A 144,179-nucleotide genomic window follows, 5' to 3' on the forward strand; every position below is an offset into this window, starting at 1 on the left:
GACTACGAATTACCAAGGATTTGGGAAGTGATTATATCACTTACCTTATCGAGGATGATCCTCCCACTTTTCGAGATGCAATGGCTTCACCTGAAGCAAGACATTAGAAAGAAGCCATAAAGAGTGAAATGGACTCCATTGTCTCTACTGGCACTTGGAAACTGGTTGACCTCCCTCGTGATAGCTCTACTATTGGGTGCAAATGGATCTTTAAGAATAAGTTAAAACAAGATGGATCCATTGATAAGTATATGGCTAGACTGGTTGCCAAAGGATTCAAACAAAAGGAATGAATAGATTATTTTGACACCTATTCTCCGGTTACACGGATGACCACAATTAGGGTGCTTATTGTACTGACTTCTATTTATGATCTCTCGGTTCATCAAATGGACATAAAGACTACCTTTTTGCATAACGATCTTAAAGAAGAGATCTATATTGACCAACCTGAGGGCTTTGTGGCTTCTGGTAATGAAAATAAAGTTTGTAGACTTGTTAAATCATTATATAGACTAAAACAAGCCCCCTAAACAATGGCATGAAAAATTTGATAAGGTTATTTTATTATTTAGCTTTGTTGTCAATGAATCTGATAAATGTATTTATTGCAAAGTTAAAAGTGATACATGTATCATTTTATGCTTGTATGTAGATGACATTCTATTGTTTGGTTCTAATATAAAAATTGTGAATAAGATAAAATTGTTTCTTAGTAGTAAATTTGAGATGAAGAATATGGGTATTGCAAATGTGATCTTAGGCCTAAAGCTGACTCGTTCAACTGATGGTATAACTATTTCTCAATCTCATTATGTTGAGAAAGTACTTGAAAATTTTGACTATAACAAAGGAAGATCTGTAGCAACTTCGTATGACAATTCTACTCCTCTTTATAAGAATATGACTGGTGTTCATGTGTTTCAATTAAGGTATTCCCAGATTATTGGAAATTTAATGTATCTTGCAAATTGCACGAGACCAGATATTACGTTATCTGTGACAAAATTAAGTAGATACACAAGTTATCCAAATCACACTCATTGGAAGGCATTGGACATGGTACTTAGGTACTGAAAGAAACTATTTTCTTGAGTTTGCATTACAAGAGATTTCCTGCCGTACTTGAAGGATATACTGATGCGAGCTGAATAGTCATGAACTCTGGGAGTTATAGCGTAATAGGGTATGTATTTAACTTTGGTGGCAGTGTAGTCGCCTGGAGGTCAATAAAGCAAACCATTTTGTCACGGTCTACTTTTGAGGCTGAGCTCTATGCTTTAGATATCACAGGAATGAAAGCTGAATGATTAAGGAACTTATAGAGAAACTTTCTTTAATGAGCAAACCAATTCATACGATATTTGTGCATTGTGATAATATGACTACAATTACAAAGATCAAAAATATAAAATATAATAAAAAATAGAGAAGACACATCCAAGTCAGAATAAAATTTGTAAGAAAACTGATGTCTCAGTTAGTGGTTGTTGTGGACTATGTTGAATCCAAAGAGAACATAGATGATCCATTAATAAAAGGACTAGATAATTCATTAGTCCTGAAATCCAGAGAGGGGATGAGACTGAAACCCATCAGTAGTTCATCTAAAGTGGCAACTCAACCTATTGGAGTGGAGATCCCACAAAGTAGGTTCAATGAGGTAATAACAAGTTGTAGGGTGAACTAGATAGCACATTCTTAATGTGATACTATGTATCTATGTTTTTTCTCATGATTACTCTGGAAAGGTGCTGCAGCTGCAAGTAAAGGAAGAGTGAAAACTCTGAATGGGTTCAAAGCCTTCTAGGCGAGATGTTAACAGTGCATCTCTGAAGAAGCCCACCTATGTGTGTGTGACTGTGTGACCGCAGTTTAAGGAATTGGGTTATTCCTGAAGTCACTCATGAAACAAGATTCGGGTGCATGACCATTAACGTGCCACCCCTAAAGATTACAACCAGAACATTTATCATGTTGTTGCTAATGGATACTCCTGCACCAAAGGTTCACATTTAAGACTTTAGTTCATTTCGTTCCTGTGGAGGTAAAGTTAGCCAACTAAGGTAGTGGTTCAAACTGGTACGATTATTGAAAGCATGATATGTCTTGCTTCAGATTACTCCATCTTGCATCTTTGTTTCCTTCTGTTTTCATTATTTGAATTTGTGGAAGAATGTTGGATGTAAGAAGAGATGAGAAAAAATAATTCAAAGAAGAAAATAATTTGGGGACCACTCCTCTTATGTAGTACCTTTATTTGGACTTTGATGATGTGGAATAGTCCCATATTGATGAATCACAAAATAGTGGTGGGGTTTATATCCTACATGGTGATTTAATCACTTGTTCCAAGAACAAGGGGATGAAATGGTAACCACACACACGCGCGCCCACTCGTCAAGCTGGGTTTGGGTTCAAGTTTGGGTAATTGGCCCTTTAGGGCCATATCCATTAATCTAAGTCTAATTTTTTTTCCGCATTAATTGTTTTATTTAGATTAAATAAAGGGAAAAGAAAAATGGATAACAGATTGTTCTGTTGCAGAGTCACATCTATTCGTAACGGATAACAAATCTCTTCCACATTTTTAGTAATCGTTCAAGAATTATAAAACGTGGTTAGAGGGTTACGGTTACGGGGAAGGAGAATTATCCTACGATAATCCTTCTTTTTCTTCTCTTGCTCTCTCTTGCTTTTCGGGTGTGGCATTTTCTGGAAATGAGAGTTCTACAACATTTGTTCCCAGAGGTTGGTTTTGGAAGGTGATCTACCATCGGAGTGCATCGATCTAGATTGTCAAGGTTATTGTATCCTTGGGGAAGGATACTGGACCCTTTTGGTATCGTATGTGGGGGCAAATCTTCTCTAAGGAAAGTATTTTTATATGTCTTAGCGTATTACAAAATATTAACATATTGTCCTTATTCTATTCTACGCATCTGTTTGATCTGTTGTTCACTTCTGGATTTTGGTATAAAATAGAACTTGACATGATTGAACCTTATTACAGTTTGAATCTATTGTTAAACATGCATATCATGTTGATTTATAATCTGATTTGCATCATGATATTGCAAATGAGTCTAACATTTGATGCTTTTTTTGCAATTCTGACTCTATAGATGATAGATGTGTTTAGCATGATCGATTTACTAGAAATTGACACAGATTATGTTTTCTTGAAGGAAAAAGGATATTTGGAGCTATAAACATTTATGAAGATTTTGGGCATTTTATTTTTTAAACCTTATAAAAACTTATACATGTGTTAGAATTAAACGCTCCAAGAGCTTATCACTATAAAATTAAGCACGTAGATCACAATTGTATGGCCAAATTTTAAAAATGAAACCCAAAAAACCCAAAAACCCATTTGGCATGTTTTTATTTAGCATATTTCATTGACCATGTTTTCATCACTATGTATATGCATGTATGTGTAAATTTAAAGTTAGGCCTTTCTTGTTGTACCAGTTCCTAACTGAAAGTATACCAACATATATAAGAGGCTTTGGTCACTTGAGTTGGAGAACTTATCTATACATTGGAAAGATGGCACAAGTACAACTACTATTGGCAATAAACTAATCAAAAGTATGAATGGCTATGTTCTTTACTTAAAGTTACATGTCCATTATCTACTTGTATATCATCTCTCTCCTTGCCTTTTTTACTTTTATGGGGTGTTTATGATTTGTTTTTTTTACCTGCTTGTTAATTATATCATACACTTAAAGTTGCAATTTTCTTTTTGCAGTTTTCCTTAGAAAAATTTCTGACCATGATAATTGGATATAAGCTGCTCTTTTTTGGTCTACAGGTCTAAGGTTTGAACTCCAAGGGGTTTAATTAATCCATCTTCTTGAATAGGAAAAAAAATGTACAAGTGTGATTGATTTTCCACTTTTTAAAGCATTGGATTACCTGTCATTAGATAAGATTATCTTCTCGTGTAGTCTGCATGGCAAAGTGTCAAGTCTCTCGCATATAGTTCACTTTAATCTTTTTCCTTTCTTGTTTTTGAATAGTAAGTTTTCCAGTGGCCATTTCTTTTGGCTTCAATACCAACTAATCACACAAGTCGTATATGTGGTATGAAGGTTTTAGTAACTATATATGTGTAACAAAATTGGCCTTTGCTTTCACAAATTTATTAAATATTGGAACAAACTAGAGGTTCAATCTTTTGCCCAATCAATGCAACAATGCACAATAAATTATCAGTACATTTTCACAACATATAATACTTGTTTAATGTAGACATTAGAGAAGCTAGATGCTCGCATTTTTTCCTTTTACACATTGTCATCATATGTTGTCAAGGAAAGAGAAAATTGAAAAAAAAAATCATTAGACATGATTGCAGGGCCTTTTAATTTGGGGTCACCAAAAATATGGGGAAGCCCTTTCAATCGGCTACTCGTTTCATCCTTTTATTTTATTGGATGAGTTATATACATATGGTTAATCGAACATCAGATGAATTCAACCATGTTAAATAACTAAAATACTTAAAAAAGAATGGCATTTTTACTTTTTGAGGTAAAAAAGGTAAATATGATAGATTCACAAAATCACTTTTTGAAAAAGGTGTTTTCACTTTTCAATTCCCTTCAGGTGCAAAAGATTTGTAATACCCAAAAAAGTAGCCATGAATTTCCAAAAATACCATTTGTTAAAAGTATTTTAGTTATTTTAATAAAATTAAATTCAACTAATAACAAGACAACTAATTTAATGTTAGATTTTATATATATATATATATATATATATATATATATATATATATATATATATATATAGAGAGAGAGAGAGAGAGAGAGAGAGAAAGGCTTCAATGTTTTGTTGATACAAGAATGCTAAGAAGGAAAAGTGCCGCCAAATCATTTGAAACAATACCCACGGTAGGAAACGTGCAATCGTGGGTTGCTCACTCGCAAGTTAAAAGAAATTCACTCGCGAGCTCATTGGTGTAAAAACGTGATACCCTTGTTGCTCACTAAAGAATATACTGAGCTTCGATCTTATGGTAAGAAACGTGCAATCGTGGGTTTCGGTTTGGAACTGATGACATCTTCAACATGGTGACTTTTTAAAAGGTATGCAAGCCAAGAACATTATAAGAACACAAAGTGCGGATCAGATGCAATCACATTGCACACTAAAGGGTATCCTGACGGGCCTCCATATGAGATGGAGGGTGGTCAGGTGCACCAGCATATTTTGGGTGAGCACATCAGCTGTAACAGTTAGATAGAGAGGGGGTGTAAGGGTGTCAACGGGTTGGCTTTACTCGGATGACCCAAACCAAAACCCTTAGGGTTCAGGTATGGTGATAAATAATAAGACTTGATTAAGACTTGGGTTCGGACTCAAAGGTCCAATTAATATATGGACCTAGGTATAGTTTATGAAATTTTATACCAAATCCCGACACGTCTCGAGTTCTGATTAAGACCCAAAAATTTTGATGTAAAAATGCTAAAAAAATGATTTTAGCAGGTATGGTCCTGGTCTGGTTCATGTTGTTCTTATCGGTTCTGGGTATGATTTTTTTTATAGTGGACCTGATTAAACTCGAGTATGGGCCGATACCATATCCAAAAACTAGGTCCAGGTCTGATTCCACCTAGGTTCTAACCAAACCCGACCCGTTGACAACCTCTAGTCAGGTGTGCAATGTGACTGCACCAGGGCAAAAGGGGAGAGTGCTGTTCAGGTGCAATGGCATTGCATACATTGAGTGTGCCGCTGCACCAAACCGCCCTCCATCTCTGGGGTGCGGCTGTGGGGCCCAACAGAAGATGAGGGCGGATCGGGTGAAGCGGCACATTAGTGCAATGTGATTGCACGTGATTCGCGTTCGTTGAGCATTGTACGAAATTGGCAGCGGAGCTGCTCAACTAGTGGTGACGTGCGAAAAGATCTAGTCCAATATGATTGCACAAATATATGTGCATTAAGCACCTGACTACCCTCCGTTCTTGGGGGACAGGGCTGTCGGTTGTGGGCTCAAGGCTTGATGGAGGGTGATGGTGCTTAATGCACAAATTTCGTTCCCTGTTATTGCACCCGATCCGGACTCGTGGTGACGTCGTCTACCTCAGTGGAGCCTCTCCCCTCGTCTCACCGCCTCGACCTTCCAGCAAGAGGACAGAAGGAGAGAGGTGAAGGAAAAAGAAGTCTCAAGAAGAAGAAGCAGGGAGGACTGATGCCGTGGTGAGGACTCCAATTTCTGTGGGCACGATTTCTTTGTAGTTTTATTATCTATAGAAAGATCAGTGATCTTGTGGGGGGTTTGTGGATGTTTTATTTGAAAAAAGCAAAAAAATCGGGAGAAAATTGCTCTTTTTTGTTGATTCTTGGGGGTATTGCTCCTGGAATACCGTGTTTAACTATCGTTTTCTTGGAAAACCTAATTTTGTTTAATCCAGCTTGCATGAGTGTACTGGCTTCTTCATATATCTTAATCAGAGTACAAGTGGAATCACTTTCGAGTTTCTTTTGGAAGTTTCAGTTTTTTTTTGGTGGATGGCCGATAAAAACTTTGAGGTTTGCATCTCGTTGGAGTTGCTGTCTGTTCTTGCTGAATTGATTCATTTTGACGCGGTAGATTGCTTACTGGAATCCAGTATTTGTAGCGGCTTGTGGTGTAGATGTTCTGTGCGTTTCGTTTTGATGTTTTGCTTCTAGTATTGAGAAAGTATCTTTGTAGACGTTGCATTCTTGTTTGGCTTGTACATCAATCTGCGTGTAGGTGTTCTGTTTTCTAATTTTATGCTAAATTGTACGGTTGGTACGTGGATGACTAGCTGGGCTTCAATAGCTTGGTTCGTTTTGATTGTTGGAATTATGGTGATATCTGATCAGTATCCTAATGATGAGTAGGAGGAAATTCGGGAAGAAGATGACTAGCAAGTGTGAAACTAAACTTTGGATCCGCTTCGACTTCCTATCATTTAGTGTTTATTACCTTTTTCAATTGAGTAATGGTTTTTCTCAAAATGAGAAAAAAAGGATATTGCTCAATTATCTCTTTCACTGTTGTGATTTTCTGATATTCATGTGCATAAAATACTGCGATTACATGCTTTAGAAATTTTCTTCTGTTTGTTGGTTTGAATGCGTATTCTTTTGACAGGTTTTGAATTTGGGGCCGTTTTTTGAAGCTTATGCAGTTTGAGCACATTGATGATCAAAAGGCTTAGATACTTCAAGGTCAGTCAAGCAGAGAAGTTCCCTTCTTAATTGCAGTTCTACTTGTTTCTTTTTCCACAAAATTTGTTATCCATCATATCATGATTAAATCTCAGAAAGGAAATCTTTTGGCACTCTTTTTCCTACCAAAATATGATATTAATAGGAATCTGAACGTATAATCATCGGACTTGTATTCCTTCAATTTTAGGTTCACGGATTATTAGACATCCAGGGGAGGCTACAAAAGTCAAGGACCTGCCTGTTTCTAACCTAAATGTGTAGGTTTATGAGCCAAAAAGGGTTTTGGGCTTAAAAAGAGACAGCGGGTTTTAAGAAGATTAGTTTGTCATTGTTAATATGCTAAATCAATGAATGAGGTACCACAAATTTTAACAGTATGCCAGATGCATGTATTCTTTGTTTTCTCTTTCTGTTACTCCAAACCTTGGTCAATCTATTCTTTTTTTTTTTTAAATAAATAGGATTTCTTATTTCCATGACTTCTGGTAATGCTAAACTTGTATTTATTTCCTTCTTATGGGAGTCATTTGTGGATGGTCCCTAATATTCTCATTGGTTGCATTTGTACATTTCCTCATTAGAATTCTTGTGGCAGGTGCTGGACTGCAGCTATTCATTAGTTCACTCGTTTTTATCCACTGAACTGGGGGAAAAACAGCTTCAAATTTCATGAACTCTCCAATAGCACAGTTTGCCACCTCAGGAAGGATGGGCTTATATGAAGTGAGGCACAACCAATGGGGAGAATCATTTAAAGCTGAAAGCAGCCTTAATTCCAGCACATCTATCATTACAGAACCAGATCCAAAGGTGGACATCAGTTGGGATGTAATAGAAATCCAATTTTCCTTGGTTATGCTAACTAATGTTGGTTTTCATTGTTTCTGCACTAAATGTTATTTATGTGGTTGATTTTCTAGGGGGAAGATGCACTACATGGGACACTGGAAACTTCAAAAGGTTCTGATCAAGAGGAAAATAAACCTAAAGAGAAGGTAAACTTATCCCTGTTGAAGATTTGTTCCTTTTTTCCAAAATAATTGTTTATGGGCCTCCTCCCATCATATGTAAACACTGATTAGCTTTTTTTCTTTAAAAGGTGACTTGTTCTTCCTGGTTTTAGCATGATACTGTTCCACACCTGATCCAACTTTCATTTGTCTAAACTGTATTGTTTTGAGAGTGCTATTCTTTGTACCTGATTACCTTGTGATTATGTTGCCACTTTTCTTTGTCAGCCTTTTTCTTTCTTCTCTGTTTTTTATTTAGGTTTTCTGTAAAGTAAGCCATAGTTCTTCCAGAACTAGAGTGGTTATACGAAATTGAAAATTTATGTTTTATATGGGCGAATTGTTTCCAGTCCAATACACGGGAAAGCACGTTTTAAAAGAAGGTGATGTGTTTGTTGTTCATTTAACATCATTTTAAATTCTTCATTTTTTTTTCTTTCCTGGAATCTGTACACCGTGTCAGTTTCTTTTCATCTAAATGTTTGTACATAATATATATATTTTCCATTTGGTGCTTGTTGGATGTGAATAGTTTTTATCTTTCTGTTCTATTTGTTGGACGCACTTGAGATGAATAATCAGTTACTAAATTCCTTTGTTGAAAGGACAGTGTCCCTCATTGTCTGTTTGTATTTGATCATATTTACTTGTTGCAAAGATGTTTCTATATGTTTGTATCAACTTTTTTACTTTTTTCTTACCAAAAAAGGACAAAGCTTTTCCCTTGGCATCAGATTTCCTGTCAAACTTCTCAGGTTCATGATATTTTGTTACAAAGATTTGTAATCGAAGTTGTTTAATGAGATCCATGAGGCATCATATGCCTACAGCAGTTTCTATAGTTTCTGCTAGAATAATTTGCAATGATGAGTTTGGTTCTGGGGTAGTCAAATTCTTGGCTAATGTTTCTTTTCTTATGTTACTTTATGCTGGAGGATTCTGACTTTACAATCAATCATTAAAGCTTTCAGAGAAATTGGGAGTAGCTATGCACCCCTAATCTTTGCTTTTCAAATGTGGAAGCTAAATGTGCAATGCTGAACAAGTTTTGTACTTCCAGTTCAACAGTTTTCAAATGCATGTTCAGGGGTAGTGTATTCTTTTATTAGATTGGTCCATGATTTTTGTTGACTTTCCATGGTCCATTTATTGTTATGCATTGCTAAGGATAAAGCGGATGGTAAATATTTCTCAGAATGTGGATACTTTTCAAAAAGGTGTCACTTTTTTAACCAAAAAGAAAAATCCTAAATCTTGATTCTTGAGTCAATTCCTGTTTCTTTTTCTTAACAAGTGAATGAATATCTTTTCAAAGTAAAAAAGATTATATGTTTTCTAGAGTTGCTAATGTACCCTTGCTGATGCCTCCTCAATGTAAGTGTCCATCATATTCCAATGATTTGTGGACAAGGGAACAAAGCAAATTGCTAAATTCTTGGTTGCATATGCACTTGTCAAGTGTCATTAATTTGAACTGTGTTTAGCTGGTAACATTTTGAATGAGTGATTCTTCACTTTATTTGTTCATTTAGGCATGAAGGCTTTGACATGCCATCCACTGCATTCATTGTGCATGTTATTCTTATTTTCATGGCCTTTGCATTGCAATTTGCAGTAGCTTTCCTTGCAAATCAAGCAAATTTGGCGTTTCATTGTATGTGAATTGAAGTTGTGATCCAATTTGATATTTAGGAATATAAACAAAGTTTTGTTTTGCAAAATACTTTGGTTGTTCATGCCATACTCTGTTAAAATGTAAAACTGTACATATATGTATATATAATAATATTATATTATTATATATATATATAAATACATTTTTCATTTCTTTCTTTTCTGTAATTTTTTTCCTTTATTTTTATTTTTTGTCTTTATGTCATCTAGTTCAGTTTGAACTAGAATGACTGTTGCTAGTCAAGTCCTGTCCAGACTTGACTAGCAATAGAGCTGTTGGACTGACACATTCCAACAGCTCTAAATAGAGCTGTTGGACTGTGCCCAACAGCTCTATTGAGTCCTCTTTCAGCTGTGTATATAAAGGGGTGCAGCCCCTCTTGTATTTTACTCCAATGCTTCTTAAGCAATTGGTTTTTCATATCAATAAAGAATACATTTTTATTTTTTATTTTGTTTCCAGTTATACCCTTTTTAAGGGTTATGCTTTAGTGTCATTCTTGACACTTGCTCTTGTTAATCTAAGCTCGTGTTTCGAAGATCCCCATTTCATTTCATGGTATCAGAGCCGCGGAAGTACTAAATCTTGAGGAAAAGCTGCCTCGGTTTTCGTGCCTGTTTGCAAAAGTGTTCGCCACTTGAAGAGAAGTGTTTTATCACTTCATTGGAGAAGATTTCACATCTTGTTGTATTGTTTTTTTTTCTTTCTTTCTCATTTTCCTTCTTGTTTCTCTTTTATCCCTATTCTTTCTCTCATTGTAATCGATGGATGACAATGATAAAGTCACCATCATGCCTATGAAACTAAGCGATACGAACTATGTAACATGGGCTTCAATCATGAAGCACCATATATGGGGAAAAGGCTTATGGGGGATTGTGGATGGTTCCGATTCGGAACCTAAGCTATCTCTTACTAAAAAGGAGGGAGATAAAGAGGTCCCTCTATCGGAAGAAGAGAAAATCAAGGCTATTGCCTCATACGAGAAGAAATGGAAAGAATGAAGAATATCTCATGCGAAGATAATGTCATGGCTTATCAATAGCGTTGACATTAAAAACTGCTCAAGTCTTGCCAAATTTGATCATGCCGATAAGGCATGGGAATACCTTAAGAATATGTATTCCCTTAAAGATATTGCACACGTGTGCAACCTCCAAGAAAAAGTTCGAATGATGACACAAGGAGACAAAACTATTCGTGAATATTACAATGGGTTGTTCGAACTTTGGGAAGAACTTTCCCTTTTAGAACCAAAGTGGCATTGTGCCGAAGACATCGAGCTTCGTTAGAAACAACTCGATGCTGAACATTTTTACCAGTTTATCACTGGATTAAGGCTGGAATTTGAAACCACTAAATCGGCCCTACTTCACCGGGGAAAAATTCCTTCTATTGTTGAAACTATTGAAGAGTTAACAATGGAAGAAAATCGTCTCCGGAAAGGTTCTTTAAAAATTGAAGATGATTCCGTTTTAGCCGTGTCTAGACCAGGGAATCATGTTCGATCATATAGGCCTCCTCACTTTAACCGACAAAATGGTGACTATGATAAGAAGAAAGTTATTTGTCATCACTGTCATGAACCGGGACACTACAGGCCACAATGTCCCAAACTTAAGGAGCTGAGAGAAAAAAGAGCTGCAATTGCTGGATCGGAGCCTGAAGATCAGGATGCACCAGTTTCCTTGGCCCAACTAATGGAGATTTTTCAGCCTCTCATCAAAGGTGCCTCTTCCTCATCTGAAGCTTCAACCGGCGTAGCAGCCTCATCTTTTTCTGATCTAGGTAAAATTTCTTGGCTTCTTGACTCTGGTGCATCTTTTCATATGACCCCAAATAATCAAAGTCTATCCAAATGTGTTAAAAATAAAACAAGTGTGTCAAAGGTCTTTACTGCTGATGGGACTTCTCTTGAAATAGAAGGAATAGGAAATTTTGAAAAAATTTATAAAACAAAATTTTTTTTTATTCCAGAAATTAGACATGTTCCCAAATTAAATTTAAATCTTTTATCTGTATCTCAAATTTCTGATTATGGGTGTAATATTTCTTTTTCTTCTCATGGTTGTTGGGTACAGGATCGCCAGTCAGGCAAGCTGATTGGGGAAGGCCATAGAGAAGGAGGACTCTATTACATGGATTTTTTGGAAATGCCGAAGAAAGCTTTTTGTTATAATATTCAAAAAATAGAGTTGGAACTGTGGCATAAGAGACTTGGTCACCCACATATAGCCAAAATCCAACATTTTCCAAATCTAGGGAAATTTTGTAACTCTGAATCATTTGATTGTAAAGATTGTATTCTCGGCAAAATGAAAAGATTACCATTTCAGAACAGAACCTTTTTCTTTTCAAGACCACTTGAATTAATACACTCGGATGTTTGGGGTCCTGCACCAGTAATTTCTAAAGGAGGATTTGTTTACTATGTTATTTTTGTCGATGATTTCTCCCGACATACGTGGATGTACTTTCTCAAACATAAGTCTGAAGTATTTTCATACTTTCAAACTTTTCATAATATGGTTAAAAACAAGTTTCAAAATGATATTACTATTTTTCGCACAGATTCAGGGGGAGAGTTTTTATTCACAGATTTTCAAAATTATCTTAAATTGCATGGCATCACACATCAAAGATCTTGTCCTTATACACCTCAACAAAATGGACTGGCAGAACGAAAACATCGCCATATTATAGAAACCACTAGGACTTTATTAATAGCAAATCAAGTCCCGAAAGACTTTTGGGCAGAAGCTGCCTTAACTGCCACCTATCTCATTAATAGGATGCCATCTTCTTCGTTACAAAATATCACTCCCATTGAAAAACTTATGAACATTTCTCCAGACTACTCTAGACTAAGAATATTTGGGTGCAAATGTTTCATATTTACTGACAAAAATGATAAACTTTCCCCTCGTGCGATTCCCTGTGCCTTTTTAGGATATGCTGAAAACCAGAAAGGTTATAGATGTTTTGACTTCAAAAATAATAAACTATATATGTCTAGAAATGTTTCCTTTCTTGAAAAGGAGAGCTTCTTTGATTTTAGAAAATTAAAAGACGTCACTGAGTACTCCTTTTTGTTAGATCTAACATCAACATCTGATGAATATGACCTTGACTGTAACTTTGATGATGATCAAAGAATTATTGATCTTAATGTTGAAAATGAAGAAGTTCATAGAGATACTAGTATTCAATATTCCAGGCGACAAGAGTCTAATCCTCCATGTGCACTTGAGAAATATTCTAACATTCCAACTAGACAATCAACCCGAATCTCGAGGCCTTCAGGAAAGTTTGTATCATACGAGTCTTTCTCACCCACATATAGGGCAGTTATTGCATTAATTCACTCATATGAAGAACCATCCACATATTTTCAAGCAAAAAATGATATCAAATGGATAGAAGCCATGAAAGCTGAATTAGATGCACTTGAAAAGGCTTCTACATGGAATATTCAAGATCTTCCTCCAGGGAAGAAAACTATAGGATGTCGATGGGTTTATAAAATTAAAACCAAGAGTGATGGTACTCTTGAAAGATATAAAGCCCGTTTAGTAGCCAAAGGTTATGCCCAAGAATATGGGATTGATTATGAAGAAACCTTTGCTCCGGTGGCTCGTATGACTACTGTCCGAACCTTAATTGCCTTAGCTTCTATCAAAAAATGGTCTATTTTTCAAATGGATGTCAAAAATGCTTTTTTAAATGGAAAGCTAGTTGAAGAAGTATATATGGAACCCTCTCCTGGTCTAAGTATTCCTAAGGGTAAAGTCCTTCGCTTAGAAAAAACTCTTTATGGACTTAAACAAGCACCAAAAGCTTGGTATGATAGGTTTAGTCGTGTTATGATTGATATTGGTTTTCAATTCTGTTTAACTGACACTGCTTTGTTTATTAAGAATTCTGATGCAGGGATCATTGTGCTTCTTCTCTATGTGGATGATATGATCATCACCGGAAGCGATAAACAGGGAGTTGAAACAATCAAAACACTTCTTAAATCTCATTTTGAAATGACTGATTTGAGCTTGTTGAGATATTTTTTAGGCATTGAAGTTGCTTATTCTCCTAGAGGATATTTATTATCTCAGACTAAATTTGCTTTTGATATTGTTTTCAGGTCTGGTATTATTGATGATAAGAAAGTCGACACTCCAGAAGTTGTTAATGTTAAAATGAAGATTGATGATGGAGAACTTCTTGCAGACCCTACTCCTTACAGACAGCTTGTCGGGGCACTTTCCTATCTATCTATTACTAGACCAGATATAGCACATGCTGTTCATACAGCAAGTCAATTTCAACATGCTCCTACTTCTGTTCATATGGGAGCAGCCATGCGTATTATCAGATACATCAAGTCCTCTCTTTCACGAGGACTTTTCTTATCTTCCTCCTCTTCTCTTGATTTAATTGCATATACTGATGCTGATTGGGGAGGTGATCCCAATAACAGACACTCAACCACTGGCTTTTGTGTCTTTTTAGGGGAATCATTAATCTCGTGGAGGTGTAAAAAGCAGCAGAATGTATCTCTCTCATCCACCGAAGCTGAATACAGAGCCATGGCAACCACGACCATGGAAGTAGTTTGGCTCCGACGACTGCTTGCTGACATGGGAGTTGAAGCAACAAAGGCTTCACAAATGTGTTGTGACAACAAAAGTGCGATCTACATTGTCAGTAACAGAACATTCCACGAACGCACCAAACACATCGAAATGGATTGTCACTACGTCAGAGAGGAATATCTACACAGGATAATTGATCTGCCATATGTCACTTCAGAATATCAGTTAGCAGACTTTTTTACAAAGCCTCTCGCTGCTCCCCGATTTCACTTTCTCTTAGACAAACTTTCGCTCATTGTACCGTAAGTTTGAGGGGGAGTGTTAAAATGTAAAACTGTACATATATGTATATATAATAATATTATATTATTATATATATATAAATACATTTTTCATTTCTTTCTTTTCTGTAATTTTTTTCCTTTATTTTTATTTTTTGTCTTTATGTCATCTAGTTCAGTTTGAACTAGAATGACTGTTGCTAGTCAAGTCCTGTCCAGACTTGACTAGCAATAGAGTTGTTGGACTGATAGAGCTGTTGGACTGTGTCCAACAGCTCTATTGAGTCCTCTTTCAGCTGTGTATATAAAGGGGTGCAGCCCCTCTTGTATTTTACTCCAATGCTTCTTAAGCAATTGGTTTTTCATATCAATAAAGAATACATTTTTATTTTTTATTTTGTTTCCAGTTATACCCTTTTTAAGGGTTATGCTTTAGTGTCATTCTTGACACTTGCTCTTGTTAATCTAAGCTCGTGTTTCGAAGATCCCCATTTCATTTCATACTCATGTCCATATCTGCAGGTTTTAAGGCGTTTGGCACAAAATCGAGAGGCTGCTCGAAAAAGCCGTTTGCGGAAAAAGTTAAGTGACATAAGAGTACCTTGGTAAAAAGTTACTGCTGCAAGATAGAATGGTATCATTATGATTTATGTCTAATTTGATACTCTTGTAATAGGCATATGTTCAGCTGCTAGAGTCGAGTCGTTTGAAGTTGACACAATTGGATCAAGGACTTGAACAAGTAAGACAACAGGTGTGTGGGGTCCTGTGCATGGCTCCGTTCTTGTTCTCTTTATCCTTTCAATATTTTGTCAACCTAGTTGATGTTGTACCTAATACAGGGTGCATACGTTGGTGGAAATTCAGGAGATCCCAATCATGGAGTCCATGGAGCTGTCAGTACAGGTTTGTTGCTTCCTATCCAGAAGAGGAAAGTATTTTTTCTAAGATAGTAAATAAATGAAAATAAAAATAATTTCTGGGAAACTTATCTACACATGTTTCAAATTGTATGATTTCAAGTTGAAGTAAAATGAATCTGAACATGATTATTTTCTTTTTACCCTCTATGAAACCAAATGAGCAGCCATGAAGACCATATCCTGGAACCAGTCTCATCTATGTATTAAGTAGTTGATTTTTTTTTGGCAGCTGTGATACCTAGTCTGGTCAGTGTAGTATGTTAAAAGGCTGCTAAAGTATTGCCTTGTTTTTTGGGGTTCAATATTTGATTTTCACAATTCATGGATAACATTTTTTATGTTATTGGAAACTATATGTATTTAAATAGATTTTGCATACAAGGTTGCAATCCTCCTTGGAAGACAGATAACTTATTTCTGCTGTGCTAGTTTTTCTGTTTGATGTTCTATGTCCATAAGTTCTATTTTTGGTGTTCTTGATGGAAAGGGTATCTTCCCTAGTATAATGAGATAGTTATGTCCTTCATATTTGCCAATTTAATGAGCAGACCTTTAAAATTCAATCAACAGAAAGCAACATGATACATCTCTGAAACTAGTTTCAGGGGTATATTGGTATTGTATTGTATGGTGCAGTACCATATTGTATAATACACCCTTCTGCTGATACTACTGAAGCTTAACCTTTTCTGGTAGTATTTTTGCAGTTTTTAAGAGTTTTGACCATTTTGGTTATATTTTTTTGCCTAAAGGTGTCATTTTCTCATCCTCAAACATACCCTAAGTCATTTTGGGAGCTCTGGGTGTGTGATATAGCGTTTTCAAAAATGGAGATTTTGGGTTTTTTTAGTTGCACTTCAGAGTTAGATTTTGCACCGTGGATTTTTGATGATTGAATCTGGAGAAGGAGATCTCTAGCATTCCTGTCCACTGTCCTCAAGTTTGAGATAAAAAATCTTTCCCTTTTGCTTATACCTACAAGATTTGGAGCAGCAATGAGTCTATGGCATTGAACGAGCTGACATTAGGGGCCATTGCCATGGGTTTGTTTTGACTAAAATATCATTTAAACAGAAAAACAACAATATTGTCCCGTCTATGTGTGGTGATTGTAAATTGGCATGTTCATCTGAATTACTCATTGTTTTTCCATGCTTATGTAAATATTCATTGTTTTCTAGAGTTTCTAATTTAGATTTATCAATAGAGGGAGGAAGAAACTGAAGAAACATAAAGGACTCGACATAGAAATAGTGGACTAATTGATTCTGGAAAGTTACCAAAGTGTCTGGCTTGTAGTATGATGCCTAATAGTGGGCTCTATGATTTTAAATGCCATGTTGCAAGGTGAGGCAACAGTATACAACAATGTTGCTCTCATTATATTTCAAATAGTGCTTGTTCTGAGATTATTGCTAGTTGAGGAGTAGATAGATAAAGGAAGGGCACAGCCTGCACAATCACTGCTGGAGGTTACTCCACATTTCAAGGATGAAGTATTAGATGAAAATGACCCATCACCACAACCACTCCACACCCAAAAAACCTTTGAAATCAGCGAAAGCTCCCAAGCTTGTGAAGAAATAATGGAGTGATATGCAAACTAAATATTGAAAATTTACGTTTCAAAATTTTGAAAGTAGTTTAGTCTTAGGATGTTTAGAGTTAGATTTAAAAGCTAGAATATTAGGATAGTAGATGAAGTGTTTCATGAACTGTGATTTTTCAGATTAATTTCAAATTGGCTTGAATGTGTAGTGAAGTATGCGGAAATACAAAACAAAGTGCACATGCACTATTACAAGCCCAATATGGGATACTACACAAAGCACTAAGGTACTACACAAGCACAAAGTGCATACAACACTTCAAAGAGTCAAGAGGATTAACACAATCAACATAAAAAATACTTCTTTTATTGCACTTAAATGCTTAAGAGAAGCATTAATAAATAGGGACAAGAAGTCCCATTTTTATAGAATACAAGAGAGAAGGGGGCTCCCAAATAGACGTTCAAAGGACCAAAGAGCCCCTTGCTTGATACAAAAAGACAAAAACATAAAAATTAAGAAAAAGTACAAAACTGTCTCTAGTGGACAGTACTTATTACAATGAAGGAAAAAGATGAAAATGCCCATGAAGGGCATTACTTATTACAAACAGTTTATAACATAATATATGTATATATGTACATATATTTTAACAGAATGTTACTTAAGATTGTGTTGGCTCCACTCTTCATATCATTATTTAGTTTCATTCACATTCACCAGTATGTAAATTTTTTTCCTATTTTTGAGTCTTGGACCTCTTGGTACATGCAAACCTAGGATAGGAGATGGCCTATGGTCTTTCAAGCTTGATGGATTACACAGTTACAGCAAAGTTCTTTCTTGTTATATGGGTCATTATGAACCAAAAGTGTAGAGCACTGATGTGATACATTCCATAAAACTGTAGCAATAATAAGAATCAAAAGAGAGGAAGAAGAGCTGAAGGGAAAAACAAATCAAGAAGTCTAATATTTTAGTGAGATGGACAGCATAATAATCCCTATATATATGTATATATATATAGATATATATAGAGAGAAAGGGAGGGAAATTGGTTCCTCCAAACTGTCCATACAGTGTGAACAGTTCTTATTTTTTATGTTTTAAGCCATGTTTGTCAAAACTGACCCCACAGATGTGTTCAGCATAATCCATTTGCTAGGAATCGGCTGTTGAATCATGTTTTTTTCTGGTGATCTGACCATATGGATGCATCCGACATGGTTCATTTGCTAGGAAATGACCCTTGGTTCATGCCTTTTTGATGAAAAAACACAAACTTATAACGTTTGAAATTGAAAAATTGTGGGTTGTTGATTTTCCAAAAGTCAATCCCTACTAATTCAACCATGTAGAACACATGTACTGTTAGAATTTTAAAAATGAAAAATATGGTGAAAATTGGAGTGCACGCCATACTCACAGATAAATCCATTGTACTGTATGTACGATGTAGTTGGAAAATCGTAGGTGCAAGTTGTATCCACTCAAACTGACTTTATAGATGTATTCAATATGATCTCTCTCTCTCTCTCTCTCTCTCTCTCTCTCTCTCTGCACACACACTCTAATGCATGATACTTTAATATCGTTTAATCACTTCTTTAGTTTCTGATTCTCAATGACATGGGAAACTATAGGTGTTGCAATGTTTGAGATGGAATACAGTCACTGGGTTGAAGAGCAAAATAGGCAAACTTGTGAACTTAGAGCTGCTTTGCAGGCACATGTAACTGACCTAGAGCTTCGGATGCTTGTCGAAAGTGGTCTTTCACATTATGATGATCTTTTCCATATGAAATCATTAGCTGCAAAATATGATGCCTTTCACCTATTATCGGGCATGTGGAAGACTGCTGCTGAGCGCTTCTTCCTTTGGATTGGTGGATTTCGCCCTTCAGAACTTCTTAAGGTCTTTTGTTTTGCTATTTTGATACATCAGTTTCATTGCTCATGTTCAGCTTTAGCTTAGTTAGTAAAGTTTTTGAACCTTATAATTATATCACTTCCAATATAGCATTTTGTTAATGCTTTATGTATTACTTGCAACTTGTATGCCCCCAGTATTGATTATGAAAGATTTTATATGCCTAATATCTAAGAATTTGTTGATCCGGATTATAATATGCTTCTGATTTTTAATTTTACCATATTGTCATATTTTTTCATAAGTAATACATAATATTTACTGGATACAGGTCAACCTGGTCTTGATGGTCCTTCTTTGTTCTCTCCTTTTCATAGGTGTTTGCTGTCTAGATAGTTCATAAAAAGCTTGTTTGAGTTGATAGATGTTCATAACCAAATATCCAACTGTGTTCTTCTGTGTCTTTCCTTATAATTGAGCCTTTTTAATAGGTATTAGGTAGCTAGGTAGTTCATAAAAAAGCTTGTGTGTGTGGATGAATTTTCACAACCAAATATGCAACTGCTGGGATTGAGGGCTATGTCACATGGGTGCGGGTGCGGCGATGCGGCGCTTTAAAAAAACTTAGGTGCGGGGGTGCGGGAGGGTATATATATAAAATTATATATTATATATATAATTTTTAAGTTTTAACAGTTAAAAACAGTAACACTAATGAAATAAAAAACATTATCATATATATAAGTGCAGGCTTTTTTTTCACTTAACTTGAACTGCAAATGTATTCTTCATAGTCTATTTAGTGGAAAGCATGCATTAAATTAGGTATCTTTTATGTTTAAATGGGTTTCTAAAGAGATCCAATTAAAATTAACAGTCTATATTGCAGCAAAACTTTGTGATAAAAAATCAAATGTTTTGGTTGAATTAATTCGATATCACAGCATATTTTCTAGTAACAACCCATGATAAACGCATCTACATGCATGTTCGGATTTAGGAAAAGCACCAACAACTATGCTTTCTTTTTTAACTGGTGTGTGATCACTGATCACCCACATTTTGAAAATATTGAGATAAATTAGTGATATTTTCAAATGACAATATTATAACAAAAAACACTATTTATTATTTTTAAAATACTGTCTATTTCTTGTTAAATTAATTCAGTCTAAAGCATGTTGCTTAGTGAGTAAGCAATTATAAACATATCTACAGGTTTGGATTAAGCATTAAACACATGTAAATAAGTGTTTTAAAGGAATCCGAAAATATATATATATATATATATATATATATATATATATATATAGAGAGAGAGAGAGAGAGAGAGAGAGAGAGAGAGAGAGAGAGAGAGAACTGAACATATTAGACCTCATTTCTTGTTTTTCCCCATAGTTTTGAAGTGTCTTATGATAGATCTGAACCGTTAGATGTGTTTAGCATGCTCAATTTAGTGAGAATCGACTCTTGGATCATGATTTTTTGATGAAAAAATATGTTTTTATGAGCAAGAAAAAACTGATACCTTCATAGCCATTGATTTTGAATCACCAGAAAAACCTGTATACAGGTCAGATTCCGGTGATCCAAAAGCTGGTTCCTACTAAGCAAAACCTATATATCACATCTATGGTATTGAATGTAAGAAAAAACACCAAAAAACTGTGATTTTTGAGCTCAACAGAATGGGACAGAACAAGAAAGTGGGCAGAACCAGCATGTGTGTATATATATATATATATATATATATATATATATATATATATATATATATATATATATACATGCCAAAACATTTCCTTCACTTTTTTGGGAAAACCCAAAAATTTTTAAATACCATAACTTTTCCGATATTTATCCAAGAAAACAGATTTTTGAAAACATCACAAGAAAATGAGATTTGTGATTATGGTTCTTAAACCTATAAACGGTTCAAAGTCTTGAGTTATGATTAAGGTTGGGTTTTTAGTGTTCTCAGAAGAGAGATTGTGATGCAGCGTGGAGGATCATGTTACACGTGACACAACGAAGATCGCTGGTAACAAGGCACTTCGGTGCTGAAGAAATGAGAATCACGACTGCTCCAGTCATGCGATATGCTGAAAATACTAATGAATATCATCGTAGAATGAACGGTGGTTGCTTTATTTTCAATAACAATTCAATCGAACAGTGAAATGAAATAACAAGTAGGAAACGAAAACAGTAAACAAAGGGATAAAGAGAGGCTGCTGCCGACTGTGCGTCAAAGGAAAACTCAGAATAAGAAAAAAAAATCAATCTTCTCTCCCCCACGCAACCCTAAAACAAGGTATTAATAGGGCGTGACTGGATCTGGGTCTCGGGTCCAGTCCTTGAATCCGAGGCAACTCGTCGCTGCTGATGGATCGGGGCACTGTCAATGTGCGGTGCTGCTTCCAGCCTTTGCTCGCCTTGAGTAAGTGCGCAGGAGCACCATGTCCTTGCATCGGGGCACCAGACTCACGATCGGATCCATTATCTAGTTCTGATCGTCCATCCCATTGGTGCCTGCTGAGAATAGGTGGTTCTTTGTTTAAGTTCTTTTATATTAGAGGTTTTCTGAAATTTTGTCCTCATAAGGACTTAGATGTAATTTCTCTTTTTGCCTCTCTCTATTTAATATAGAGAGAAGCCCTAATCACTTGAGTTAACGAGTTCTATTCTTGCAGCCGTCTCTCTCTCTCTCTCTCTCTCCCTCTCTCTCTCTCTCTACCTAGGGTTCGGGGCATCTCTTCTCTTCTTGAACATGGTATCAGAGCCAGCGATCCCAGGAGCGTGATCGATCTGCAACGATCTCAAGAGCGTGATCTACACCAAACATCAAGTACTCGAACCAGGTGTGGATTAATTTTTTTTGAGATCTGATGACAGATCTAGCCTAGACCTGTTATCAGACCTAAAGAGCATCGTGGGAGTGAGCCCTTAGGTATGGCAGTTGTAACCCTTTTCTCTTGAGTTTCACATGTCGTGACTTCTGGGTGTGGCAGCTGATAACAGATCCTAACTTCGTATGGCTATGTGTGATCGAGATATGCTGCCATGATGTGTTTATCGTGTCCCTGTCGTGATTGCTTTTGTCCTTTGAAGAAATGAACTTCCTGTTTGTGGCTGTCGTGATTTACAGCATCTGTCAATATGATTTCAGCCTCTGTCGTGATTTCAGCATCTGCCGTGATTCTTCATGCTGTCGTTATTTTTTTCTGTCATGATTGCAACTGTGGTCGTGACTTCAACATCTGTCGTGATTTCAGTATCTGTCGTGATTCTTCATGCTGTCGTTATTGGTTTTTTTTCATGTTGTCGTGATTAGTTTCAACATCAGAAGTTCTGTAGTGAAAACAACAAGCTTGTTTTCTCTGCTGTGTTGAAAATTATCATGTTTATGTGAAAGTTTTTTTTGTTGTCGAGGGAGTCTGTGTTGAGCATAGATGTTGGTCATTGGTTTTGGCTGATGCGTGATTGTCATGTGTGTGGGCTGCTGTTCAAGATTCATGTGTGTGGGCTGCTGTCTACTACTGTCGTGGAAATTGCAGGATTGATTCCTGCGGTGTTGGGAAAATATTTTTTTTTGTGGCCTGCTGTTCCTTACTGTCATGGTTTCTTTTTGTGAACAACTGCTGGGTTGCTTGAAATTTGTCCAAATTTTTTATCTCTGCTGAAACAGAAATATTTATTTTTAGTATGGCTGAAACTTCAAAATGTGATTCCAAATTGGAACATATTGGGGAGTATAAAGCTTTTGCCAACCCCTTCTCGTATGGTTCTTCCGTAAGGTTGAATGAAACCAACTATGCCAGGTGGTCCAGAACTTTTATGATGTCGGTATCTGGACATCGTCGCAAACATATTCTGTTGGAAGGCGAACCCACTGAGAAATTGGGAAAATATGTTACTTGGGATGAAGATAATGACATAGTTATGTCATGGATCATGAATAGTGTCGAACCCCATATTGCAGATGAATTGATTTACTATAATACAACCAAACTGATGTGGGACAATCTTCGTGATACATACTCACAAGAAACGAATGTAAGTCGTATCCTGCAAGTCGAACATGAAATATATAACTTGCAACAGGGAGATCAGACCTTGGCCCAATACTATGCCTCTGTAAAAGCTGCGTTTGAAAGACTTAATGCTCACAGGCCTCTTTGTTGCTCGAAGCAAAAGGATCATCAAGAACAAACCATGGTTGCTCGTTTTCTTACAGGTCTTTCTTCAGATTTTTCTGTTGCAAAAGTTCAAATGTTGATTGGATCAGATGTTCCCACTCTTGTTGATGCTTACAATCGTCTGAGTAGACTTGCGATCTCTCTACCACAATCTCAGCCTGTGACTCAGTCATCTGCTCTTGTTGTCCCATCTAGTTATGGGCGTGAAAATATTCAGAATATCAGAGGACGAGGACATGGACGTGGTATGGGAGGCAGAGGAAAGCTTCAATGTACATTCTGTGGAAAATCTGGACATTTAGAAGATCGTTGCTGGGATAAGCATGGTCGGCCAACCGCTTCTTCATCAAAGTCATATACTCCTAAAGCAAATGTTACTACTATCGAGGCAACAAATGTACAAGAGAATATCACTGCAAATGAAAGTAGTATCACCCTTAGTCGTGCGGAATATGATGAGTTGATCGCTCTTCGACCTTTGAGTTCCACCCCTCCTGTCGCTGGTGTTGCCTATTCAATCGGAAATCATCTTTATCCGATAGTAAGTGGGTTATTGACTCTGGTGCATCCAGACATTTGTGTGGAAATTCACGTGTTTTTTCAGGCAACTCTTGATAATCGCTGGAAGCTGGCTATGCAAGAAGAAATGACAACTTTAGTGTCTCAGCATACCTGGGATCTAGTTGATTCCCCAGCAGATGCTGACATTGTTGGATGTAAATGAGTATATACAATAAAGTACAAATCTGATGGTTCTATTGAAAGGTACAAGGCCAGATTAGTCGCCAAAGGATATACTCAGACATATGAAATTGACTTCTTTGAAACTTTTTCTCCTGTTGCACGGATGGGTACCATCCGTCTTGTTCTCTCAGTAGCTGTTCAACATGGTTGGAGCTTGTGCCAATTAGATGTGAAAAATGCATTTCTATATGGGGATCTATCTGAGACCGTTTACATGCAACAACCTCCAGGCTTCGAGGTTGAGGGGGAGTGTCAGAAGGTGTGGAGATTGAGAAAGGCGATTTATGGCTTGAAACAAAGTCCTCGTGCATGGTTTCAAAAGTTGTTTGAAGTAATGTCAAGCTTTGGCTTTAATAGATCAGCAGCAGATCATACTCTTTTTATAAAGAAAACTAGCTCTGACGTAGTTGTTATGGTGGTATATGTGGATGACATCATTCTTACAGGAGATGATGTGAAAGCTATTGAAGCCACAAAGGCTCATCTTCAAAAACACTTTGTTACAAAAGACCTTGGTTCACTCAGGTATTTTCTGGGTATAGAAGTTGCTAGGAGCCGTGAAGGGATGGTTTTGTCTCAACGGAAGTATGTTCTTGACTTATTAAAGGAAACAAGCATGTTGGGAGCTAAACCAGCAAATATTCCCATGGACCATAAAATTCAGTTGTTTGAAGAAGGGTCAAAACCAGTTGATAGCAAAAGCTATCGCTCCCTAGTAGGGAAGTTATTATATGTAACTGTGACCAGGCCGGATATTGCTTTAGCAGTAAGCAAAGTTAGCCAGTTTATGGACAAACCAACTGAGATACACTGGAATGCAGCCATAATGATTCTTAGACATCTAAAATCATCTCCTGGAAAAGGGTTATTGTTCAGGAAAGGTGGAACTCTGGAGATAGTAGCCTATTCTGATGCTGACTATGCTGGATCTGTAGTAGATAGAAAATCTACTACAAGATTCTGTGTGTTTTTGGGAGACAACTTGATTTCATGGAGAAGTAAAAAACAAAATGTGGTTTCCAGGTCGAGTGCAGAATCAGAATATCGGGCTATGGCCCAAACAGCTGCTGAATTGATGTGGGTTTGCACTGTTCTTCATGATCTCCAGGTGAAGGTTCCCTCTCCAATGACCATGATGTGCGATAACAAAGCGGCAACATATATAACAAACAATCCTGTCTTTCATGAGAGAACAAAGCACATTGAGGTTGATTGCCACTATGTAAGAGATATGATTCAAGCTGGTCATATCACTACCAAATACCTAAAGTCGGAAGACCAAGTTGCAGATATGTTTACAAAGCCTCTTGTTAGGCCAAATTTTTCAAAATGTTGTGACAAGTTGAGCATGATTGATATCTATGCTCCAGTTTGAGGGGGAGTGTTGAGAATAGGTGGTTCTTTGTTTAAGTTCTTTTATATTAGAGGTTTTCTGAAATTTTGTCCTCATAAGGACTTAGATGTAATTTCTATTTAATATAGAGAGAAGCCCTAATCACTTGAGTTAACGAGTTCTATTCTTGCAGCTGTCTCTCTCTCTCTCTCTCTCTTTTCTCTCTCTCTCTCTCTCTCTCCCTCTCTCTCTCTCTCTCTCTACCTAGGGTTTGGGGCATCTCTTCTCTTCTTGAACAGTGCCGAGATCCTTGGACACACCCGGGTCACTCTGTGTAGACTGGACTCGGTCTTGCTTTGCATCATTCTCCCCTGGTTGGGAAGAAGTTGGCTCTGACGACTTCTTGTCACCACAGTAAGCGTATAGATCAAACACATTGAAGATAGGCGAAATGTTCCAATCTTCGGGCAGTTCAAGGAGGTAGGCATTCAGACCCAATCGCCAGAGGAATCTTGAATGAGTCATATTTCTTATGACTCAATTTACTATAAGTACCCATTGGGAAACGTTCAGGACGCAGGTAAACCCATACTAACTGACCAACTTGAAACTGGACATCTCAACGACCTTGGTCTACGAAAGCTTTGTAAGCTTTGTAACTCTCAACAAGTTTGGCTCGAATTTGTCTATGTATATCACACATGTATTCAACGGCATCAAACGCGTCTGGGGCTGGGTCTGGGAGACTGGACACAGGTGCTAGATCTACTACATGGGTGGGTGACCGACCATAAACCACGTGAAAAGGAGACTTGCCCGTGGACCGGTTGATGAAACTGTTATATGCGAACTCGGCTTGCGGCAAGACTAGGTCCCATGTTTTGACATTTTCCCCAACTAAACTCCTTAGCAAGTTCCCTAGGGTGCGGTTCACGATTTCGGTTTGGCCATCGGTTTGTGGGTGGTATGCACTGCTGAACTGAAGCTTGGTTTTCAATAAGGCCCATAACGATTTCTAAAAATGGCTCATAAAGCGCGTGTCACGATTTGAGGTGATCGTGTGGGGCAACCCATGAAAGTGGGCCACGTCCTTGAAGTAGTACGAGGCTACTAACGAGGCGTCGGTGGTTCGCTTACACGGGACAAAGATAGCCATCTTGGAAAATCGGTCAACCGCAACTAGGATGGAATCAAAACGACGCGAAGTTCTGGGAAGACCCACAATAAAATCCATGAAAGCATGTTTCCAAGGCCGCTCAGGGATGAGCAATAGAGTATACAAACCACTATTCTGACGTCGACCCTTGGACACTTGACACACTCGACAACTTTGGACAAACTTGACAACATCTTTGCGCATTTTGGGCCAAAAGTATCGTTCATCTAACAGTGCGAACGTCTTATCATGTCCAAAATGCTCAGCTAATCCCCTTCATGTAACTCTGAAATCATTTGTAGCCTAAAAGAGAATGCTGACACACATAACTTATTACCTCGAAAGAGGTAACCGTTGTGTATACTAAATCGTGGGTCGGCTGTGCTATTAGAAGAGAGGCACCCTTCCCAGACTTGCTGAAAATCAGGGTCCGTCGGTTACAACTCCTTGCACTGCTCAAACCCAATGACCTCCACAAACATAGTCATCAAAAGGCTATTCTTTTTGCTAAGTGCATAAGATACCTTGTTCAGAGTACCTGATTGATGGCGAATAGTGAAGGTGTACTCTTGCAAGAAGCTGACCCACTTGGCATGTCTAGCACTCAACTTCTTTTGACTATTCAAATGCGTTAATGCCTCATGATCCGTGTACAAGACGAACTCCTTATAAATGAGATAATGCCTCCAATAACGAAGGGCTTGTACAATGGCATAGAACTCGACATCATAAGTGGAGTACTGACACCTTGACTGAGTCAGCTTTTCACTAAAGAATGCAATGGGTCTGCGGTTCTGACTCAAGACGGCACCAATCCCTACTTTAGAGGCATCACACTCAACCTCAAAGACTGCGTTAAAATTAAGAAGGGCTAGGACAGGGGCACTACTAGTCATTTTCTCTTTGATGAGTGTGAATGCTTTTCCCGCAGTAGACGTCCAATGGAAACTAGTACTATTTAGGCATTCCGTGATAGGGGCCATAAGGGTGCTAAAGTTTCTCACAAAACGGCGGTAGAAAGTGGCTAACCTGTGGAAACTACGGATTTCTCCTATAGTCCTTTGGGGTAGGCCATTCTACAATCGCACGAACTTTGGCGGGATCTGCCTTCACTCCATCAGACGACACGATAAAACCTAAAAAGACCACACTTGACGTCATAAACTCACACTTTTTGGCATTGACATACAACTTCTCCCTCCTTAAAATCTCTAAGACCTGACACAAATGACTCAAATGATCAGACAAAAATGTGCTATAAATCAAAATGTCATCAAAATATACGACAAACTTCCCTATACAAGGGCGCAATACTTGGGTCATCATGTTCATGAAAGTACTCGGGGTATTTGATAACCCAAATGACATGACTAACCACTTGTACAATCCATCACGTGTCTTGAATGCTGTCTTCCACTCATCCTCCTCTCGGATACGGATTTGGTGGTACCCACTTTTTAAATCAATTTTGGAGAAAATAGAGGCACCGACCAACATATCATCCAACCGAGGAATGGGAAAACGGTATTTGACAGTGATGCGATTGATCGCTCTACTGTTGACACACATGCGCATAGACTCATCTTTCTTAAGAGTGAGCAGGGCGGGTATTGGGCAAGGGCTCACACTTTCACGAATAAAACTCTTTTGCAGTAACTCTTGAACCTGCCTCAACAACTCGGTATGCTCGGAGGGGTTCATGTGATACGCGGGGAGGTTAGGTAGACTCGACCCCAGAACAAAATCAATGGCATGCTGCACCACCCTCATCGAAGGTAGACCATCAGGAAGGTTGTCTGGCATAATGTCGCGAAATTTCTCAACAAAGAGTGCGATGTCCGCGGGAACGGGCAATAACGTACTCATCGACGGCTTAGCCACCAAGACATAACAATGACCATCCTCTCGACAATGGCTCAAGAAAGACCGGTAAGATAGGCCCGCGAGCTGGGGAACTCGCTCAGGCTTATCCACAGTGGGAAAATCGGTCTCTTTGATAGGGAGAAGGACTATTTTATGACCCTTAAAAATAAAGGATTACGTGTTCCTACGACCATCGTGAATGGTCTTGCGATCAAACTGCCAGGGACGTTCTAAAAGAATGTGACATGCACTCATAGGGGCTACATCACACCATACCTCATCGTGGTAATGCTCCCCCATGGAGAACCAAACTAAATAACGCTAGGTTATAGGAACCTCGTTTCCTCTTTTGAACCATGTCATCTTGTATAGTTGGGACAATTTATCCGTTTTCAGGTTCAAGGTGGACACAACACTCTTGGACACCATATTCTCACACGCCCCAGTATCAATTATAACATCACATGCATGCCCCTCACAGTTGCACCGACTTCTAAAAATGTTATTCAGCAACCATTTTGTAGGGGTCGACTCTCAGGGTGCGGTCAAAACATGACGGATAAACAATAAATTTTTGACGTTGCCGTCAAACTCTACGACTTCCCTCTCGTCATCTCCTTCAACCAACGACTCACCCTCACTCTCACTATCAGACGCTGACTCAACAATACCCCTCGACGAAATGGGTGTTCTTGCTCATGGTGGGGCACTTGGATGCGACATGACCTAACTCTTGATACCTAAAACAACGAATGGTAGACTCACTAGGCTTGGCCTTGGATCTGATATGGTATGCGGGTTCGGACTAGTCGGGTTTGTTAGGATCTACTCTAGGGGTGGACTTTGAGTCTTCCTTCCTAGGGGAGCTCGCTCCCCTGGTTGGGAAACTCGACTTGGGTCAACTGGATGGGTCACTACGGGAGGTCCTATATTCCTGCCTCATTTTCAAATTTTCCTCCACATTCATGACATAACTGCTTGCCTGATCCAATGACTCGACTGTGACAATTGAAATCATCAGAAATAGCAGGACGGAGACCAGAAATATACCTTGTGACCTGCTGGCGGGCGGTCTCCTCGATCTGCACTTGCAGGGATAGATGATGGAACTCAGCAGTGTACTCTGCCACAGTACGAGTGCCTTGATGCAGGGTCAGGTACTCCTTGTAGGCTCGCTCAACGTGGTCTGAAGGCACGAACTTTGACTGCATCAATATCTGCATCTCCTCACATGTTTGTATGCGCTCTAGTCCCTGCCGCTCCCTCGACCTTTGCAGTTCGACCCACCATGTCTGCGCTAGGCCTCTCAACCGAGTGGACGCTAGAGAGACACGACGGTGCTCAGCTACAACATGGTAGTCAAAGAAAAACTGTACGACATAGGCCCAGTCAAAGAATTGCTCCGCATCGAATCGTTTTGCGAACTCCAGAAGGTCTAGCTTCACCCTGTAGGTGGAGGGGTGCTCTGGTGCTCTCTGCTGATGAGTTTTCATCATTCCTATAGGATACTCGTTCCAGAAAGCGTCGTCATCCAACACTGCTTCATCATCGTCTTCGCGGTACTGCTCGCCTTGATGCTGGTGCTGACGAACTCCAACGATGTGTGGTCGGCGCTTAGGTCGCGCTTGTACCTACTGAATCTGTATGGCGGCTGCTGGAAACTACCCCGGTCTGGCTCGCTCGTGGGTGGGAACCATCTGTGGTCGGCGTTGTGGCACCGGTATGACTTGATGCCCTACTAAAGGTGGAAGGGTTGCTCGGGTTATGGGTTGGTGGGAAATGGATAATGTGGGTTTGGGTTATGGGTCGGGTTAGGATAGGGGTAATGTGTTGGGTATGGCACTGGGTTCTGGATCGGGGGCGGGTTAACGGATTGGGTCTGGTATGAGTATTGGGTTTGATTGGTGTAGTATTGGGATGATTCACCTGATTGGATTTGGATCGGGTCAAGTCTTAAACTATTCGTTGGACCCAGAATGGGGTAGGTGGGATCATGGATCGAGTTGTGGTGTGAGAAGGCATGGTTTGAACTCGATCCTTGATCCGTAACAAGATGGGTCTGGTTTTGACCCGGCTCAAATTCAAGCTGGAGCTTCGGCCGGGTCCGCTATGAGTTTAGGTCGGTCTTGGTTCTATTTTGGGGTTCAAAAGTAGTGGGTTGGATATGATTCGGGGTGAACCGCGAACCGAACCCAACTGGGTAGGTTGGGTAGGGGGCTTCAAGACTCGGACCCGCTCCTTGGGACCCAAAGGATGGTCCCCGAGACCCGGGTCGGGGTCCCGTTGTCACAAAGTCCGGTCCAGACCCTATCGGGTTCGGACCCTATCGGGTTCGGACCCATCCACACGGACCCATTACCCCCTGCATGCTGGTGGGCTGCTGCAGCGCCCCCACGTGCAGGCTCGGGAAAGTGAGTCTGATCAGCCCCTGCTCGGGCTGACGTTGCTGTGCCAGCAGCCTGACCAAGGGCCATGCTCGGGCCCGACAGACCGTGCCTGGCCTGCGGACCCGTGATCGCTGTTCCCTGTGCATGCAGGCCAGTGTTGGAGGGACCGTCAACAACCATTTGGGTCGGCTGAATGATGCCACTAGCTGGATCTACAACGACACCCATGACGGTGTTCGAAAAAGGTACTGGTTGCAAAGAATGGATGCGACCTGCATTCCTGTGCAAGGTCACCTCGATGCCCTCACGTCGTGCAACACGTTGAGGGTTTAGTTGGTCTGGATCGATGGATGCGGCATCTACAGGATTGATTGCACCCTCGCCTAACTGGTTCACTTGCATCGTGTGTGCTTCTACCGGCGATTCAAGAATGCCAATCTGCTCCTCGATCCCATCCATGCATTTCGACATGCTGGTTACGTCTTTGCTTACGTGTAGCAGATTTTCTTGGATCTTGGTCATCATATCTATCATTCGCATCATCGGTTCTTCGTTGCCGGTTTCCTCCCGCTCGTTTCCTCTTGTAGGATCGTTCCTCGCTTCTTGCGCCATGCCGTTGACGACGGAGGAAGGCTAGTGCTCTGATACCACTTTGATGCAGCGTGGAGGATCGTGATACACGTGACGCAACAGAGATCATTGGTAACGAGGCACTTCGGTGCTGAAGAAATGAGAATCATGACTGCTCCAGTCATGCGATATGCTTAGAATACTAATGAAGATCATTGTAGAATGAACGGTGGCTGCTTTATTTTCAATAACAGTTCAATCGAACAGTGAAATGAAATAACAAGTAGGAAACGAAAACAGTAAACAAAGGGCTAAAGAGAGACTGTTGCCGACTATGCGTCAAAGAAAAACTCAGAATAAGAAAAAAAAATCAATCTTCTCTCTCCCACGCAACCCTAAAACAAGGTATTAATAGGGCGTGACTGGATCTGGGTCTCGGGTCCAGTCCTTGAACCCGAGGCAACTCGTCGCTGTTGATGGATCGAGGCGTTGTCAATGTGCGGTGTTGTTGCAGCCTTTGCTCGCCTTGAGTAAGTGCGTAGGGGCACTACGTCCTTGCATCGGGGCACCAGACTCGCAATTGGATCCATTATCTGGGTCCGATCGTCCATCCCATTGGTGTCGAGATCCTTGGACACGCCTGGGTCACTCTGTGTAGACCAGACCTGGTCCTGCTCTACATCAGATTGAGAGACTAGGGGAGAGAGAGAGGGAGAGATTGAGAGAGATATTGAAGGAGAGAATGAGAGAGAGAGAATGCGTACCTGGGTTGGAGATGGAGAGGAGGCATCGTCGGATGGTGGTAGCTCGTAGTCGTCGCCGGCATCGGGGTCGGGAGATGGGTCGTAGCGTCGGGGATGGGAGGAGAGGGCAATTTTTTTTTGCCCTAATCCTCCTCTCAGCCCATTTCATCGGACTCTTATTTTTTTTTAAAAGTTTAAAATTTAGACATTTATGACCCTGGGTGCATTGACCGCACCTAGGGTCGGGTTGACCGCACCGGGTGCCGCACCCGTGTCACGTCACGTCGACGGGGGTGCGGCACTTGGTTGGCCGAATCTCTGTGACATAGGTTGAGGGCTATCTTGCTATTGAAGATGGAAACTCGACATGTTTAATGATCATTTAATGCATTTTCCCTATTGAATCTTTATGCTGGTTTACTACTGATACTTTTGTGCTTAATGATCCTCCTAACTTCTCTATTTTACTGATTCAAGACTATATTCGGTACTTTTGCCATGATCAAGTTTGTTCCTAGAATTCTTTGAAACCTTTGTCTATCACCTTTTGTTTTAATAGTCAACCTGCAGGATAGCCCCTGATGGGATTTGAACCCAAGGCCCCTTGTTTAGGATAGTGTGATTTAATCAGTCCAGCTATCACTCCCCTTTTTCTCAGGATCTTTTTGTCCATGCCAACAATCCTTCTCCTTTTTGCTAGGTCTATTTTCATCTCCGTCTTGTTGTACACCTTAAACTGATTATGATAGTAGTGAAACTTGGTCCTTATTTAAGGGTGGTTTTATCAGTATCTGGTATTCCCAGGTTGAAATTGCAAGTTTGTCCCTAGTTAGAAAAATCAGAATAATTCATCAGCAAAAAACATAAACTCGAAAGCTGATATAAATTTGACAATTAATATTCTTTTATTTGTCTGCATGAGCAATCATACTGTCTTTTGGATGTTTTTAGTTGTCATGGCATCTTGCATTGTGTACCTTTAGTTCATCTCCAACCTCTTTTTGGGCATTTTGCCTCTCTGTTTATTCATTTGTGATCATGCTGCTTGTGTGCACCTTGCTCATCATTATATATGAGTATACACTAATTGGTTTGTGACCATCATTTTATGGGTGAAATCTTCATCATATCATGCTACTTCAGTAAGGCGGATAGTCGGTGTCTTGCTATTTCAGGTATAGCTGAAAACTTAACGATGTTATAATGATTAGAAATCTTGGACAACCCCATTTCATAGGCACACTGTGTACAGGTATTTATAACCTAAACACATACAAGGAACTGTTTTTAAAGTGCGAAATGAAAATCCAGGATACAAAGTAAAGCTATGTGATATTAATGACAAGGTTGACTTGGGGAGTTTTTATTTTCTTGTCTGTTATGTTTCCTGATTAGTTGACCTAGACATCAACATGCATAATTTGTTTTTTGTATTTGTCCATCACATGGATACGGATGTGGATATAGGGATACACTACAGCTATTTTTATGAAATTTCCAATATGACTAACATATAAGGGGGGTAGGGAACAGGAGTTGAAATGGAGTATCCATGTGACGTAGGATTAACTATTTAGTAGTTTGATGTTTTCACATGTGAATGTAAAGATTGGGCATAAACCAGGGTAGAGTTATTATATCTGGCTCCAACACATATCTAAGTACCTCTGATTTTAAATTTCTTATTGTGCATCTTTTGGTACAGTAGTTTTTAATCTTCAGATTCTTATGGATCTGCTGTCCTCTTTTTCTTATCTGCAGATTCTTACTCCACAACTTGAGCCTCTCACAGAGCAACAAGTAATGGCTGTCTATAATTTGCAGCAATCATCTCAGCAGGCTGAAGATGCTCTATCTCAGGGAATGGAAAAACTGCAGCAAACTCTGGCTGAGACATTGGTATCTACTCCTCTAGGTGCATCAAATGTTGCAGACTATATGGGACAAATGGCTACAGCACTGGATAAGTTGGGGGCACTTGCAAACTTTGTGCTGCAGGTGACTTTTCTTCATTTTGTTACGTGGAGTTGATTTTCTTTAAAGAGCTTTATTTTCTATGTTTTCCTTAAAGTCAGTTAGGCTTTTCTTATATGGCTTACCATGCAAATCCATATTAACTAGACCAAACTCTAAATGATAGAAATCCATTTTGCTTGTTTTTTTAAGGAAAGAAGGTAGGAATTTCGTTTTCCGACCTTATTGGAAGATGCATTGTCACAGCTGTATTATTGATATGATATGATACTGAGCTTATGCTTGGCAATAAGTATAAAAGATCAATTTAGATTTGCATCAGAAGTACAGCTTTGCCATGGTCCTAAGATGTTCATTTAAGCAAATCACCATCCGGTCTGATCAGACAGGCCTATTGAGATTACTAGGAAATATGGCTTGTCTACACATCCGTGTATTGAAAACATGCCCAGGCAACCCTGGTGCACTTTGCTAGTGTCTGCTGAATGCTAGGCCTAGACAAAGACGGGGTTCTTAGAAAGTAATAAGATTTTTTACTTAGAAATTTTTTACTTATTAGCATTAGAAGAAAAAAGAATATCATTTAACAATTGTTTGTACATTGAACAAATTGTCATTATTTTCAACTTTTATTTACAATCTAATGTATTTATTTGGGGTTTCTGGGCATTGTTTAAGCATTGAGAAGGGCTCACCATATGCTTCACCTAGTGCTTCTGGCTACATATATGTATGTGTTTGCCCGTGAGTTTGTCTGTCCATGCACACCTGCATGGTTCACATGTGCATATCCATGCCCATGCCTTAGGACCCGTTTCACATGTACTAACTTATCTTTGTCTAATGAATTATCTTGATCAAATCATGCAATGGTATATCCTAGATAAAGGGAATATCTCTCTCTATAATATCACAAGCACTTTTATCAAATTTATAAAGAAAAAACATTTTCCCGTATTTAGGGGGATTCAACTCTTACATAATATTGATAGAATCTGTTGTTAATACGATATACCCCCTAAATTGGAAAATGAATGTATCGAACCTTCTGGGGCTGTCTCATGCCATATTGTAAGATATGACTATGTTTCACATTTTTTGTTAAAAAATTTTAGGTAATTTATTTTGGATCCTTTTTCACTTTTAGTGATAACTTTGTTTTCATGAATAAGGCTTTAGTAGAGTCCTATTTACTAATTTCATAAGCTATAGGAACAAAAATAATATATTCTTAATTTATTGTGATTAATGAAGGCATGAAAGAAGTATTATAATCGAAAAACACACATTATTCAACTTTTTGTACTTATTGTAATTAGTGAAACTAATTAATGAAAGACATGATGAAACTTCTTTTTTTAATGATTACTAATGAAAATGAAATTACCTTTTTTTTTTCAAACTTTGATTTCGGACTCTTTTGATATATGTATGGACAGAGTCATATCATCATGATTGTAGCTTTTTTATTTAATAATTGTTACATATTTATTTATGCTCAATTTATTTCATAATTAAGTTTATTTAATATTGTAGTTTGACTACTTAAATGTGTTTTATTTCTCTTTATGGTCTTATGTTTAATTTTTATAGTTATTGTAAACTTTTTTTATTTTTGAATTATGTGATTGTTATAGTTTGTTGTCTACTGTGACTCTTTAATAGTAAATCTTTTGTTTTGTTGTTAGTTAGTTTGTTACAATATCATTTCACATGTTGTAGTAGTACATGTGTATGTTTGATTGTCCATACAACAACTACGCCTTCATCCCAAAATAATTGGGGTCGGCGATATGAACCAAATAAGAAAATCATTCTGGGTCTTCCACATGAATCCTTCTCCTCCAATCATTTCTATCCAAAGTCATGTCGTCGGTGAGGTTCAAAGCATTCATATCCTTTCTTATCATTTCCATCAAAGTCTTCTTAGGCCTACCCCGACCTCTTTTAACTAATATATTTTCCCACTTCTCCATCCTTCTAACTGGAGCATCATTAGGCCTTTGCCGAATATGTCCAAACCACCGTAAACGATTCTCTCTCATCTTATATTTGATTGTCCATAATGCTTAAATTTGATTTTATGATTTTTTTTCTAAATGTTTCTGATTTTTCATGTATTTTTTATTTATTGCAATTTTTAGAATGGGGTTTTTCCGTATCTTACTCTACGATACAATATGGTATGATAGATGTGATAATTACAACATTGGTATGTGTGTTGGAGCTGACTCATTCCGCCCTCTTTCTCCCAACAGGCAGACAACCTTCGGCAACAAACTTTGCAGTGCATGTATCAAATCCTGACAACCCGACAAGCTGCACGAGGCCTTCTCATTTTGGGTGATTATTTTCAGCGCCTCCGTGCTCTAAGTTCACTTTGGACAGCTCGTCCACGCGAACCTTCCTAAACCAACAACGTGGTCTGCTCTCATTTCTTGGGTATGCCTTACAGATAGAACTTCTATGAAGCATCGAATGAACTGAATAAGGCAAGAAGCGGCTATCTAATGGTTGTTAAATTGTTTTTATTCAAGGAAATTATATGAAACAGTGGCTGCCATTTTTCATGCGTCATCTTTATTTAAAGGAAGTTGTACATTTTTTAGATGCTCCATCTTTGTTGCATTGGTTCTCTGTATGGCATAAAATTGTAAATTATAATGTTACAGATGTGTCGATATTTTAAGTAGAATCATTGTAAAAAGCTCTGTATCAGTGTACACATGTGGACTGCACATTTGAACTTTTCATGGTTGCAAGTAAGCTTTCAGTTTTCATTCAATGGGATCATCTTGCAATACGGGCATGTTTGCAACGCCTTGTGAAAGTTGGATTTTCACTTCCTATAATTGCAAATCACAATTGCAGCACTTTCTCAAGTTTAGTGAAACGTGAGAAAATGCAAGTTATGATTGTGTTTCTCACTTAGATAATGCTCCTCCCTTGAAACTTGGGAAGTTGGTGGTGGCAAGATTGACCCTGTGTGACCCACAATCACAGCTTAAGCTTTATCAAGCGTGATGGCTTGTCCCACCTGTGACCAAAGTAAATGTGCCTGTTGATATTGATTCATCCATAGGCTACATAAATGTGTTTGGGTGTCCACTCTGTTCTTTGAGCTGAATCATGCAGCCGATGCCCAGCAACTGCTTCCTGATCTGAAGTGGATCCCATACAAGCAAACTACCACACACGCGCCTAGGGCCGTTCGTCTATCTTTACATTTTGCCTAAATGAAAAGGGTTTCAGTATAAGCTTGTTGCTGCTGCATAAGTCCTTAGATCGGCATTATTAAATCTCTGAGATGCCACTTGCAGTTTTTTTGGTTTGTATGATCCAAAGTTCATTCCATGACTTCGGCAATTTTGCTTGGTGAATTGCATGGAATATGGAATCCGTACTCTATACACACATGCATGCACACATGTTGGCAGACCAAGAGAATGCACTACCATCATCGCATCACAGTTCAGATCCACAATAAAACTTTGTTTTGGAGCCTTGCATTGAGATAGGAACATGGGTTCAGAGTTGCCAACTCCACAAGTGTTTGGGAGTTTCCCTACATTTTAGATGGTTTTGGTATTCCCACGGATTGGTGTAGCTCCCAAACAATTATAGTCTTTGGGAGCCAAAACCAGTCAAAAGTTTTAGCATTTGGGTTTTAAGAGAAAAAAAAAACAATGGAAATCCATATCTCGGCCAATCATAATGCTTAAATTTGATTCCTGTGAGCATCACTCCCTTGTGCAAGCTAACTTCCAGCATAGGCCCTGGGGTTGAGGGCCCTAGCCTTGAAGTTTTATGCCTCTGGGCCAACGACCTAGATATGGCAGGCTAAGACAGCATGGCCAGCTTTTTGAGAACAAACGCTGTTTCTTTGGGTGATATATATATATATATAAAGAGAGAGAGTAATGGATCTCTGCTAAACCAATTTGGTGTTAAACCATGTGCTAAATGGGTTTTTCAGGTTTCTTCAGAATTTTTGAGACTCCAAACATCATTTTTTTAATCGAAAACACATGATCCAGGTGTGGATTCTTAGTAAATCGACCATGCCCAACACATTTATGGGGTCGGAACCACATAAATGTGTTGGGCATGGTCGATTTACTAAGAATCCACACCTGGATCATGTGTTTTGATAAAAAAATAATGTTTAGAGCCTCAAAAGTTTACAAAGATTTTGAACCGTTGATTTTTGAACTTTATAAAAACCCACCAATGTGTTAGAATCAAACGCTTCAAATAAAATCATAGATCACATCTGTACGATCAGAATTTAAAAATAAAATTAAAAAAGCTTGAAAAACCCATTTAGCACGGACCCATTACTTATATATATATATATATTAAACGGTATGATTTAACTTGTGATTGTCCCTTTTCATTCCCTCTTAGCTCAGACGAAAACAGAACGCGGCAGCATCGAGTGCCAGATAATAATAAAAAAGAATTTTTAAAAAGTTGGCGTCGCCCGGGTTCGAACCGGAGACCTTCAGTGTGTTAGACTGACGTGATAACCAACTACACCACGACAACTGTTGCTATCAAAACTCATAAATAAAATTTAAGAATTTACAAGGGGATGAGCGGTTATGACACGTTACTCTTATGCAGACACGAACACAGAAATAAATGTGAGTGTTCCCTCTCTAGAAAGCTCTCCTCAAATCATGAAACTGCAGATCTTTGACACGTTAAACAGATACTTTCAAAAAAATTGTTAAAATCCCATCATTGTTGTTGATTTCATTAATGAAAAGGGCATTGGCTGAGCTATTTGATCAGAAACAGAACAAAATCACCATTTTACATTTCAGGCAGACATTTGAAATGCGTTTAAAATTTTAAACAAGGGAAGCAACCAAGTATAACAACGGAAATGTTGGCCAGCTTTCAGTAAATAGCTGACAAGTTAGGCAGGTTTTAGTAAATTACTCTACAACAACAACAACTACGCCTTCATCCCAAAACAATTGGGGTCGGCGATATGAACCAACAAAGAAAATCATTATGGGTCTTCCACATGAATCCTTCTCCTCCATTCATTTCTATCCAATGCCATGTCCTCGGTGAGGTTCAAAACATTCATATCCTTTCTTATCACCTCCATCCATGTCTTCCTAGGCCTACCCCGACCTCTTTTAATTAATATATTTTCCCATTTCTCCATCCTTCTAACTGGAGCATCATTAGGCTTTCGTCGAATATGTCCAAACCACCGTAAACAATTCTCTCTCATCTTATTTTCAATGGGTGCAACGCCTACCTTCTTACGTATCTCCTCTTTCCGAATTTTATCTTTTATTGTATTTTCACACATCCATCTCAGCATACGCATTTCAGCTACACTCATTTTTTGAATATGATGTCTCTTGGCAGCCCAACATTCCGTACTATATAATAAAGCGGGCCTAATAGTCGTCCTATAAAACTTTTCCTTCAACCGCAATGGCATTCTACGATCGCACAACACTCCAGTTGCACTCTTCTATTTCATTCACCTAACCTTTATCCTATGATTTACATCTCCATCAATTTCTCCATACTTTTGAATGATAAATCCCAAATATTAGAAAGAATCATCCACCGGTATTTCGTGCTCACCAAGCTTCACTACACTCCCATCACTACTTCGTTGCTTACTAAATCCACATTCCATGTATTATCTTACTCTTATTCAACTTAAAACCTCTTGCTTCCAATGTCTGTCTCCATAATTCTAACTTAGCATTAACCCCAGCTCTAGACTCATCAATCAAAACAATATCATCAACAAACAACATACACCACGGCACATTTTCTTGAATTGATCTCGTAAGCTCATCCATCACTATAGCAAATAGGAAAGGGCTTAAAGCAGATCCTTGATGTAACCCAACCGTTATAGAAAAATTGGTTGTCACCCCTTCACAAGTGCGAACATTGGTTACTACTCCTTCATACATATCTTTAATTATACTAATGTACTTGAGAGAAACACCTTTCTTCATCATTGTCCACTAGAGAACGTCTCTAGGTACTCTATCGTAAGCCTTCTCCAAATCAATAAAAACCATATGCAAATCTTTGTTTCTCTGTCTATTTCTCTCAATAAGTTGTCTAAGAAGATGTATAGCTTCCATAAAAAAAATGTATCAACTTATTTTTAGGTTTACCACCACGGTGGTCACCCACGTGGCCTGCTGGGTGATTGTGAGGGTGCTGAGATGAAGGCACCGGATCAAACCCCACTGGTGCATGGGTGTGTCCCTAGCTTTCAGTGGTGGCAATGTAAGGCAGGGTGGTCCCACCCAGGATTTATATATAGGTTTCAACCATGGTTTTGATCCCATTTCCTTCTCGTTCTCATTGTACTTATTTTATCTAATGCTTCTTTAGTGCTTTACGTTTCACGCATATGTTTTGCAAGCTTACACACTTGCCCCTTCCCTCTTCGGGCACTGCTTTTTGCACCAAAAAGAACACAAGGCATGCCATTTTTTTATGATTTTGCATTAAGATAGTATACAAGGACACAACATGAGTACATTGGACAGAGAGAAGCAATTGAAGAATAACAATATCAAGCTGGACAGTCGCATATAATTAGGGCTGGTAAATGAGCCGAACGAACCGAACAGGGCATATTCAGGCTCGGCTCATTTACTAGTGGATTGAGCCCGTGGCTTGGCTCATGTTCGTGTTCAGCTCATCCTTGAATGAGACGAGCCAAACATGAGCTGGCTCGTGTAAAAATATTTCATGTTATTTATACATAGTATATACATTTTTATATATTATACTTAAAAATGTATATCTTTTTATAAATTATATTTAATAATCCATATTTTATGTATATATTTTCCATTCATCCTTCATTTATATATATATTTTATGCACTCTTCTTTTTTATATTATATAAAATATATATTATCCATAAAAAATTTATTTTTTATCTATATGAGCACTATCGAGCTGAGCCAAGCTTAACACCTTGTGTTTGGGCTTGACTCGTTTAAGCTAAACAAGCTGCTCGTGGCTCAGCTCGCCAACTATAAGAACCGATCATGAACGAGTTCATGATGAGCCGAACCGAGCCGAGCCGAGTCACCAGCTGCTCTGTTCGTTTACCAGCCCTACATATAATCTAGATGGTAATCAAGCAAAATAGAGTCTAGTAATCCTAAGTTAGGTCCAAAAACTCAATGCCACCATTCCACTATTCCTGAACAACCCTGAGCCGGGCTTCTTTGGTAATAACTGAGTTAAACCAGAATGCTTACCAATTCAAACAGAAGATTATGTTGTATAGTCAACGTGCTAAATGATTTTGCTGGTAAACGAATCCCAAACGATGTTTACCAGCAATCCAAGCACAGGTTTATGGAAGGCTATAGAGAAAATTTTCCTTAGGTTACATCATTATGATGCCGCCATGGACTCCATATTCTAGAAAGAAATCGTAAAAAGAGAAAATTTATTGGTCTTGCCATCAACAGACATTTAAAATAACAAGAACTAAATGCGTTCCTTTCCAGCTTTTTCACAAAATTACAGAACTTCGACACATGCTATGGCAAGAGAAGAGGATACCAAAGGCTTCCTAAGTTCCCAGTGCTTTGGCACCCACTGCTCACTGATCTGAAGAATTCTCATTTTGTTCCGTGGAGCATAGAAAGGCTGAACTTGAATCAGTTTCTTCATCAAGATTCCATTTCAAATCCCTGAGATTGAGTAGTCCAAGGCATCTACAAGGAAATCTGCAAATAACAAAAAAAGAATCAAGATTTAACAATTCCTACGAGTGAAGACAAGTTCCAAACTACCAAGTGGTATGACCAAAAGGGAAAAACTAAATATATGAATAAAACAAAATCCACTTGAAGCAGCAGCGGTTGCTCCTTAACAATTAGAGCTTTTCTTTTAGAATTAGGCAGTATAGTAAGACATCACACACACACACAGACCTGCGTCATCCTTTGTGAAGCACATTGGTGGCTTTATTCTGAAGACATTGCCATGAAGTCCACCTTTTCCAACTAACACTCCCAAATCTAAGATACAGCCAGTTAGCCACAAACACTTTTAGAAGGAAAATAATCAGAAAAGATAATAGGTCCACCATATAGCTTTAGCTGTGTTCTTTCTTTTATAGGCATTGCACATATCACCTTTTAATTTTTCAAATATGACAGCAGTTTCTGTTTTGGCTGGTGTCTTCAGTTTTCTATCAGTCACAAGTTCGACCCCCACCATTAAGCCCCTTCCTCTCACATCTCCAATAACTGCAACAAATTTAATAATTTTAACTAGATTGTTAATGCTCATCACAATAAAAATCATGAAGTATTAGTGCAGCAGCTGCACATTGCAATAACCTCTTTACCATGCATGTAATTCCTTCTATTTAATCCATTTGTTAAACTAAACTAGGTGAACAATCATATAAAGGCAGGGAACCAAGAAACTAAAACCCATAAAAATAATACCGACTATCATAATCTCTTTGATCCCTTTGCCATATGGATGACATTGACAAATCCATTCATCATACAAATCCTACCAAATTTCATGATTATCTTGGTCCTTCCAACCTATTGCCAGTCAAAATGGTAATCAGTTTTCATTCATGAATGTCCAAATATGGGAAGGATGATCATCAGAAATAAATGATCAGACAAAAATTACCAGCTGAGATGGTAGAAAGGCCATCAAACAATTAACAATTTGCTATACAGAACATATGATAAAATATGACAAAATGAGTAACATTCATTATCACCTATTTATGTCATAGAGAAAAGATATCCCTACAAAACAACATCATTCATCGATAAAGATGGCATAGTATTTGAAAGATGAAATGGGTTCTTTGGTTTAAGACCCCATATGTTTGTCTGTATCATGTGAATAGAAGAGGTCATGTGCGCAATGAAAAAGAAAAAAACTTTCTGGTTTTGTTTGAACTGCCAACTGTCAAGCTGAACTGTCTTTTATATTAAAGCAACTAAAACCAACAATATCTCCATGATTGTAAAACTGAAATGTCCTAGGAGGCAATGTCATATGGTGGTACTTGCCTCTTCTGAGGACATGTAAAATTGAAATAAGGATAAGCAGATAAGCTCTAACGGTAGCAAGATGACAGACCATCTTTCCTTTCTCTCCTGGGGGTTGACAGTTGACCCCTACATAAAACAATCCTTAATAAGGATACAAAATAGAAGTGATTTTTTTGAAAATTTTAAGAGTTTTTGTGCCACATTTGAGAATCAATTTGCAGCTAAGATTAAAACTAAGCGTACTGACTCTGGTGGTGAATACATTAACTATGTGTTTGAAAGATTCTTGCAAGAGAGGTGTGATTAAACAAAAGTCTTGTCTGTACACAACTGAGTAGGATAGTGTAGCTGAGAGGAAAAACATACATATCTTAGAGATAGCAAGAGCTCTTCTGTTTGGTGGAGAAGTACCCAAAGTGTTTTGGGTAGATGCAGTTCAACTGAGCATCTATCAGATAAATCGTATACCTTCTAGAGTACTTAAAGACATATCTCTCTTTCAGAAATTGTATAGAAAAGTTTCAAATTATGATATGTTGAAGGTATTTGGTTGTGTATATTTTGTTTTGCTATCAGACAGATCCAGAGAAAAGTTATTCCCTAAAGTTGTAAAATGTTACTTTCTTGGTTTTATTGAGGGTAAAAAAGGATATAAGTGTTATGATCAGGTTGGAAAGAAAGTGCAGGTATCTAAACATGTTGGTTTTCAAGAGAATGTGCTATATTTTAGTCAGTACGGAGAAAAGACAAAATAAAACCGACTTGTCCTTCTTGGTTCCCTTTAAAGAAAGGAAAGGTGGGAGAGAGAGGATGGAGAGTCAAGAGGAGCAAGTTCTGGCTAGAGATGATAGGTTTGGTCAAACCTATGCAAGGAGACATAAAAGTGTAATTGAAATCTCATTTTTAGATAAAGTGGAAGAAGAGAGAAGTGAAGAGGCCAATCTTAATCTCATTTCTACGACAACAATAACAAAACTTAGAGTTATCATCTTCTTCTTTCGTGTCTTCTCAGGTACGTAAAAGTTCTTGACCCTATGTATTTTCGTCTCGTTTTGTGTCCTGAGTCTTCCGCACCTCATCATCATATTTTCTTAGCCTTAATCCATTTCTATGTTGAGCCTGAGTCTTATGCAGAGACAACAGGAAAGGAAGAGTGGCAAAGAGCCATGGATGATGAAATGAATGCACTTGAAAGAATGCAGGCATGAAAACTAGTAAAACCTCTTTCAAAGACAAATATTATTGGCAGCAAATGGATGTACAAGGTAAAGACAAAGGCAAATGGGTCAGTGAAGAGATATAAAATTAGATTGGTAGCTAACGGGTACAGTCAGCGTTTTGGAATTGATTTTACAAAAACTTTTGCTCTTGTGGCTCATATGACCAAAATTCATACGCTGCTAGCAGTAGCTGCCATGCAACACTGTGATCTTTGACATAGTTGGCAAACCCGGCGAGTCGACTCAAGAATCGCCCGAGTCGACCCGGATCAGACCCCAACTAGGTTACGATTCAGGACTTCCGATCCAACCCATTAAATAAATTTTTTTATCATGTATTTTATTATTTTAATGCCTATGTCACATAGGTACGAGTGTGTGTGTGTATATATATATATATAAATTTTAATAGTTAACAGTAACACTAATGAAATAAAAAACAATTATCATAATATCATCAAATCAATTCATCAAGCATGCAATAAATCAAATTAACAATCTACAATTTTATTCTTCATCATAAAAACTAACACCACAATTAAATCAACCTAAATATATTATGGAAACAATCACACAAGTAAAGCAGAAAAGAAGTAAATTATACAGTATACTAATAAAAGAAGCAAACAATGCATAATTACATACCAAAAGTACATCCTACACAATGTATATGACGATAAGGTAATGGATCCTAATAATTTTCAAATTCTTTATCAAATGCATCATAAGAAGTAAGACTAGACTCAGATAAATTCATGTTTGTAATGTTGAAATCATGTTCTTCCTCTAAGTCACACTCTTCTGGGTTTACATCGCAATCTTTAGATGATTCTTGTCTACATTAAAAACCCAATTTGAAAATGTTAAAATACAAGTATATTTAAATGAAGAAACTAAGAAATAGTGAAATAACTAATAAAGCAATTAGTACATACGTTCATCATTGGTTCGCGAAAGTAGTCGAAGATTAGAATGAACATATACTAAATCCTCTGCACGTTTATTGGTGAGTTTGTTTCTCTTCATGTTGTGGATTTGAGAATATGTGCTCCAATTTCTTTCACAACAGGATGAACTAGCAGGCTGAGATAGCAATCTCAATGCAAGACGTTGGAGAAGAGGTATTTCTGATCTATATGTTGACCACCATGTGATAGATGTAATGAAATGGACTCAATCCAATAGACATGCAAGAATACACTTCAATCAAGTAACACACTTGATTGAATGAACCACACTACCCTCACAAGGGTCAAAATATATATGTTATTGCATAGAGAAACTCTTACAAGAGTGAGAAATACAAAGGCCATGAAGGCCTATTTATAATACAAAGAAGCACTAAAGGGGGCAACTCCAAGTGGTTGCTGGAGCTACCCCCAATGGTCACAAATCAAGTCTGAAAAAGGTGACTTATTACAAAAATATAAAAGAAATAAAAATACAAAAAGTAAAATATGGTTAGCCCCTAATGGGTATTTCGGTTTATATATATATATATATATATATATATATATATATATATATATATATTAACAATAGGATCTATATTTTCCTCCTCTCTCGCTATTAATGCATGTCCATATAATCTCGAAGATGAAAATTTTTCAAACTCTTGTGTGACTTGATTTAGAATGTGATTCTCGATAAAGTTTTGTCATACACATATTTGTATGCCTTGATAGCTCTGGGTCTAAATTTAGATGGACACAACCAACACCACCTTCCTGTCAATTCTTTGCATAATATTTGAGATTGAGAGAATGTGGCATGCAATGCAAAGGAGTGTTGCCCTTATCCCATCTTCTGACTAAAATTGAATGAATATGATTAAAAAATTCTGATTAATCCAATACAAGATTTTTTCCCTCATGCTTGAAAACTACAACTTGTACTTTTTCAATCATATTATCCCACATTTTATAAACTTTGTAAAGCATGAGCTCATCCTTATCAACTTCTCTCAACATTTTCCAAATAGGTCGCGTAAACTGAAGGCAGTATACGACTATGCCAAAACTCATCATCAACAATGAATTTCTTAATTTCTTGAGGCTTGACAACATCATCAGCACGATAGAATGTCCAATTCTCATCAGTCGCCATGTTAACCAAAGCATTATTCACTTCCTTAATCATTTTCACCATCACAATGATGGACGCAAAACGTGTTTTAGCAACCTTAAACGATTTCAGATCAGAATGCCTATTAAATATAGCATTAACATGATGGTGGTTGACAACAAAATTCCTAATGCTTTTGACATTTTTATCTAATTCCTCAATCCATGAACATAAAACATATGCTGGTGAATTTTTTTCTTCTTTGAGGTTGCAGATGCTCTTGAGGACCAGATTTAAGTTGTGTGCTACACACAGTGTCCAAAAAATATGAAGATACTCGCTCTTCAAACTCAATGTTGCACTTTTACAAATTGAAACGTTGTCTGTGATGATTTGCACTACTTTCTGACCACCCACTTATTTTATTACTTCTATAAACAACCCCTTCAAATACTCAGCATTTTTATATTGCACAGATGTATCAACTGTTTTCAAGAATACTGGGCCACTACGCGAAGAAGCAATGAAATTAGTCAGTGGACGCCTTTGAATATTTGTCCACCCATAAAAAAACAATGGAAACTCCATTTTATTCTCATGAAATTTTTTTAATCTTTAGCAATCTCTCAATATTTGCCTTCTCTTCTGCAAGAATTGTCGTTTGTAGTTTTTCTGAGTTTGAAAGTACATAGCCACTCAAGTTAGAATTTGCCAATGAAGTAACTAAATCATTTCAATAAGGATTTCTAGCTGAATTAAATAGAAGTGAACTAGAATAAAAATTCCTCCCTACTTTTCTATCCATCTCCTTCATTCCATATGTATTGAATGATGTTTGTATTGTTCCTCTTCCTCTACCTCCTACATTCACTTTTCTTTTTTTTGAGCATCTTCTTGGTAGCTTAAAAAGGGTACACTAATTGCACAAGAATCACTCATTGTCTTCCTTTTTTCATATTCATCTTGTATTTTCTTGTATTGTCTTCACATTGCCTCATCAACTCTTTTGCATTCTGAAATGCCATGTCCTGATATCTTCAACAAATGAGCCTTAACTCTTATGTAAGACCCAACATAATCTCTCTCACAAAGCTTGCATCAAAATCTCTTGTTTTCACTACCTCCTACAGCTTTTTCAAGCTTATCCACATGTGCCCATAATAGCCCCCCATCATCACATGTTGTAGCTAACAAACTTGAATCAACACTCCCACTACCACTACTAGCAATACTAGCAGCAAAACTTATATGTGGGAATGAGGATGACAGAAAGTTCTTTCCATTTATCCGTCATTTTTGTCCTTAAAACAAAAAAAATATTATATTAAAATAAAATTCATAGAGAAAAACAAAAACAATAATCATCGATGAAAATAGAGAACTCATAAATAACAAAATCGGGAAAATAGAAAACTTATGGAATATTCAAGAAAGAAAGAAATCATCATAGATTTTATAATTAACACACAGAAAGGAAAGCCCAAAAAAGGAGGAAATTCTTCATGTAAACTCAACGATATTGCTTTCTTGTACTCAACATATATGCCCAAGAAAAGTGAACAGAAGCAAAGACCAATCTAGCACTAATGTGTTCCAAAATTAACAGGTTAAACCCCATTTGTCCAACTAGTTGTGTAAAACCCGCAAAATTTTGATAATTATCACAATAAATAAATGATACAATCTTTTGAAATAAATACGGTAAAGTAATATAGAGTCGATCCAAATGGATCTTGTACCCAAACTGGATCAAATGGATCCAGTATTTGGATTCAGATACAATGTATGGATTCGGATCTTGGATAGATCCGAAACCCAATAAAAACCCAATTGGATCTTAATGGATCCAAATATGGTCGAATTGCAATCAAGATCCAAAATTTGTTGAATCGCAATCGAGTTCCGAAAATGCAGTAAGTAAGAGTTCAAAAGTCCCAGGAAAATGACGTCGTAATCAAGTAAGAGGACGATGAGACACAACCTATGCTTAAAGGATAATGAGTTAAGAGGCAAGACAAGGAGAGACGTCTCAGGTTCGAAACCCCCGTCCGCAGAAAAAGTATGTGAAAACGTCCATTCTAGGGATTTAGCCGGATTGTCATAAGAGGATAAAATGATTTTAGTTGCAAGAAGGTGCAACTAAAGAGGATTAGGTGCAGTGGTCAGGATGGGGACTCTCAGGGAGGAGGACTCAGGTTCAAATCCCTTGGGCACCATAACATTTTTATTAAAGAATTTTATTTATAAAGGCCATTCCGCCATAACGAGGTTAAATACAATGGTGTTGCAAGAATTTGCAAACGAAACACATCCTGGCGCACTGGTGGGGCTCGTTACCCCTTAGGGAGGAGACCCCAGTTTGAATCCCCCTGTGCGCCAACAATGAAGACTATTTTTACAAAAATAAAATATATTTTTTTGGAATTTGAAAAGACAAAACGTTACACCTTCTCATTTAAGACGACTTAAATGAGGAATGGGGTGGTGCACAAGGAAGGTGAGCTGGGCGTTTTTCCCAAAATGGGAAGCCCAACCAAGAGCAAAAAAAAAAAAAATTGGTTTCGAAATTTCAATATTTGAACTATAATTAAGGTTAAAAATTTGTGGGGCGTTACAAATGGTATCAGAGCAGTTTGGTAACAGTGGCCACGAGATGCGAGTAAGGCGACCATCGCAAGTAAGGTATTCGTTTTTAAATCCTGTAGATGCACATATATGAAAGGTGTCAATATTAAATGTGAAAGACCTGTATGATTTGTAATGTTTGAAATGTTGTTGATGTTAACTTAAAAATATGCCTAAGACTCATATTTATTTTGTGATCTTTTCTTCGCCAAATGGTTTGGGTAAGAAGGGTCAATGACCTGATGAATACTCCCACCTATTTAAATACAACAACAACAACTACGCTTCATCCCAAAATAATTGGGGTCGGCGATATAAACCAAAAAAGAAAATCATATAAAACCTGTTTAAATGATTGTATAAATTTTGAGGACGAATTTTTTTTAAGGGGGGTAGGATGTAAAACCCGTAATTTTTAAGGATTATTAATAAATAAAGAATTCATTTTTTTATCTCCAAATTAGAAATGTGTTTTTAGCTTTTAAATTTCATTTATTTATTTATTACATATTCATTTGTTCATTCAAGTCAATCAAGGTATAATTTGCATTTATAGAACTATTTTGGACTATAAATCACTATTTATATATATTATATTTAAATATATTTTTTATAGAGTTTGTAAATTATTGGAGTGTATTTATGTGTTATTTGGCTCTCAGTAATGATTTATAAGGTAATTTGCTATTTTTGGCTAATCTTGTTATAATTGGTATTTTTTGAGTTTTTGGCATTTGCGATCGCACACGAAGGGTTCATTGTATTGCTTGGGTAGCGGTCTTTGCGGACTTCGAAACTCCTCGGTCTTTTGAGTTTCGATTCAATGTTTTTCACATTATTAAAGTAAGATACCTTAACTGAACTTGTAGAGAGCATATTTAGGCACTAATTGTGTAAGCATGATGTCGTTGCATTAAATATTTAAATGAATTACAAATATAAGTTATGCTCACACACTTCATTTAGCTATGGATATCTAGGACTCTTGTGATTGTAATTCGGAGATCATGCTTGTCATGATTGTAGTTAGCGGAATATGGAGTGTGTTTGCTGCAGGTACACCTGTGTGTGGGTTTGAATGCCCGTGCGCTTATGAATGTATAATATATACGCAATGTGTGTCATTATACTTTGGTCTGCGCATACTATGTTGCCTTGTGTGTTTGTATAAATTTGATACATGGTGCACATATAACTACTATGGATATGTATACGTCGTGTTCGATGCATAATGTGAATGTTATATATATATATATTGTCTTGTCATATGATGGACTCATTTATTCTTGTATGAAAGAATGCATTTGAATGTTATAAATTGTTTTGAACTTGTATGTCTTGTTTGCTTGAGAAATATGTGTGTATGATGTATAGTAGGATGGTCAATGAGATTTTGACCAACCCTTACACAATTATATCTAAGGTGATATATTGATTCATATGGTGAAAAATGCATGACCTTTATCGTGTGTGCGAATCTCGAACTACGTAGGAGTTATGTATGTTGAGGTTTAGTTGCTTCGTATTATGAAATGTGCATGTTCACATATACATGCATAGAACTCATGTTTTGTTTACACATGCTTCGAGGTTCAATTTACGAAGTGCAATGTTCTTTGTGTCGATGATATGATGTGTAGGATAATATGCTTCTTTATGATATGATTTAAATGCCACGCGAAATGAAATTATGAATGCATGCGATAAATGTTTAAGTTCTATAGTGAACTTTGGTTCATGAAGCCTTATTGGTTAAATATGTGATTTTATAATTTTAATGTCATATGAAATGGTGTATGATGTGATGCTTTGATTGTATACATGCTTATGCCTGTATTAATGGCTATCGACCCTGAGAGTGGTCAATTATATTGATGCATGTATCACAATAGTTTTCACTAGATATGGTACCCGTTAAGGAACTGTTCCCAGAAGATTCTCTATGAGGGTGTGCATGGCCAGATCAGGTAATCCGGCTAGAGCGGTAAGTCTCTATGAGGAAGTGCATTGTCCAAGAGCGGGTAGCCCGTAAAGACGATATATTCCTGTGAGGAAGTGCATTGTCCAAGACTAGGCAGACCATCCGTCTAGGGCGGTAACTCCTTGTGAGGTTGTACATTTCCCAGACCAGATGATCCGGTGCGGATTTTGTAAATCTTTATTATGAATAAATGAAATGTTATGATGATTTGTGATGATCTTCTGAGTTGATTAAGATAGCCAGTTATGAATCTATAGATTTGGCTTTTCTATTATAGCATGATTATATATTGAACTCAGATATGATAATCAGATCCTTATTGATTTTAGATCTGAGGTTATGATTGTGACGCTTATGTTAGCGTATAGGTGAATGCCACATCATGCCTACAAATGACTAGTTTTGACTTATTAGGTGAATGATACATCACACCTACATAGTTTCATTGCAAATGATTGCATTATGATTGTTTGAGTAAATATATCACACCTATGTATCATGATTGATGTGTATCATGAATATCTAACTAAATTACTTATAAGGTATGTGCGTGTGTTTCACGTTGGAATGGTCAAATGTGATTTGACTTATTGTTTATAAGAATTATGAATGCAGATGAAAATGATGCAATGATCTGAATGTCTTAGATGCATATAGATATTGCTCTATTACGTGAGTTAAGGTTGAATAGAATATTAAGTGATGAAATGCTTTTAAATGCTTTATGTTCGAATGCTTGAAATGAATTACTCATAGGACGTTGTTCTCTTGTCTATCACTTGATGATGGATGAATAATATATCTTTACCTTTAAATGCTTGATATGTTTTCTTTAAGTTTGAGTTTGGGTTGCTTTACCAAACTTTAGCGAGTCTGACCCCATTTTATGAGGGACAGGTAATGCAGGTAAAGTATGATGAGTAGTTGGAGCGAAGGGTTGGTCGAGCTGCATCATCGAGGGTCCACTCTTACCTTGCGATCTTGGTATTCATGATTTTTTCATTTTAAGTACTTGATCATGTAGAGACTGAAGTATTTTTTCATACTCTAATTTGAAATGAAATTAAAACTCTTCATATTTCAGTCTTATATTGTACGTGGTTTGAAATGTGTATATCTCGTACATTTTGATTTGATTGTTATCTTTAGTGTAACCGCGCCCAAAGTCTTAACCGTTTTTAAAAATCGTTTCTGCATTATAAGATCTGATTCACTTATACTTATAAAAAAAAATGGTCTCAAAATTTCAATATTTGAACTATAATTAAGGTTAAAATTTTTTGGGGAGTTACAAGTTGAAATAAAGATTGATGTATGCACAAACCCATGTCAGAAAAAATATGAAACAAAAGCAACTAAAAGACTCAACAAACCAATTTCAAGGCACCAACTTGCATAGAAATCCTAAAACAACCTCTGTAAGAATAGATGCAGAGACACAAAAGACAACATTTTGTTCACACATTTATGACAACACATATACGGAACACCGCCATGAAAAACAACACTTTGTTCTCAAGTTTCACGAAAACCAGACATTTTAACCATGGCAACGATTACAGAGAATTGAACAATCACATAAACTATGAATCAAAACAGCAAATTCAAACATGTCCAATGATAAAGCAAAACAACAAATTTCAACAAGAAAAAACCCCAACTTTGTTTTATTATAGTGTTTTCAAACCTTACTGGCTCAAGGTCATAGTTTTAATATGTAGTTTAGCTTCAAGATATAATTTTGTCGAAAACTATCATATAAATATAAAAACCACAGTTTTGGTTCCTCTATCTCCACAACGAGAGAGAGAGAGGTCATTTTTTATGCAGCAGCAATGCACGCTTAGGTACGCCCTTTTTTTTCAAAGAAAAACGTCAAAAGTATAACTCATGAGATGAGTGGTTGCCCACGTGGCCCAAAGGGTGCTCATGAGGGTACTGAAATGAGGCGCCATGGCTCACAAATGTAAGGCAGGGTGGTCGTTGGGCTCCACCTGGGGTTTTCCTAACTTCGGCAAGGGTTCTTCATCATCAAATAAAAAAAAAGTTGGTAGAAGCTACTCATCTAGCACCATCAAACAAATTATGACCACCTTTGAGTGAAAGAGATTGAAGGAGGTTAGGGAGAGAGAGATACACAAAGGGGGGAGAGAGAGAGAGAGGTACACACAGAGAGAGAGAGGTGAGTGTAATGAAGTGCCGGATGAAGTCTCCAAGAGCAAAACAAGAGAGCACGCACATACACAAATAGCCACTAATGGGCAAAAGAACAACACAACCACTTAAAGTGGTAAGGCACCCAAAAGAAGAGGAAAAATATATATTCCACTCAAAAGGCTTCAAAGAAGCATAGCTTACAATGGGGAGAAACCCCTTTATTTATAGACAAAAGAGGAGGCCTTGGAAGGGCTCCTAGAGGGACGTTGGAGCCCTTCCAACGGTCATAAATATGACCGTTGGAAGCTCCAACGTCTTCCTAGGTGGGGCCCATTCCAAGGTGGAAAAGAAAAAGAATAGAAAAAATAAAAAAGAAAGAAAAAAAGGAAATAAAAGAAAAGGAGAAAAATTACAATATGCGATAAGAAGTAAAAAGACTGTTTTACCCCTATATGGGTCTATTTACAAAAGATATAAATATATATATTTATATATGTAGATAGACACATAGTCATATATATAATTAATATATATATGTGTATGTGTCGTGATCTATATATATAAATATATATATGTACAACATATTTTAACACCCCCCCTCAAACACACGGTGAGATCACCGAGAGTTTGCTAAGGAGAAAGAAGAAACGAGGCGATGGCAAAGCTTTGGTGAAGAAGTCCGCCAACTGGTACTCGGTTGGAACATAAGGCAATTGAATGGTGCCGCGTAGGAACTCATCACGAACATAATGGCAATCCATCTCAATGTGCTTTGTTCTTTCATGAAAGGTGTGATTGCTGGCAATGTAGATAGAGCTCTTGTTGTCGCAGCACAGCTTTGAGGGAGTTGAGAATGAGACTCCCATATCTTTAAGCAAACTTCTTAACCATACGATCTCCGTGGTGGTAGTGGCCATCGCACGATACTCTGCTTCAGTAGAAGAGAGTGAAACTTTCTGTTGCTTCTTACACCTCCAAGAGATAAGTGACTCTCCAAGAAACACACAATACCCTGTGGTAGAAATACGATCATCGGGGTTACCACCCCAATCAGAGTCAGTATAAGCAAGTAAAGTAAGAGGTGAAGAAGAGGGTAAGAATAATCCTTTTGTTATGGTGCCTTTCAGATATCTGATAATTCTCATGACAGCAGCCATGTGAATGGTGGAGGGAGCAGTCTGAAATTGACTTGCACTATGAACTGCATGAGAAATATCGGGCCTAGTGATGGATAAGTATGTGAGCGACCCAATCAATTGACGATAAGGTGTGGGATCAGCTAAAGGAGTGCCATCACTAGCTCTCATCTTGGCATTGATTATTTCTGGCGTCTCCACCTTCTTGTCATCAGTCAGTCCAGATTTGTCAATAATGTCGGAGGCAAGCTTCATCTGAGAGAGGACATACCCTTTGGGAGAGTATGCAACTTCAATTCCTAAAAAATATCTTAGATAACCAAGATCAGACATATCAAAATTCTCTTTGAGAATATTCTTAATAAGGTTAATACCTTCCTTATCATTACCTGTGATAATCATGTCATCAACATATAATAACAGAATTGTAATGTGATCATTAGAATTTTTAACAAACAAAGCAGTATCAGTATAACATGAGGAGAAACCATTATCAAGAACTACTTTGCTAAAAAGATCATACCAAGCTTTAGGTGCTTGTTTAAGACCATAGAGAGCTTTATTTAACTTTAGAATATTTCCTTTACCAATTTCAAGACCTGGCGGAGGATCCATAAGCACTTCTTCATATAAATTTCCATTTAAAAAAGCATTTTTAACGTCAAGTTGATATATAGGCCATTGTTTAATGGAGGCTAAGGCAATTAAAGTTCTCACACTAGTCATCCTAGCTACGGAAGCAAAGGTTTCCTCATAATCAATTCCATATTCTTGGGCATAGCCTTTTGCAACCAAACGAGCCTTGTATCTCTCAAGAGATCCATCACACTTGGTTTTAACTTTATATACCCATCTACACCCAATTGCCTTTTTTCCTGATGGTTGGGGAATAATACTCCAAGTTTGAGCTTTGTTAAGAGCCTCTAATTCAACTTTCATTGCTTCAATCCAATGTGGATGATCTTTAGCTTCTTTAAAGGAAGTAGGCTCATGATATGAATGAATTAACATGAGACAAGCCCTATAATTAGGTGAGAAATATTCATAAGATACAAATTTTTGTGGAGGTCTACTATTACGAGAAGATCTCCTAGGTGCATTAATAGGTTCTTCTAATGAGAGATCTTGAGAGTATCTTTCAAAAGCAGGTTGATGTTCAATTCCTGACCGCCGGGGACAAAAGAGGAGGCCTTGGAAGGGCTCCTAGAGGGACGTTGGAGCCCTTCCAACGGTCATAAATATGACCGTTGGAAGCTCCAACGTCTTCCTAGGTGGGGCCCATTCCAAGGTGGAAAAGAAAAAGAATAGAAAAAATAAAAAAGAAAGAAAAAAAGGAAATAAAAGAAAAAGGAGAAAAATTACAATATGCGATAAGAAGTAAAAAGACTGTTTTACCCCTATATGGGTCTATTTACAAAAGATATAAATATATATATATTTATATATGTAGATAGACACATAGACATATATATAATTAATATATATGTGTATGTGTCGTGATCTATATATATAAATATATATATGTACAACATATTTTAACAGTGAGGTGGGGGTTTAGCCGAGAAGAGCAAGAGAGACGGGGGGAGAGATATTGAGAGAGAGAGAGAGACATACCTGGAGTCGTCGCGCCGAAGATGTGCTAGGTTGGAGACGGCTCAAAGGAGAAGAGGAGGTGTCGGGGTCAGGAAGGGGGGGGGGGGATTTTTTTGCCCTAATCCCCCACCCAGTCCCATTTCATCGATTTTTTTAAGTCCAGAATTGAACTGTTAAGACCCTGGGTGCATTGACCGCACAGGGTGTCACACCCGCACCCTCACCCGAGTCGCGTCATGTCGACGTGGGTGTGGCACCCTGCTAGCCGAATCCCTGTGACTTATTTTAATGCATAATTCTTATATAAAGTCACTTATTATGAAGAATCTAATATTGTTCAATGAAAAAAGTTAATAATCATATATAATTATATGTTTTTATAACTTAGTTATTGACATATTAGCTTGAAGTTTAGTTATTTTCATGTCTTATTCATGTGCTTACACTAAAAAAATATAGAGTCCTGACTTGTCCGAGTCAACTAGCTGACTCAGTAACCCAGTAGGGGTTTGATCCGAGCCCGAGTCACGAGTTTGCCAACTATGATCTTTGGCAGTTAGATGTCAAGAATGTATTCTTGAATAGAGATTTACAAGAGGAAGTGCATATGGAATTACCACAAGGATACTCATATCCAGAAGAGTGTGCAGGCTTCACAAAGCTCTATATAGTCTCAAACAAACTTGATTTGAGAAGTTCAGTTCAACAGTAAGGTCACTTGGTTTTGAGCAGAGTCATCATGATCCTGCTTTGTTTGTATCTTCCTATGCTCTTGGAAAGTTATATTGCTTCTTTATGTAGATGATATGATTCTCACTACATATGACATAAAGAATACTGAAGAGACCAAAAAGAAGCTAACTAATATGTTCAAGATGAAAGATTTAGGGCGTTTGAAATATTTTCTTGGGCTTAAGATAGCTTACTCTCAAAGGGGAATGTATTTGTCCCAACATAAGTATGCTACAGATTTGGTTGTGAAAACAAGATTAGCAGATGATTCAAAACAAGTAAATTCTCCCATGGAGGCAAATCTAAAGATGAGAGCAACTTAGCAACTTATGGTGTTGAGCTAAAGGATCCTATACAGACAGTTAGTTTGGAGCCTTATGTATTTGACTATATCCAGACCATATATAAGTCATGCAGTTCATGTAGTGAGTCAATTTATGAGTGCTCCCCAATCAATTTACTTGGCAGTCGTACTCAAAATCATCAGGTATGTCAAAGATTTTATGCACTATGGCATGTTTTTCTCGTGTTCGTCTGGCAAAGAGTTGAGAGCTTTCTGTGATGTTGATTTTGAAGGCTCCACTAGAGATAGACTTTCTACTGCAGGGTTTTGTGTTTTTCCTGAAAGCTGATCTCGTAGAAAAGCAAGAAGCAATAAAGGGTTGCTTTGTCCACTGAAGAAGCTGAATATAGAGCAATGGCTCAAGTTGTGGTTGAGATTATTTGGATACGATGGTTATTAAAGGAATTGGGAATTCCATGTGACAAAAAAACTTAGCTATATTGTGATAATATGAAGCACTATTCATATTGCCAAGAATCCAAAGTTTCATGAGCGCACCAAGCACATTGAAATAGATTAACATTATACAAGAAGGGCTTATGAAAACGGGATTATAGCTTTAGAGCATGTCAGCTCAAAGAATCAAATAGCAGATGTGTTTACAAAAAGTCTTCCTCCATTGTATTCCAGTTCTTTCCTTTCTAAACTTAGAATGATTACATTACATCCTTCCAAGTTTGAAGGGGAGTATTGAAAGTCTATGTAATATAGTGTAGTATAAGTATGTGTAAAATAATTTTATTAGACTATTATGTACATATCCTACAAAGAAGGGGTTATACTAGTCTTTTTTTAATTTTCTTTTTTATATACTCTAAGGGGATCGACCCTCTTACTTCGACACACACAATACTGCGATAATGAACATCTTTTGGTTCTATCCTCTCTTGAGTCTCCTCTAACCCTAACTTCTCTCCCTCTACTTTCTTTCTATATTCAATATTATGCATGTCATTCATAGCACACAATTATTTTGATATATAATATTATAGTTTTATCTTACGCAATTCATCATTGTTTGATGATGTCTTATGTAGCTCGTAGAGACATAAATGCTTCATATATGATTTTATGGTTGTATTTTGTGTAATTCATCATTGTTTCATGTGTTATGATTTTTTTTATATTTTTTGTTTTTATTTATTTTTCATGATTTTTTTATTAATAATTATGCTTTTTTAATATACAAATCTTATTTTGGGCCCGAACGATACGATACTTCACACACACACACACACACACACACACACACATATATATATATATATATATATATATATATATATATATATATATATATATATATGAGAACGACGATCATCCTGCCCCCTTTTTTGCTAGGCCACCGTTAGGACCCTCCAAAAATCATATTTTCAAGTGTTTTATCCTTGATCTAAATAGATAGATGTATTTATCATTATTTATTTATTAACAAACAGGCTTTGTTTCAAATTGATTTGATGTAAAAATGTGAACATTTTATCATGAAATTTTAGTATAATATCAACAATTGGTTTTTGAACTCTTTAAAATACACATCTGATAGACATAGGATAGATCCTAGAATTAAGTGGTGGGCACTGAAAGGAGCTAAACAAGGAATGTTTGTAGAGCAGGTAGTTAAGGAAGTTGATTGGTGTCTCGAGGAGGATTCAGAATCAATGTGGAATAAGATAGCGGGTGGTATGAGAAAAGTAGCTAAGGAGGTATTGGGTGAGTCTAAAGGCGGTGCACCACTAGGTAAGGATACATCATGGTGGAACGAGGATGTCAAATTAGCTATTAAGGTTAAAAGAGAGTGTTATAGAAATCTAAGTAAGAGTCGTGATAATGAGAATTTGGAGAAGTATATGATAGCAAAGAAGGAAGCTAAAAAAGTTGTTCGAAACGCGAGGGCTAAGGTATATAAGGAGGTTTATGACAAGTTGGATACCAAAGAAGGCGAGAAGGATATTTATAGGCTTGCAAAGATGAGAGATAGGAAATCGAAGGATTTGGGTATGGTTAGATGTATCAAAGATGAAACGCAAAGGGTTTTAGTCAAAGATGAGGAGATTAAGGAGAGATGGAAAGATTATTTTGATAAGCTATTTAATGATAGTCATGCTCAAGATCTTGGAGACTTCTCCATTCCTTTTCATGAGATAAATCGTGACTTCATGCGCAAGATTCAAAAGAAAGAAATTGCAGAGGCTTTGAAGAAAATGAAATCAAGAAGGGCAGTTGGCCCAGATGGTATACCTATCGAGGCTTGGAAATGCTTGGGAGAGAAAGGTTTAGAATGGTTGACAAATCTTTTTAACTTGATTTGGCGAACAAATAAGATGCCTAATGAGTGGAGGAAGAGTACTTTGGTGCCTTTATATAAGAATAAGGGTGATATACAAGATTGCACAAACTATCGTGGTATAAAACTCATGAGTCATACTATGAAACTTTGGGAGAGGGTGATTGAGTCTAGGTTGAGGAAGGTTGTCATGATATCGGAGAATCAATTTGGTTTTATGCCTGGAAGATCAACTATGGAAGCTATACATCTTCTTAGACAACTTATTGAAAGATATAGAGAGAGGAACAAAGATTTGCATATGGTTTTTATTGATTTAGAGAAGGCATACGATAGAGTACCTAGGGACGTTCTCTGGTGGACAATGATGAAGAAAGGTGTTTCTCTCAAGTACATTAGTATAATTAAAGATATGTATGAAGGAGTAGTAACCAATGTCCGCACTTGTGGAGGGGTGACAACCAATTTTCCGATAACGGTTGGGTTACATCAAGGATCTGCTTTAAGCCCTTTCCTATTTGCGATAGTGATGGATGAGCTTACGAGATCAATTCAAGAAAATGTACCGTGGTGTATGTTGTTTGCTGATGATATTGTTTTGATTGATGAGTCTAGAGCTGGGGTTAATGCTAAGTTAGAATTATGGAGACAGACATTGGAAGCTAGAGGTTTTAAGTTGAGTAAGAGTAAGACTGAATATATGGAATGTCGGTTTAGTAAGCAACGAAGTAGGGATGGGAGTGTAGTGAAGCTTGGTGAGCAAGATATACCGGTGAATGATTATTTCAAATATTTGGGATCCATCATTCAAAAGTATGGAGAAATTGATGGAGATGTAAATCATAGGATAAAGGTTGGGTGGATGAAATGGAAAAGTGCTACTGGAGTGCTGTGCGATCGTAGAATGCCATTGCGGTTGAAGGGAAAGTTTTATAGGACGACTATTAGACCCGCTTTACTATATGGTACGGAATGTTGGGCTGCCAAGAGACATCATATTCAAAAAATGAGTGTAGCTGAGATGCGGATGCTTAGATGGATGTGTGGAAATACAATAAAAGATAAGATTCGGAACGAAGAGATACGTCAGAAGGTAGGTGTTGCACCCATTGAAAATAAGATGCGAGAGAATCGTTTACGGTGGTTTGGACATATTCGGCGAAGGCCTAATGGTGCTCCAGTTAGAAGGTTGGAGAAATGGGAAAATATATTAGTTAAAAGAGGTCGGGGTAGGCCTAGGAAGACTTGGATGGAGATGATAGGAAAGGATATGAATGCTTTGAACCTCACCGAGGACATGGCGTTGGATAGAAATGATTGGAGGAAAATGATTCATGTGGAAGACCCAAAATGAATTTCTTTTTTGGTGCATATCGCTGACCCCAATTGTTTTGGGATGAAGGCGTAGTTGTTGTTGTTGTTGTTGTTGTTGTTAAAATACACATCTGAGCATAAAGATGCTTAATCAAATAATGTTCTCTATTGAGTAAACAATGATAAGCACATCTAATAGTTCAGATCGAGCATAAAACACCTAAAACTATGATTTTTGGAGGGTCTAAATGGTGACCTAACAAAAAAGGGGCAAGATAATCCCCCCCTCTTTCTCTCCCATATATATATAATGCATTTACAATTATATTTTTTTTAAGCTTTTTTGGTTAACTTCACCAAAGTTAACCAAGTCAAAACTTGGATAAAAGTGATGCTGTTGTTGGTGCGACCCTTTATATTCTAACAGGGAGGAAATGACAGATAAGGCAGAAGAAAGGTTTAACTGTTTAAGAGAACCTTGGTCCCAACTCAATGTTCTGCAACCTTTGGTCTTCAAACATAGGCCATTGTGGTCTAAGAATTGAAACACAAGATGAGGAGAGAAAACAAAAGAAAGGATAGAGAGAACCTTGGATCCCAAATTTGCAATCTCAGACCTCAGGTCTCACGTGCTACTATATTTGTATAAAGAGTGAGAAATGTGTTGACATTCCAACAAATTGTAGAAATTACATAAGGTATCCTAGGTAGGGTATGTAACTGGCATGTAAAACAGAGTATAATTGTAAATTAGCACTCGATAGCACATCTACAATATCAAAAGTGGCATCTTCTATACCCATCCAAGCTGTAACTTGACAACAAACATAAGGTGTGAATTGGTGCATGTAATGTAGATTTATAAAGTATCAAGAATATTAATTTTCAAACCATATCCATGTGAAAATCTCTATAAAGAAAGATTTTGTGTATGAACACAAAGCTAGAAACACGAAGTGTGCACAAAGGCACAAAGGAGAACTCTCACAAGTGCACAAAGGCATGGATACACATGCACAAAAGCATAAAAAATATCAACATCAATATATTGAGTCCCAAAAGGGGCTTTACAAAAACCATAAAAGGCTAAAGGGGATCACCCCTATTTATAAGTATTGGAGACATGGGGGGGCTCCAATACATACGTTGGAGCCCCTCCAACGGTTAGAAATGTAACCGTTGGAGGGGGCTCCAACATGTGTATTGAGGGCCCCCTCATGTCACATCAATCAAAAAGCAAAAAATAAAAATAAAAAGGAAAAAGAAAAATACAAAAAGGAAAATTGAAAATGAAAAAGTACAATCATATTCTCAAGTGAGAATATGCGTAAAATATGTGAATTTACATAAATACCCTTATCGGGTTTGATATATATATATATATATATATAAGAGACTACATTTTAACACTCTTCCTCAAACTTAGGGTGCCACAACTGAAAGTTTGTCAAGAAGGAAGTTAAATCTTGGAGAACACAACGCCTTGGTAAAAAAGTCTGTCAGTTGATATTCTGATGTAACATAAGGAAGGTCAATGGTTCTTCTTAAATATTCTTCACGAACATAGTGGCAGTCCATCTCAATATGCTCCGTGCGCTCATAAAATGTGTGATTTTTGGCAATGTAGATTGCACTTTTATTATCACAACATAATTTTGTGGGCCCTAGAACTTGAATATTCATGTCTTCCAACAAGCTGCAAATCCAAACAATCTCCATGGTGGTAGATGTCATGACTCTATACTCAGCTTCAGTGGATGAAAGAGATACTTTCTATTGCTTCTTGCATCTCCAAGAAATTAACGATTCCCCTAAAAAAATACAAAAACCAGTGGTGGATGAAAAGAAGTCATTACTATGTATGTGTCTGACTCGATCCATTTATATATTGGATCGGGTCCAGACCCAATTCGTGTATAGTGTAAATTAGCTTGTTATTAAAGGGGTATTTCTGTACCCTAGTTTTACACAGTTAATACATTAATAGAATGAGAGGTGCAGCCACGATGGACTGACACCCCTTTCTCCATAACCTCTCTCTCTCCTCTCTCTCTCTCTCTCTCAGTTACAGGTGCAGCGTGGAGGTCAAAGGCTCCTTTCTTTCATGGTATCAGAGCAGCGTGACGACTGGGAGTGAAGAGCTACCTCGGTTTCACGGTGATAGATCTCGATCTCCCTTTCACGGTGACAGACGACCCCTTGCTGGCTCGATTATTGTAGTTTCGTGATTCTGAAAATATTTCTGCTGGTTCGTGGGTTCTGGAAGTATTTCACGATGAGTTCGTGATTCTGAAAATGTTGTTTCGTGAGTTCTTGAAGTATTTCACAGTGAGTTCGTGATTCTGAATCTGGAAGTATTTCACGGTGATTTCGTGATTCTGAAAATGTTGTTTCGTGAGTTCTGAAAGTATTTCACGGTGAGTTCGTGATTCTGAAAAATATTTCTGAGTTCGTGATTCTGAAAATGTTGTTTCGTGGATTCTGGAAGTATTTCACGGTGAGTTCGTGATTCTGAAAAATATTTCTGTTGTTTCGTGGGTTCTGGAAGTATTTCAACGTGAGTTCTGGAAAATATTTCTTTCTTCAGAAAATATTTCTGCCTGTGATCCACTTTTCTTCCTGTGAGAAACTCGACCTCTGTGGAAACGCGTTATTTCCTTTGGTGCATCAGCAGAGTGCACCTGGAAACCACGTGAACCTAACAAGTATCACCTGTCGAGTATCTTTTGTCAGCCGAGTGTCCTGTTAGCCGAGTCCTCTGCTGTGATATACCTAAGTGTCAGTGCAGGTTTTCTCAAATGGATTTCACTCATGGGAAGTCATGTCTGTCCTCAAGCTTTCTCGGTCAACTAGTCTCTGAAAAACTGAATAACTCTAATTTCTTAACCTGGAAAAGACAGATCATCCCATTTATAAAGAGTCAAGACCTCTTTGGTCATCTGGATGGATCGGTTCCACCGCCTCCAGAATTCCTTTCGCAGGAAAAGGTGGACGATAAAGGAGAACAATCTATTGTTCTTCGCAAGAACCCAGAATATGTTGCTTGGATGAAGAGGGATCAATCGCTAGTGGCATACATCACTTCAACTCTCTCCCAGGAGGTTCTTATTGCTCTTCCTGATGACTGTTCGGCCAAGGAACTGTGGGATGAGTTAGTTCAAACGTATTCACAAATTTCTGAGGCAAGAATTATGTTTCTTAAGCGAGAGTTTCAAATGCTGAAGAAATATTCCATGTCTATTATGGAATACTTGAACAAAATGAAAAGCATCACAGACCAGCTGGTTGTTGTTGGGTGTCTTGTCAGTGAAAAAGATAAAGTACAACAAACCTTGAGTGGATTGGGGCCAGACTATCATGTTATGACGACTACCTTACTATGTTTACCAGAACTTCCAAAGTTTGAAGATCTTTGTGCGAAATTATTGCAATATGAGATGACTCTGAAAGGATCTTCTGAAGGTTCTCATGGGAATTCAGGAACACAAGATGTGCTGGCTATGGGAATGAGTTATGGTCGAGGATGAGGAAGTTCTTTTCGAGGAAACGGAGGCCAAGGGAGAAACACCTATGAAGGTCGTGGCATACTTCCGACACCCAATATACAAGGACAAAGACCCATTCCCACATGTTTTCTATGCAACAAGAAAGAGCACATTAAAGCAAATTGTTGGTTTAATCCTCAAAACAAAGGGAAAGCTCCACAAGCAGAGGCTAGGAAGGATGGAGAAGTAAAGGAGTTGTTGTTGGCAGCCTTGGCAGAATTGAATATGAAGCAAAATGACAAAGGAATTTGGTATGTCGACTCCGGAGCAGCTACTCGTGTCACAGGTGATGCAGGTAAACTCTTGACTCTTACTCCTTATGTTGGTAAGAATAGCATAGTCACAGGAGATGGATCTCATCACTCAATCTCACATACTGGAAATGCCATTATACCCATGTCAAAGTCCTCTCTTAAACTTCCAAGTGTCATCCATGCACCTAATATTCAAAAGAACATTGTTTCTGTCTCAAAACTCGTTGATGATGCTAATGCTTCAGTTGAATTTACTCCCTCTTCTGTTTATGTCAAGGATCTTCGCACGAGGAAGACATTCGCTGAAGGAAAACAATGGGGCAACATGTATATCTTTCAAGAAGATCCCTCCTCTATTCATTCCGACTATTCATCCTTGCAGCCTCACCAACGTCAATTTTTTTATCCTGATTTCATATTTAATATTTCTGAATGTAATAAGCCAAGACTTTGGCATAGTCGTCTTGGCCATTATGGTCGTCATTTTATTGAAAAACTTGTCTTGAATAATTTTATTCCTAAGTCCAGTCTGAGTTCAGTGGTTGTTGATACAAAGTGTTCTAGTTGTCATTTATGTAAGAGTCATGTTTTACCATTTGCCTCCATTAATAAAAGAGTTTCAAGGCCATTTGAGGTCATTTGTTCAGATGTCTGGGGTCATGCCCCAATTACTTCTCTTTCTGGCAGTAAATACTATCTTATTTTCATTGATAGTTACTCACGTTATACTTGGATATTTTTTATGAAGCACAAATTAGAAGTCTTTGAATTGTTCCAAAGATTTCATTCCTTTGTTCAAAATCATTTTTCTACCAACATTCTCAATTTCTCATGTGATGGAGGAGGTGAATTCTCCTCGAGTGACTTTGTTAGTTTCCTTCAACATAATGGGATAAAGAGAAGAGTGTATTGCCCGCATACACCTCAACAAAATGGGATTGCTGAGAAGAAGCATCGACATATTGTAGAGACTGCAATGAGCATGATGCACATGAGCAACATTCCTATATCATTATGGACTGAGGCTTTTCACTCCACAGTTCATGTGATAAATCGATTGCCCATGAGTATCTTAGAAAATAAGTCACCATATTTCTCTCTTTTTGGCATACAACCTGATTATCATGAATTACGTGTGTTTGGGTCTGTTTGCTATGTTCACATTGACAGCTCACTCAGGCACAAGTTCCAAGATAAAGCCTTGAAATGCAGGTTTATAGGATATGCAGAAGACTACAAAGGGTTACAGGTGCTATGATCCCCTGAGTAAGCATGTCAAAATTTCACGGAATGTAATTTTCGATGAAATGAATTTTGATGATCAGGATGCTAATTCAACCCTGATAACTCAAGTCCCAGCATTGAGGTATACTACCCATGGTTAAATTCAGAACTCTTTTCCAATGGTAAAGTAGACTGTCCAGAAAATTACAGTCAGAAGGAGACACGTGAGGAATCAACAAATAAAACTCAAACGGAAGAAACTGTTACACATGATTTGGAGCCAGCAAGGTATAAAGGTATTGTATACACCCGACGAGAGAAAGAACCCTCATTCGTCTCTTGTACGAGTACGGATCCAGCTTCACAGATAATGGATATCAGAAGATCCTCACGGATTCGACATTCGCTTGACAGGTGGGTAAGTTATAAAAACTTTTCATTGGATTTTCAGTTGTTCTTGACATCCATAAGTAAGAGGATGAGCCCCTCATGTTCTATCAAGCTGCGAGCTCTAGAAGATGGGTAGAAGCAATGAATGAAGAAATGGAGGCCTTACATGAATGTGGGACATGGGAGATTGTTCCTAGGCCACTAAACAAAAATGTTGTTGGGTCAAAATGGGTGTACAAGATAAAGTATAAACCAGACGAGAGCATTGAAAGGTACAAGGCTAGACTTGTAGCCAAGGGATTCACACAAGAGGAAGGCCAAGACTTTGATGAAGCTTTCAGTCCTGTAGTTAAAATGGGGACCATTCGCATTGTGTTGAGTCTAGCCATTAAATATGGATGGACATTGAGCCAGCTGGATGTCAAAAATGCATTTCTGCACGGGGATTTAAAAGAGGAAGTTTACATGGAACAACCCACTGGATATGCAGAACGAGACACCAAAAAATATGTATGCAAGTTAAAGAGAGCACTCTATGGTTTGAAACAAGCTTCTCGTTCCTGGTTCGACAGTTTTTCTCTAGAGATACAACGACATGGCTTCTCTCGGTCCCTTTTGGATCACTCATTATTTATTCACAATGAACAAGGATTCACTACTCTTCTATTAATATATGTAGATGACATCATCATCACAGGGAACTGCAAAAGTCACATTGAGCAGGTGAAGAAGTTATTAAATCAGAAATTTAAGATGAAAGATTTGGGAGAGCTGCGATATTTTCTTGGGGTAGAAGTTGATAAAAGAAATGATACACTCACCCTTACTCAACACAAATACACGTTGGACATTCTTAGCAGAGCAGGCATGACAGATTGTAAGTCGTTAACAACTCCAAGTGTCATTCATCAGAAACTAAGTTCAAAGGAAGGGGATATATATGGAGATCCCACTAAGTATCGCAACTTAGTTGGCATGTTGCAATACCTAACTTTTACTAGACCTGATATAGTATATTCGGTTAATCAGGTATCCCAGTTTATGTATGAACCTCGTATGTCACATATGGAAGCAGTCAAACGTATACTTCGTTACCTGAAGGGTACAATTGGTGATGGGCTGGTATACAAGAAAAGAGAATTAGATCCAGGCGGAGGCCATGAGATCGGCACTTATGCTGATGCTGATTGGGCGGGTGATCCAGACGAACGACGATCAGTATCCGGTTATTGCAGCTTCATTGGGCCAAACTTGGTATCCTGGAGCAGTAGAAAACAAAAGGCGGTTGCTAGATCAAGCACTGAGGCTGAATAAAGATCAATGGCCACTGCCACGGCCAAGGCTACATGAATAAGACATCTCCTAACAAAAATGGGAGAACCGATTGCTCGGTCACTGTTGTTGTGTGACAATCAAAGTGCCATCAACATGTCCTTCAATCCCATCCACCATAGTCGAGCAAAGCACATTGAAATAGATTAACATTTTATTAGAAAAAAAGGTTGAAGATAAAGAGATAGAGCCCATGTATGTGTCAATTGAAGAACAAGTTTCCGACATCCTCACTAAAGGGTTGACAAAGGACAGATTTTGGTTTCTAAAAAGCAAGTTGTTCATGGTTCAACACCATGCACAACTTGAGGGAGGCTGAAAAGAAGTCATTACTATGTATGTGTCTGACCCGATCCATTTATATATTGGATCGGGTCCAGACCCAATTCGTGTATAGTGTAAATTAGCTTGTTATTAAAGGGGTATTTCTGTACCCTAGTTTTACACAGTTAATACATTAATAGAATGAGAGGTGCAGCCACGATGGACTGACACCCCTTTCTCCAGAACCTCTCTCTCTCCTCTCTCTCTCTCTTCCCTCTTTCTCTCTCTATCTCTCGGTTACAGGTGCAACGTGGAGGTCAAAGGCTCCTTTCTTTCAGTGGAGTGACGATTATTTGAGTCACCTCCCCAATCAGAGTCAGTATAAGCAATTAAACTTAATTCAGAAGAAAAAAATAGAAATACTCCCTTGTTTATTGTACCCTTTATGTATATGATGATGCAAAGAATGACACTCATATGAACTGTAGTAGGTGCATGTTGAAATTGACTGGCAACATGAACTGCATGAGAAATATCAGGCCTAGTAATGTTGAGATACGTTAGAGATCCAACCAATTGCATGTAAGGTGTGAGATCTTTTAGAAGAATCCCATCATCAATCTTCATTTCCGAACCCACTATTTCAGGAGTTTCACAGACTTTGTCATCTATGATTCTTGATCTGTCAAGAATCTCACAAGCAAGTTTAGTTTGAGACAAAAAGTAACCTCTGTGAGAATAAGCAACCTCAATTCCCCAAAAATATGTCAAAAATCCTAAGTCTAACATTTCAAATTTTGAAGTCAAGATAGATTTAATACTTTTGATTCCTTTAGTATCATCTCATGTTATCAACATATAACAGTAATATAACAATTCTTGCATTAGATTTCTTATCAAACAATGCAGTGTCAGTATAGCACGAAGAGAAACCATTTTCAGTCATTACATTGTTGAACCTATCGTGCCAAGCTTTGGGAGTTTGTTTCAAGTCATAAAGAGCTTTACGAAGACAAAGAACTTTGTTTTTAGAGATTTTCATACCAGGTGAAGCATCCATGTAGACTTCTTCATTAAGATCACCATTTAAAAAGACATTTTTGACATCCATTTGATAAATATTTCATTTTCTAATTTAAGCAATGGTGATGAGACATCTGACAGTAACCATACGAGCTACTGGAGCAAATGTCTCTTCATAGTCAATCATGTATTCTTGACTATACCCTTTAGCTACTAGACGAGCTTTATACCTCTCAAGAGATCCATCACTCTTGGTTTTGACTTTGAACACCCAATGGCATCCTATAGTTTTCTTTCCACTGTGAAGCGTTTGAAATTCCCAAGTATTGGCTTTCCTAAGCTCTTTGAGTTTACTCTCCATGACTTCTCTTAATTCAATACAACATTTGGCATCTTCAAAAAAATTCGGTTCAAAATATGAATGAATGTCACTTAAAAAAGCCCAATATTTAGGAGAGAAAGAATCAAATGATACGAATCTAGACGGAGTTCTTCTAGTTCTTTCGGTTCTTCTAGGGTTTGAATTATGTGTAGAGATAGATTCACCAGGTTCACTATATTGCTCAATAGCACTTCTAAAGGTGCGTCTATCTCTATGAGTATAGGTGATAGAGTCTCTAGTTATATTTTCTTCTTGAGAGTAAGGTTAGGATTATTGTTGATTTCAATCACTTCATTGTCACTGTTATATGTTGATTCATCATCACTAGAGATATCATCTTTAGATAATAGATCAAAAAAAAAAAGAATAGTCGACATTTTCTAAATGAGATTCATTCTTTTCAAAACCACTATCATTTTCTAAAAATGTTACATTCCTTGAGACATATAACTTATCAGTCTTAGTATCATAACATCGAAACCCTTTTTGGGTTTCAAAATAGCCAAGAAAAGCACAAGAAATGACTTTTGGTGAGAGTTTATCATTTTTATCTATAAGAACAAAGCACTTACAACAAAAAACTCTCAATCTATTATAATCGGGTTCTTTTTCATATAGAGTCTCAAAAGGAGAGATTTTATCTAAATTTTTGGATGGAAGACGATTAATAAGGTAAATGGAAGCAAGAGCCGCTTCGGCCCGAATTTTTTTTGGAATACTTTGGAAAATAAGAAGGGTTCTAGTGGTTTCAATGATATGCCTATGCTTCTTTTTGGTCAACCCATTTTGTTGTGGGGTCTTAGGACACGATTTTTGATGAACAATACCATAGTCTTCAAGATATTTCTTAAATTCATTAGAAAGATATTCACCTTCGGAATCGGTCCTAAATATCTTTAAATTACTATTAAATTAATTTTTTATCATCATATGATATGATTTAAAACATGAAAAGACTGCATGATTATGTTTGAGAAAATATATCCAACAATATCGTGAAAAATCATCTACAAAAATCACATAATAGGCAAAACCTTCCTTAGATACGACGTGTGCCGGTCCCCAAACATCCGAATGAATAATTTCAAAAGGTTTAGTGGTAAACATAGATCTTTGTTCAAAAGGCAAACATAGATCTTTGTTCAAAAGGCATACTTCTCATTTTTCCAAGAATGTAATCATTACAAAAGAAAGTACTTTTACAAAGTTTTTTAACAAAGTTCAAATAGGATAACTTGGTGATGTTGGGATGACCAAGTCTTTTGTGCCAAACATTTATGTTTTTATGTTGGGCCACATTACAAAAGAAGGGTTTTGGAATTTGAAGAGAGTCCACATAGTATAAGTCTCCTTTCCTAGAGCCTTCCCCAATCAACCTCCTGAACCGGTGATCCTGTATTAAACATTTATTAGATGAGAATTGAATGTCACACCCAAGGTCTGAGAGTTGAAAGACGGAAAGTAAGTTTAAATTTAATTTTGGCATAAATCTAATTCTAGGAATAAAGAAGTTTTGGGTTTTAAAATTTCCAATTCCCTTAATTTCAAGAGAAGTGTCATCCGCGGTTGAAACAAAAGATGGTGACGAACTATTAGAATATTCGGAAAGAGAGAAAATGTTTGGAGACATATGAAATGAAGCACCCGAATCTAAAAGCTAAGAAGTTTTACCTGGAGTAGACATAGCGGCACCGGAAATAGCTCCCTTAAGAAGAGGTTGAAGAACTTCAATAATTTGATTTAGAGAGAGAGCTCCATTTGTAGATTCCTCTTTTTGTGGTTGAGATGTGGTGGCCATTGCTAGTAATTTCTTCCATTTGGGACAAACCAGTTTGATATGACCCGGCTCTTTGCAAAAGTGACACAATTTTGCTATAGTCTCTTCTTCCTCCTTGACCACCATTGGTCCCTTGATTTTGGCTTTTAAAATGAGGAGGTTTATATGTCCTCAAGTTGTTCCCGGGCTTAGAAACGACATTAGCTCCATCACACTCTTCTTGATTTGTGGGCATTGCAAGAACACTTGAATTTTGCTTGCTAATGCCCATACGAGTTTTCTCTCCACTTAATTTTGTAATAACGTCTTCAAGAGAAAGAGAGGTGAAGGAGGATAGGAGAGAAGATCTAATTTGCTCAAACTCGGGCCTTAGCCCATTCAAAAAGTTGAAAAATCGATCTTCTTCGACTTGTTTATGTCAAAGCTCTATGGCTTCTCCACTCAAGTTGGGTTCAAGCATAGCAAGCTCATCCCAAATGGAAGAGAGTTCGGCAAAATACTCCCTTATAGTCATCTCTCCTTGAAGAAGGGTTAGCACCCTCTTTTGGAAGTAATACTTATGAGACAAGTTCCTAGAAGTGTACATGTTCTCAAGGTACTCCCACGCTTGAGGTGCCTTTTTAAACTTTATAATATTGGCATTGATTCTTGTCTCAACGGAGGAAAAAATTCATGACAAGATCTTGAAGTTCTTCACTTCTCACTCATGTTTTCTACTATACTCCTCAAGAGCCTTAGTTCTTTCATCTCCCTCAAGAATTTTGATTTCGCCCTCTTTAATCAACGTAATTTTAGGCTCCGGTTCCGGAATCAAGCCTTGAACGTAACCCCAAAGCCATTTTCCTTTAATGTGGGCTTCCATATTTTCGGCTTATATGTGATAATTGGAGCCATTTAGCTTGAAACCAAAAGAAAAATGAGAGTCTTTTTCACCCATTAGAGAGGTAAGATGAGAGAAAATGAGATGTATCACAATAAGATTTAAGTCTTACTTGTAGTAATCTTCTAAAATATTGGATGAAGAGGAGTCTTTATGCCAATCATCAAAAAGTTGAAGGCACGCTTTTCAAGGCACTCGATATTGTGAAGAACGACACAAATTTTTTTCTCCAAACGACCTTGCTTTGATACCATGTGAAAATCTCTATAAAAAGAGATTTTGTGTATGAACACAAAGCTAGAAACACGAAGTGTGCACAAATGCACAAAGGAAAACTCTCACAAGTGCACAAAGGCACATATACACATGCACAAAAGCATAAAAAATATCAACTTCAATATATTGGGTCCCGAAAGGGGCTTGACAAAAAATATAAAAGGCTAAAGGGGATCACCCCTATTTATAAGTATTGGAGACATGGGGGGGCTCCAATACATACGTTGGAGCCCCTCCAACGGTTAGAAATGTAACCGTTGGAGGGGGCTCCAACATGTGTATTGAGGGCCCCCTCATGTCACATCAATCAAAAAGCAAAAAAAATAATAAAAAGGAAAAAGAAAAATACAAAAAGGAAAATTGAAAATGAAAAAGTACAATCATATTCTCAAGTGAGAATATGCGTAAAATATGTGAATTTACATAAATACCCTTGTCGGGTTTGATATATATATATATATATATATATATATATATATATATATAAGAGAGACTACATTTTAACAATCCAATCATGACATAGGAAATACGAAAGATCAAAAGTGATGGTTACTTTCATGTTTCTGCTGAAGGTGCCTCAAACGCTCAAGCAGGTGGGAACCAACAACAGCACAATGCTTTTGACGGTTCTCCTTGTCGAGAACCTTCAGTACTGCAAGTCCACCAGCAGAACAAACAGGGTTCCCACCAAATGTGTTGAATTGAACTTTCTCTGACAATACAAACGCAATTTCTGGTGTTGTGACCACTGCTCCTAAAGGTAGGCCATTGCCAATTCCCTGTTGGTGCCAAATGAAACAATCTCAAAGCAGGAAATACATCTAGTTGATTGTTTATTGTGCACATTTGATGCAAAGTTTGACTAATCAGACATGAAGCAGAAAGCAACGATCATAAGATAAAACAGAATACTATTTGCAAAATCTGAGGAAAAAGTTGAGACCTTCGCCATGGTGACAATATCAGGAATAACACCCTGTGTTTCAAATCCCCAGTAATGGCTTCCAGTTCGACCAAATCCACTTTGTACTTCATCTGCTATGCAAACACCTCCAGCTTTATGAACAATGTCATATACCAGTTGTAGATATCCAGGGGCCAGCTCAACTGCTCCTCCAACACCCTAAACACGACAAATACTAGTTTTGCTGCAGTCAATGCAATCAAACCAACCAAAATAAACAAGAATCATATAATATCATTGGGTTATAGTGATTGCAAACCTGGAATGTTTCTGCAATGAAACCTGCAACTAGACCAGAGGTACCATAGTCGATATGATCTTGCACCTCTTTTGCATAACGGGCACTATCAGATTCAAATACACCATGATATGGATCTGGATTCATAACATGGTGAATTTCACCCTGTGCAAGTTTTCAAAATTTCATGTTTAGAGAATGACATACAACTAGATATGTAATCAAAAGTGCTGACTAGGCACGGACTAGTCAGCCTAGTCGGCCTAGGCATAGGTAAAATGCCTAGGCTTTGCAATTCCTAGGTGGGTACCTTAAAATGTACCAATTTTGCTGACTAGGCACCAACTAGGGTGCTTAATTGACGATTAAGTTATCCTTGTCTAGATGCAAGGACAGTTTTAGTCATTTTTTATTATTATTACATGTATTATATTATTTTCTTTATATATAATTATATATATATATATATGTGTGTGTGTGTGTGTGTGTGTGTGTGTGTGTGTGTTTATAATTTATTCTGTGAAATGATGAATGCTGAGTTATATATACATATTGATTATGTTTTATATATATGTGTCACTTTGCTTTTGGGATTTTTCTGTGAAACATTGAAAGCGTGCACAATTAATTTTAATTGATTATGTTTTTTTATATATGTGTGTGTTACTTTGTTTCCATTTTGTTTTTGTTAAAGGCAGAAAGTGATATATATGTGTGATTTACCTGTTTCTCATAGTCATATACGGTGAGTATAATTACCATATGGATTTTTTTCTTCATAAAACACTGTTTCGATTATCTTTTTATGGATATGTCAGATCAATGAAGATTGGCAAATTAATGAACTTTTTAGTTAAAGTGAAATTAAGAAAAAAAAATGCTTGTTGTATGCAGATAGACTAGGGGAGAAATTTGAGAACATAGAAACTAAAGTTATAGTTTCCAATCTAAAATATGGACCCAACGCCATTCTTGCTCTCAACAGGACAGGCCCCATTAATAACAGAACTATTCTTTTTATTTCCAACCCAGGATGCCTTATCTTCTTGCTTATGTTGATGGACAATAATTTCATATTTGCAATATTCAGAAGAAGAAAAAACAAATGTAAACCAAGAATCGAATGGATGAAACAAAAAAATCACAGGTTTTAAAGAGAACAAGCAAATGATACTACATAGTCATCATATACTGTTCGACAATATCAAAACTGACAACCTGATAAAATGGTCAATTATATTTAGTGTCTAAAACCTTGTTGACAGTAAAATTTTATTTTGCAAGAGCAACCCACCTCTCACAACCATCATAAAGAAGAGAGAAAAGCATTGGAAAAAGAAAGGAGAAACAGCATGCCTCTCAAGAAAGAAAGACATTGGAAAAAGAGAAAGGCAAAATCACATGAAAATGAATCTACATGTCAGCATGCAGTATCTCCAGCTAAAGAAGCAAACGACAAAACATCTATATCTTGCAATCACAAGCAGATATTGGAACCTGGACCAAATACCAACCTGAAGTATGTTGTATTTCCATGTTTTTAGAGCTGTCAATCCCAGCGTACCTGAACTCCCACCATGATATGCATTTCTCAAGGCAATCATGCTAACATTACCACTGTAAAGCCGAGCCATAAGCATCGCCAGTTCATTTGCTTCAGTACCGGAATTGACAAAATATACAACCTGTACTTTGCCCATAACAATAAAACCTTAATCAGTCATATTGCACTAGGAGTCAATTGATACAGTCAAATCTTAAAGTATAATCCAGCACACTACTCTTTAGTCTATAAGAAAAATAGTCAAGTACAGCACCTAAAATAATGATCAAATTCCACCTGAAAATGAAGCTCAATGGCAAATCTTGAACCATGAATAGAGAAAAAAGACAAAGGATACAAAGAAGTGACACTCATACGAACTTCAGACCTAAATTACTTCCAATATGTTCACATCTTTTTATTTTGACTCTATTCTGCCTTTCCTAGTGAATGATGAATCTTGAGAGTTCGCACTTCACACAGTGTACTTCTCCAGTCATCTTGAAGAGGATTGTTTTGTAGCAAATAGGCATTCTTAAAAGGATACTTGAATTCTGTTGTCATTTTTTCCCTATCCAAACTCCCATATAATTGGATTCTTCAATATTAGTATTTGGATATGTTATAGAAAACAAACACCTCCTATTGCAAATTTTTGTGTACCAGTGTTCAGTGCTCAGGTTATGGACTAAAGTGTTTCATGGGGAGGACAAGAGCACATAAAAACAGCATGACAAAATCATATCTGGACTCAGCTGATCCCTATCATGTTTTATAACTTAAGAGATTATCTCCACATGTCAAAAATCGAAAAATGGAAACAGTTGACCAAATAAGTTCATCTAAAAGATAAATATATGAATCGTGACCAGTAACCACATCATACAGAAAAAGTGAGGTCCTCAATGAAGCAAGTTGCAAGAAGGCATTCATATCTTTCACACCGAACACAAATTAGGAGTGATTAAATAAAAAATTACACTTAATCTTTTAAACCAAGACAAGAACCACAAAGCGAATACCTGGTGAAACCATTTTCAAATATAAGAGCAAGCATTAGATCGAAATAAATACAATCTGGGAATGGTTTAACATTTAATAGAAGTATCATAGATCCTCCATGGGTACACAATGACAGCAACAGTTTGCACCTAAAAGGAAAAGGAGAAAAAGCATCAATATGAGAAATGACTATACAATACTTTTAATGTATAATGCTTTTGTGACATCAATCCGCATAACAGAGACCATTTCAAGCATTGGGTTGTTTAATATTACATTTCTTTTTTTTTTTTTTACCTGCAACATCGATCACCTTTCCATCCATTTCAGTAACAAGTATCATCGATAATTTGGCATCCCACCTATGTCACCTGGGTACGAGTGCAGGTGCGGTTGCGGGTACGGGTTCGGAGGATACGATATGGCAAATTCCAAAAAATTATTAGAATATGGATCGGATATGGATCCAGTAGAGGATCCATATGGTTCACGTGTATGTTATATTGTAATGTAATATACATTACTAACCCATGGCAGTTTTGTCCTTGTAAAATAATTGTAAAACCTACTTATCTTAATGATGTTTAGTGCATCCAGGAAGAATAACAGTGGCTGCCGATTCCCAACAAGAATCAGAGCTCTCTCTCTCTTCCCCCCCCCCCTTTCTCGATTTCTGCAGGAGTTTTATCATGGTATCAGAGCAGCATCAAATATGGGCATAAAAGTGTCTTCATCAGGAACGCGAAAGGGCTTGCTCCATTGGCCACGATCTGCCTTTTGGTCACGCCTACTCCATCTCTTCTTCAGACGAGTTGACAAGATCTTCATAAGAGCCCAAAGGCCGAGTTCCTTCAGCCGAGTCCTCCTCATCTTCTTTAGTCGAACCCAAAAGCCAAGTTCTTCTCGCCGAGTTCCTTCAGCCGAGTCCTCCTCATCCTCTTCAGTCGAGCCCAAAGGCCGAGTTCCTTCAGCCGAGTCCTCATCTTCTTTAGCCGAACCCAAAAAGGATACCAAGTTCCTTCAGCCGAGTCCTCCTCATCTTCTTCAGCCGAACCCAAAGGCCCAATCTTTTCTAAACAGGTCGAGTTTCCTGTTTTCTTCTTATCTCATCTCACAACTTGTTTTGACGTGAAAAGTTTATTTTCTAGCTTTTCCCTCTTGTCTCATCATCTTCTAATATCTAATATCTAATATTCTAATATTAGAAAAGTCGAGTTCCCTGGTTTTCCCAACCAGGAATCTGCCTGTCACGCCTGCGTAGAAAAATCGAGTTCCCTGGTTTTCCCAACCAGGAATCTGCTTGTCTCGTTCATTTTACCTGTCCATAAGCCATTTTCGTCTCCCATTCATTTTCTGTCAAATTTTCCATACACTCACAAAAATATATTTCTCTTGTCATGACATTGTGCCGATTTCTGTCAACTGTGTCAGTTTATGATAAAACAGTCCAGTTTCAGCCACTAGTGTCATTCTGTTCAAAAAAAAATCGTCAACAATTCTACAAATGGATACTTCAGCCAATTTGGGGTCTTTCTTCCAATTTCCTGGGGCAGCTAGTTTCGAAAAAGCTAATTACAAACAACTATCTGACTTGGAAAAGGCAAACTGCCCCTTTTATTCGAAGTCAAGATCTTTAAGGTTACTTGGATGACTCCACTCCAATGCCTTCAGAATTTATCACAACCGAAGCCAAAGAGGATGGAGGATTGCCAAATATTATTCGCAACCCTGCATTTGTTACTTGGATGAAACGCAATCAGGCCATCGTCGCGTACATCACTTCCACATTGTCACAAGAAGTATTGATTTTCATTTTGGATGATTGCACATCTAAAGTTTTGTGGGAGGCTTTAGCTCAGACCTACTCTTAGATATCAGAGGCTAAAGTGTTGTTTCTTAAACGTGAATTTCAGATGTTAAAAAAGGGGGCAATGAGCATTATTGAATTCTTAAATCAAATCAAAAGCATCACAGATCAATTAGCCATGGTTGGGTATCCAGTGTCAGATAAAGAAAAGGTGCAGTAGACACTGAATGCCCTGAGACCAGAGTATCATGTTCTTGTTACCTCTTTATTATGCCTACCTACGTTGCTCAGTTTTGAGGAATTATGTGCCAAACTTTTTCAGTACGAGATGACTCTGAAAAGCATGTCTGATGCTTCAGCAGGACAATCATCTACGCATGAGGTTCTTGCCACAGGGATGATAGTTGATCGTACACGAGGAGGACGTGGCAGAGGCAAGGGAACTCCAATCCAGGGTGGGCGTGGGTTACTACCTACACCAAATTCCAATGTCAGTTTTTCAAATAATGCTCTCACATGCCCGTACACTCTACAACAAAATGGAATTGTTGAACGTAAACACAGACATATCGTGGAAAGTGCAATGAGTATGATGCATGGTTGTAACTTGCCCATTAGTCTTTGGACAGAAGCTTTTCACACTGTCACTCATGTGATAAATCATCTTCCTATGCCTATCCTTGAAAATTAGTCTCCCTATTATGTTCTCTTTGGTGTACATCCTGATTATGATAAGTTACGAGTTTTTGAATGCACATGTTATGTACACATTGATAAATCCATGAGAACTAAATTTCAGGACAAAGCCTCTATATGCCAATTTGTAGGTTATGCAGATGAACACAAGGGTTACAGGTGCTATGACCCTGCCAATAAGAAAATCAGAATTTTCAGAAACGTTGTTTTTGATGAAAAAAGTTTTTTGAAAAATAAAGCAAATCACAATCATGAACATGGTGACGCAGTTGATAATTGGTATGATCCATGACTCAGTGCTGAACTTATTTCACATGCTACTGAACATACCACTTTGGCTCCTGAAAACATACATGATGAGACAACTTCTGATAAGATATTGGAAACAGAATGTCTGAGATACAAAGAAAATGTCTATACCAGAAGACCCAGAGAGCAAACAGATGCACATGTTGGAGAACACGTGGCATTGTCCAGCAACAGAGAGGCACCAAGAAGATCAGGCAGGATAAGGCACCCTATTGAAAAATGGGTGAGTTATGATAACTTCTTTATGGATTTTCAGATCTTTCCATCCAAGATTGAAAAGCACGAGGAACCACTTGGGTTTTGTCAAGCTGTTCAATCTAACAAATGGATTGAAGCAATGAATGAGGAGATCGAGGCACTTCATGAGTGTCAAACATGGGAGATAGTTGGTCGCCCATCAGATAAAAATGTTGTTGGCTCAAAATGGGTGTATAAAATTAAGTATAAACTGGACGGTAGCATTGAACGATACAAGGCACGTCTTGTTGCCAAAGGATTCACTCAAGAATACGGTCAAAATTATGATGAGACTTTCAGCCCAGTGGTCAAAATGGGAACTATTTGTATTATCCTTGGCCTGACTATTGAACATGGGTGGACCCTTAGTCAGCTTGATGTTAAAAATGTGAAATTGTCTACGAAGAGACAATACATAAACAAGCATAAAAACCTTATAAAAGAAGTGCACGAAAGCACTCTCACAACACTTGAACAAAATACACAAAAAGTGTATAAATAATAAACATGCAATAATGCATGTATTTCAATATATAAAAGCAAATGCTTGAGACTCTCAAGCTTGAGAAAATACAAAGGGGGAATACCCCTATTTATACAAGAAGGAAAGAGGCAAGAGGGGGCTCCCCAAAGGAGTCGTTGGGGAGCTCCCAACGGTCACAATTGTGACCGTTGGGGGCTCCCCAATGACTCTATTGGGGAGACCCCCAATGCACTTTTTGAGAGTGCAAAAAAGAAAAAAAATAAAAATTAAAAGAATTACAAAAATAATGGAAAAATTACAGCATATTCCAAATGGAATATGCGCAAAATGTAAAATGACAAAAATACCCTTTTGGGTAAAAAAAGGATAAAAATGTATAAATATATATACTTATATATAGAGATACGTATACATATAAAATATGTATACGTATCTCTATGTATATAAGTATATATATTTATACTTACAATATTGATTTTGAGTGTACATTTTAACACCCCCCCTCAAACTTACGGTATGATAACCGCAAGTTTGTCCAGAAGGAAATGAAATCTAGGCGAACAAAGAGCTTTTGTGAAGAAGTCCGCAAGTTGATACTCAGACGTCACGTATGGTAGATCAATGACCTTCTTCAAGTATTCTTCTCTGACATAATGGCAGTCCATCTCTATATGCTTTGTTCGCTCGTGAAAGGTGTGATTTTTGGCAATATAGATTGCACTTTTATTGTCACAACACAGCTTTGTTGGTTCTCGGATAGGTACTCCCATATCTTCCAAAAGTTGTCGAATCCATACAATTTCCATGGTAGTGGATGCCATGGCTCTGTATTCGGCTTCAGTGGATGACAAAGAGACTTTCTGTTGCTTTTTACATCGCCATGAAATCAAAGATTCACCTAGAAAAACACAAAAAACAGTGGTGGAGTGACGGTTACTAGGGTCACCTCCCCAATCTGAGTCAGTATAAGCAAGTAATTTTAAATCAGAAGAAGAAGATAGAAATACTCCTTTATTTATTGTGCCCTTCAAGTATCTGACGATGCGAAGAACAGCACTCATATGAACGGTTGTAGGAGCGTGCTGAAACTAACTGGCGATGTGTATAGCATGTGATAAATCAGGTGTAGTAATACTAAGATACATTAACGAACCTACCAGCTGCCTGTAAGGGGTAGGATCGGTTAAAGGAACACCATCGTCAATTTTCATTTTTGCTCCCACAACTTCAGGAGTTTCGCATACTTTGTCATCAGAAATCCCGGATCTGTCAATAATCTCACAAGCAAGTTTAGACTGAGATAAAAAATAACCACGTTGCGAATAAGCAACCTCAATTCCAAGAAAATATGTCAGAAAACCCAAGTCTGACATCTCAAATTTTGAAGTCAAGACGGACTTAATACCCTTGACTCCTTGAACATCATCACCTGTAATTAACATATCATCAACATAGAGCAATAATATTACAATCCCTGCTTTAGATTTCTTAGTAAATAGAGCAGTGTCAGTATAGCATGAGAAGAAACCATTTTCCAACATTACACTGGTAAATCTATCATACCAGGCTTTGGGAGCCTGTTTCAATCCATAAAGAGCCTTTCGAAGACGAAGAACTTTATTTTCAGGAATCTTCATGCCTGGTGGGGCATCCATATATACTTCTTCGTTAAGATCACCATTTAAAAAAGCATTTTTCACATCCATTTGAAAAATGTTCCAATTTTTAATAGATGCAATAGTAATAAGACATCTAACTGTAACCATTCGGGCTACAGGAGCAAAAGTTTCTTCATAATCAATTCCATACTCTTGCCCATATCCTTTTGCAACTAAGCGAGCTTTATACCTTTCAAGGGATCCGTCACTCTTAGTTTTAACCTTAAAAACCCATCGACAACCTATAGTTTTCTTTCCTATGGGTAGAGTTTCGAAATCCCAAGTTTCAGCCCTTTTAAGAGCATTAAGTTCATTTTGCATAGCTTCTTGCCATTCTATACATTTTTTAGCTTCTTCAAAGTTTCTAGGTTCAAAATAAGAATGAATGGCACTAAGACAAGTCCTATATCGGGGTGAAAAGGAATCAAAGGAGACAAAACGAGTTGGAGGTCTCCTATTCCTCTCAGATCTACGGTGATCGAGAACAGGAACAAGTTCACTATATTGATCAATAGCACTTCTAAAGGTGTCTTGGTTTCTACGTGAGTATGTTATTGGATCACTTGAACTCCTGCCTTCTTGTTGGTTATGCTCTTCGACATTACCCTCAATGTCCTCATCATGGTTTGATGATACATCATCATCACTAGATACATCATCATTACTAGACAACAAGTCAAAAAGGAAGGAATAATCAAAATTTTCTTGTTGCGAAACATTTTTTTCAAATCCACTTTCATTTTCCAAAAAGGTTACATTTCTAGAGACATATAACTTATCTTCTCGAAGATCATAACACCGAAATCCCTTTTGAGTTTCAGAATAGCCAAGAAAAACGCAGGGGATAGCCTTGGGAGAGAGTTTGTCATTCTTATCCGTAAGTATGAAACACTTACACCCGAAGACTCGTAATCTATTATAATCTGGTTCAAGTTTATATAAAATCTCAAAAGGGGATATTTTTCCTAATAATCTAGAAGGCAAACGATTTATCAGATAAACAGAAGCAAGAGCAGCTTCAGCCCAAAAAAAATTTGGTATGTTTTGGGAAATAAGAAGGGTTCGAGTGGTCTCAATAATATGTCTATGTTTTTTTTCGGCCAACCCATTCTGTTGGGGGGTTTTAGGACAAGATCTTTGGTGAATGATTCCTTGATCTTCAAGATATATTTTAAATTGGTTGGAGAGATATTCTCCTCCAGAATCACTTCTAAAAATCTTTATGTTACTATTAAATTGATTCTTGATCATCGAATGGAAAGTTCTAAAGCATGAAAAGACTTCATGTTTGAATTTAAGAAAAAAGATCCATGAATATCTAGAGAAATCATCCACAAAAATAACATAATAAGAAAAACCTCCTTTAGAGACAACTGGTGCCGGTCCCCAAACATCGGAATGAACAATTTCAAAGGGTTTTGATGAGAACATAGTTCTTTGCTCAAAAGGTAAACTTTTCATTTTTCCTAGAATACAGTCATTACAAGAAAAGGAACTTTTACATAGGTCTTTTGCAAAATGTAAGTAAGACAACTTGGTGATATTAGGATGACCAAGTCTTTTGTGCCACATGTTTATATCTTTGTTTCGGGCAACATTACAAAAAGATTTTGGAACTCGAAGAGATTCCATGTAGTATAAATCGCCTTTTCTAAAGCCTTCCCCAATCAATTTCCCGGACAGGCGATCCTGTATTAAACATTTATCACATGAAAATTTAATATCACAACCATGATCCGAGAGTTGAGAAACAGAAAGAAGGTTTAAATTAAGTTTAGGTATAAATCTAATTTTTGGAATAAAAAAATCTTGAGTTTCAAAATTACCTATTCCTTTAATTTCAAGAGAAGTTCCATCCGCAGTGGAAACAAAGGATGGAGAAGCATTTTTTGAATAATCGGAAAGTGAAAACATGTTTGGGGACATATGAAAGGATGCACCTGAGTCCAAAAGCCAAGGGACTTTACCTGGAATGGAAGAAGTAGACACGGCGGCACCGGATGTAGCTCCCTTGAGAAGAGGTTGAAGGGCTTCCATTATTTGGTTCAACGAGAGTGACCCACTTGATGATGCCTCTTCCTTTTGTGGTGCCCCGGTGGTGGCCATAGCAAGGAGCTTCTTCCATTTGGGACATACCGGCTTGATATGCCGCGGTTCTTTACAAAAGTGACATATAGTCTTGCTATAGTCCCGCTTCCCTCTTTGTCCACCATCTCCTCCTTGATTTTGGAATTTAAAGTGAGGAGGACGATAGGTCTTTACATTATTTCCGGGCCTTGATACGGCATTAACCTCATTATTTTCTTCATAATTACAAGGAACCATAAGAACACTTGGTCCTTGTTTACATAAATTCATACGAGTCTCCTCACCACTTAACTTGGTGAGAACATCTTCAAGAGAGGGAGGAGTAAATGAGGATAGAAGTGATGACCTTATTTGCTCAAATTCCGGTCTCAACCCATTCAAAAAATTGAAGAAACGATCTTCTTCAAGTTGCTTGTGGCGGAGTTCAATTGCCTCTCCACTCCATTTTGGTTCAAGCATAGAGAGCTCATCCCAAATAGAGGAAAGATCGGCAAAATATTCCCTAATAGACATTTCACCTTGAGTAAGGGAGAGGGCCTTCTTTTGAAGGTAATACTTATGAGATAGGTCTCTTGATGTATACATCTTCTCGAGATAATGCCAAGCTTCCGATGCCTTTTTGAATTTGATAATGTTGGCATTAATCTTCGTTTCGACGGATGCGAAGAACCAAGAAAGAATCTTGAAATTCTTCATTTCCCATTCGTCGTGTTTCTTTGAGTATTCTTCAAGAGCTTTGATCCTTTCCTCTCCCTCAAGAATCTTGATTTCACTTCCGTCCATTATGGTTATCTTGGGTTCCGGTTCCGGAATTGTTCCTTGCACATAACCCCACAATCCTTTTCCTTTTATGTGGGCCTCCATATTCCCGGCCCAAATATGATAGTTGGACCCATTCAACTTGAAGCCAAGGGCAAAGTGAGACTCTTTCTCACCCATTAAGACGTAGAGAGAAGAAGAAAAAAGACGTACCAATACGATGTTTCCACTTCTTCTTGGCACAAGATCCTTCTAAAATATTTGAGAAGCAAGATCCACCACTTCAATCACAAAAAATCCGAAGGCACGGTTTTCGAGACACTCGAACAAAGGCGGATCTCACGATCTCCAATCAACAACCGAGCTCTGATACCATGTGAAATTGTCTACGAAGAGACAATACATAAACAAGCATAAAAACCTTATAAAAGAAGTGCACGAAAGCACTCTCACAACACTTGAACAAAATACACAAAAAGTGTATAAATAATAAACATGCAATAATGCATGTATTTCAATATATAAAAGCAAATGCTTGAGACTCTCAAGCTTCAGAAAATACAAAGAGGGAACACCCCTATTTATACAAGAAGGAAAGAGGCAAGAGGGGGCTCCCCAAAGGAGTCGTTGGGGAGCTCCCAACGGTCACAATTGTGACCGTTGGGGGCTCCCCAACGACTCTATTGGGGAGACCCCCAATGCACTTTTTGAGAGTGCAAAAAAGAAAAAAAAAGAAAAATTAAAAGAATTACAAAAATAATGGAAAAATTACAGCATATTCCAAATGGAATATGCGCAAAATGTAAAATGACAAAAATACCCTTTTGGGTAAAAAAAGGATAAAAATGTATAAATATATATACTTATATATAGAGATACGTATACATATAAAATATGTATACGTATCTCTATGTATATAAGTATATATATTTATACTTACAATATTGATTTTGAGTGTACATTTTAACAAAAAATGCATTCTTTCATAGGGATTTAAAAGAAGAGGTCTGCATGGAGCAACCTCAAGGTTATGCAGAGGAAGACCCAAAGGAATATGTATGCAAATTAACCAGAGCATTGTATGGTTTAAAGCAAGCCTCCAGGTCATGGTTTAAAAGTTTCTCCTTAGAGATTCAAAACCATGGTTTCATTCGTTCCCAACTAGATCATTCTCTATTCATATACAGGGATGGAACCATTATGGTTTTCTTACTTATATATGTTGATGATATAGTGATCACTGGTAATGCTCCAGACCATATTCAATGAATTAAAGCTTTACTAAGTATGCGATTCAAGATGAAAGATCTTGAAGAACTGAGATATTTTCTTAGTGTAAAGGTGGACAAACAGGATGAAAAAATATCATTGACTCAACACAAATACACTCTTGATCTTCTGGCCAAAGCAGGAATGACAGATTGCAAACATGTGCCTACACCCAGTGTTGTCAATCAAAAACTCAGTATCTGTGATGGTGAGTTATATCCTGATGCAAGCAAGTATCACAGTTTAGTGGGCATGTTACAGTACCTTACCTTTACTAGACCAAACATTATATATTCTGTAAATCAAGTATCTCAGTTCATGCACGAACCAAAGACTGGTCACATGGATGTCGTCAAACGTATTCTTCGCTATCTAAAAGGCACAATGGGTGATGGACTCACATATGTACAATCTTCATGGGTAACACCGAAACATGACATATTAGCCTATACAGATGCAGACTGGGCAGGGGATCCAGATGAAAGGAGGTCTGTTTCAGGATACTGTGTTTTCATTGGAAGCAATCTTATCTCATGGAGTAGCAGAAAACAGAAAGTTGTGGCAAGATCTAGCACAGAAGCAAAATATAGATCTATGGCAGCTACCACAACAGAAGTGACCTGGATTAGACATCTACTTACAAAGATAGGATAGAGTATCTCAAGTTTGACTCTCATGTGTGATAATAGAAGTGTTATACAAATTGCGTTCAATTCTGTTCATCACAGTCGAACCAAGCATATTGAGATTGACCAACATTTCATCAGACAAAAGGTAGCAGACAAAGAGATTGAACCGGCTTATGTGTCTTCAGAAGACCAAGTCACTGATATGTTCACAAAAGGTCTCACAAGTAACCGTTTCTGGTATCTGAAGAACAAGTTGCACATGGTTCACTCCCATGCACAACTTGAGGGAGGGTATTAGAATATGGATCAGATATGGATCTAATAGAGGATCCATATGGTTCACATGTATGTTATATTGTAATGTAATATACATTACTAATCCGGAGCAGTTTTGTCCTTGTAAAATAATTGTAAAACCTACTTATCTTAATGATGTTTAGTGCAGCCAGGAAGAATAACAGTGGCTGCCGATTCCCAACAAGAATCAGAGCTCTCTCTCTCTTCTCCCCCTTGATTTCTGCAGGAGTTTTATCAAAAATGTGGGTACGGGGACACTGCTATATATATATATATATATATATATATATATATATATATATATATATATATATATATATATATATATATATATATATATATATATATATATATATATATATATATATATATATATATATATATATAAATATCACGTAAATACAAAATAAATTCAAAATAAACTGAATATAATCTAAATATACATGCTATATCCAAAATATCTATTTATATTGAAATATAAAGTTATAAACTGAAAATATAATTATAAATTATAAATTATAAATTATAAATTATAAATTATAAATTATAAATTATAAATTATAAATTAAATACAAACTTGTATGTACGGAGGGTAAAATGGCGTGACTGGGTGTCGATGCGTGTCGACACTGATACGGAGGAAAAAATGGAGTGTACGGTTACCATAGCATCCCACCTTTGTTTCTTTCCTCTTTTCTTGCTAACACAAAATGATGAAATTCATTATTAACAAGTTCAAATTAGACTTGAACAACTATTATATTCTTACTTTTATATTTGAGTAGCCATTTATTAAATAAATCATATCCTTGATTTATTCATAACATGAACAACTCGTTGTGAACCAGATTCTCCTTCCTCTTCAGCATGGCTAGAAACAGATTACACATGGAGCTATGACTTTCAATTTGTCATAAAAGTTTTCACAAAACTTAAGTCCCAGATATAAAAGCAAATGTACCTTTATGCGCATTCAACATTTACAAACTTAAAGCAGATAAAGGCTTTCCAGATCATGAGGAACAAAACCTTTAGGTTTCCAGGCATCTTTGACGCCAGAGCTTCTGCATACTCTGCAATGGCATGGTGTAGGTATATAGTTGTAGCGTGCTGGAGCAGCTTAGTCTGCTCCATGATGGCATTGACAACATCTGAATGGCAATGGCCACATGATACAGTAACAATTCCAGCAAATGCATCAAGATAACGTTTTCCATCCTCATCAAATAAGTATTGCATCTTGCCCTCCACAATATTGAGCTGCATAAAAAGGGAATTAAAACAATAATTTAGTCCATTCATCCTGTATAGGATAACCCAACAATGGAATGCATAAAATATTGTCATACACATGCACAATCGGTTGTGTGGGAAAAAATACACTACCATGGCAAGGTGAGAATTGGCGACAATCCTTATCTACCACTGTCTGGAATTTCTGTCGCCACAAATAGGAAATGCCCCCGCACTTAACATTAGGGGGAGTGGTAGAAATTCAGATTTTGGCTTCGACACCACAATTCCTCCCTTGACGGGCATCATCTAGGCACTTCTTTTGCAAAAGTATGGCAGTCATACGCATGCACAATTGAGTGTGTGGGAACCCACCAAAAAACTCTACCATGGGAAAGCGAGAATCGGCAATGCTTTTGCTGTAAAGCAATGATGGCTTGTCATCTACCAATCTCCGGCCTTCCCATGGCCACAAAGAGGAAATTCCCGTCTTGTTGGGTGTGCTAAACATACAAGGAGCGGTCGAATTCAGGCCTGGTTTTGACACCACAATTCCTCCTTCGATGGGCACCGTTCGCTGGAAAATGGCGTGTCTGACCTAGCCAAACAGCTTGGTCCCAGCCTCACCACTTACGCCACCATGCCATTCCCCGACGAATTCTTCATTCACGTGTCTAATTAAGATCATTATCCACATATCTACAATCTTTTTGCACCTCTAGAACGAGAGGTCTCTCGAATTCTAATCATCGATAAGGCCAGGAAAGAAATGGAGAAAAAACTTATGGGCTTCTAGATCATCAAACCGTATATCTACAATTCTGTTTGCAACTCTAAGACGAGAGATCTCCCGAGTTCCAACAATTGATCATGCCAAGAAAGAAATAAAGAAAGGGGGGAGGGGAGCTGGAAACTTACGGGCTTCTGATAGTAATGGAAGAGGGAAGGCCCAAGGAATTTCTTCCTCTTATCGAAGATCTCCTCCGTCCTGGGGCCACGGTAAGGCTGGGGCTCGTAGTCGAAAGGAGGGATCTGAGGAGGAGGGGCTGAGATCACCGAGAAGGAACGGCAGAGGGCGGAGCGCCACCGCTCCTCCTGCGGCCTCAGAGCTCTCCTTAAGAGCCTCAGCTGCATCGTCATGCTGCAATCCAATCCTAGGGTTCTGCTCAAGAATGAGAGAGAGAGAGAGAGAGATAGAGAGAGAGAGATGCCCAATTCAAAAAAAGCAATGCAGCAGCCAAGTGGGAAACAGAGTGGCGGGGATCGTTGCTTTGGATTTATTTGTAAGCAAAAAATTCAGAAAAGCACCTCACTATTTTCGGATAATTGCTCCGAAGTCATTCAACTTGTCAAAAATGCACCAAACTGCAAAAACCTTCGGCCGTTAATCAAAATGGGCTTCCTATTAAAGTTTTCGTTAACGCGACTCGAAATAAAAGAATGGATTTACAATTTTAACCTCTCTTTCTCATAGATACAGCTGCTTGCTACATGCAAAAACTCGCTTCTAAAGAAAAAAACTCCTCATTTTCTTGATAGAAGAGGAAGTTTTGGGAAGCCCTCTTACTCTTTTAGTTTCTTAAATTGATTCCCCTTTGCTTCCTTAAAGTTTTGTTCTGGCTTTTTGTCACCTCCAGCTAACTTTTTCTAGCTTACATTTTTATATTAAAGATTATAAATTTTTGTAACAAACTTGCATATTGGTTTTATATTATATTATATTTATGTCCTTACCATTTCTTATTTACTTTCACTCTGGCTTCATATTGCCTTTTTTATTTTTTATTTTACTTTTCATGCACTAGCAAAATTATTTCATGATTGTATCTCACTTCTTGCTTCATACTAGTTTTTAACACTAGCTTCTGCTTCATATATTACTTTTAGTATCCATTTCATTTCTTGGTAACTATACTTTCAAATATTGGTATTCTTTGATCCTTGTTCTAAACTCACCTTATCGAGCAAAGTGATAAGGATTGAGATAGAGAGAGGTCATTTTATTGAAGGGGTAAATGGTAATTGTAACATACTTAACTGTATCATTAAAAAAGACAAACATTGTTTATAATTTACCAAGGTAGAAGTTAGGTGCTTTTTTAAATATTTGAATACTTTGGGTGTGTACTAAATTATTAACAAAAGTTTAGGTTCCTTTTGAAACTTCTTAGGTAATGGCTAAAGCCTGTAAAAAAGTACTTTTATTAACAAAGGAATCAAAGAGGCTGACGTGGAATGGATTAACGGAGCAAGAAAAAAGTGGGCCCCATAGCAACCGCTGTAACTTTTGCTTTAGCCAAGGCATTAGTTGCCTGATTCCGGGGTCGGTTCACGATCGGATATCAGAGCATAGACCCGAGTCCGCACCGAATCCGACCATTATTGTTGGATCCAGATCGTATATATCTGAAGCTGGGTCAGATTAGGATCAAATGTAGTCAGGTTTATCCATATCAGGGTAAATATACATCTTTTAATGAGGTTTGGATCTGGGTCTAAGCCGACCCATTTTACATTTTAATTAGAAAATCAATATATCTTACTCATTTGAATGAATCCAAGTGCTTAGACCATTACAGAAACTGAAATTATATTAGGCTCTGTTTGGGAGCATGTTACAGGAGTATTTGTAGTGTAATCGGAGACGGGTTAGATGTGACACTCATCTCATGAATTTGGTAGTCGTTTGGGAGGAGTTGGAGGGAATCGACATTTTAAGCTGGGAATCAGCCGACTCCAACTGCTTCAAAATAGCCATTTGAACTCCTCTTAAAAAGAGAAGGTATTTGCAACTCCTTGAATCACAAGGATTTCGGTGGTTCCTAAATTTCTGATGGTTCAAAATTTTTATCTCATTTATCTCAGTAAATCTTATATTCACCTATTTTACCTCAATAAACAATAAGATTTTACCTCAGTAAATCCTAATTTTTTATATTATATATTTATATAATATATATATAAGCCAAGCTAAGAACAAATTTATAGACCCTGACCAGCCCAAATACCATGCTCCAAGTTCCCAAATATGGTGAGGAATCAGGAGTAGTTAGAAGCCTTAATCATTGAAGGTAGGGGTGGCAATCGGGTCGGGTTGGCGGGTCGGGTTGGCGGGTTGGCAGGTCGGGTTGGCGTGTCAGCATACCTCAACCCGAACCCGACCCGTTTATTAAACGGGTTGGTTGGGGGCAAACACGAACCCGACCCGTTTAATAAACGGGTAACCCGACACGACCCGCCAACCCATTTAATAAATGGGTTGGGTCAGGTAAACGGGTTTTCAGGTTGGTGGGTCGGGTTGGCAGGTTGACGGATCGGGTTGGCAGGTAGGCAGGTTGACGGGTTGACGGGTCGGGTTGGCGGGTTAGCGGGTCGGGTTGGCGGGTTGACCCACCCGCCTAACCCGTTTATTAAACGGGTCAGCCGGGTTGGCGGGTTGGCATACCCCCAACCCGAACCCGACCTGTTTAATAAACGGGTTACGCAGGTCGACCCGTTTATTAAACGGGTTGGCTTAAGCCCAACCCGAACCCGCCTAAGAGGCGAGTTGGCAGGTCGGGTTGGCGGGTCGTGTCAGAAATTGCCACCCCTAATTGAAGGAGTTGTTTATGATTCCAAACAAAAGAGGGAGTCCACAGCTCCTCCCAAATTGATTTTCCTTGAATTCTGATAGGTTGCAACTCCCTCCAACGATGAGACAAGGTTTACACTTTACCGAATCCATGTTCAACCTGAAGGAGAAACCCTCCATCACCAAATCCATATTTGACCTTTTTTCCTTTGTACACTTTTTGGTGGGTAGGGAGGACCTCAAAGGGTTCTACCAACCAGGCGCTCCATTTGGAAGTTGGTGTTAGGGAGGAGATGATGCTGGAGTTGTCAATTACATCCTTGTTATACGCGGTTAAAAGTAGCTCATCTTAACTCCCACCACCATTCTCTTCTCCCAAAACAGGGTTTCAAGCACCTGTGGGGGAAGGTGATATTTATTAAATCCTCATTAAATACCATCTCCCCTCTCTTGTCCTGCTCCCAAACAGTTCACTACTGTGAAGCATTCACTAATGTAGTTATTATTTACCAAATATAAAATTGGAATTCAATTGGCATTGGACACATCAACTGGACACCTCAAATCTGGCCCTGTATATTTTCCCTTCATAAAATACACAAAAAAAGAATCCTATTTAAGTACAGACATATCCATAACAATAACTAAGAATAACATCAAAACAAAAAGGCTAATCTGTATGGTATAATATAATAGTATTCTCTATTATATATATAGTGTTATAGAAGACACAAAACTATGGAGTACAAATCATCATATTTTCATATCTTTTAGATTTTTTTATCGGACCTTATGAACATGATCTACAAGGTTTATTGAGTAAAAAATAAGTTTGAATCATTTGATCTTAACATGTAAGCAGGTTAAGGTCTTAAACACTCAGCAGCCTACAATGCGCTAAAATTTGATGACTCAAAGACATTTTAACATCGAAATAACATGATTCTTAAGAAACAAACCATGAACATATCTATGTGGTCAGATTGTTTCAATAATAAAGCTTGAACCTATGATTTTCAGCTCAATAGCTTCACGCTTTCAATAGCACCAAATATTAGCCTTACATATATATATGACCCACAATTTTTATAAAATTTTGAAACTCTAAATACCAATTTTTTTCATCCAAAATGCATGATCCAAGTTTTGATTCATAGTAAATCAATAATGCTGAACACAACTATGGGTTGTAATTGAGAAAAAAAAAACACCAAAAATCCATTAGCATTTTTCATTCAGCATCATGCCCTTTAGTATGTTCCCATCTCTCTCTCTCTCTCTCTCTCTCTCTCTCTCTATATATATATATATATATATATATAGGGCTGCCATCCCAATAACATCCTATATTCATTATCCACATTCTCATTATCATCTATTACATAAAAGAGTCTCAAATTAGATGAAAAAGAAAAAACACAAACAAATCTGACTAAACTGCTCAAGAGCACCCCTTATCCCCCAGTATTTTAAGAATCCACTCCTTTCTCCACTCTGGCTTCAAAGATAAGAAGCAGTTAGCCATGCTCTTCTGCTGACAAAGGATAGTGATAGCTGAGAGATACTCTTTGACACTAAGGCCTAGTGCATCCAACTCCTTGGCCATATTCTGTTGTACAACAAGTTCTCTATCTTGGATCATACTCTCAGAAAGGTTTTGTATTGCAGCAGACAGAGGAGCTAATACTTCTTTAAGAATACCTGCGACCCTGCATCTTTTACTCCAGGGCCTGTCAAGATCTTGCCTAAATTCACCCTTGGTCGAATTAGAAGCACCCTCTGCTTCAGGATTAGAGGGTGGTCGCAAGTCGTTAAAGCGCATGTTATCCTCCACATCTTCTTGAGGAACTGGGACACATTCATGAGAAACTGGGCAAACTAGACTATCGGATTTGGAGAGCACAACATCAGCAAGAGGTTCAGCATATTGGCCTTCTCGGTCATTCCCAACAATGATGCAGAGCTGTTTCAAGTTTTCAATAGTCTTTCCACGCAGATGCTTCATTTCAGGTTTTTCCTGTGCATGACACAATTCAACAAACATAAATAGCTATAATGTACAATTGTTAATCAAAGCTGGTTAGCTGTGACTGTACCTTCAAATACTCCTCCCATACTTCAGATGATGCAATCACTTGGTGGGTGATGGGATCAAAGCGAAATCCATTGGTTTTGCATAATTCTTTTACTAGGAGGTAAGTTCTCCTCCAGGTTTTCAGTCGAGATTTCACATTATCCTCTGTAACATTATATCCTAGCTTCTTCCTGACCTCGTTGGCCATTTGCCGAGTGGTTGAAGTTTTGAAGGTCTTATTGGGTTTCCTTCCTTGTCGGACAGCATCAAGACAGAGCTTCATGAGGAGTGCATCTGCGTTAGCATGATCTTGCCAACGGAAATGCCCCTTTCCCTTGGGAGAATTGGAGGTTATAGCTTGCACCTTGCCTTTAGAGGAACCAGCAGCCATGGCTGCCTGTATTATGCTTGCTTGGAGCAGGCACTAAACCTGCTTGGAGTAGATAGTTAAAGATAAAATACCATGTCCCAATGCATTAATACATTCTGTGACAAGTGCACATTGATGGCGACACGATTGTTCATTTTTGAAGATTTTTCAGGTTATGACAATATCTTTAAAATTCCTGTCGCCTTTGATCGTGTCTATGACACACACACATGCACACAGATAAAAATGACATAATAAACATAGAAAAGGCAATGCAACTTGCAAATCAAATGCTGCATACACAATGAACAATAAAATCCATCTGTTAGTTGTAGAACAAAGACAGTCAAAAGTGCTACAAACAACAACAAATACAATGATTTGTCACACTTATAACAATATGTATGTATGTATGTATGTATGTATGTATATATATGAGCCAATTCGAACAGCAACTTAGCCAATTCCTTTTAGATACTTAAAAAATGATGAATAGGCAACATTGTATACACATTAATTTGTCATGCTCATTTGCCACTGTCTTTGAATGGGGCCATGCAATATAATCCCATATTGATGGGTTTGAGAAGAGGAGTCCTCTCTCCACGCTTATAAAAAACCCTCGAATTGATTAAAATAGGTGTTTATATTGCATTTTAATCATGATTCATGAGGTAATAAAGAAGCGATATTTTCAATATGTCACGTATCAAACAGGAAACTTTCAAAACGAATATTTTTCGCAAGAATTTCAATTTCTCGCAGATATTTGTGACTATAGCACAAACTAGGGTAAACATAAAAAACTTGGCTACTAGCATAAACAATAGTTACTACACGTTTTCATGAATTGTTGAACACATCAACGGTTGATACACACCTGCATCATCACTGCATGGAAAGAGTCTATATGAATAACTTCTTCTAGTACATAGGTTCATGCGACGGGACGTTGAGTCCCTTTCTCTTCTCCACAGCATTGTTTGCATAACCTTCCTAACTAGCTAGCATACACTAGTCTATATCAATACGATCAGGAACATGCTGTTATGTTTCTCTTGGTTGAGCCACTTACCTTAATAGTGCCCAAGAATAAATGCTAGGAAATGCATCATATCAATTGGACAGAAAAGCATATATGAACCAACATATGATGCCCTTAAGATAACAAAATAGGTGATTTATTTTTCCATTATACAATGATTTAATGTGAAGTAACAGTTAAACTAAAGATTTGAAAAAAGTTTTTAGAACTTTTGTGACTGTAACTGTCATACGAGATTTGCATGGTCATAACTACTCATACATGAAAAAAGAATCACGAGCTTGTGATTCATATTTTTGTTCAAGAAAGTAGATAGACGCTTGCAGGTTTCATCGTTGAATGTTATAATAAGGATCGCCACTTCAAACAAATGAGCGGACACCCACAGTGACACAAACAAATAACAAATGATTCGACTTCTTAGCTGATACTTGACAACAAACAAGATCATAAAGAAGGGGACACTGGTGGTTGATTACAGTACTAAACACCTTACCTATCAAGTGTCTTGTGCTATACAAAGTCCTTGGACAAATGCAATTAACAGTCTCAAAATCATAGTCTGACAATAATATACCTCCCCAGACACCCAAAAAAAAGGCACTTATGATCAAGAACAAAGGACTTCCTAAGGACTACAAATAAATAAAACTGAATGTGTTCAATTCAAGCCTTTGATTCACATAAGATTTTCCTGATTGATGCTTGTGGTTACAGAAACAAAACCTAAACCATACTCATGAGAACACTGATTCACTCACTTTTCCTATTTGAGCAGAGATCACACTCTCAGAAAGTTTCTAGACACAAGATAAAAAGGGATATTGGCCTTTACAACCAATGCCGTAACACAGCATACTCCATTCATCTAGGCACATGGTGCATTGGAGCACACACCAACATCATAAATTACACCTAATTGTTCAAGAAAAAGGTGGAAAACAACCCGTTTGGGCGATTCTTGCCAACATTTCATCCCCATTAGAAGATTTAGCAAACACCAACATCGTGTCAAGGAAACTAAGGAAAAGGGTAAACAGAGAAATACAAAGGCACAATTTCCGCCAGAAATTTCAAGAAACAGATGAGTTTGCACATGATAATCCATGAGAAAAGAGCTTGGCAAGGGCAGAAACTTACCTTTTCCCCCGAAATTTGAAGGTTGGTTGCCGATTTGTCCCCTGAAAACCAGATGGGCAGCAATGATCTTGGGGTTTGTCTCGTTTGTCAAGGTCCAGCCATCCAAAGTTTGTTCACAGAGAGTGCAGAAGAAGGGTTCGGGAGGGACAGAGAGGGAGATGGACACAGATGGCAGAGTGTCAGAGAGGGCCAAGAGGGTTAACGGAGAGAGAGAGAGAGAGAGAGAGAGAGAGAGAGATTCCAATTTCTGTAGAACGGGTCGGGCCCGAATTCAAGCGGATCCTATGTTGCTAGGTCTATGAGTGAATCTAGAGGCATTGGACCAGGGGTATCAACGGGTCAGATTTGGTTCGGATCCAGGTGAAACCAAACCTAGATTTGATTTGAGATGCTGATACCGGGTGAAGACTCGGGTTCAATCAAACCCACCGTAAGGAAAACCAAACTGGATTCTATAAGGATTGCATGAACCAGACCCGCACCATATCTGGTAAAATAATTTTTTTTAACAATTTTTACATTGAAAATTTTCGGATCTTAGTCCGAACACAGGTCAGGGCCAGGTTTGGTGTGAAATTTCACAAACCATACCCGGATTCATGTATTAATCGGACCCTATAAGTCTGACCCTATTCTAATTGGACCTCTTTGTTTATCACCAGACTCTGATCCCATAAGGTTTGGTACGGGTCAGGTCTGGGTCAAACCCAACCCATTGATACCCCTATATTGGATCCACTTAGTGGGTGGGGCTCCAATATAGCATATTGTATAGTATCCGGGTCCTATGAAAAAAATGTCCAGCCATGGACAACTATTTAGGAAAGTAGCAGGGGAATTGGATTCCAGTTCTCTACTTAACCCCTTTTTCCCTCCAACCAGATAGTCATCAGAGAGAGTGGGGAAATTGAATACCCTCCCCGATTCCCCCAACTGTCCCACCTAACCATATGCCCAGCTTTTACCTACCCTAATCACCTCTTGCTATGGAGCCATTTGAGGAATTCTGAATTGGGAAAATATTTACTGCTAGAGTACAGTATTTTCTAGCTAAAACTCAGGGGTGCAGGTTATATTTGATCAATTTGACCCGACAGATGTGTTCAACATGGTTGGTTCATTTATTAGAAAATGCACTTTCGATTGAGTGGTTTCAAGGTAAAAAAATGATTTTTTCAATGAATAATTTTTCACACATTTAGACGGTTGAATTTTGATGCCTTTAGAAATCTGCTTACTCAATGCTGATTGGATAATCTAAAACATGCTTGTAACTAAACAATATAGATCATATATGTAAGGCTTGATGGGCCAAAAGAAAAAAAAAAAGAAAATGTGATGAAACAGGTGTTTTTACTAGAAGGTACAGTAAAGTTGTGGGTACCCAAAATGTTCCCTTCCCAATTCACACTAAGTTTGAGCTTCAACAAACAACCAGCTAAAGGGCACGTTTGGAAGAAAAAGAAAGTTTTGCCTATGAGAGTTTTTTATATGAGAAGTTTTTCAAAAAAAAAAAAGGTTTTTAGCTTATTTGTGTTGCATGAGAAAAACAAAGTGGAAAAATGAGAGAGAGGAGGAGGAGGGTGGTGGGGAGTGTAAAAATAATTTTTTTCTTGGTTTCTTATCAAAAAGTTAACTTTTTAGAAAAACTCCACTACAAGAAAAATGTGTATTGGTGACGGATGTTATCCATCGCTAATCCGTCTCTAATCCATCACTAAATAGTTTAGCGACAGATTAACGAAGGATAGCGTCCATCGCATAATCCTAGTCGCTAATTATTGACAAAACTTATCCGTCGCTACTTTCGTCGCTAACTTGCGATGGATTAGCGATGGACATGATCCATCGTGAGTCTGTTGCTAATTAAGCACTGATTTAGGTTTCTTATCAAAAAGTTTAACTTTTTAGAAAAACTCTCAGCAAAAAAGTCTCTCTCGTTTGGAAGGGTCGAAAAATTCGTACGGATTTTTCATTTTGCATTACTTTTCCTACATCTTTCTCGCTTCCAAACGTGCCCTACTAGAAGGTACAGTAAAGTCGTGGGTACTCTATATTTTCCCTTCCCAATTCACACTAAGTTTGAGCTTCAACAAACAACGAGCTAAAAGATTGGGCAAGAACACTCTTCCACGAGTTGCACAGATTGAGTTGGTTCACTGCTTGTGTTTCAGCTGAGTGAAATTTGAGGTTGACTCAGACCCTAAGTTGGTTGAATGGAACCCCTCATGACAGGCAAGACTAATTCGTACGAACAAGATGAGACAAGATCCAATGATCTTCTAACTCATCTCGTATGTGGTCACAACCAATCACGTGGCATCATTTTGAGTGCGGATGTGGGGCTCATGTAAATGCGGGCACGTGATTGGACTTGCAAATATAAGAGATGAGTTAAGAGATCATGCATCCGCAGAAGATTTTCATGTTGGAACATGCAAGCCTTTAGTCAGAGATTTCTTAGGCGCCATGTTGTGGCTAGCTGTTAGTAGGGATGGTAAACAAGCTGAACGAGCTGAGCTTGAAGTGTTCAAGTTTGGCTCATTTATGTGAACAAGTCAAGCTGAGTTTGAACTTATAGTGAGCTCAACCTAAATCATCCACGTTTGGGCTAAAAAATCCATGGCCTCTGCTGCAACAAAATATGGGCCTCAACTCCAATGCAGCCATATGATTGGTTGTGCACACATGATAAGAGATGAGTTAAGGGTCCAGTGGCTCTCTTGCCATAACTCAGATCTCGATATGATAGCCTGGCATTGCCTTTGATGTTATTTGTATTTTTGGCATCCTGTAGATATTGTCATCTTTAGCTTAGTCTATCTTTGGTAGCTTTGTAGTTTCCTTTTGCTGCTTCTACCATGTATATATTGTAATCTCTTGGCATCAATACAAAACAAGAAAAGTATTCTTATTTTACATGGTACTACTACCTTTCTTTTTCACAACCTAAACATTGTTTCTATCCATGTCTTCTTCAGGAAAAGAGATCGCTAACAACGATGCTAACTCACCCTATTTGTTGGCCTCATTGGATAATCCTGGTGTGTGTCATGCCTTCTCAAAGGTGGGAATTACCCCACATGGCGACGAGCCATGCTTAATGTGCTCTGTGCCAAGAACAAACAAGGTTTCGTTGATGGAACCATTCCTCAACCTGCTGCTAAGTCAACAGATCTGCCATCTTAGAAGAAATGCAACGCTATGGTCACAACTTGGATCTTCAACGCATTGGCCCCTGAGCTCCATGATAGTGTTGCCTACCTAGAATCTTCTACGGCTTTATGGCGAGATCTGAAAGAACGGTTCTCTCAAGGCAATGCTCCGCGCATCCAAGAGTTAAAACGTGATCTGGCGAACCTCCGTCAAGGAGACACCACAGTTGTTGATTATTTTACTCATTTTCGTGCCCTCTGGGAGGAATTGATAACGTATACTCCACAACCGCAATGTACTTGTGGGCAATGTACTTGTGGTGTTAGTACATCAATGATGGAGCAGCGTGAGACGAAGAAGATTCACCAGTTCCTGCTTGGGCTTAACAGCAGCCTCAATGCCATTCGATCACAAATTTTGAGTAGCGAACCACTGCCATCCTTGAGCAAGATATACTCCCTTGTCTCCCAAGAAGAAAAGCATGGTAGAGGGACGAGCAACTTTGGAGTCTGCAGCATTGCTATCGAAGGGAGAACAAATGCAGGGATGGTCACACACAAAGGGAGACAACACAACCAAGCAATATGTCCAGCGACCTGATGCACAACACAATGGTCACCGATCTGATCTCAATGGTGGAAGAACTGGCAATAGTAGGTACTACTGTGACCATTGCCATAAACAAGGCCATAGTCGAGAACAGTGTTATGAGCTTGTGGGATATCCGACAGATTGGGAAGAAAGAAGCAAGTCTGGAAGAAAGAGCGCAAATCAATGAACTCGGAGAGCCAATAATGCTACCAACGAACCCACATTGCAAGGCACCATCAGCTTGACCCCTGCGGAATATGAACAATTCAAAACCTTGCTGAGACCCACATCTCATGACAGTGTAGCCAATTACTCTGGTAAGGCCATTGCTTCCAATGATCACCTCTTTTGGGTTGTGGATTTGGGTGCTTCCGATCACATGACTTCCTATGAGACCATCTTATCTAACCTTGCACCACATAAAATGCCCATCCTGTCACTTTACTCAATGGCACATGCATCATGGTGCACAAACAAGGCGACATGACGCTCACACCAAACCTTGGCATCAAAGATGTTCTTGTTCTCCCTGCTTTCAAATGCAGTTTATTATCTGTCCACAAACGAACCACTCAATTAAATTGCTCAGTTACCTTTTACCCTGACCGATGTATTTTGCAGGACTGTACCACGAAAACGAAGATTGGGAGGGGTGAACAACGAAACAACATCTATTACTTTCATGACAATTCTACAATAAAGGCACACATGGCATCTCATCCTGGTGACTCCTCTTTATGGCATTATCGTTTTGAACACGTTCCATACAGTCGTCTTTCTTTTATTATTCTTGTCAAGAACCCAAAACAAATTTGTGACGCTTGTCATCGTGCGAGACAAGTTCGTTTACCTTTTTCCTCTAGTGAAACTTCCGTTGCTTTTCCCTTTTCATTAATTCATTGTGATATTTGGGAGCCATATCGGGCAACTAGTTTTTCTAGTGCTCATTACTTCTTAACCATTGTTGACGACAAAACTCGATGTACCTGGAGATATCTCATGAGAAACAAATCCAAGGTTCAAACACTTGTCAAACAATTTTGTCAACTAATAAAAACACAATTCAATTGCCAAGTTCAAACAATTCGCTCCGATAATGGCCAAGAATTCATTGCTTTAAGGGGATTTTTTGGAGAGCATGGAATCAATCACCAAACAAATTGCCCCTATACTCCTCAGCAAAACAGAGTGGTGGAGCGAAAACATAGACACCTTCTTGAAGTCGCTCGCGCCCTTCATTTTCATGCCAATCTTCCTATCCATTTTTGGGGGGACTGCATCCTAACAGCCACATATCTCATCAATCAAACCCCACTTGCTGTCTTACACAATTTGATGCCCTATGCGGCGCTCTATGGGACTTATCTTGAGTTTGCCCATTTACGCACTTTTGGTTGCCTCTGTTATGTTCATCAACATTCATCTGACAAATTTGCCTCTCGCTCCATAAAAAGAGTTTTTGTTGGATATCCTCAGGGACAGAAAGAGTACCACATTTATTCTCTTAAAAATCGCAAGATCGTGGTGTCCCGAGATGTCAAGTTCTATGAAGAATAATTTCATTTTTGTTCACCCACAAACACAAACTCCATGCCTGATCCAAATCTTCCAAATTCAGTGGCAGCGCTACCCCTGCAAAATGATTCACCTCTCATGCTTACCACTGTGCCTGAAAATCTTGTTTCATCACTGCCTAGCCAACTTCCTGTTGTAGATCTTTCACCTCCATCACCACCTGAGGCATCCCCCCCCCCGCCAGTCCACATGCCATCTCTCCCGACTCACCACTTCCATCTACCCACTCACCAGGCGTTGAGTCTCTTACGAGATCACATCCTCCATCGCCTCTCCCCGCTTCTAGTCCACAAACATGTCCCAGTCGCACCACTTGCAAACCAACCTACTTGGATGACTTTATTTGTAACATTGCCTTGATGCCTTTTTCCAATTGTTCACTCGGACCACCAATGTCCTCAGGTATGGTTACTTCTCCTTCTCCTTCCTACGCTGCTTCCCACAAAGCCTTTGTTGTTGCTTTAACCAATGGACAGAAACCTCAATATTTTAGCCAAGTTGTTCAGCATTTCTAGTGGAGCAGTGCCATGAATAAGGAGATAAAGGCTCTTGAAGAGAACAACACTTGGTCCTTGGTGTCTCTGCCCCCATGTAAGCGGCCCATCAGTTGCAAATGGGTTTATCACATCAAGTACAAGTCTGACGACACAATAGAGCGATATAAGGCTCACTTGGTGGCTAAGGGCTTCACCCAAGTTGAAGGGGTGGATTACCATGAGACCTTTGCGCCAGTTGCCAAACTTGTCACCGTTCGATGCTTATTGGCAGTTGTCGCCATCCGGAGTTGGGAACTTCATCAACTAGACGTGGACAATGCCTTTCTCCATGGGGACCTTCATGATGAGGTTTACATGTCTCTGCCGCCTAGCTATGTGGAACCGAGGGACACTCGAGTATGCCACTTATATAAATCCTTATATAGCCTTAAGCAATCTTCACGTCAATGGTTTAGCAAGTTCACGACGTGTTTGAAGCTTTTTGGTTTTCAACAGTCTCGGGCAGATTATTTACTCTTCACTTATGCCAAGAGTGGCTCCTTTGCAACAGTCTTAGTTTATGTTGATGATGTGATTTTGGCAAGCTCATCCCACTCTCTACTTCTGGAAGTAAAAAGATTTATTGCATCCAAATTTTTGGTCAAGGATTTTGGCATATTGAAATATTTCTTGGGCATAGAGATTGCACACCACAGATCCTGCATTTTTATTAATCAACGCAAATATGTGCTTGATTTGATTCACGAGATGGGAATGCAGAATGCCAAGTCAGACGCTTTTCCTATGGAGCAAAATCATCATCTCAGCATTGAAGTTGTTGATCCTCTCCCTAATCCACGGCAATACCGTAGAGTTGTTGGGCGCTTAATCTACTTGACCATAACGAGACCTGATATTGCTTACTCAGTTCATATACTGAGTCAATTCATGCAGCGACCATGCCAATCACACTTGCAAGCTCTTCAACGATTACTTAAGTATCTTGTTAGCACCCCAGCACATGGACTTTGGTTCTCAGCCGATTCATCTCTGCATATACATGGGTTCGGTGACTCCGATTGGGGAGCTTGTCCTACAACACGAAGATCGGTTACTGGTTACCTCACAACCTTAGGGACCTCACCATTATCATGGAAATCAAAGAAGCAAGCTACAATAGCCCGATCTTCAGCTAAGGCTGAATATAGATCCCTCGCATCAACCACTTCAGAACTGTTATGGTTGAAAGCCTTACTTACAGATTTTCAGGTTCCTCATTCCCATCCTATGCTGCTCCATTGTGATAGTCAAGCAACACTACACATAGCTAGCAATCCTGTTTTTCACGAACAAACTAAGCATATAGAAATTGACTGCCACTTCGTTCGCAATCATTTGCTAGCAGGAACAATTGCCATGACACATCTGTCCACACACAGCTAGTCGGTCGACATTTTTACAAAAGCCTTGGGACGAGCAACGTTCCATCAATTAAAAGGCAAGCTTGGCCTTTGCAACTCTTTGGCGTCAGTTTAAGGAAGGGTCTTGCCATATCTCAGATCTTGATATGATAGCCTAGCATTGCCTTTGATGTTGCAATATTGTTATTTATATTTTTGGCATCCTATAGATATTGTCATCTTTAGCTTAGTCTATCTTTGGTAGCTTTGCAGTTTCCTTTTGTTGCTTCTATCGTGTATATATTGTAATCTCTTGGCATCAATACAAAACAAGAAAAGTATTCTTATTTTACAGGGTCCCTGTTTGGCAAATAGTTGCTGCAATAGTTTCCCTCAGCCATCTCACAAGCTTCACAGATGAGGCAGCCTTGCTCTCATGATCCCTACAATGAGTTGGAGCAACAAACTTTCATTCTGCAACCGATAGGGCTGGTAAACGAGCTGAACAAGCCGTTCTTGAAGTGTTCTAGCTTGGCTTATCCTTGTAGCTAGCCAAGCCAAGTTCGAGCTTATAATGAGCCCGAGTTAAACTACCTGAGTTAGAGCTAGCTTGTTTATAAAAAAATACATTGTTTTAAATCTATAAGAAATAGGATTACAAAAAAATACACATGAAATATATCTAAAATATATTTCTTACTAAACGATTTTATACAAGTTGAGCAGAGTCAAGTGCTTATTGTTTATATTCAGCTTGCCAAGCCTATTTTATGAGTTCTAGCGAGCGCTTTTCAAGTCGAACATGAGCACCTTGGCTTGTTTCCCAGCCCTAGCAATTGGTATATAGTCTCACATCTTGGGTCCCAACATGAGGTATTAAGTGGATCTATGCCAGTTGCTCTTTCTAACTCTTCAAGCTTGTAGTTTTTGGGCTTCGTAGTACTACAAAGTATGCAACATGTTGTACTTTGGAGAATTCTCAATCTAGAATATAACCTGCTAGTTAATGCACCAAACAAAGCTGAAGTTGCCTTATTTTTTACCTCTTAGACTGTATTGTGCTTCAAGCCTTAGATTTGAACGAAATTTTACCTGCTTCAATTGGCAATGGTCCACCTACACTCGGTGGTTTAATGAACAAATTGCTAGATTCTTGGAAAGCTTTGAGTGGGGTCATCCCATCAACAGTGGGAGGACTATTGCAGATTGTATGTGTGTGTGCGTTGTCACGTCATGTATGCGCAACTGTGGCATGTGCATGCCATAACACAATTAGGTTATCTTTTTCGCTTCTTTAGCCCTATATAGCCTTTACCTAAAACCCTACATGGATTAATAAACCATTGTGGCCTTGTAAATTGCTTAGGGTGAGACATGGTGCCACGAGCTTTGTGCCAACGTGTGACGATGCTGCCCCTCATGGTTAGGGAGAACCCTCTTAAAAATTTTATGGTTCCCAAGGAACCCTAAAAATACCTGGAGGGTCAGCACCCATAACTCTTTTAGAGAGAAACTTGTTGGTAGGTAGAGCTCCTCTTGAAGGCTCACTCTCCAATATCGTCCCACCTCACATTGCTCCTTAGTGAGTCTATGTGTCGCCCTCATGTTGCGTCTATAAGTGCCGCTTGGCCAGCTTATGAATACAAGTTGAATTCTTGAACAATGTGCCTACGCCCCTTTTCAATTGCCTTGCTTGATGTCTCGCTGCACTGCTTGTGTGCTTGCTTGCAAGTTGTTCGTGCTCTTTGGTGATTGCCCACCACACCGCTTGCCTTTGTGGCATCAAGTGTGGTCGTCCCTTTTATGTTGGTGCTTGCTCACGAGCCTCTAGCCTCATTGGGCCTCACAAGTACTGAGAGCACTGATTGGGTATCCACTCCTACGCGGTGGCCTTCAATAGTTGTGCCCCACATGTTGCTTCTGCTCCTCGGTGTCTTCTTTCGAAGCACCACCTTGCGTTGCTCACAGGTTGATCTAGCATGCCGCTTTTGCCTCACAGGCTTGCCTAGTCTGTATCCTAGGTGTCGTACGATCCTAAAAAAATAAGTCGTGACAACTAGTACTAGAGCCATAGTTCGTTGCTGCTATGTTAGCTGACGAAAGCTTCATTCCTGTCAAGCAAAGCAAGAAGAAGAGAGCCTTTAGCTCCTCCTCTGGAGTGACACAAAGCTCCTAGCTCTTTTTGGTCCCTCTTTCGATGAGTCCCCAAACTCTCTTTTTCGCATTCACGACAGAGGCTTCGTTCAAAAGTCTATTGATTCGCATAGAAGCGGTCATTGCTCGCATCGATAGAACTGTCAACGTGGTTGGAAGAACCATTGCCAACATCGCTTGAGCAACACCAGATTTTGAAACATGATATACGGCCTAATATTGATACTTTGTAAGATGTGCAGGCTAGGGTGACATAACTTGTGCTTATTTGTGACCAAGTAAGGGAGTTTCTCTCCCTGCTCACTGTTTGAGAACAAGTGAGCAATCTCATGTCGTTGCTCAAAGAAGTGCCTCAACTACGTAAATGCATTGCTGAGTTGGAAGGGAAGAACATTCAATTCTCTGCTACAACGAGTGCTTTTGAATGTCTCTTGCAAGGCTGCTTCGTTCAAGGTGGAGTTGTCATCCACCAAGAAGGTCACCGAAGAAAGTTTCCCAACACTCAAAAATATGATAGTTCTCGAAACACAAAAGAATTGGAGAACTTTATTTGAGAAGTGGAACACTACATGAAGGTGGCTCAAATTGGTGATGATAAAGCTAAGATCGACACCGTTGTGTCATTTTTCACAGGTGATGCCACTCTCTGGTGGCGTCGACACAATGAAGACATTGATCGTGGGTTGATAGAAATCAACATTTGGGAGGACTTCAAAGTAGAGCTGTGAGGTCACTTCCTGCCCACCAATGTAGAGTTTGAGTCTCGTTCTAAGTTGATGGCCCTTTGTCACACTGGCCCCATACACGACTACGTTAAGGCTTTCACTAGCCTTATGTTAGACATTTCTGATATGTCAGAGAATAACAAAATGTTTCACTCATACACGACTTACAACCATGAGCAAAACAAGAAATTCATAAGAAACATCCACAAAATGTGACAGATGCTATTACTACCGCAGAGAAACTCATTGACTATCGCAAAAATGAATGCCAGAATCATAATTGCGATAAGTTTAATACATCCCACCATAAGCATAATGACAAACATCCCCACGAGCACCAAAAGGGTGACAAAGCAAAGCATGAGGGACCCAAACAAGATGCCAAGCAATAGTCCTATTGCCCTTATAAGCATGATGATGGCCATCACCTTAAGGGTAAGTCCAACCACACAGGGCATCCACAATGCCCTAACTCTCCCTGCCTCATTTACGGTGCAATGCATTGGATAGTTGAGTGCCCAAAGCACTTCGATCATCAAGCCAACGTCAATATAGTTCAAATTGAAGAAGGGAATCGAGAGGAAGAACCAAAGATGAGGGCTATTCAGATGCTAAATGACTTAGGGGAGTCATGCCTCCCCCTCAGCCTCCTGTAAGGAACTCATGTACCTAGAAGTTTTTATCAACGGGAAAACCAACAGGGTCATAGTGGATACAAGCGCTACTCATAACTTTGTTTTTTCTAACAAAGCTACCCAGCTTGGCCTTAAGGCTGAAAGAAAAGAAAGCCGCACGAAAGCGGTGAACTTGGAGGCTAAGCCCATCCTCGATTAGGCAAAGGATGCAACTATTCAGATCGGCATACGGAAAGGCTCCACCAACTTCTCAATGGTGCCCCTCGATGACTTCAAAGTCATTCTCGGCATGGAGTTCTTGCATGCACAAGGTTGTTCCCATGCTACATTTAAATTTGATGATCATAATGGTCAAAATGTCTCCATGCATGGTCCCTGCTTACTCCACAGGCAACGACAAATTGCCGATGGTGTCAGCCTTATAGTTGGAAAAGGCCTTAAGAATGGGGATGAGACCTTCCTAGTGGCCATTAAGAAAGAAGACACAGTGGTGCCAAAGGTAGATGTCCCTCTAGAACTCGCACTCATTCTAAAGCAATTCGGCGATGCTATGCCCGTTGAACTTTCAAAGCATTTACCTCTGTGTCACAAGGTCGACCATCAGATTGAGTTGGTCCCTAGCTTCAAGCCTTTCGTTGCGGTACCCTACCACATGGTTCCTTCAGAACTCAAAGAGTTGTGTCATCAACTAGATGATATGTTTGAAGCTGGTATCATCTGCCCCTCTAAAGCTCCTTTTGGTGCCCCCGTGCTCTTTCAGCTTAAGAACGATGGGTTGAAATGTCTATGCGTAGATTACATGACACTCAACAAGATTACATTAAAAAACAAGTATTTGTTGTCTCTCATCGCATACTTGTTCGACCAACTAAGAAGTGTCTGTGTATTCTCGAAGGTTGACCTTCTGTCTGGGTACTGGAAGGTCCGAATTGTCTAAGGTGATGAACCAAAGACAACTTGTATGACTCAGTATGGTGCTTATGAATTCCTAGTAATGCCTTTCTGTAATACCCAATAATTTTTTAAAAATTTTGCTCAAATATAGATATTGAATGTAATGGATATTTTTTATGACTTATTTTACTAATTTCGAATGCATGGTTGTGACCACATCAAAATTTAAAAAAAATGCAAGTGATTTCATAAAAAACAAAGCTTGTATGCTCTCAAAACTCACCCGATAAATTCAAGGGTAAACTGGTTATTTTATAAATATCGTGGGGATATTTATGACCAGAAGGTTATACATGTTCATCTACTTGTTGACTAAGCACAATCAACCATATTTATAATTTGCATATATAAAAGAAATATATATATATATATATATATATATTATTGTTTGAATTTAGTTTGCATCTAGTTGGGGAAACAAGACCCCAACTAGTTTGGTTAGCCCACCCCAACCAGAAGAAGTTTGGTTGGGGTCCACGGAGGATATAGATTTGGATCTTACTCAAGATCCAGATCCATTCCCTTCCCTCTTGAGCGCTCATCGTTTTGGCCTGCCTTTTCCAAGCCCCTTTCACAAGTGTTAGGGGAAGCCTAACACATGAGAGGCTTGGTGTTGCCATTTGGCAACACCAAAAGCCTCCCCCTTCTTCCCTTTTTGCCCCTTACCACCCCTATTTAAGATGAGGGTCTCCCTCACTTGAACTCAATGAGTTCTCCTCCCACATCTCTTCTTTAACTCCCTCTTATCCTCTCCTCACTCCCACTTCCTTTCCACCTTCCTCCCACCACCAAGGGCGGTGGTGCTACAACTTGCACCCACTTGGGATCAAACTAGCATGCACCCTACTAGCCTACTGAGTTCACCTCCTTTCTTGCACCAGCTCAGCCTGATCTGTTGCCTCCTTGACCACCTCTGACCCACCTTAGTGCATACCCCACTCTAGCCATATAACCTTGCCACACCTGACCATCGAGCTGAGCTCGATTCCTTGCCAACCAAACTGACCCGGTGTTGTTTGGGTGTGCCCAGACCGAACCCACCTATCTCTTCTTGCACCAATCTCCCTTGTAACCTCTACCAAACCTCCTAGTTCAGTTATCAACCTCGCTCCCAAGCTCCCACCTGACCGAACTGCTACCCTCACCTCCTTGACTCGGTTCAATTCCACTAAACTCTCTAAACAGAGTTCACTCTCACACATCGGAGGATCAAATTGGAGAAAAATTTCCTAGGTATTTTTGAAAATTTTTATGTCTCTTATCAAAGCACTATACGAGGTATGTTTCTATTGTCAAATGCGCATAGATTATGAATATTTAAATATATTTTGTTGAGATGCACATGTTCGCTTATGTTTGATTCATTACACATGAAATGATATTGTATTTATCTAGTCTCTGAATAAAATATTATATATATTTATGCATGCATTGTACTTTGAATATAATAATAGTTTCACATGCATCATACTTTGAATAAAATAATATATATGTTTATGCATGCATTATACTTTGAATTAAATAATAGTTTCGTATGCATATAAAATATATATTATACTTTGAATAAAATAATAATTTTGCATGCATTGTACTCTGAATAAAATAATAATTTCTTAAACATCATACTTTGAATAAAATAATATTTTTGCATACATTATAAGATATTTACACATGCATCCTATAATGAATAAAATATTTACGCATGCATCATACTCTGAATGAAATAACATTTTCTCATTGTATTTCAAATAAAATAAATATCTCTGCATCCATCATATTCTGAATAAAATAATATTTTTGCATGCATCACATTATGAATAAAATAATATTTTTTCTTGCATCATATTAAGAGAAATATTTGTGCATACTTGCCTTACGAAGAAAATAATACTTTAAGCATGCATAGATTAACATCCAAATCTGCTTAGCTCAAGAATAAAGCTTTGGGTTCACATAACCCTATCGACAATAAAATAATCTGCCATTGAATAAAAGAAATAGCTTATGGCCCGAAAGTGGCCAAGGTTTGAAGAAACCTTTTTGCTGTCACAAGCACACAATAGTGCGTATGGCATATTTCTATATTAGGATTAACTCATGTATGAGCCCAAAATAACATAAACCTTTGAAGTGCAAAATAAGGCACTATCTGATAAGTAAAACATGCCTATACACAAACCAAAAATTTGGATCTGCCTCACAGGCAAAATACTCATGTATATAGAGCAATTACTTATTGAGTCAGGTACATATATAATACTATGGTTATTACCTTAAAATAGGTACTTGGGTTACTGAATCTCATTCTGGCCTACACAGTGTAAGGCACCTGAAATAATTCCTGCAACAAAAATAACCCTTCATACCCATTTTGTTTTGTTACCTTGGAGAAGGTAAATGGTACAACCACTAGTGATTCTATTCTGATTTTTGGCAGTGGGGCATCCTAGTGGTTTCCACTCACTCATAGGATTTTGGAGGTTGGGGCTATCCACGTGTCCTAGGTGATAGATCATTAACTATTGCAGTTAGTCTATGTTGCATCCTATTTTCTATTATGCCTTAGCGGTGATTTCTTCCGATCACGAATCACTCACTTTGGGTATGCTACAGTCAAACATCCAAGTTTAAAATATATGAGAATAATGTAACCCTAAAATACTTCAACTGTCGGTGATTGTCTTCCCCCACATACTAGGGTGGATGGTTAATTATCAAAATAGGAACCTTTTAAATCACAACTTGAAATGAAAATATGCCCTAATAATGCAAACAATTATGTTATATATTTTATCATACTTTTCTGTGAAAATGCTCTATGAACTGTAACATCTGAGTTGCTTGAATATGTTTTAATATTTTAAATTATCAAAATTGGTATAGATTTATCAGACTGTCAGAAGTCTGTGTTAAGACAAGGAATTTGTCCAAGATAATTCAATCCTATATTTTGATGATGAACAACTGGATTTAGTACTAATATTTCTTTCAGCTATGGCAATGAAGAAAGAAGAAAAGATTTAAAGAAGTTTACAAATACTACATTAAAGAAGTGATTGAAGATTTCGTGAAGAAAATTTTACAAATGTAAATTTCTTTAAATCCTTAGATTCTTGTAAAAGAGCCTTACTTTCATTGCATATCTCACTTGCATTACGCCTAAAAATACTTAGTAAAACTTTCCTAAAAGAACCCTTAGCAAAAATCATCTTAGAATGCCCTTTACCTATATTTTCAGTTTTATCAGTTGACCAATAGTCTTATCAGTCGACCGATTTTATTGCGCCTATTTTTTTTCAAAGCCAAATGTCTATTTTCTGATCAGTCGACTAATCTAATTTCAGTCGACCGACCCGAATGCCCAATTTCTGAAAAATTTCACAGAAGTCGACTGAAAATTTTCAGTCTACTAATGATTTTCATCAGACAACTAATTTTTCTTTAGATGACTAATTTTCAAAATTATGAATTCATTTTTTTTTTTAAACATCCTTTCTGTTAGACACGGTAGTCAATTGATTTAACAATCAGTCTGCTGATACTTGTTTTCAGTAGACTGATACCTTTTTAGTCGACTAATCGAGCCAATTAATGACCATTTTTCTGAACTTTCAAAAGTCATATTCTTTTATTTTTTAAACATTTTTAATCATTCAAAAACCACTGTTTGACACCTTTTCATACCACCAACGTCTAGAATTCTTTTGCTATAAATAAGAATGAGATCTACACTCAAAATCATCAAGAGAAACATCTAATTCTTTGTTCTTCACTCCAATTCTTAATGAAAGAGTTCAAGCATTCATTTTATCACTCAGTGAGTCTTTTCACTCAAGTCCTTCACTCCATTTTTTTTTGTGAGTAAGTGAAATCGTGAGTAGAGTATTTATGAAGCCTTAGATGCCTCTGCAAATCTATTCTACTTCCTTTGCATTCATAAGAAAGGCTCATAGGCTGGTTATAAGTTATATACTTTAATTTTTATGTAAAAGAACATAGTCTCCTTGGTTTAAAGGAGAAGTTTGCTTTTAGCAGGATTGTTGCTGAAAGTGAGACCGGTTTTGGTCTGATTGATCTTATGGTGACATAAGTTTGATAGTAAAAATCTCAAGCTGGTTTTGCTTTGGGACTGGATGTAGGTCTGGAGGACCGAACCAGGATAAAATCTCTATGTTCTTTGAGTGTGATTGCTTTGCAAAATTCAGAATCATCCAAATTTCACAAATAAAGTTTAAAAGCACTATTCACCCCCCTCCCCCCTCTAGTGCTGGTTGCATCGATCCTACAGTCCAAACAGTTTGACCCTTTAATGGGGTTTTGTTTAGATACAGGATAGTGAATGTTGTGAGGCAGGAGGGTCCAACTTGGAATTTTGTTTATAACATCTTGTTTTCCAAGTTTTGTGTTTTGAACATTTTATACCTTTTTGTCAAATATGATGTAAATAATATTTTGGTTTTTACTCTGATAATTTCTTAGTGTTGTTTCACCTCTGTGGCTTGCCCAAAATTGTCAAAACCCATACACAACATTAAATTGTTTTTTGCTGTCAATATTAAAAAAGAAAAAAATTCATTTTTTTGGTAAATTTTGGGTTTTAAAATTTTGGGCCATCACATTTTCGACTTAACCAATTTATCAACTACTTTCTCAACGTTGATGAACAAGTTCTTCTATTAATACTTGGACAAGTGTGTGGTCGTCTACCTTGATAACATTGTTACCTACAACAACAATCAGAAGGAGCATATTAATCCCTTGCGCATTGTCTTTCAGCTCTTACGAGAAAATGACTTGTATGTAAAAAAAGAGAAGTGCATGTTTGACAAAGAGAAAATTGAGTTATTGGGGCATTTAGTTGGCAATGGTCAACTTTGCATGGACTCTCGAAAGATCCAAGTCATCTAGGTCTGGGAGGCCCCTGCCAAGATTCATGATCTATGGTCTTTCCTTGGTTTGGCCAATTATTATCGATGCTTCATTTTGGGCTACTCACTTGTGGCCACCCCTCTCATCGATCTTACAAAAAGGGAACAAAAGTATATATGGACAGTTGATTTCTAGACCGCCTTCGACAAGATCAAAGTTATCGTCACAAGCGAGCCACTTTTGCATATGTTGGACCACTCAAAACCATTTGAGGTGCACATCTATGCCTCATATTTTGCCATTCTGGCTGTTATCATAAAGGAGGGTCATCTTATTGCATTCAAAAGCAGAAAGTTGAATGACATAGGGCATCGCTACTTCGTTCATGAATAGGAGATAACGGCCATAGTCCATTGTCTCAAGATATGATGTCACTATTTGCTAGGTTATCTTTTCGTAGTCTATACGGATAATGTGGCCTCAAGCTATTTCTAGATTTTAGAAGAAGTTGAGTCCCAAGCAAGCACGATAACAAGAGTTCATTGCCGAATTAGCATGACGTTACTCTACAAGCCGAGGAGTACCAACTATGTCGCTGACACACTTAGCAAAAAGGCCAAGCTGGCAACCATGAGTGAAGGAGAGCCCTTTCTTGTTCAACTAGATAGCAGTCTTCTTGATCGAATCCATGAGGGGATGTGTTACAATCCCATGGTCCCTCAACTGCGTGACCTGATCAAGGCCGCTAAAACAACAAAGTATACATGTAAAGGTGACCTGATCTTGATGAAGGGGCGAGTCTTCGTCCTCAATTAGAGCTCACTGCAGAAAATTCTTATCAAAGAGTGTCAAGACACCAAGTGAGCTAGACACAATGGCCAACATCGCACTCTTGCTCTCATCGAAAGGGCTTACTACTGACCCCTACATGCACAATCATGTTGAGAAATATGTGAGGACTTGTCTCATTTGTCAACAAAACAAGTCTAGCAATCATAAACCTAGCGGTCTCCTTCAGCCTCTGTCGATCCCCAATCGTCCGTGGCAAAGCATTTCCATGGACTTCATCATATCATTGTCGATCATCGATGAATTCAAATTAATATTTGTAGTGGTGGACAGATTATCAAAATATGCTATCTTCATCCTTGCTTTGCCTACGTGCACCGCAAACCACATTGTTCAGCTCTTTGTCAAGAATGTGGTCAAATATTAGGGACTACCAGAAGATATCGCCAATGATCGTGATCCTCACTTCACTTATATGTTCTTGACTGAGGTATTCAAACTCTTGGGTTGGAACTCCATTTCTCAACTGCCCTTCATCCGCAGGCAGATAGAAAGTCTGAGAGAATCAATGCGCTACGTGGAGACTATCTAAGGCATTTCGTCAGTGCCAACCAAAGAGATTGGGTGAAACTGTTAGATGTCGCCAAATTCAGTTTCAACTTGCAGAAAAGTGAATCCACAGGACATAGTCCCTTTGAACTCACTACTAGCCAGCAACCCCTAATGCATCACATCATAGATGTTCGCTATCCAGGCAATACCCCCTTGCCTATCAGTCCATCCGTAACGGGCAAGAAAGAATAGAACTTACAAAAGAATTTCTGTAGAAAGTAGCTACGCACATAAAGAAGTGAGCGGATCCTAAACATCGACCCTCGACTTTCGACGTTGGTCATCAAGCTCAGTGTGGAATGAATATGTGTCTTTCAAAAGCTACACAAGGGCCTTGTTCGCAAATATGAAGGCCCCTTTACTGTTTTGAAGAAGGTAGTTAATCTCGCCTACAGGGTGGAACTCTCCTCGTACTTTAACTTGCATCCAGTCTTCCATGTTAGTTAGCTCAAGCCCTATCGTTCTTACAATGAAGATCCCAGTAGAAGCCAACCAAGACACCACTCCAAACTACTGATAACCAAAAAGTTGACTACATCCTCAACCGTCGCAAGAATTCATGTGATGGCTACAAAGAATTCCTCATCAACTGAAAGTACCTTCCCGAAGCAGAAGCAACATGGAAGGACACCAAGAAGCTCTCCCAATTTCAAGTAAAGCTCAATGAGTACCTCGATCGTCTACAGTAGTCATCAAAGACGATGACATTTTTGGCAAAAGAGAATGTTGCACCCCATATGTGCAACCGTGGCACGTGCATGTCATGACACAACTAGGTTATCTTTTTCACTTTTTAGCCCTATATAGCATTTACCTAAATCTCAACGTGGCTCAATAAGTCATTATGACCTTGTAAATAGCTTAGGGTGAGACGTGGTGTCATGAGCTCTGTGTCAACGTGTGCTCATGCTGCCTCCATAGTTAGGGGCAACCCTCCTGAAAAATTTATAGTTCTCCAGGTATTTTTGGGGTTCTTCCTATTCTTGGGGAGTCAACACCCATAACTCCTTTAGAGGGGAACTCATTAGTAGGTAGAGCTCCCCTTGAAGGCTCACTCTCCAAGACCGTCCCACCTCATATTGCCCCCAAAGTGAGTCTATGTGTCGTGTCTGTAAGTACCACTTAACCAACTTATGAATATAAGTCAAATTCTTGGACATTGTGCCTTCGTCCCTTTTTGGTTGCCTTGCTCAGTGCCTCGCTGCACTGCTTGTGTGCTTACTTGTGTTTCTTGCAGGTTGTTTATACTCTTTGGTGATTGTTTGTCACACTTCTTGCCTTTGTGGCATCGTGTGTGACCGTTCTTTCTGAGTTATTGCTTGCCCACAAGCCTCTAGCCTCATCGGGCCTCCCAAGTGCTTAGAGTACTGATTGGGCATCCGCTGCTATGCAGTGTTCTTTGATAGTTGCCTCCCACACGTCGCTTCTGCTCCTCGATGTCTTATTTCAAAGCACCGCCTCTCGTTGTTCTAGCCACTACAAGAAAAATGCTAATTAGCGACGAAAATTTGTGATAGATTTTTTTTTGTCGCAATATTGCGATGGCTTAGCGAAAGAAAGCTATTCATCGCTAAAATTTCACTTATTTATGAAATTAGCGACGAAAAACATTCCGTCGGTAATCCATTTCTAATTAGCGATGGAATTTATTCTGTCTCACGATCCGTCGCAACTCAGCAGCAAAAGTTTTCTGTGGCTACCCCATCGCCAAGTAGCAACGGAGTAGAGATAGAATTTTTCCATCGCTAATTTTCCCATAAATCCCTAATTTGAGTCTCTTTCTTTTTCTTTCTGTTTCATCTCCGCCACTCATCGCCCGTCGCTCATCGCTCGTCGCCCACCGCCCGTCGCCCGCCGACCTCCCCCTTCGGCTCAGGTAACCCCCGACTCTCCTCTCTCTTTCTTTTTTCGCTGGCCATTTCCTTTTTCGCTAGGGAGGGGCTGAGCCTCCCTGTCTCTCTGTCTTACGGGATGCGAGGGAGGGACTCGGCCCCCCTCCCTATGTTTTTTTCGTCGGAAAGAGGTTGATCCCCCTCCCTGTCTCCCTGTCTTACGGGGTGCGTGGGAGGGGCTCGACCTCCTCCGTGTTTTTTTTTTTTGCCAGAGAGGGGCCGAGCCCCCTCCCTGTCATATGGGATACACGGGAGGGGCTCGTCCCCCTCCCCTATTTTTTTTTCACCAGGGAGGGGCCGAGCCCCCTCCCTATTTTTTTTTGCCAGGGAGGGGCCGAGCCCCCTCCCTGTTTTTGTTTTCTCCAGGGAGGGGTTGAGCCCCCTCTCTGTCTCACTGTCTTACGAGATGAGAGGGAGGGGCCGAGCCCCCTCCTTATTTTTTTTTTTGCCAAGGAGGGGTCGAGCCCCTTCCCTGTCTTACGGGATACAAGGGAGGGACTTCGACCCCTCCCTATGTCCTTTTTCGCCAGGGAGAGGTCGAGTCTCTTCCCTGTATTGTTTTATATATTTGTACTTTGTAGGTACGTTGCTGAGCTAATTGCGCGATGCTTAGTGCTAAGCATCGCATGCGGCTAAAAATGCAATGCAAAAAGAAATAAGAAAAAAAATGCAAAAGCAAAAGCAAAAGCAATATAAATCGGGTAAATACCCATGGTGAGTAAGTGATGCAAGCGCATCACATGTTATTTAATTTCTTGGATGCAACACTTTTCTGTTCACATACTCACTTAGTTGTGGATATCTGGGACTTCTTTAATGGAGTTTAGAGATCATGCTGAGCATGATTTTAATGTATGAAAATAAAAGCGTTCTTATTTTTGGAGTTCGGATTCTATGCTAGGCATGATAGTAATTAGCAAGATATTAGAGTGTGTTTGTTGCAGATACATGTTTGACATTATTTTGATATAAATGATTTGAATATATTGCAATGTTTGATGTGTCTATATCCATGCTTGCACGAAGTTATTTTCCATTTGATTATGCTTTCCATGTAAAATTATATCATGAAAATATGCTTCAAATGAATGTATCATTTTATGGAATATGATTTCATATTTCTAAATATCCTCGTGATGTGTATAAATATGATATAATGGTGTTACACACGAAAATATTGAATTATCAATGCATGCATAATAGTTCATGGAATTGCATTAGAACAGTTACATGAAGACAAGTTAACTGAAGAGAGTGATTACTATCAATCAGCTGCTATGTATGACTTCTCTTATGGTCATGATGTCACACATGGTCTGCATGTCACATCTCCATTGTCCGATGACACACATATGGAAGAATGTGATTCAAATGATATACCAAGTGGATGGATACCCAATGTAGAAGAGGACGAAGAGGAGGAGGAGGAGGAAGAAGAAGAATATGAAAATTAAACAAGTGATGAGGAAGCACACTCGATTTAGTGAAATACATGTTTGTATGAATGATTTGAATGTATTGCCATGTTTGATAAGGTAGTAGTTATGAGGTAGTAGTTAGCGGAATATTGGAGTGTGTTTGCTGCAGGTACATGTTTGACATTGATATGCTATGAATGATTTAAATGTATTACCACGTTTAATGTGATTGTATCCATGCTTGCATGAAGTTATTTTTGATTTGAATATGTATCCATGAAATCGCATATCATATAACTGATCCAAATAACATTTTTATTTGTTATAATATGGTTCATGGAGGTCACAGTGGTCGAAGACCAAGTGGAGGCCGTGGGACGTCATTAGGTAAATGTCTTTGTGTTATATTTAAATATAGACATTCATTATGTTTTTGCTTATATGTTGATATAAACATTGTTACTTGTTAATCGTCTTTATATGATCCTAACTCAATGATAGGCAGACTCAACCTTCGTCTTCACGCAATGCTTCAATAGGTATATCATTTAAATAATTGTATACTTGATTAGTTTAAATATGCATTGTGTGAATTTCTAACTCATTATTCTGTAGGTGATATTTCGCCTACACATGACCCACCTACACCAGCTACTCATATACATCATGAGACAACGTCGGATGCAGGGTCTTCTCAGTGTGGCACACGATGACTCATTGAAATAGTGCATATCGATAGTCGACCGTAAGTATTCCATTGTCACTTGTCCAATACTTATCATATAAATAGTGTATATCGACAGTCCATTGTTAATGTGTATCAATTCATGTGCAGTGCGAGATTCGAGCAACAAGAAGTAATACGAAAAATTAGGAAGTCACTACTGCAACATCTTTCAGGACCGGTCGCGTAATGGAAACAGTACCCGACAGAGGTGTTGGACATATTAATGTCCTCATTCATGGTATGCAATCACTATAAAACTTTAAATGCCTTATAACACATATATGCATGATTGAATCACTATAAAAAATTTTGACTGTCTTAGAACATGATATGCATGATTGAATCACATATAAAGTTTTTTGACTGCCTTAGAACACATATAAGCATGATTGAATCACTATGAAAGTTTTTTGACTGCCTTATAACACATATGAGCATGATATTAGTATATATGAAAGTTTTTTGACTGCCTTATAACACATATATGCATGATTAAATCAATATGAAAGTTTTTTGACAACCTTAGAACACATATATGCATGATTGAATCAATATGAAAGTTTTTTGACAACCTTAGAACACATATATGCATGATTGAATCACTATGAAAGTTTTTTAACAACCTTAGAACACATACAAGCATGCTTTCATAACTATGAAATTATTTTATTGCCTTAGAACACACATATGCATAATTGAATTACTATAAAATTTTTCTTAGAACACATATATGCATAATTGAATCAATATGAAAGTTTTTTGACTGCCTTAGAATACATATGAGCATGATTGAATCACTATGAAAGTTTTTTGACAACCTTAGAACACATATAAGCATGATTTCATCACTATGGAAGGTTTTTAACTGCCTTGTAACATATATATGTATGATTGTGATACATAACACATTTATTTGACAGCCTTATAAACCATATATGCATGCGTGAATCACTATGACATTCTTTGACAACCTTAGAACACATATCTGCATGATTGAATCACTATAAATTTTTTTTTAGTCTTAGAACACATTTCTGAATTCTGTTTATTGCTAGTCTATGTGTCATTCAACCATTTACTTTGTTGCATTAGATTAGGTGCATTGCATATAATTTATTTCATTATATTTATTTATAAATACTAACATTTTGGTTCTCTTGTAGGATGCTGGAGATGATCAGCGTAGATGAGCTAATGGAGGCATGGAGGGAGGGGCAGATTGAGAAAATGAAGAGGATGATGCCCAAAATCTTGGTGAGGATTAGATTCATGTGTTTAATTTGTTTGACGTACTTGTAACTAATTATAACTTGGCAAGTACTGTATTTGGTTGTTAAAGTTGTTTTACTTAGAACCTGTGTTAAATTTGTTTCACATGTATATATAATTTTTATGTGTACTTTGTTTTTTATAAGCAGGTTATATGAATTGTATAACGAGAAATTTTTCTCGAGTTTCATATTTCAAAAAAAAAATTATTTTTTTTTTAAATTAGCGGCGAATATTATCCGTCGCTACTCCGTCGCCAATTTAAATCAGTCGATGGCTTACGATAGAATTTAAGTCGTCGCTAATGTCTGTCGCCAAATTGGCGACAGACATTAACGACGGATATGTATCCCTCGTTACAGCTTAGCGACAGATTAAATTTCGTCGCATAACCAAATCAATCTCTATTTAGCGATGGATTAGCGACGGACATGATCCACTGCTAATCTGTCGCTAAGTAGCGACGGATTGGCGACAGATAAATTCTGCCGCAGTTTAGCAACTAGGGTTATGCGACAGACGCTATCCGTCGATAAACACGTTAGCGATGGATTTTGCAATGGATTAGTGACAGATAGAGTCGGTCACTAATATGCATTTTTCTTGTAGTGAGCGTGTCACTTCTGCTCCATAGGCTTGCGTAGTCTGCAGCCTAGGCATCACATGGTCTTCAAAAAAAAGGCCATGACAGCGCGCACGTGTTCACGTGTTTGTAGAAATAGATTAGCAGGTCGTATTCCAACCAAGTTCTCTCATTTGCATTCTGTTGAGAACAATTTTTTCTTGATCAAAATGTAATATCTAGTCCTCTAGATGACGGAGTACATGACCGATTTAAAAAATGTGTCTTTAATACCTCCTAGACTTTGTGGTATTAATCCGTTCCATGTAAAATTTTCAACAAGAATCTGAATGTGGCATTTCCAATAAGTTGCAAATTTAAGCCAGCTAGATTTTTTAGACCTCTATTCAGAAAAGTTCAACAGGAAGAGTGCCCAACACTTTTTCAAAACTCTAAATGCCTTTCCAATTTGAATTTTCCTTCAAATTTATTGGAAGATCATATTCCACAATCACTTGGATAGTCATTAAGCATAAATTTCATGGGTCTTTACTCAAATGCATTGGTTGGTGCCATTCCAAACTCCTTCACTTGCCAAGGAACCTTATGTAAGAGCGAAGGTGAGACCCTACGGAGTCCATAGGATTCATTCAGATTTATTTTTATTATTTGTCTTTTTTGTAATGATTTCCACAAATCTCATTGATAAGTCACTTGCCCAGGAACCTAAGGTAAGAGTGGGAGCAAATTACTACCGGGTCAATAGGGTTCATTCCGATCTATTTTTATTATTTGTTTTTTGTAATTATTTAGTTTGGTTCTTAATGTAGGATCATGTTTTGAATCTTATTTCATATCAGATCTATCTTAGATCTATTTTAGGATCGGAGTTTCTAGGATTGCTTTATTGTTCACTATATATTCATTGTAGATAGAGCTTGATAAATGAATTATGAGTGATTTTTCAATTTTATATTATTTATCATGTCTTTTTAATTTTTTTAGTTTTGCAACTGCATTAGGGCATCAATTGTTGCAGGGTTCAAGAGCTATCCTCCTGTTCACTGCATCAGAACCCATCACTCTGTGAAGCAAAAAGGCTTAAGTGCCTGAACATCCCAACAGTATGAACAGATAAAAATCAAGCAGAAACTTCACTTCTTAGAAAGTTATCATGTTGGTCATTTCTCCCACTATTATGAATGAAATGCTTCTCAGTAATTATTTGTAGATGACAGAGACCCAAGGGGTTTGGGGTAGTGGGATGGGGGCATGGACCGTTTGACAGGCCGTCTAGGTTCAAATCTCATGGGCATCACCCCTGCATAACAAGCTTGGCGACTCTCTGGGGTGGAGGGGTAAGCCTTTTGAGCTTTAAGCTGACATGGATAGAGATCATAACTTCGACAGGGTCTCCCCGTCTAGATCGGTTTCTCCGATAAAAGAAAAGAAAAGTAGATGACAGGGGATGCCTCGCCAAGAAATGATTGGCAACAAAGCAAATATATTCTGCATGACTAGGGGTGGCAATCGGGTAGGCGGGTTGGTGGGTCGGGTTGGCGGGTGAATACCTCAACACGAACACGACCCGTTTATTAAATGGGTCGGATGTGGCAAAAACGAACACGACTCATTTATTAAACGGGTAACCCGACATGACACGGTTAACCAGTTTAATAAACGGCTCGGGTCGACACGACACGATTACACGACACGGTGACCCGTTTATTAAACGGGTTGACCCGATAACATAGACCCGATAACTGACCCGAGTAACACAATTAGAAAAAAAAATACATATTATACTTTTACGACACAAACCCGTTTATTAAACGGGTCAAACGGGTTGCGAGTTGATGGATTCGTATAAACGGGTTGACCCGCCCGCCTAACCCGTTTATTAAACGGGTCAAACGGGTTGGCGGGTTGACATACTCCTAACACGAACACGACCCGTTTAATAAACAGGTTAGGTGGGTTGACCCGTTTACGACACGAACCCATTTAAGCCAAGCCCTAACCCGGCTAAGAAGCGGGTTGGTGGGTCGGGTCAGATTTTGCCACCCCTGTACATGACGTACCAACTTCCAGTGCATTCCGTCACTTTTATGTGATTTTTCCCTTTCCTACCACTTAATTTGACAAAGTAAATGATAGTACAATCAGTCGTTCAGTACAGACCCGCTGGTCAATCATCCTGATCCGTTCCACTCATCCCTCTACAATCGCCATCTTCGTGCCTTTCTTAAATCTTATGATGCAACTTGTTTTGATCAAATCAGACCCTTATAGATGGATTCAACATTGATGGTTTGATAAAAAATGAACCTTGGATTGATTTTTTTTTTTAACAAAAAAATATAATTTTTTTAAATCACGTATATCGTCAACCGTTGACTTTTAAATCTCCAAAAAAAATCTGCATACAAGTCTGATTTCAGTGATTTAAATGTCAATCTTCATTAAATGAACGATGAAGATCATATCTATGGAATCCGATTTAATCAAAACAACTTGCATCAATGAAATGCAAAGGAGAGGTATTAAGATAGAGATGACTTTGGTGGATGAGTGAAACCGAATTGGTCAATCATCAAAGTCTTCCACAGGTACAACACCGCCAAAATGAAATTCTATGGGGTCGATTTCTGTCGTGAAACTCTTTTCCAACTGCCCTGTTTTGGTATTGCGAGCCTGGGGTTAGGCAGACCCCTATCAGTCATACAACTATACCATTGGGTTTTGAACCTGCAACATCCCAACACAAGGTGACTTGCACTAGCTGCTCATACCAGATAAGTCGAGCCCCTGTTTGCCGTATTGGGAGCCTTTGTTCAAAACCAAAATCTATTGTTGATTACCAACCGGGGTTCTACTTGTTTGGTAGGAGCAGTTATAATGCACGTCATGTGTTGGGTAGTTGCAAGTTCGAAACCCAATGGCATGAGTTGTATAACTGGTGGGGGTCTGCCGAACTCCTAGCTTTCTTGGTCAAAAAAGAAAAAAGAAAAAAATCTTGTCCAAAAGAAGAAGAAAATGGTTGGCACTGAAATGAGTAGGCCAGATGATTTCAAAGAAAGTCGACCACTCGAGGCCCATGATACCTTGACCACAATATTGATTGGTGCGTTTAAGGTCAACCAATGAACACCCAAAAAAGTTGGCATGTGAATTCTATGCTGGTGACATACATTATAATATTATATGTTCAGAAAAAACTTTCATCTTTGACATTTTTTGAGATGTGTGCATTATGTCAAAAAAGTAGAGATGAATGGTCAGCGATAGTGGGGCCACTGCACAAAAAGGTGTACTCTTTTATTTGACCATTGAGACCAAAGCAGATGCCTTTGGTTGTTAGGTTTGGCTGCTCTCATGGCCTTTTGATTAGTGACCAACAGACTCCCGTTTAGTGGAGCATTATTCGAATGATCTCACTGAAGACCTATCGAAAGCAGATTAGGTCATGCTGAACCTGAGCGTTTTTTCTCATGCCGACATCGTGGCCGTCTGTTTGCATTTTGGATGAATGCCACGTGGTTTTATTGACTTTTGAGCTTTTTAAAATGCAAATCGGATGGCCACGATGTCAGCATGAGCAAAAACGCTCATGTTCAGCATCACCTGATCTTGTGCACGTCACCTTGTGTTGGGATGTTGCAAGCTCGAATCCCAATGGTATAGTTGTATAACTGGTAGGGGTCTGCCTAACCCAGCTCTATGTTGAAAAAAAAAATGTTAGGCCAATCACAAATTTTGAAAAAAATATATACCCAAGATGGCGTTTGCTTTAAAGTAGTGATTGCTGTTGAATCACTTGGCGTTGGAAAAATGAGCCATTAGTTTGGTGGATGAATGAAGTGTTTGGTGATACATAAGAAGGTTCAAATAGAATCCAGGTCTCAGGTCCGATTAATATATGAAGCCAGTTATGGTTTGTAAACTTTCGTACCAGACTCAAGTCCGACCCGAGTCCCCACTAAGATCTGCAAATTTTCAATGTGAAAAGGATACAAAATTATAAATTTACTAGGTATGATCTGAGTCTGGTTCATGTAACCATTATAAGATCCAGGTATGGTTTTTCTTATAGTGGATTGCATTGAACTCAAATCGGGGGACCCGATACCAGCACAATGTTGATCAGGCAGAAAATGGATACGCATCACTCTTGAAATGTAAAAAAAATACTGAAAATTATTTTTTAATATTTTTAACATTATTTTAATAGTTTTAACATGTGTCATGTTCTGATTCACAAGTAATATTTTTTTTATTATTTTTTGGCCGATAGAGAACGATTCACTTGAGTATCGGTAATGGCCATACAGCTGAATCTTTGGCCGATACAGATGCTGAAAACATTGTACCAATATCTCAAATCAGGTCTGAGTCTGGTTTTACCTGGGTTCGAACCCAACCCTACCCGTTGACACCCCTAGTGGTCACATACGTGGGACCAAATTGCTTATCAAGGGCAGGATCAAGACAAGTGTTGTACAAAGCGCGTACCAGTGTGACAAATATAGCGAGATTTATGAAAATCTCGCGATAATATCGCGAGAAATTGCCTGAAAGTTTAAAACGGCAATTTCTCACGAGATTTATGAAATGATATTTATGTTTTAAGCTGTTTATCACAAAAAAATGTGTATTTTTATTTTTAAATAATTTTTATCAATATTTTCTTATAAAAAATAATTTTTATATTTTTAATTTATTTTTATATTGCCGAAAAAAACGCGAGATTTATGAAAAATTTTCAATTTCTCTCGAGTTTTTAAAAAACGAGATTTTGCCGTTTAAAACGTTTGTCACTATGGCGCGTACTTGCATATGCACCGTAAGAAGGAAGGCGTTGAGGTCTCTGCCTTTGTTTTATCCCAACCCTTTTTGCAAACTCATACGGCGGGGACGCGGCTGTTCGCACCCATAAAAGCCATTCTTGGGCTTGGGCTTAACCAAGATGCAAAGGCATGGGAATCCCTGGGTCATGGCTGCCATTGTTGCTTTGTGCTTCTTGTTTCTTGGCTACCACTACCATGGTTTGTGCTACTGGTAGCAACAATGCATCATCAGCCAACCCTGCCCATCTCACACCTGCCACTGATGAGTCTGCCTTGCTCTCTTTGAAATCTCACATAACCCATGATCCAGGAAACGTGTTAGCCAATTGGAACCCCAACACCCCCTTTTGTGGCTGGTTTGGTGTCTCATGCAGCCGCAGGAGACAGAGAGTCACTGCTATACAACTCAATGGGAGTGCTTTGGTTGGGACACTCTCTCCATTCATTGGCAACCTCTCTTTCCTTGCCATCCTTAACCTCACCTCCAACTCCTTCCAAGGGACTCTCCCCCAAGAGTTTGGACGTCTATCTCGCTTGAAGATACTGTTTCTGGCCTACAATCAGCTAGAGGGAACAATCCCTCCAAGTTTGGGTAATTGCCAACAACTTGAGAGACTGTCTCTAGCCATCAACAAGTTCAGAGGGACTGTACCTAGTAAGATGGGGAGCTTACCAAATCTGAGGGTTTTGCTTCTTGGTTCCAATGAGTTCACAGGCACCATCCCACCTTCCTTAGGGAACCTATCAAGGTTGGAGACTCTTAATCTGGGGAACAACATGTTACAAGGGAACATACCACATGAGATTGGCCAACTTGTCAATTTGAGGGTTTTGGTGTTGCAACAGAACAACCTAACAGGCATGGCACCTTCTTCTATCTTTAATATATCCTCTCTCCAGGATCTTGCTCTTTCTTCTAATAGCTTGAGTGGGCAAATTCCATTGCAAATAGGCCTTCAACTTCCAAACCTCCAAAGGTTTTATTTGGGAGAAAACCAATTTAGTGGGCCCATACCGGTTTCTCTCTCTAATGCTTCAAAGATTTTGATTCTTGAGCTGTCTTTCAATAGTTTTAGTGGACCCCTCCTGTTGGAGTTTGGAAGATTGCCTCTTCTGACAATCCTAAATCTACAAGGAAATAAGCTAGTTAATGCACCAAACACTACTGAGCTTACCTTCCTTACATCATTGACAAACTGCACTCTTCTTAGGTACTTGATTTTATCAGGTAATTCTTTCAATGGAGTCCTACCTACCTCAATAGGGAAACTGTCCCCCTCCCTGCAACTATTTGCTACAGAACAATGTGGATTGATTGAGACAATTCCACAAGAGATTGGAAACTTGACCGGCTTGATCCAATTAGTCAGTAGTAAGAATTTTCTTAGTGGCTCCATTCCAGCAACATTAGGACAGCTTAGAAATCTACAAGCATTGGATCTTTCAAATAATAGGCTACTAGGACCAATTCCAGACGAGCTCTTTCATTTGCAGTCAACTGGATTGCTTTTTCTTCACCATAATATGATCTTTGGTTCCCTACCCAATTCCATAGGAAACATGTCTAATTTACAAAATCTTTCTTTATCTTTTAATAGTTTATCGTCAGTGATACCTTCTAGTTTTTGGAGCATTAAAGGCCTAGTGAGTGTGAAAATGTCTCACAACAATTTAACCGGTTCCCTTCCTGTAGAAGTAGGGAATTTGAAGCAACTTAATATTTTAGACCTCTCTATGAATAAGATATCTGGAAAATTACCCAGTACTTCTGGAGAACTTCAAATGCTTTCACAATTGAATTTATCCTGGAACTCATTTGAGGATCCGATTCCAGAGTCCTTTGGCAAGTTGTTAAACATAGAGTCCATAGATCTTTCTTCCAATTCATTGGTTGGTACCATCCCAAAATCCTTGGATAAGCTTTTATATCTCAAGTATTTGAACCTGTCTTTCAATAGATTAGAAGGAGATATCCCCAATGGAGGAGTCTTTGAAAACCTCACAGCTAACTCATTTCTAGGAAATCCTTCACTCTGTGGAGCATCCAGGTTTCAAGTGCCCACATGCTCAAACCCTGCTAAGACAAACCACAATAGAAAATTCACTTCACAAAAAGTATTCATTTTGGTCATTGCCCTTCCTTTGGTTTGCTTTGTATCCTTGTTTTTGTGTTTACTTCTAGCCATGGTGTATCAAAAGAAGAGGAAAAGAAGGGATGCCACTGTTGAAGAAACACTGGTGAAAGGTCACAGAATGATTTCATATCATGACCTTGTTCAGGCCACAGGTCACTTCAATGAAGACAACTTGCTTGGAGTTGGAAGTTTTGGTCAAGTATATAAAGGGATCCTATCTGATGGAACCACTGTGGCAGTAAAGGTCATAAACATGCAATCTGATCAAAGTGCATCAAAGACGTTCAACACAGAGTGCAAAACACTGCGCAGAATCAGGCATAGGAACCTTGTCAAGATCATTACTACATGCTCCAATCTTGATTTCAGAGCACTGGTTCTTCAGTTCATGCCTAATGGAAGCCTTGATCAATGGCTGTATTCTGACAAGTTTTTAGGACTACTTCAGAGGCTTGGCATAATGATAGATGCGGCTTGTGCAATGGAATATCTTCATCATGGATTCACGGAGCCGATCGTTCATTGCGATCTAAAACCCAGCATTGTACTTTTAGATGATGACCTGACTGCACATGTTGGTGACTTTGGTGTTGCCAAGTTCTTAGTGGAAGACAAGACTTCAACTCAGACTGGTACTTTAGGCACCATTGGTTACATTGCACCAGGTATGATACGCTTACTGCTCTGCCTCAAGCTAATATCTGTCTGCGGCTCATATTGGATGTTAAAAAAAAATCACTCTGCATACAAAAGAAACTAACGCAAACTTTCTCATAATTTAGTTCATTACAGTCCCACATATTGCCGATATTTAATTTGATATTTCCAAAAGCTGCTATTATACAGAAAGACATGATATTTTCAAAATGTCACCTGTTTTGAAAATCTCATTTGGATCATGATATTAATGCAATGTAAGCACTTTTTTGCAGAGTTATTTGTATTTTTCATATTTTTATTCTTTTTTTGCATATTTGATATATTTATATACCAATATTTTCTCCCAAAAACAAGATTTTTAAAAATATCATGAGATTTTTTCTTAACCCAGAATGAGATTTGTGACTATGGTTCACTAATCAGTATGACACAGTAAGAACTAGCCAAATTATAATTCTTTTTACCCTGCATGCATGGAAATCCTTTATGCTTTTTGATTAACTTGTCTATGAATATTAATGTGGGCAGAGTACGGTCTGGTTGGAAAGGTATCAATCAAAAGTGATGTTTACAGTTATGGGATCATGCTGTTGGAGACATTTACCAGAAGAAAACCTACAGATCCAATGTTTGTAGGAGGCTTCAGCCTGAGAAATTGGGTTGCTGCAGCATTCCCTGATGCAATAATAGATGTTGTAGATGACCATCTTTTAAGTGAGCCTGGAATTGATGCCACTGATGGACAAATCCAAAAATTTGGTCCAACTTCAGAGCTTCAAGTGCTATCACTGATTCTGGAGGTGGGGTTGATGTGCACAGAGGAATCACCAGAAGACAGGATGGATATGACCAATGTAGTGGCAAGATTGAAGAAGATAAAAAAGGATTTGGTTGCTTCTGTTGGTCCTAGTTGATTGGATAATTGGGAGCCAGAGTGCCCTTGTGTGCTTAAATTAAATGGTTCTTGTTTTTAACAAAAAAAAAAGGTGTCCCTGCTGAATAAATTAAAATACATGAGTTAAAAAGAAAATGCTCTCTCTCTCTCTCAGGACAAACGCAATAGCGGAGAGCTCTATCTGTGTTGACTAGACATCTACTAGTTTGACTTTTTATAGGAACACAATGTCAATAAATAAAAATAATAATAATAATAACAGCAACAACAATAAAATTAATAATAATAATGCTCTTTCAAACTGGTTCAATAAAAAACATCCTGCTTAAAAGGCAAAACATTTCTAAGACAAAGACATTAAATTATAGCATATCACAAATCTCACTTTCGAAGAAAATTTAGAATGTTTGAAAGTTTTGGTTTTTCTTGGAAAAAACTCATAAAAATGTCTGAACATATAAAAAACATAAAACATAAACTAATAGATATTAAAATAAATAAAGCATAAATAACATAAAAAAAACTTTGCAAAAAGTGTTAAGAATATGTTATTATCAAAATAGAAGACATTTTGAAAATATTATGTTTCTTTGGGTGTTCCATCAACCTTTCTTTCAAGATACCATTGTCATACCCACGAGTGGCATTCCTTTGTTGTAAGGTAGACGGAGTGTACTCCTCGATGTGTAGGGAGGAATTATTAGAAAAAATCATATGGGCCTACATATGTTGAATCACACATTATAGGTTGTTTAGGGTTAAGGCCCATATAAAGTGATCACATACGGTTGGGCCATAAGATATCTCATATGATATAGTCTTATTATGTGTAGAAACCTCATGTGTCCTTATCTATTAATTTTGAATTTTATGATGGGCTAAATTATTGAAAATAAACCCTAAAGTAGTTACAATTAAGTTATGATCCTCAAACCATATATAATAGTTATTTTCTCAGGTTCTCCATCATCATCAAGAGAAAATTGTCCCTTTTATTAGGTTTAGAGAAGAAGGCAAAGCCGCGTATAAAGGTTTTGAAAGATCATACCCGTGAAGATCTACCGACGCAGCAATAGATTCAAGTACGCTTTCACATTAAGATTTAGATTATGTTCTTTTCAATGATTTAACATGAACAAGTTAACTATCTATAAAGTCTTTTTCGCTGGATTTAAAATTCAACAATTGGTATCAGAGCACCTTGTTCCTATTAAATCGTTGAAATATGATTTTGTCATTATATGTTCTTTGTTGGGTCGCCGAAATCTCATCAGATTCGGTCTTTTCCTTTTTTGATTGTCGACATTAGAAGCTAAAAAAAACTATAAGAAATTTTATTATTAAATTGAAGGGCGTTAAGTATGGATTATGGGTCCTTTTAGAGGGTCGTCTTCGGTTACTTTACGACCCTATACAAACTATGGTTATGCTTTCTTTTTGTTTATATGCATTTATTTACATATTTAAACCATGATATTCTTTTCAAAATAAGGGTCTGATATTCTAATTGAGTTGATTGAAATAATATGTTACCAAAGTAACCTCTCTTGTGTAGATTAACTCGTTTCAAATATTAAGATGTTTATATATATGGAGTTCATGCGAATAGTGATCGGCCTAAATGAAGATTACTATTTGGTCGAGCCTAAATATATATTTTTCAGCAATAAATATAAGATAATTGTATAATTTTTCATGTGAATAATGAGTCAGTTGAAAGGACTCGTTGTTTGGTAAGATTAATTGTCCATCTTTGATTATTGTAATGAGAGTATCACTTACAAGTTAACATTTTTGTCTAAAGACTAAATATCAATATTGTCTTAGGTATCTTGTGATGAGGTTCACCATAGTTTAAATATATTATTTTATGTTAAAATGCATGTGAAAATGTATGTTAATTGTAAGCTTGTTTTGTTCTTGATTAATTTAATACTTATGCTTCTACGATACCTGCAAATATAAATTCGATCCATGCTTTAAGTGGTTTCAGCCTCAAAAATTAAAAAGAGAATGTTATGATTATTCTCGGATGTATGAATTTAGATCTTGCACTTCGAGAAAATGAACCACTTGCTCTTATAGATAGGAGTTTCGCTGAAGATAAAAGAAACTTTGAGCAGTGGGATCGATTCAATCACATGAGTCTTATGATAATGAAACGTGCAATTTCGGAATCCTTCAAGGGCACTATGTCTGAAGAGGTTAATGCCAAGAGGTTTCTTGAGAAAATCGAAAAGCGTTTTGCTAAAAATGAAAAGGCTAAGACAAACACTCTTCTTTTGAGTTTTGTTTCAATGATATATAAAGGTAAATGAAACATCAGTGAATACATTATAGAAATGTCCCATCTTGCTTCAAAACTAAAGGCACTAAAATTAAAATTGTCTGAAGACTTACTCGTGTACTTGGTTTTGATATCTCTTCCTGCATAATATAATCAGTTTAAAGTTAGTTATAACTGCCAGAAGGACAAATGAACTCTTAACGAGCTCATTTTCTACTGTGTAAAGAGAAAATGATGAAGAAAAGACAGAAATTGCTCACTTGGCAGTAGCCTCTAAAGACAAATAAAAAAAAAGAAAGCTTCAATAGACCCTCAATCACATAAGAAACAGAAAATACATCAGGATCCAAAGTCTAGTTGTAACACCCCCAAATATTTAACTCAAAATTTTGGAATAAATTTTTTTTAAAACCACAACGAAAATGTTTGATTAACCTCTCAGTCAAATAATTTGGGCAGATTATAGGTGATAGCACAAACTCAATAACATTAGGCAAATTAAAATATTGCCTTAAAATTTTATAAGTCATAAATGACAAATTTAATGAATTTATTGAAGTTAGAGTTCCTCAGGACGTCCAAAGAAGATATGGCCTCATGGCCTGTCCGTACGACGACTGCAATTGCCCATCTTTATTTGTTTCCTGAAAAATATTAATTCGGAAGGGGTCAGACTACCCTGTCTGAGTAAGAAGCAAAATATCTATATAAATGTGCTCAGTGTCATGTGTACAAGTATATGTGCAACCCATAGAGATAAGAAATGACAAACATTTAAACAAGTTCTGAATGTACAATTCACTAAATTCAAGTATTTCATGATTTACTATATAAAGGAAAAACATCCATGAATGACATATCATATGAATGAATCACATTTAGGTTATCACATTGGAATGTAAAGAAAAACATTGCTAAATTAAGCATCATATAAGTGAATCACAAACCTATTATAACAAGTGCAACATTAAGTATTGTGTGTATACTTGAAGACTTAAAAAAGTGTACTGACTTTATGTTTCTCTTGTTAATTACCCAGTGGGTACGCAGAGGCATAGACATTGTAGCAGACCGAGACCACACGGAGGTTTATTATGACTTTTTCAATTTATATCCCGTGTGACTAGCAGTACGGAGGTCCAAAGGGGACAGTCTCTGACCGAGAGAATACTTTCCAATGGCTAGAACTAGAATTATGATGTACCTTGTAACTTCTGCAAAAGACTTGAATCTATCACCTAGGACGCATTGGTAGTACTGACCTCCTAACTCTGAGGACTGGGGACCGGGTGAGACGTCTCGCTCTCACAAAACTAGAATGTCTCATGAAGTTTGTACCATCTACCCTCCAAGGTAGACCTTGGGTCCAGTAACATACGTCATCTTTCAGGTGTACCCATAGCCCTGAGAAAACCAGTAACATATACCGTTGTCAGGTATACCCAGTATCTCGAAAAACCGGTAACATATACCATCTTTCAGGCATACCCAGAATCCCACACTTAGTTTATGTATGCATATTTTCTATTCTTGTTTGTTTTTTTGTGCAAGTCATTGCACCATAGGGGATTTTTGAAATCCCAACCCACACTCGGGGTGATCTCAGTGTATGTATATTACCCATCGAATGCCCAATAGGCACCAACCATAATTTCTCAGAATTTTGGCTCAACTCTGAGTCGAGTACTTATACTTACAACATTTTAAAGTTTCATTTCTAAGCTCAGGTGTACGTTTCGTACCCCACTGACCATGAACTCATATGACATGTCTCAAGTACAACTTTTCATATGTGCTCGTATGACACTACATTGGTCTCGCAAGACCGCAAGCTCGGTTTTGAGCTTTCACATGATCATGGTGTGAAAAAATATCCTTTATTATGCAAACTTTTGCAGAACAACCATAGATCAACGAGCACAACAACATGTCATAACATTTACATGCAATCATGATTCAATTATATGCAATTCACGTAGCATCGTATGTACCCATATGGCACCACAAGGATTTGACATGCTCAGTTTCAATTTGTATTATCGTGCCTTTGTAGTTTTTCTCTTATTTGTGCAATTATAACAAAAATATGCATTTAGCAACAGGCGATTCATGCATTGAAACATGGGTTGCAACCTTCGTATGTCAATCACTTACAAAAAACCATGTGCAACATGAATATGTCATGGATATCTCATTCATTTGCTACATTCATCGACGCATAACTTTCTTTTCATAAGCATATAATAAATTCATCATGCTATTTAAACATGTGCACTAAAGTGAGCTTTTGCCATAACCAATGTATATGCGCATCCGTGCGTTTCAGACCTACTCAAGTATGTGCATAATAGTGAATCTCAAATGTAACACACACTTCATTTGTAGATAAAATAATAAGTATAATTCATATTTCACAACTCGAGAATGAGATAAACATTCATTTCAAGAGAAAACAGTGTAAACATGCAACTTTTGCATACTATGATGGCCAAAACCATTCAAGTTATATATATATAGATATTGAGTGTCAACAGAACAAGGATATGTATACCATTGACGTTTTGCAAATTCAAGAAAGTTTTACTTATAAGACTGTACTGAATCCTTTGTCTTCTCAAAATATTTTATCATGTGTATATATATGTATATATATTCTTGAGATGGTTGTCGGGCTGCGACAAGTCATGGGCATGCTGCAAACCCGCCGCGGCCATGAAATAGGTGCACCAATAGGGCGGTGCACCCTGCTAGTTGTCTGGGTACAAAACAAGAGGACAAGTCAACCTCGGCCTACGTACTGTGTGACAAAGGAGGGGTAGCCGGCTGGTTGGAAATGGCCAAGCCAATCAATGGTAGGAATGAATACCAATTACCATATGTTTGCTATTGAATACCAATTAGCATGAAACAAGAGCGAATGAAGTCTACGTTGTGCGTATTAATACATTCCAAACAAATGAAAACAAACACCCTTTTTGTGTAAGTCATGAGGTCCATAATTCATTTATTAGCTATCAATAGTTACCCCGATATGATTGAGTCTTAATCAATACACTCGCTTCCCTGCACTCCTAAGTGAATGGCCAAGGTTTGGGTCATAATGGGCGGTGGTTCCAGACCTTACCAACTATGGCAGCCCCTTATGGGTCTGCAACCCACAGCACCAACAGCGCCAACCTACCTCGAGTCGCATTGGGTCACCCAAGTCGGCTGAAGGCATATCAACCAGAGTGGTGCAGTCTGTCCAAGGTTGCTAATGTACCAGAAATGAGGCTGGGGTTCCTATTCGAACCTTCAAACCTCGATTAAGGTTTAGACCTTTCGGGCTTTCTGAAGCTTCCCATAAATTGAAACTGAACTCGATAATCAGTGGGCAGTAAAAACAGTAATGCATGAACAAAAGAAATCAGAACATGAGATATTTCTGCATGAGATCAATCAGCGTGTGCATGGTTTAAAAGAATAGTTTGAACCCCCAACTATCATGTATAAAAGAACAATACTCAATCGTATTAATTTCTGTTTGCTAAAATGACCAAGGTACATATGCGTGGATCCAAACCACCTTGATATTTACCCACATAAAAGAAATAAATCCTCACCTCTGTCGTGGTCACGCATATGACATAAATCCCTCTTTGTTTTGGTCACTCAAACAATCATTTCATGGTTCATTCATCCCCTAGTATATTAATGATGCACCTAACAAATTTACCCTTTTGAAAATCTTAACAATACATGTTTTAACATGGGTACATGATAGCATAATATGGACATTTCATTTCCACATTCATCTAGTTTAAGCATGCATACTATGATGTCTTTGACATGCTCCGATTGTATATATTTTAGACTACTTTAGAACACACTGATGTACATGACGTGAGTGGTTTTTTTTCTTCTTTTCTTTTCCTTTACATGATGTCATTGTTCACCCCACATCAAGATGGATCAATGCACGACTGATGACCTCCAACACCACTGCATATGTTGGTTGTAATATGCAACATACAACATCTAAACATTGCATGTCAATGAAGGTAAAATAATCACCACCATTTACCTTTGCAACAAGGTCTGACCTAAACGTCTCACACACTTAGATCTATGTATCTTTTTTTTTTCAAGAAGTGTGACCTAAGGCAGACTAGTACCCATGTCCAGGTGACATCGAATATATGTCTAGAATAACATTCATGGCAATGGGACAATCCCAAATGGTTAGTATTTGCAATTCGTTTCCTATTTGTGTAGGCTCAAAATTTTATATATATATATATATATATATATATATATATATATATATATATTTTTTTTTTTTTTTTCAAGCACACACAACACTTTAGGTGTTGCAGGGTCATTTCACATGAGTAGCATTTTTTTTCCAAATCTGGGTTTGAAATTTTTCAATCGTGCAGACTTATTTCATCTAACGTCTACTACTCTGTAGACCCCAATTAGTCCTACCTCATACCCATGTGCAAGTACTTCAAGCAAGTTACATTCAGAACTACCAAAGGAGAAAGCTCTGTTTCATTTTCAGGTAAAATAGCGTGGATAGAACGAAAAGAAAAGTGATGGCCGGTCTTCAGGACTGTAACGATGGCCATCATGCAGGTCATACCAGTATGGTACAAACCTGATCTAGCCCTTGGGCTTAACCATTTATTTCAGCCATTTAAATTTTTTGAGAGTACATAGATCTACGTTCCCTCTAGATCTGCACATCCATCTCAGCCCTTGGATCTACCAATACTGATTTATAATGAGTCGATAGATCCAAGTATGTTCGCATACAAGGAAAACCACTTCATCGACCATGGCAAAAATCCATGGTTATATATGGTTGGTGTTTCCTTCATGTTCGCAAAGGGTATGCAATATATTTGTACTACAGAGCACATCACATGTACATAAAGAATATCTTGCCTCTTACCTTGATTTGAAGAATCGTGTTTTGGGAAAACGGTATCGCTCATCTTCGTTTTTGGATGGAGCTTCTCTTCGTGAGATGTCTAATGGTGGTTAGAAGAGGGTTTAGGAAGGAGAGAGAGAGAGAGAGAGAGAGAGAGAGAGAGAGAGAGAGAGAGAGAGAGAGAGAGAGAGATGAAAACGGTGGAGCCAAAATGAGTTCATGTTTTTTTCTTTTCTCAAGGCCCACCTTTCCCTACTTAATCTCCTTCGTTTAAGCAATAATTTTAATTCCTAAAAATTTTAGAAACTGTCCACCATTCACGTTTTCTCCCTTTTTTTCTACACTCTAAATCAAATGTACCATATTGCCCTTTCTTCCTTCATGTGCATATGGTTTGTGAACCATTTTTTTCCCATTTTAGTGGTGCCCTTCCTATACTTGTGGTGCAAATCTTTCAAAAAAGAAAAATCGTGGGAAAAGGGGGAGAGATCTTTGTTTCTTAGATATATATATTTTTTGGTAAGTGGTAACTCCTCACGTTACCACCTACTTTTTGGTTTAGCAAAAATGTAGGAATTTTAGTCTTTCTTGAAAACTGCCCTCCACATTCAAGTTTTTGTAACTCCCTCATCCATATTCGAAATTCAAGAAGCCCTTCCACCTTCCATTAGCCATTGTTGAGTTTCCCATTTGGGAATTCGGCCAACCTCTTTTCCTTGAAAACGGGTTTCCCTATTAACTCGACTTTAATTAAGGAGTTAGAAAAAAAATTAAAACCATTTGAATTGGGTTTCTTTGGCAAAAAGCATCCGGTGCATAGGGGGATTTGAACCAGAGTTCTCTTCCCTAAAAGATAACGAGCCCCACCAGTGCACTATTGCATCTTCCGTTGCATATTTTTGCAACATTATTTTTCTTATTTTTTTCCAACGTTTGGTCAAAATCCCAAAAATGACATTTTTGACAAAAAGATATGTCATCTTTTTAAAATTCATGTATATGGCTAATGAGATTTGAAGTCAGGTTGCCTTATACTCAAGCAATACCTCTTGCCATAACACCACTTCACCTCTTGTTGCAATATTGGTCTTGTTTAATTCCTTTATATACGAATTGGTTCTTCTTTTTTTTGACGAATCTCAATTACGACTTCTATCAAAAATATATTTTAGATCTTCTAAACATTTTAACTAAATTTTCAGATCTTGATTGAATTTTGACCATATTTGGATGCATTAAGATCCAATTGGATTCTAATTGGGTTTCAGATCCATCCAGGATCCAAATCCATTCATCGTATCTTAATCCAAATACTGAATTCATTTGATCCTCTTTGGATTCAAGATCCATTTGGATCAAATCCATATCACGTTACTATATTTATTTTGAAGAATTTTGACATTTATTTATTTTGATAATTATCAAAATTTTGCAGGTTTTACACTAGTTGTTTCTTTTACAAAAGAGAGAGTCACATGAAGAATGATTGTACCAAATATCATACTTAGCGTAAAAAGAAAGATACACTCCTTACTTTGGATTGTTTTAATGTTAATTTAATTTTTGTACAAAAACATACTTAGTGGATGGATTCTGGTGCTACCACTCACATAAGTGTATCTATGCAGAATTGCCTAAGTTGTCGAATGTCAATTGATACTGAAAAATTCATCTATGTGGGCGATGACAAATTAGTTAAAGTTGAGGCAATAGGGACATTTAGGCTACTATTAAACACTGATAGTTATTTAGATTTGAAAGAAACATATATTGTACCATCTTTTAGACGAAATTTGGTTTCTATTTTCGCATTAGACAAATATGGTTATTCTTGTTTATTTGAAAATAGTCAATTTAAATTGTTTCTCGATTCAAATCTTATTGGGACCAATTCTTTATCTGTGGTTGAAAACATTTATTTGCTTAATACTATTGCCTCATATGATGAAACCTTGTATTCAAGTTCTCGTGGTACAAAACAAAAATTAACAAATGAAAATTTTGTTTTATTATGGCATAAGTGCTTAGGTCACATTTCTAAACAAAGAATTAAAAGACTTATGACAAGTAAAATTCTTGATTCCATTGATTTCACAGACTTTTAGGTTTGTGTTGAGTGCATAAAAGAGAAACGAACAAACATAAGAAAATGAAGTGTCAAAAGGAAAATAGATGTCTTAGAACCAATTCATACAAATATTTGTGGGTCATTCTCTACGGCTTCTTAGAATGATCAACAATATTTTATTATGTTCATAGATGACTATTCTCGTTATGAGTACCTGTATTTAATTAATGAAAAATCTCAGTCCTTAGATGTGTTCAAATCATTTAAGGCTAAAGTTGAAAACTAACATGGCAAAATGATCAAGGCTGTTAGATCTGACTGTGGTGGTGAATACTATGGTAGATATGATAGATCAGGTGAACAACGTCCATGGCTCTTTGTTGAATTTCTAGACGAATATAGTATCGTCCCTCAGTATACCATGCCAGACACTTCTAGCATGAATGGTGTTGCTGAGAAACGAAACAAGACCTTAAAGGATATGGTAAAGAGTATGATTTCTCGTTCTACCATACTAGAGTCTCTCTGGGAAGAGACATTAAAGACTGCAGCTTATATATTGAACAATGTATCATTTAAAGCAGTAACCAAGACCCTATATAAAACGTGGACAAACAAAAAGCCTAGTATGAAGCATTTTAATATTTGGGGATGTCCAGCTGAGGCTAGGCCGTATAGGCCATATGAAAAAAATGGATTCAAGAACAATTAGCTACTATTTTGTTGAATATTCTGAAAGATCTAGGGTTTTAAATTTTATAACCCTGTGAATAAGTCATTTTTGAGACGAAAAACACTTATTTATTTGAGGATGTTGAGTTTAGGGGGAGTGATAAGGCAAAAGATACTGCTTTTGAAGAAGAGTCTATTTCTATTTTTACAGTTATTGTTAATAATGATTAGATTTTTATTTTCGACATTGTTATAACAAATCTAAATCAAGGCAATGTTCTAGATCTCTCTATCCAAAATCAAGTTTTTCCTTCTAGAATACAAACTCAATAACCTAAAGAAACACCTCAAGTAACTCAAGAACAAGTGCCATTAAAGAAATTCACTAGAGAGAAGAGAAGGGCAATTTCAGATTATTTTATTTTCTCCAAGAACATGAGGGTGATACGTGCTTCAGAGAAGATGATCCAATCAACTTCTATCAAGATATATAGAGCTCTAACTCTTAAAAGTGGATAGATGTCATGCATGAGGGGATTAAATTCATGAAAGACAATGAAGTATGAGATCTTGTCCTATTACCTGAAGGTGTGAAACCCATTGGATGCAAATAAATATTTAAAACCAAGAGGGTGTCTATGGGTAATGTGAAAAGATATAAGGCATATCTTGTTGCAAAAAGATTTACTCAAAGGGTAGGCATTGACTATAAAGAGATTTTCTCTTTAGTTTCTATGAAAGATTCTTTTAGAATTATGATGACACTTATGACTTATTATAATTTGAAGTTGCATTAGATGGATATAAAGAATGCATTCCTTAATGATGACATTGATGAAACAATATATATGGTGCAACCAAAATATTTTATCTCAGTCAATACAAAGGAAATGGTCTGCAAATTAAAGAAATCCATCTATGGATTTAAGCAAGCTTCCCATAAATGATATCATAAATTTTATCAAGTTATTCTCTCATTTGGTTTTGAGATAAATATGATTGATGAATGTATATACCAAGGTTGTTAAATGCGATGAGGCAAAGCGAGGCGTAAGCCTTGAGGCGTTGAAGCGTAAGCTTCATGATCAAAATGTATCTTCTGAACTTAAGGTAGCCCTACAAGCTACATTCTGGCAATATAAGGAACTGCTAGTGTCAATTGCTAATCGGGAAGGATTGTCAGTCTTCCTCTGCCTTCTCGGAGTACTTTGAGTACTTGGCAGTATTGGAGGTGCTCCAGATTGTGCACTCTCATCATTATGTCCAATTCTTTTTTCAGATACTACCCTAAGCAGGCGTTCTATCATTCTAGATTTTGGTAGGCCCGTATATTTCCTTTCTTTCCCCATGGCACCACAAATCACCTCCAGGAGCTCCCATCGGCTCCATGACTGTAGAAGCTCTGGAGCACCTTCTGGCCATTTTGAGAGTTCATACACTAGCTCTTGTTTTTCTTCCATGGTCAGCTTGCTACATTTTGAAGGATCAAGAACAAAATCTACATGCATAAGCCCAACATTAGTTTAAAGAATCCCCACATTTGCAATCCAACGATAATCAAGAACTCAAGATATAGACTAAAACAAAAAATATTTTTTTCTCTGACATTCTGTAGAATTTTTAGTACCATCTTCCAGAACAACATCAATTAAAAACTGGAAGACATGAAATAAAGATTTGGTAGCTAATGAGACATTCAAAAATTAATGAAATTGTGCAGTATAAAATAATTTGTTCAATAAACCAGATAGAAGATAAGTCTGCGTAATAGAAAAGGTACTTCAAGGATCCACAAACTCCAGAATTTAACTATGTGAAGCCATTGATTTCCCTTTCACATAGACAAGCTCTATTGGGCCTCATGACCACTAGTTCTGCATATCCGATTCAGAGAATGCTTAAAAGGGGGAAATATCCAATATTAAAACTAAACACGAATGGAACTATCACATTGACTTCACTTGAAGCTGAAAGTCTTAAACAGACACTAGATCACTCGGGCAAACCAAACGGATGAATTAATTCGGTAGGACAGGTAGGAATTTGCAGCATGTTCATTCTGTTGAGTGCTCTGCGTTTCAGATGGCATAACTAAGCAAAAGAACAAATCCAGATTTCTTGTTCATTTTCTTGAGTCGAATTGGACAAGTTGGTTGCTTGTTTGAATCACACTATTCATTTCAAGGCATCTTGCAATAAGTTGCTTGAAGCCTTTATTTTACTGAAAGATATTATACTAAAAAGGCTTATTTTTTTCCAAATACAATGCTATTAATTGTAGTGGTGCAGCAACCACAATGTATTATAAGACACCATGTCAATGGAGAAGCAAATTTTGTCAAGATAATCCTCCAAATTGTGAATGCAGCTGAATCACTCTGATATATCTCAACATAAAATCGATTCCCACAGAAAGCATGACAAAAAAAGGACATTCATGAACCATTTTAACAGAAAAAGGAAGGTACAATAAATACCCAAAACATAAGAAATCAGGTACCAACTCTAATATGATCTGTATATGATCTAATAAGAACAAAGAATGAACACTTGTACGCGAAAAAGAAGAAAGGTAAAAGGTTGACCTCCAGACAACAACCAATAAATAGTAACATCATGCATGAGGAAGTGTCTGATTAACTGCACCATTCATGCGATGGAGCATTCATGCAGGAGCTAAAACTATATAACCCTTTAAAAACAAAGATTTTTCTCTTCAAAAACAACATATAATGGTCAACAAAACACATTGTAATCCAACATAAACACCCATATCGTGGAACCAACATAACAAAAGAAGACCACGGCCAAAAAAGAACAGAAAAGAAAAAGCAAAGAATAAAGGAAACCCATAACCATCAAAAGAGAAAAAAAAACATCCAGCATTGCCAATGTCATGCAACCTTGTCCACAAGCACACAAATACCACATACACCATCATTTTCTAAACAAAAAAAACATGTCCAACTCATGCATTCACCCAAGAAAAAACAATGGAAACAAGCAAGGCATCACCCATCAAGCATTGACATTGAAGAAAAAACAAAAAAAAAGAAACCAACAAAAAAAGCCAAAAAAGCTGAGAGAGAGAGAGAGAGAGAGAGAGAGAGAGAGAGAGAGAGAGAGAGAGAGAGAGAGAGAGAGAGAGGCGCCATGAGAGACGACAACAACAGTGGCGAGGAGGACGGCGATGAAAAGTGGAGGTCAGCGATCAATTCCATGGCGGCGGAGGCGACCACGCCTTCCCTCACAAAGAATCGTAACGACGATGATAGTCACTCTAACGAAAACGACGGCGAGGAGGCTAAGCCGAGGCCACCCAACCCCTACAAGTTGAAGGTTATACTCTTTTCCCCTTCACAAATTGCATTGATGCGCACGCCTTAGAAGCGAAGCGCGTTTCGACTTGAGGCGTGCGCTTCACATGAGTGAAGCGTGTGTTTCAAGCCTGAAACGCTTCACTGCAACGCTTCAATACTTTGAGCGTGCGCTTCGCCTCTCAGGCGTTCGCTTCAGGTATTGAGGTATACGCCTCTCACAACACTGGTATATACCATAAGTTCAGTGAGGGCAAATTTATTTTTCTGGTTTTATATGTTAATGACATATTACTTGCCGGTAATGATATAGGCATACTGCACGAAAACAAGAGATTTCTGATAAAGAAATTTAAAATGAAAGATCTTGGTGATGCCGCTTTTTGTATTAGGAATCCAGATACATCGAGATCGTTCTCGGGGTATTCTTGGATTATTGCAAAAAAGCTATATCGAAAGAATTTTGGATAGAGATGACATGAAGGATTGTAAACCAGGTGTTACTAAAGAAGACAAGTTTAGTCTCGCTCAGTGCCCAAAACACCAGTTTGAAGTTAAGTATATGAAACTGATTTTCTATGCATCTGTTGTGGGGAGTCTTATGTATGCTCAAGTGTGTACACATCCGGATATAGCATACTTTATTGGGATGTTATGCAGATATCTCACTAACCCAGGTATGGATCATTGTAAAACAGCCAAACGGGTTATGTAGTCCTTGCAGAGAACAAAATGCTACATGCTCACATACACGAAATCAGATCGGTTAGAAATCATTGGGTATTCTGATTTTGACTTTGCTAGATACCAAGACAGTCGCACATCCACGTCAGGTTATGTTATTTCTTGGAGGAGTGCCAAACAAACATTCATTGCTTCTTCCACTATGACAACAGAGTTTGTAGTCTGTTATGAGGCATCTAATCATGAAATATAGTTACATAATTTTGTCACTGGACTGCGGATTTTGGATAATGTTGAAAGACCGCTAAAGTTATTTTGTGACAATAATTCGACAATGCTATATTCCAACAACAATAAGAGCTTATCGAAGTCAAAGCATATTAACATCAAGTTCCTTGTTGTTAAAAAAAGAATGTAGAATGGTCAGATATCGATAGAACATATTGGCACAGACTTCATGATTGCAGCTCCGCTTTTCAAAGGTTTGCCACCCAAGGTTTTTCATGAGCATACTGTTCAAATGAGTGTTTTATCATTTAATGATATGCTGGTTTAAAGAGAGTTTGTATTTGAATGTTCTATGATATAATAAAGTTTCATTGTACTGTTTTAGTATAAAGTTTAGGTTTTAGTTTCATTCTGTACTCATTTTTTGTGATCTCACTAAAGAATAAAGGAGGACCAGTTGGAAATAGGCATGTTTGGATCACATTACGTGTAATTTTCATGCTTCAGATCCATACTTGATCTATGTTTTTTGGTTATGTCAATATATGTGATCATTGATAGGTCAAATTACGATGTTTGTAATGAAGACCACTTTGGTTCTATGTTGATATGACCAATGAACCAGATTGTTAGAGATATTGTTTGATAAGACAATATTTTTTTATTAGCTCATAAGGTTATAATACTTGATTATGAGGTGACATATATAGCTCAAGTGAGAGATTGTTAGAAAAAAATGTGTGAGCCTACATATGCTGAATCACACATTATAAGCTCTTTAAGGTTAAGACCCATATAAAGTGATCACATATAGTTGGGACATATGATATCTCATATGGTATGATCTTATTATATGTAGAGACCTCATGTACCCTTATCTGTCAATTTTTAATTTTATGATGAGATAAATTTAAAATCGACCCTAGATGGTTACAATTAGGTTATGGTCTCAAAAACATATATAGTGGCTATTCTCTCAGGCTCTCCATTATCATCAAGAGAAAACTGTTCCTCTCTAATTAGGTTTAGAGAAGAAGGAAAAACCACTTATAAAGGTTCTAGAAGATCATACCTGTGAAGATTTACTGAATCACCAATGGATTCAGGTACGCTTCTGCATCAAGATTTAGATTCTGTTCTTTTAAATGATTTAGCACGAATAAGTTAACGATCTATAGTCTTTTTCGGTGGATTTAAAATCCAATAGAAATAACATGAAAGGTGTTACCAACCGGAGGCCAACCATTGTTTTGTCTGGGATTGGGAGGGGGTTAGTATTACCACTGTTAGTAATTCACGATTCAAAGAAAAATATCTATATGCTCAAGTATTCTTAGAAAGTGCCCACAAGGTCTCCACTGATCTGGCACAAGTTATCAAGATGTCATGGGTTCGAAACCCACTAGAAGCTTCCTTTGCCACATGGTCAAAGCTAGGGCTGGTAAACGAGCTGAGCTTGGTTTGTTCGGGATCAGCTCATTAAGGGAACTCTCAAGCTCAAACTCGGCTTGTGAGCTTGTCACGAGTCGAGCCTAAGCTCGTTACGAGCTGACCTTTACGAGATGAACACGAGGTGACTCGTTTTAAAAAATATATATATTTTTAAATATTTTTAAAAGCTTGATAACATATATATATATATATATATATATATATATATATATAGCTTATACAAGGCGATCTTGCCAGCTCAGCTCATTTACCTAAACAAGCTTACTCGTGCACAAATTTTTGTACTTTGAAATCACCACTGTTCATCACCTCAATCTCCACCATTCACTCTTAAATGATGACATCAGCATTTCTGATGAGCCCCACTGTTTGAACAATTAATGGTGGTGATGAAGTGATGGAGGTGGATTTCAAAACACAAAAAATTTGTGTTTTGTCAAATCACCTGATCTGTCCTCCACTTTGATCGGATCCTGGACGTTAACAATACATGGTTAGCCCACTAATTCCCACCACCAATTTTTCGTCAACGCCCAGTATAGGCTCCGGGGGTTTGGAGTCTTAGGCTCAGAGTTTTTCGCCACCGGTGTGACGACCATAGGTATGGCGTGCTGAGCCAGTGTAATCAGGACATGCCGGGTGCTGTTTTTTCGGGTTATAATTTGAAAAAAACTAAGTTTTTGTTGATTTAGTTTTTCGCAAAAGACATGAAAAATTGGAGTAAGTGTTAGGATTTACTTATTTTTTTTATATATTTAAACACAGAAACCACCACCAGAGTTAGAACTTATGGTCACTGTCCTGACAGCATAAAACTCGGTGGGAAGCTCCTTGAGAGAGTCCACTTCCTTCGTAAGTC

The 144,179-nt window shown here is 37.9% G+C and overlaps 4 protein-coding genes, 1 non-coding gene and 1 pseudogene across 5 annotated transcripts; 2 read left to right on the forward strand and 4 right to left on the reverse strand.

Annotated features, from left to right (window-relative positions):
* Positions 1–6,158: 6,158 nt before the first annotated feature.
* LOC149841381 (transcription factor TGA2.2-like) lies at positions 6,159–36,798 on the forward strand. Its single transcript, XM_090003803.1, has 9 exons — positions 6,159–7,221; positions 7,820–8,034; positions 8,145–8,219; positions 15,302–15,376; positions 15,456–15,533; positions 15,622–15,685; positions 18,896–19,167; positions 33,879–34,115; positions 36,350–36,798. Exons 2-9 carry the CDS (start codon positions 7,894–7,896, stop codon positions 36,500–36,502), a joined length of 1,095 nt encoding a protein of 364 aa, XP_089859929.1. The 5' UTR covers positions 6,159–7,221; positions 7,820–7,893; the 3' UTR covers positions 36,503–36,798.
* Positions 36,799–38,565: 1,767 nt separating this feature from the next.
* TRNAV-AAC (transfer RNA valine (anticodon AAC)) lies at positions 38,566–38,639 on the reverse strand. The gene has a single exon. It is a non-coding gene; the product is annotated as a tRNA-Val (tRNA).
* A 2,890-nt stretch (positions 38,640–41,529) lies between these two features.
* LOC149841383 (alanine--glyoxylate aminotransferase 2 homolog 1, mitochondrial-like) lies at positions 41,530–88,405 on the reverse strand. Its single transcript, XM_090003804.1, has 9 exons — positions 88,075–88,405; positions 86,953–87,183; positions 74,660–74,830; positions 73,167–73,310; positions 72,887–73,066; positions 72,497–72,722; positions 42,254–42,367; positions 42,050–42,136; positions 41,530–41,842 (listed from the first exon to the last, which is right to left on the reverse strand). The coding sequence occupies exons 1-9, from the start codon at positions 88,294–88,296 to the stop codon at positions 41,799–41,801; spliced, it is 1,419 nt and encodes a 472-aa protein (XP_089859930.1). The 5' UTR covers positions 88,297–88,405; the 3' UTR covers positions 41,530–41,798.
* A 3,660-nt stretch (positions 88,406–92,065) lies between these two features.
* Positions 92,066–95,490, reverse strand: LOC149841384 (uncharacterized). The gene is made up of 3 exons (XM_090004782.1): positions 95,357–95,490; positions 92,824–93,231; positions 92,066–92,744 (listed from the first exon to the last, which is right to left on the reverse strand). Exons 2-3 carry the CDS (start codon positions 93,190–93,192, stop codon positions 92,169–92,171), a joined length of 945 nt encoding a protein of 314 aa, XP_089860908.1. The 5' UTR covers positions 93,193–93,231; positions 95,357–95,490; the 3' UTR covers positions 92,066–92,168.
* A 3,070-nt stretch (positions 95,491–98,560) lies between these two features.
* On the forward strand, positions 98,561–99,112 carry LOC149841385 (uncharacterized). The gene has a single exon (XM_090005253.1). It carries the CDS (start codon positions 98,561–98,563, stop codon positions 99,110–99,112), a length of 552 nt encoding a protein of 183 aa, XP_089861379.1.
* Positions 99,113–138,724: 39,612 nt separating this feature from the next.
* LOC149841386 (VIN3-like protein 2 pseudogene) lies at positions 138,725–139,099 on the reverse strand (annotated as a pseudogene).
* Positions 139,100–144,179: the final 5,080 nt, after the last annotated feature.

Source organism: Nuphar pumila, chromosome 4 (assembly GCF_984573655.1).
Source record: "Nuphar pumila chromosome 4, dmNupPumi1.hap1.1, whole genome shotgun sequence".
In the NCBI taxonomy this organism is placed as follows: domain Eukaryota; kingdom Viridiplantae; phylum Streptophyta; class Magnoliopsida; order Nymphaeales; family Nymphaeaceae; genus Nuphar; species Nuphar pumila.

What these genes read in the sequence shown, in the direction of transcription:
- LOC149841381 (XM_090003803.1), top strand. Translation starts at nt 7,894, where the DNA reads ATGAACTCTCCAATAGCACAGTTTGCCACCTCAGGAAGGATGGGCTTA. An exon ending in TTACAGAACCAGATCCAAAG is followed by an intron (nt 8,035 to 8,144) that starts GTGGACATCAGT and finishes TTGATTTTCTAG; the next exon opens with GGGGAAGATGCACTACATGG. An exon ending in TTGCAAACTTTGTGCTGCAG is followed by an intron (nt 34,116 to 36,349) that starts GTGACTTTTCTT and finishes TTCTCCCAACAG; the next exon opens with GCAGACAACCTTCGGCAACA.
- LOC149841383 (XM_090003804.1), bottom strand. Translation starts at nt 88,296, where the DNA reads ATGACGATGCAGCTGAGGCTCTTAAGGAGAGCTCTGAGGCCGCAGGAG. An exon ending in TCCATTACTATCAGAAGCCC is followed by an intron (nt 87,184 to 88,074) that starts GTAAGTTTCCAG and finishes CTTTTTATGCAG; the next exon opens with CTCAATATTGTGGAGGGCAA. An exon ending in CCTTCAGCAGAAACATGAAA is followed by an intron (nt 42,368 to 72,496) that starts GTAACCATCACT and finishes AATTTGTTGCAG; the next exon opens with TTATTGGAGATGTGAGAGGA.
- LOC149841385 (XM_090005253.1), top strand. Translation starts at nt 98,561, where the DNA reads ATGGTCACAACTTGGATCTTCAACGCATTGGCCCCTGAGCTCCATGAT.
- LOC149841384 (XM_090004782.1), bottom strand. Translation starts at nt 93,192, where the DNA reads ATGGCTGCTGGTTCCTCTAAAGGCAAGGTGCAAGCTATAACCTCCAAT. An exon ending in TATGGGAGGAGTATTTGAAG is followed by an intron (nt 92,745 to 92,823) that starts GTACAGTCACAG and finishes TGTCATGCACAG; the next exon opens with GAAAAACCTGAAATGAAGCA.